This window comes from Rissa tridactyla, chromosome 14 (genome assembly GCF_028500815.1).
Source record: "Rissa tridactyla isolate bRisTri1 chromosome 14, bRisTri1.patW.cur.20221130, whole genome shotgun sequence".
Lineage (NCBI taxonomy): Eukaryota > Metazoa > Chordata > Aves > Charadriiformes > Laridae > Rissa > Rissa tridactyla.
In genome coordinates, this window is record NC_071479.1 from 12,961,121 (window position 1) to 13,088,171 (window position 127,051).

General features: G+C 64.5%; 8 protein-coding genes across 15 annotated transcripts; 5 read left to right on the forward strand and 3 right to left on the reverse strand.

Moving 5' to 3' along the window:
- The first annotated feature begins 1,750 nt into the window (after nt 1-1,750).
- On the forward strand, nt 1,751-25,940 carry NPDC1 (neural proliferation, differentiation and control 1). The gene is given in 9 exon segments (XM_054221130.1): nt 1,751-1,894; nt 15,685-15,828; nt 21,680-21,787; nt 21,930-22,109; nt 22,236-22,302; nt 22,814-22,955; nt 22,957-23,117; nt 23,235-23,331; nt 24,222-25,940. Coding segments are annotated over 9 exon segments (1,065 nt in total). The 5' UTR covers nt 1,751-1,806; the 3' UTR covers nt 24,300-25,940.
- A 5,067-nt stretch (nt 25,941-31,007) lies between these two features.
- LOC128917544 (POU domain, class 5, transcription factor 3-like) lies at nt 31,008-35,296 on the forward strand. Its single transcript, XM_054220792.1, is given in 6 exon segments — nt 31,008-31,472; nt 31,474-31,503; nt 33,245-33,356; nt 33,734-33,864; nt 34,305-34,469; nt 34,721-35,296. Coding segments are annotated over 6 exon segments (1,155 nt in total). The 3' UTR covers nt 34,973-35,296.
- A 3,045-nt stretch (nt 35,297-38,341) lies between these two features.
- FUT7 (fucosyltransferase 7) lies at nt 38,342-41,172 on the reverse strand. The gene is made up of 2 exons (XM_054221123.1): nt 41,153-41,172; nt 38,342-39,704 (listed from the first exon to the last, which is right to left on the reverse strand). Exon 2 carries the CDS (start codon nt 39,668-39,670, stop codon nt 38,627-38,629), a length of 1,044 nt encoding a protein of 347 aa, XP_054077098.1. The 5' UTR covers nt 39,671-39,704; nt 41,153-41,172; the 3' UTR covers nt 38,342-38,626.
- A 5,059-nt stretch (nt 41,173-46,231) lies between these two features.
- Nucleotides 46,232-84,647, forward strand: ABCA2 (ATP binding cassette subfamily A member 2). 2 transcript variants are annotated; one of them, XM_054220565.1, is made up of 49 exons: nt 46,232-46,469; nt 54,523-54,616; nt 57,047-57,158; nt 57,544-57,710; nt 57,932-58,059; nt 58,470-58,574; nt 59,121-59,306; nt 59,420-59,638; nt 60,220-60,551; nt 60,851-61,010; nt 61,272-61,400; nt 61,681-61,848; nt 62,165-62,261; nt 62,670-62,843; nt 62,933-63,035; nt 63,686-63,800; nt 64,149-64,339; nt 64,572-64,722; nt 65,013-65,217; nt 65,800-65,964; nt 66,279-66,459; nt 66,746-66,958; nt 67,277-67,473; nt 67,559-67,741; nt 68,197-68,381; nt 68,482-68,602; nt 68,871-69,161; nt 70,274-70,486; nt 70,659-70,761; nt 71,126-71,454; nt 71,997-72,210; nt 72,388-72,493; nt 72,872-72,983; nt 73,427-73,487; nt 73,750-73,924; nt 74,010-74,125; nt 74,407-74,554; nt 74,794-74,917; nt 75,757-75,889; nt 76,083-76,200; nt 76,344-76,522; nt 76,850-76,991; nt 77,340-77,474; nt 77,689-77,792; nt 78,065-78,157; nt 78,424-78,526; nt 78,678-78,815; nt 82,302-82,508; nt 82,752-84,647. In XM_054220565.1, the coding sequence occupies exons 1-49, from the start codon at nt 46,404-46,406 to the stop codon at nt 82,785-82,787; spliced, it is 7,527 nt and encodes a 2,508-aa protein (XP_054076540.1). In that variant the 5' UTR covers nt 46,232-46,403; the 3' UTR covers nt 82,788-84,647. The 2 variants fall into 2 exon arrangements, with proteins under 2 accessions (XP_054076540.1, XP_054076541.1); XM_054220566.1 differs by having other exon boundaries at nt 68,871-69,080.
- A 135-nt stretch (nt 84,648-84,782) lies between these two features.
- PAXX (PAXX non-homologous end joining factor) lies at nt 84,783-92,327 on the reverse strand. Of its 7 annotated transcripts, none has more exons than XM_054220573.1 (7): nt 92,183-92,327; nt 92,040-92,100; nt 91,909-91,943; nt 91,647-91,837; nt 90,873-90,947; nt 90,291-90,384; nt 89,741-90,163 (listed from the first exon to the last, which is right to left on the reverse strand). In XM_054220573.1, the coding sequence occupies exons 1-7, from the start codon at nt 92,278-92,280 to the stop codon at nt 90,124-90,126; spliced, it is 594 nt and encodes a 197-aa protein (XP_054076548.1). In that variant the 5' UTR covers nt 92,281-92,327; the 3' UTR covers nt 89,741-90,123. The 7 variants fall into 7 exon arrangements, with proteins under 7 accessions (XP_054076545.1, XP_054076548.1, XP_054076550.1 ...); XM_054220575.1 differs by having other exon boundaries at nt 90,291-90,447; XM_054220572.1 differs by having other exon boundaries at nt 90,662-90,947.
- Nucleotides 85,877-89,337, forward strand: CLIC3 (chloride intracellular channel 3). The gene is made up of 6 exons (XM_054220576.1): nt 85,877-85,927; nt 86,754-86,863; nt 87,250-87,375; nt 87,513-87,619; nt 87,972-88,147; nt 88,523-89,337. The coding sequence occupies exons 1-6, from the start codon at nt 85,892-85,894 to the stop codon at nt 88,682-88,684; spliced, it is 717 nt and encodes a 238-aa protein (XP_054076551.1). The 5' UTR covers nt 85,877-85,891; the 3' UTR covers nt 88,685-89,337.
- A 2-nt stretch (nt 92,328-92,329) lies between the features above and the next one.
- On the forward strand, nt 92,330-94,197 carry TMEM141 (transmembrane protein 141). The gene is made up of 5 exons (XM_054220577.1): nt 92,330-92,403; nt 92,552-92,618; nt 92,748-92,831; nt 93,102-93,233; nt 93,870-94,197. The coding sequence occupies exons 1-5, from the start codon at nt 92,350-92,352 to the stop codon at nt 93,947-93,949; spliced, it is 417 nt and encodes a 138-aa protein (XP_054076552.1). The 5' UTR covers nt 92,330-92,349; the 3' UTR covers nt 93,950-94,197.
- A 2,105-nt stretch (nt 94,198-96,302) lies between these two features.
- Nucleotides 96,303-107,431, reverse strand: ENTPD2 (ectonucleoside triphosphate diphosphohydrolase 2). Its single transcript, XM_054220567.1, has 9 exons — nt 107,250-107,431; nt 100,634-100,751; nt 99,957-100,107; nt 99,191-99,350; nt 98,863-99,090; nt 98,177-98,443; nt 97,852-97,971; nt 97,406-97,540; nt 96,303-96,831 (listed from the first exon to the last, which is right to left on the reverse strand). Exons 1-9 carry the CDS (start codon nt 107,358-107,360, stop codon nt 96,631-96,633), a joined length of 1,491 nt encoding a protein of 496 aa, XP_054076542.1. The 5' UTR covers nt 107,361-107,431; the 3' UTR covers nt 96,303-96,630.
- Nucleotides 107,432-127,051: the final 19,620 nt, after the last annotated feature.

Below are 127,051 nucleotides of genomic sequence, written 5' to 3' on the forward strand. Positions count from 1 at the left end.
AGGGGCTGAGCCCAGAAAAGCCACTTTTTTTCAGTTGCTGGTCCCAGAGGTGCATCTTAAAATTGAGAAGCAATTAATGAGTGCAGAGCTCCAGCAAATTAGAGAGCAAAGGAAATGCAGGGCCTTTCCATTTGAAGTAAAATCCCAGGCTTGCCCCGACAGCTGGCAGGAGGGAAAGGCCAAGGAAATTAAGGAAGAAAGAAAATTTCAAGAGACATCTATTCTGCTGGAGGCAGATGACAAGGCTGCAAAGAGCGTTGTCCCCACGGCTGGCCCCATGCCGTGCTGTCACCCATCTCTGCCTGCACCTTCCTACACGGCCTCGGTGGCAGCGAGAGCCACGGGCAGGCGGCAGCCCCTGCCAAAGCCCAGCCTGCCGTCCCCGGCATGCCGCACCCCCGGCCACCCGCGCTCGGCAAACCTTGGAAAGCCACGGAGCAAGCTGACAGCCTGCCAGGGCACCGCTGACGCTCTAATGGGGCTCCCGCCGCGAGCGCCGCCGGTTGGGGCTGAGCCCAGCCACGTGGCGGGGCGCCGGCCGTGGGAATCCCTCCACCCGGAATTGGGGACTGAAATGGCAGCACATGGCGGCCAGCGGGAGCCCAGACAGCGGGTCCCGTCGAGCATCGTGTCGTCTCTTGCTTGTTTGCCAAGGGCTCGGGTCTATGCCCAGAGCACGGGGCTGGACGTTGGATGCCTGGAGTCTGCAAAGCTGCCTGTCTCAGCATCCCCTGCCCCCGCGGGGGAAACCCTCGGGCAGCCCCGAGCAGCTCTGCAGCGCACGGGGACACCGGGGACGCTAACCTGGCATCCCTGCCAGACACGGCGGTTGGCATGACTGGAGTGTCCGTAGGGCGTTCCCAGGGCGGGCGGCTGTGGAGGCACGTCTTCACCAAGACCCAACCCGCTGTCCTGCAGCCGGCTGGGAGTTTCGCGCTTCGAGGAGGGTTGGAAAACAAACCCTACAGATGTGAGACTGATCCAGCATACGTGAAGAGGGTTCGGAAGGGAGCTCACGCCGTGGGGACACAGGCTGTGACCGGGAAAGGAGGGGGTGCTTCGGCCATGCATGGCTGTATCCAAGGCCGGTGGCTGCAGCTGAGGTCTGACAAACTCAGCGCTCGCAGTCAGGTGCCGCAGCTGCCCGGCAGGCAGGGACATGACACCTCCTGCCATCATCCCAGGCATTGCACCAGCATGACCGGACCCGCGTGGGGGATTCCACAGAATCACAGAATTGTCTAGGTTGGAAGGGACCTTTCGGATCATCGAGTCCGACCGTCAAACCCGGGTCACAAGATTGGGAATCTTGCGTGACACCGCTACCCCAGCGGCGCATTTCCCAGCCCCGCGTCCCCGGTTCATGCCACTCCTGAGGGACCGGAGCACCCACCGCCTCCCCCCGACCTCCGTTCCCGCAGCCGAGCGGAAACATCATCTCCGCTGCCGTGCCGGTTGCGTTTCTGCCGACGGCATTTCCCGGGAGCTGGGGGCGGGGGGGGGAGCGGGATCCCCCTCGGTACAAAAAAACCAAAAAAACACCAAAAAAAGCTTAAAGAGCCTTAAAGTCATTTTTAAACAGGTCCATTTTACACCCGAGCCAACAAGGCGCGGGTTCCGCGATTTCCTTTCGGGTGCTCCTGCAGAAGGGGCGGGGCTCGGCGGGGCGGGGCCCCGGCGGTGGGGGCGTGGCCCACCCGCGGGGCTCCGCCCCGCGGGTGGGCCACGCCCCCACCGCCGGGCCCCCGCCCCGCCGCCACCGCCCGCAGCCGCCGCGGTCCCCACGCCCGCCCGTCTCCGTGGAGGATGGTGGCGGCCCGGGCCCCGCCGCTGCTGCTGCTGCTGCTGCTTCTCGCCGCCCTCGGGGCCTCCCGCCTGCGCCTCGCCCGCGCCGGTGAGTGCGTCTGCCATTGCACCCGCGACACCCCCCCCCCGCGCCCCCCCGTCCCCGTGGATGCTCGTCCCGAGGGACACGCCTGGCCCCAGCCGGGGCGGCTGTTGTCCCATCGCCACCCCCACCGGGTTCCCCCCTCCGCCTCCCTCCCCCCCCCGCCCCCGCCAAACCCCCTCCAGGGGGTTTTTTCCCCCCCGCCCGCCCCCCCTCCCCGGCTCCCGGCCAGGCCCCGCAGCGCCGCGCCACGGCAGGGGCCCTGGCGGAGGGTGGCAGCGGCGCGGGGTTGGTCCCCGGCAGCGGTTTGGGGTGGCAGGAGGGATGCAGGGATGCGGGGGCCTGATCCTGGACTGGGGAGAGACCGCGGACTTGCGGGAGCGGCCCTGTGCTGTCGCCCTGGCGAAGCACTTTTATTGCGGGGGGGGAATTAGAAAAAAAAAAAAAAAAAACCAACACCGAAACAAACAAACAAAAAACCTCAAACGATGCCGCTGTGGTGACCGAGGCATCTGAGGGAGCCGCCGGGGGGCTGTGCCAGGCCGGGAGCACCCCGGTTGCTCACCGGGCTGGAGCCGCTCCCTCGGGGGCAGCAGCAGCAGCATCGCGCCGGGGGCAGGATGGGTGACGGAGGCATTTCTTCTCTCTCCCGGGGCAGAAAAAACGCGTGGCTATCGGTTCCCTCCCAGCAGCACCGCCTTCGGCCTTCTCGCTGTTTTCTTTAGGGTTGTTTTAGGGATGGTAGGGTTTCATTTGGGGTTCTTTTACTTTGGGGGTCTAGGTTAGTGCCTTTGCCCTCCCGGCGGGTCTGGCACTGGACGTGTGCCGTGTCCCCTTGCTCTGTGCCCACTGCCAGGGTGCCACGGTGGGTGTAAACGCCACCCCTCCAAAAACCCCCACAGGCCCCGAGCGTTGCTGCCTGCCGGGAAACCTGGGGCTGCCCACCTCTGCCCGCGCCGTGGGGGCACGGGCAGGGAGGTGTGGGGGCCCTGCCAGCGGGACAGCCTGGCTCCGGGCAGGTGCTTTCCGCCTCGCTGGCCGCAGGCGCCGGGGAGCTCCTCCTCGCTCCCAGCATTGTTTGCGGATCCGATATTGTTCTCCCTGCTCCGGCTCGCCGGTGGGGCGGACGCCAGGCAGTCCTCCTGCCGTCAGCCAGGGACGGTGCGGCCTTGCCGTGCTCCTGCCTGCTCTATGGCAGGCCAAGCAGGTGCAATATTTTTTTTAAACCTCCCAGCGGTTCAAAACATCCGGGTCTTTCCATGCTGGGGGGCCGCAGGCGGAGGTGGGGATGCTCCTGCGCTCTCCCTCTTCCCGCGTGCCGAGGCCAGGGTGGCCTGGCCAGGGGTACCGGTGACGCAGGCTGCCACGGGAGGAAGGAGATCCTTGCGGCTCTGATGCGGCCACCGGCGATCCGGCGTAATCTCCGCTGCCCCCAAATTTAAGGGGCTGGGCAGGGGGATAAGCTGGCCTGGCGGTGCTGCTGTGAGGGACCCCTGGAGGGGCTGCTGCGCCCGTGGGCTGTGGTGGGGGGCATGTAGGAGAGTTTCCCCTTCCCCTCCCTTCCCAGTCCCAGGGGGCTGCCGGGGACAAGGCAAGCGTAGAGGGGCCTCGCTCCGCCGGCAGCAGCCTGTTCCAGCGCTGGATTATCACACGCTCTCGGCACAAGCCGGGTTGGGATGGACGGCTCAGCCTCTTTGCAAAGGCTGGGAAAGGTTTCTTTACGCTGTTTCCAATCACGTTGTCGTACCGCCTGGAAATGCCGATGGCAGCATCCCACTGCCGGGAGGTCGGGTTTGTGTGGCACGCGGCACCGGCGAGCTCTGGGCTGGGTTCTCCTGGCCACGGCTGGAGGAGCATCCCGGGCATGGCTGGGGTGCCTGGAGGAGCATCCCTGGGTTGGCTGGGCAGGGAAAGGAGTCACTGCCCTGTCCCCGCAGCCTTCCGAGTGTGGCAGGGCAGGGGAAACGTTGGTTGTTTCTTCCCGTTTTATAATTTTCCTTCCTGGGTGGATGGGGCAGAGCTCGGCTTTCTCTGGGGACGGCTGCGAGTTGGAGGTGGCAGAGCCAGGGGCAGCTCCCGCTGCGGGGCGTGCCGGTGAAGCTGGCTCCTGGTGAGGAGAGAGCTAGGGGAGAAGGTCCCGGACCACCATACCCACGTCCTCCTGCCTCTGCGGCTTCAGCAAAGCTTCAAACGGGGGCTGCCATCGCCACCTCCCCACCTCCATCTGCCAGCGCTGCAACCCGGGCGGCCCCTGCAATAGATGCCTTCTCCCGGGACACAACGGCACATGGCACGGGGACATCCTCGTCTTGCCCAGGGCCTGATCTGAGCTGGAGAAGGGCAGCAGCCAGCTTTGGAGGCGATGCGGCCGGTGGTTTAGTTTTGCTTGGTTCTCCTTAGTTGTGTTTTTTCCCCATGTGTCTCTACCCAGTGCACCTGGCTTCGGGCAGAAATGCTTCCTCGCCTGTTTCCTGGCTGCGTTTCCTGGAGCATTAGCGAGAGTCAGACTTCTCACCCCTTCTCGAGTAATTTGTTTGCCAAATTTAATCTATTATTGTTATTATAAACAAAAAAAAAAAAAGATTTTCCAAATGGGATGATGGGCGAGAACCTCTGTTTTTAATAACCCCGAAAACCCCGGCCCTGCGGCGGCAGCCAGCGCGTTGCGTCAGGAACACCCAGAGAAGCCGTTCAGCAGAAAACGAGCGGTTCTTTCTGGTCCAAGTGACCCATTTGGCCACATGTGAACTGCCGGCTCCTCGCTGCTTTTCCTCCTCGTGCCGCTCCTCAGGGATGCGGGTGGGAGCACGGACGCTGGTGCTGTCGCCGGTTGCCCCAGCTCTGCAGCGTCCGTCACTGGGGACCATCGTCGGGAACGCTGAAGCTGGGGCAGCTCCCAGTCCCTCCTGGGAGCATGGCAGTGGTGGCCGGTGCTGCGCCGGTGGCACTTGCCAGGGCCTGGCTGCCCTGCGGCGCTCCCAGGGCTCTGCCCGGGGGCGAGCAGCGGGTGGTCTCCGAGCCCCCCCGAGGTTGCGTGGGTTGGTCTGCAGAAAGCAGATATTTCCAGCCCCAGCTTTTTCTTGAGGCACAGAGAAGGTCGTCTGAGTCCCCCTGGCAGCGCTGGGCGATGGCGGGCAATGGTCGTGCTCAGCGGCGTGCAGCCACCCCCTCCCTTCGAGCCCCCCGGGGGTGTCCTCTGCCATGCCGGCGCAGACCACGTTTCCCGTGCGGCAGCTGGGGTGCCGCCCCCCTGGGAGCCGCGCGTTGCTCCCGAGTTTAATATTCTGTGCGATTTTATTCCTGGGAGATGACGTTCTCCCCACGTTCTCTGGAGTGGCGTTTGCTCGGCTGGCTCCCGCCGGGAGAAAGGAGCCCTTGCGGGCAGGCGAGGGGTGGGGAGCTGGTGCGTGGGTGTCCCGCGGGGCTCCGCCGGTCGGTACCTGCGCCAGGGACCTGAACGTCTGGGGAGGGGGAAAGGATGGGAAGAGGCCCCCGATCTCCGTCATCCCAGTTCCTGACGTGGTCAGCATCAAGGAAGAGTTTATGGTTTATGGGAGGGATGCGGTGAAACTCCCTCCTCTCCTTTCGCTGCAGCTTGCTGGGGACCTGCAAACCCGCGTGCGCTCAGCCGTGCCCTGTGGGTGCTGGTGTGGGGACAGCTGGGGCTCGGGGAGGGGACACCACAGTCCCGCAGCCTGGGAGACGCCGGGGTTGCGCTGTGCAGGATCAGGCCTTTCAGATCCGCAATTTCCCTGGCAGCCCCGGGCGCAGGTTTGGGATCCGCAGGTGGTCTCGAGGGTTGGGAGCGGGACACCCTGGGGGCTGCGCTGCCCACAGGGGACTCCCCGGGGCTGCCATGGCCCCGCAGAGCCCACCCCTCCCCGGGGGCGCCTGGGCCCTTCCCGCAGCACCGAGGGGGAGATGAGTCCGGGACGTCTGCCTGAAACGGCTCTTCTGGGCCATGGGGGTATTAAGGGAGGTAATCGGCTTAGCTCTGCCGCGCGCTTACGGGGGGGCGCTGGGGACAGGAGGGGTGACAGTGTGATAGGGGCACTGGGGACAGAGAGGCTGATGGCGCTGGGGACTAGAGGGGTGATGGGGATGTTGGGGATAAGAGGGGTGCCAGGGACAGGAGGGGTGACAGTGTGGCAGGGACGATGGGGACAGGAGGGGTCATGGGGTGGCTGGTGTGGTGGGGACAGGAGGGATATGGGGACACTGGGGACAGGAGGGGTGATAGCATGCTGGGGGCACTGGGAACAGGAAGGTTGATGGGGTTGCTGGGGACAAGAGGGGTGATGGGGATGTTGTGGATAGGAGGGGTAACGGGGTGCGGGGGACGGGAAGGGTGATGGGGGTGCCGGGGACAGGAGGGGCGACAGGGTGGCCTCTCCCCAGGCGCAACACGCTGGGTCCCTGGGCACTGGGGACAGGAGCTGCCGTCGGTCCCATCCCTGCATTAATCCCATAAACACAGTGCCCTGGTGCGTCGTCCCCACGGGGGCTCTGGCTCTGGCCCCCGATGGGTGCCGGGGCTCCCCTCCCCCGGGCCGGCTGCCCCCCGGGCCATGGCCCCCGCGACGGGCATCTCCCGCCCGCGTCTGGGCTCTACTGAGCGCTGCTGCCGCGGGGGTGACCAAAGCACCGAATGGCGGCAGCAGGCCTGTAATTAGCCGCTTCATGAGCTAATGATAATTGCAATGGCAAGAAACTGGCCGTTAAGTGCCTGGAGTGCACTTTGAATTGAAGGAAGGAAGCGCAGCCGGAGCGGATCCCGGTCCATGCCTCTTCCCGTCCCGGAGCCCCGTGCTCTGGCAGCTGCCCGCCCTAACCCGGGCAGCCCGTGGCGTGTTGCTGGCGTCTCTCCCGCCCGGATGGAGGGGGCCAAAGTTTTTTGTGGGAGGGAGGTTTGCTCTTTGATGGCGGGGGGACCCGTTGCTTCAGGCGGGTGACAGGAGAGGTGACATGTCAGCTGGCGTGCTGGCGGGGATGCTGGCGCATCGCAGCACAGGGGTTCCCCGGGCTCCTGGCGCTGGTCCCTGCCTGTAGGAAGGAGACGGCGGTAGAGGTGGAAGGCAAAAGGTGGGGAAGGCGCCGCTCTGGCTGTGCACCCATAGCGCCCATAGGTGCTGCCCGGGCTCGGCGGAGGAGCGCTCCTGGGCACCCCGTGGCTCTGGCGTGCGGGAGGCGCAGCTCTGCCTCGGGGAGCTCATCATCTCGCATCTGTCGGGGATTATTTCCCAGCCGCCCACTAAGCCGGGAGAGGGGGCGGCCCTGGTGAGCTGCCCATGGTGTGACCCATCCTGCAGCTGTAATTCTTGGCTCCCTGGCTGGAAAAGGAGAGGGTTTCCCTGAGCCAGCCACCTCCTGCGGGGGATAAAATCCAAAAGAGGTCTCCAGGTCCAGCTATTTCAGCACCATCGGCAGCCCTTTTCCAGGAGCCCCGGGATGCTGCATTCATGAGCATCCTTGGGATGCGGCTGTGCATCCCATGAACTCCCCATTTTCTGGGCTCACACCCCTCCTCCCCGCCCCCCGCCAGGTTTCTGGGCTCTCTGCCCCTGTGGGACGCGATGTCCCGCAGGTCTCTGTCGCTGGTGGTGGCTGAGTCAGCGCGGGCGCAGCCGCGGGCGGGGTGGGGTGATGCAGCCCCTGCTCTTCCTCCTACCTCTCGCCTTGCGTGTCTGCCGGGACGTGGGCTGCCTGCCCAGGGCTCCGCGCTCGCGAGCCATTGGGAAGCCATAAGGGGTCGGCCCCTGTAGCCCCCGGGACCTGTCGATAAGTGGCCGTGTCCCCAAACCCCATCTCTAGGTGGGAGCGCTGAGCCCGGTGCCAGGCGTGGGGTGGAGGGTGGGGGCAGGACGGACGGACTCTCCACCCAGAGCGAAGCAGCCGGTGCCGCCGCCGCCACCTCCCAGCTGCCCGAGGGTGTTTAATCAGCGAAATCGTGCTGGTGCCTCGTTACCCGAGGCTGCAAAATGTCTCCTGGTGGCGTGGGACGCAGCGAGGTGTGGGAGGACTCCGGCTTTGCCAAAGAGCATCATCTGGCCCCGCTGGGCACAATGGTGCTTCACCGGGGAGCTGCTCCGGGCTTTTATTCCCAGCCCGGCAGTGGAGCATGCGGGAGCGTGCGGCTGCCCGCGGATGGCCGAGCTGTGCCCTTGGCCTGGCAGCTTCTCAGCTGGGGGAGGTGGGCTCGCGTCTCCCACCGCCCCACCGGCAGCGATGGCTCCGCAGGGGGAGCTGGCTGGCGGCCGTGGCTCTGCTGTGCCGTGGTCACCGGGCAGGAGGGCGCCCTGGCAGGCTGTGGGTGCCGCCCTGCTGATGGGTCAGTGCCAGGAGGAGGGAACTGGACCCAAGCCTGTCCCTCGAGGCTGCTCAGGGCCTCGGGTGGGTCCGTGCTCGGAGCAGAGCAGTAAAACCCGCTGCACCGCAGGGCACAGCACGCTCCGGGGCGGCGGGCACAGCGGTGGTGCCAGGACTGCCCATCCGCTGCAATGCCGGCACAGCCAGGGTCCGGCACCGTGCCACGCTGCCCGTCGGGGTGTCCCAGAGCACCGTGGGGAGGCGAGGAGGGGTCCCCCCTTGCTGGTGGAGCCGCCGCGCCGCGCACCCGGCATTCGCACACCGTGCCTGCGCGGGGCCGGCCCCAGGAACCCGCTGGCGGTGGCGCCCTGCACCTTGGCCCTGGCCGCCGCCTGTTTGGCCCGTCGGGCTGTGCCAAACCTCCGAGCGCAGCCAGTAAAAAAAGAATTTAATAAAAACCCAGCCCCTGCCCAGCCCCGGCGGGCTCTGGGCAGGTCCGAAGCCCGTCGGTATTTATGTGAGCAAAACCTGATAAACAAGACTGAAAGCGGGTGGTTTGAGCAGCGCAGAACAGCAAGGTGGCCTTTTGGCCGGGGGTGGCATTGGGGACAGCCTAGGGTCCCCCGCGCGGGTGAGCACACACACAGCGCCGGGGCCGGCGATGCAGAGCCAGTGCAGGTTTGGGTGGGCAGCACCAGGGAAATGGCGTTATGGCACCTGTTTCTCTTTTTTCTTTCTTTTTTTTCTTTTTTTTTTAAATTATTTCTTCTCTTTCTGACCGTCTGAGGCAAAGCCCTTGTGGCTGGAGACAGCCCTGGCACCGCCGGGGTGCGGCACAGGGGGGATGCAGCGCGTCACCCCCCCGGAGGCGGCACAGCCCTCAGCAGCTGGAAGGTGGCAGCGAGCCGGGGCCGGAGCTGGCAGTGCTCAGGGATGGCCGGGCTGGGGGACTGCGGGGGGGGTCTCGCTCGGTTTCGGTGCCCCCTCACCCGCCGCAGGGGAGGGGGTCGTGTCCTCTGCCACCTCCCGGCGGGGGTGCCGTTTTCCGGAGCTGTTTCCATCCGTCCAGGTGCCATCTCCCCTTCCCGCGGTGCCCATCAATCCGGTTCTTCCCCTGCGGTGCCAGGCGAGCTGCCAGGGCGGAGAACGGGGGGGTTTGGGTAGCAATGACACAAAATCCCGCTCCCTCGGCCTGGCGCGGGGGGGCTGCCTCCTCTCCCCCTTCCCGCAGCCCGGATCACAGCAGCAGCCTGAGATTTTGGGGTGCTTGTAGACAAGGTCTGCTCTGGAGCGGGGACGGGCTCCGGGGTGACGCTGGCAGTTGGGGGGGTGAAGGGTTTGGTGTTGCCAAGGGTTTGGCGTCCCCCAGCCCTGGCTCAGCCCCTCCTGGCCCCCCTTGGCATTGGAGCTGGAGGGGGCTGTGGGAGCCCATTGTGGTGGCCTCAGGGCTGCAGCCGGCAGCTTTCCCGGGCACGGCTCCCATCTCCTCTGCCACGCAGCCCCTCTGTCCCTGTCTCCGCAGCCCCTTGCCCACCCCCGCGCTCGGTCGGTCTCTTCCAGCCCCAGGCGCGCACCGCGCTGCCTGCGCTGCTGGCATGCCGGGGCTCCAGCGGGCAGCGCCTGCCAGGGCTGGGGGCTCGGAAGCAGCCGGCAGTGGCATTTTACCCGGGTGACTGCCCATGTTAGCATTTTCCGGCATTCCTGGGTGGGGACGCTGCCAGCGAGACGGGTGGGAGCTGGGTGCAGCCGAGGGGTGTGCCGGGGGGCAGGGGGGATGCTGCGGGGGGGTCGCTGCGGGGACAGCCCTGTCCCTCAGCCTGCGGCACGGGGATGCTGGCACTGTCCCTTGGCCGTGACGTAAGCCCTGCTGGGGACCGTCTCTGCCGGCGTGCTTTATCGGCTAGGCCAGACCTCGGCGCCCGCCCGGCTGAACCAGAAAAGCTGGAAGCTGGGACACGAGCCCCGGTGGCCTTAGGGACGGGAAGCCCGGCGGCACGTGGCCTTTGCCTGGACAAACCTGCCGAAGCAAAAAGCAAACAAGCACTTTGGGCTGCGGAGCACTCTCGGGTGGGCCGGCACGCGCCGGTGCTGCCGCAGCAGGGGGTGGCATGGGGCGGGGGGGCTGTGCCGCGTCCTCCATCCCCATGAGCGGCCTTGACGTGGCCAGCATCCCCCAGCTCCCGCTGTGCCGGGGTCCGTGTTTGCGGAGAGCCCCCGCTCAGCCGCCTCCGTGCGCAGGAGGGGTGTCCGTCTGCTGCATTTTCGGGGGCAGGAGCACGCGGTGACGTGAGCGGCTGCAGGCAGCGACGGGGCTCCCGCGGGGGCTGCCGGAGCGGTGGTAGGGCCGTGCTGGCCGGGGCCGTAGTGCCGGCAGCTGTGCCCGGAGAGGGGGATCACTCCCAGGGATACGGCCCTGCCCGGAGCCCCGCTCCCCTCCGTGCTTTCGGGTGCAAGAAGCAGCAGGGCAGGGGGGATGCAGCCGGGTTGGGGACTCCAGCGGGGCTCAGGGCCACCAGCGTGGTGTCCCTCCTGTGGTCAGTGCGTGTCCCCCGTGGTCGGTGTCTGTCCCGTGGTCAGTGCGTGTCACCCGTGGTCGGTGCCAGGGCTGGAGCAACCCCAACCATCCAGCCCGGCTTGTCCCTGGGCACGGGGGGAGTGGGGTTGGGGCTTTCAGTGGGTCTCAGCCCCCCCAGCTCCTGCCTGCTGCTGGCCAGGGAGGCTGTGGGGTGGAGGGAAGCGACACCTGGGGGGCTGGGGTGTGATGTGGGGCGGCTGCCCACCCGCCCGGGGCTGGCCGCAAGCCCTTCGGGAGCCTGGGGGAGAGCCCCAGGGGGTGCCAGCTCCCAGGGGAAGCTGGGGGGGGCCGGCAGGCTGCAGGCAGGTCCCACATCACCTGGCAGGAGGAGAAGAGGAATGAATGACCTTGGAGTGGGGCCGGCGGACACCGCGCACGCCGCTGCAGGGCCGGGGCTGCCAGCGCTCCACCGTGCCCTCGGCTGCGGCCGCACGCCAGCGCGCAGAGGCTCGGCACGGGAGCGCAGACCTGCACCCCTGTTCCCCGGGCACCCCCACACCCCCCATGCCTGGCGGGGCCCTGTGCCCGAGCTCAGTGACCGTCCCCCTCCAGGAGACACGTCTTGCCGCCGTGCCGTGCCGTGCCAGACCCCGTGGCCCGGGGCAGGCTGCTCCGGTGGCAGCGTGAGCCCCGTGCCCGCGGCTCCGCTGCGGGTGATGCCCAGTGGCCTCTGCCAGCTCATGCCGCTGGCACCGCCGCCCCGTCAGCCGGCAGGCTGGGCGTTGGCAGTGCCAGCGCACAGAGCGTAAGCACTCGGACCAGTGCTCGGCGCTAATTAATTATCCTCTTACGTTAACTTTTATCCCTCCATCTGCAGCAGTGACGCAGTGGGGGCAGTTCTTGCCTTCCCAGCCACCCCGGGCCGTCCTCCTCGGTTTTATTTTTGTTTCTTTTTCACCTGTATGTTTTGGCACGAGCGTTGAAAAACAGCTTCACCCAGGGCCGTGAGCGCCAGCAGCTCTGTGCCTTGCCCGGCCGTGGCGAGACGCTACTGGACCCTGCGGCGTTCGGAGGGGAGCAGCGGGCACCCCCTGCCACCGGCACCCCCTGCCACCGGCACCCCGCTCCCGTTGGGGCGCACCCCGCGTGCCCAGCACGGCTCTCCCCGGGTGGGTCCCCAGGGCTGGGGGTGCTGTGCTGAGCTGTCCCCCCCCGGGATAACCTGTCCAGGGTGTGGGGTGGGGGGGTGTCTGTGTGCGCGCACACCTCAGAGCTTGCACAGCAGCGTGTCCTCCTGTGCGCAGGGCCGTTCCTGTTCCTGCTCCCACGCGCCCCCAGCTCGGGCTCGCCCACTGTTTGTCTTTCCATGCCGGCCGCACACAGCGTCCCGCTTGCCCACTGGCCTTGGGCTCCTGCCTGCGTGGAGCCACCCTGCCTCCTCCAGCACCAGCAGCTTGTCCCAGCCCAAAGCCCGGTTCCCAGGGTGGTGGCGGTCAGGGTGAGACATGTCCCATGGCTCCCGGGTGCCAGCACCCGTGGTGCTCAGGCCCTGGCACGGCACGGAGGTGCCCGCTCCCACCAGCCCAGCTGGCGAGACTCAAAAGACTCAGAGAGTAGCAAAACCCCCACAAGCACCCTCACTCTGCAGGGTGCCCACGCGCTGATATCTGCTCGCTAAACAACGATTGATTACACATGGGGAGCTTAATTAGATCAGTGCCCGCCTGTCTCGCTCCTAATCCCAGCCCGTGACAGCTGGGCAAGCACAGCCCGTTCCTCAAACAGAGATAACGACCTTTTATATATTCCAGGCTGGGGTTTATTTAAGTGGTTGCTGGGCACTGGCTCGGGGCTGCCTCCCCCTCACCCCTCCCGCTGCCCGAGGTGGCTCCAAGGTGGCTCCGAGGGTTCCGCTGGGATCTCATGGTGCTGGGTGGCCACAAGTGCTGGGTGACCTGTACCGGGGTGGCCTCCTCCCGCCAGCGACCAGCTTTTGGCGGCGCCTGGTTTGGGGAGAAGTGTTTCCACGGGTGCGTTGCACAGGCAGGGGTCTCCGGTGTGTCCCCCTCCAGTGTCCCACAGGGATGTGGCACGTCCCCGCTCCTGGGGCTGTGCGGTGCCGACACCTCCTCCTGCCCCTGAGTGGCCGCGTGTTTTGGCTGGTTTGTGATTTTTAAACAAAGTGGCCTTGAGAGCGAGCCCGAGGCGGGCAGAGCGAGCAGCCGAGTCCGATTTCTGTACTAAAATGCCTGATTATTTTCCCGTTAAGCGTTAATTCTCCCCCAGCCGCCTGGCCAAGCCCCATGCTGTCCCCAGGGAGCAAACCCGGCTCCTACAGGCATGGGGGGGCTCTGCCCCCTGCCCCGAGTGCATCCCCTCCAGGCTGCTGTAGCCTGGTGCAGGGTTTGGCCAACCCTAATTGCTGCCCTAATTGTAGCTGGAGAGAAAACCCTGCCCGCAAGAGAAACCACCGCAGCAAGGGCAGCTCTGCCCTTCTTTGGCACTGTCAAATGAATGGGGTGCCCTGTGGGGTGCAGTGGGGAGGGCTCCGGGCACAGTCTGGGGGCTGTCAGTAGCGGTCGGACCCCCTGATGAGCAGTTTAGTGGTGAAATAGGACCATGCGAAGGGGGATTTGCCGTGGGTGGCATCCCGCGTGTGCTCCTTTGGGGTGGCATCCCGCTTTGCGCCCGTGCCCTGGCTGGGGGAGCAGAGCTGCCGCGGTGGCCCTGGAGCGTCGCGTCCTGGCGGCTCCATCCTGTGCCGGGTCTCTCCGCCGTGTCACGCCTGGGCACGGCAGTGGCTGCCCCCCTCGCCTCCGGTGTGCTGCAGGGATGGGGATGCTTGGGAAAGCCCCCAGAGTTGGGGGTGCCCCTTCTCGTGGGGTGCTCAGTGCTATGCTGCGCCCGGGCTGTCCCCGCTGCTGCCATCCCCCAGGGAGTGGGGACGGGAGACGGCGGGCGTTTTGCCCACGGTGTCGGTGTGGGCGGGCGAGGGCTGGCGGGGATGGCTCAGGGATGGCTCAGGGACGGCTCAGGGACGTGGGATGGCGCCGGCAGCCGGCTCCTGCAGTGACTCACCGCTGGCCGGGGGCGGCCAGGGCTGGCCCTGCGCCCGCTGAGGGTCCGCATGGGCTCTTCTGCCCGCTGCTGCCTGCGGGAAAGGTGCAGGCGTGGCCAAAGGCAGCGGGGTGAAGAGCAGGGCTAGGGCAGCTGTGTACTGCACCCCATCCAGCTGTGTGCTGCATCCAGCTGTGCACTCCCACCCAGCTGTGCATCCCCATCCAGCTGTGCACCCATCCAACTGTGTGCTCCATCCAGCTGTGCACTCCCATCCAGCTGTGCACTCCATCCAGCTGTGTGCTCCACCGAGCTGTGCACCCCATCCAGCTGTGCAGCTCCATCCAGCTGTGCATCCCCATCCAGCTGTGCACCCCATCCAGCTGTGTGCTCCATCCAGCTGTGCATCCCCATCCAGCTGTACACCCCATCCAGCTGTGCACCCCATCCAGCTGTGCACTCCATCCAGCTGTGCACTCCCACCCAGCTGTGCACTCCCACCCAGCTGTGCATCCCCATCCAGCTGTACACCCCATCCAGCTGTGCACCCCATCCAGCTGTGCACTCCATCCAGCTGTGCACTCCCACCCAGCTGTGCACTCCCACCCAGCTGTGCATCCCCATCCAGCTGTGTGCTCCATCCGGTTGTGTACCCCTACCCAGCTGTACATCCCCATCCAGCTGTGCACCCCATCCAGCTGTGCATCCCCACCCAGCTGTGACCCCCACCCAGCTGTGACCCCCCCATCCAGCTGTGCACCCCCCACCCAGATGTGACCCCCCATCCAGCTGTGCATCTCCATCCATCCATCCCCAGCAGTGGCTCCTGCTGCTGTCGCTGAAAGCCGGGACCCCAGCGTGTCCCCGTAGCCCCGCGTCGCAGGTGAGACCCGTGCGCTGGCCCTGCATGTCACCGTCCCAGCTGGTCACCGTTCCTCTCTCCATCTCCGCACATGGTTTGCCACCATCACCTGGTCTCGGGACTTGGCTTTGCGTAGGACCCGAGGACTTTGTGTCCCCCAAGAAGGTCCCGCTGGCTTGAGCCAGGCTGGGGGAGGACCGGGGCTGCTCCTGGCCCTGGCAGGCTGCCACAGCGTCACCAGCATGTTGGATCCGGATGAGGTCGGAGCAGGGGGGGCTCATGCCTGTCCCCAGGTACGGGAGAGGTCCCTGGGTCTGACATGGAAATGAGATGCCCCGTAAAGCCACGAAGGAGGTTTGGGCCATGGTGTGTTGCCGGTGGAGCGCTGGGTCCCTCCGTTTTCCACTGTCGCTATGTCAAAAGGATGGAAGCTGAAGCTGCCGCTGCCTGTGGTGACCTGTCACAGCCATGATGAGGCTTTGGGGGGGGTCATTTGGTGGGGGTTTTTTTATTTGACAGCTACCACACGAGCATCAGTTTGTGTTGGTTGGATTTCAGCCGCCCGCCGCACGGTGCAGGCAGGGGCTGGAGACCCTCGTCACCGCCAGCTCTGCGGGACTCGGGGTGTCCTGCAGCATCCTGGGGCTTGGGGCATCCCACGGGACGGTGACACCCGGGGGCTCACGGTGTCCTGTGGGATGGCGGCTCCCTGGGACTTGGGGCATCCCAGGGGATGGATGGTGGCAGCCCGGGGCTTGGGTTGTCCCGTGGGACAGTGGCATCCTGGGGTTTGGGGTCCCGTGCTGGGGACCCATAAAGATCACGGAGGCCAACTGTCAGGTCATTAAAGCCCACGCTTAATTGTAGTCAGTAATGGCTTTGCTTAGGCAGAGGGGGGCCGAGGGGCAGCTCTGGTGAAGCGCATCCGCACCCGTTAGCCGCAGGGGGACCTGCCCTCCGCGGGTGGGGCCGGGGCGGCTGCGTCCCACGCCGAGAGGCCACGGGGAGCGTTTGACCCCTCTCCTCATCCTGACCTGTTTTCTCCCGTCCCCGCAGCAGTGTCGTGTCCCCGGAGCCTGGACTGTGCCCTGCAGCGCCGGGAATTCTGCCCGCCGGGGTCGGGCGCCTGCGGCCCCTGCCTGGCCCCCTTCCAGGAGGACGACCACGGGCGATGCGTCCAGAAGCAGCACTCACCCAGCGGTAGGTGCACCTCCCCTGCAGCACCCCCCCGCCCCCTTCTGTGACCCCCCGCCTGCCTGCAAACCTGCCCGCAACCTGCCTGCAAACCTGCCCCGCACCTCCGCAGTGGGTTCCCGTGCCTCAGGGCAGCCCCCTGCCCCCGCAGCCCCCTGCCTCCCCCCTTGTCTCCTTGGGGACGGCAGCTCTGCTGCCTCTCCCCCCGAGCCTCGGCTCGCCGCAGTTGGGGGGCGGTTTTGGGGCTGGCGGGGAGCGCGCAGACCCACCCCACTCCCTGTGCATCCTGCAGCCGCGCCGGTGACTGCGTGTGCCACGGGCCCTGCCGGCACCCAAGGGTGCCCAGGAGCCCAGGGACAGGCGGGGACCCTGGTGGCTGCCGGGGTGCTGTGGGGTGGGGGCTTTTCGGAGTAGGGGACGCGGCCGCGCAGAGCCCCAGGCTTTGCAGGAGCAGGGTAGCGGCTTTTGGTGCACGGAGCTGTGGCTCGTGCAGACCCTATGGCCGAGGCAAATGTGCCGGTGGCCTCACCTGTCCCAGGGCTGAGCCGTGCCCATGGCGGGATCTCAACAGCTGGTTCACGTTGGTTTGAGATGTTGGGCTGTGGTTTGGGTCTGCCGTCTCCTCCTCCAGTGGTGCCCAGCGCCCGTGCAGGAGGGCCGGAGTCAGCGGCGCGGGGTAGGAGCCCTGCCCTGCGGACGAGGGCACGGGGTGTTATTGCCCCGCTCCTTCCCCGAGGGAACCGGGGGGCTGCGCTGTGCCAGCGGGCAGAGGGGCGGGCAGGCCGTCCCCAGGGAGCAGCCGCCCGTGTCACCCCGCGCAGAGGTGTGTGAGGGTGCTCCCGGTGCCGCCGTGCCACCCGCCTCCCGGCTCGGCTGCACGGGTGGTGCTGGGGGCCGGGGGGCACGGGCATTTTTTAGGGTGACCCTCAATTCTTCACAGGGCTTGGAACGCTGTGGGCAGAGAGCCGTTTCTGTGCCCCCCACCTCAGGGGTTTTCTTGCAGATTTAACAAGCAGGTGAATTAAGACTGTAATTATGGATCCACCCAATTCTTTTTGCTCTAACTCACGTGGCGCAGCCTCTGTGCGTGGGGAAGGAGCCGGGACCTGGCCGTGCCCTTGCAGACCACTCCTGGGGGGGGGGGGGGGGGGGGGTTCTGCTGTGGAGCACCTGAGTGCGGGGTGGGGGCTCTCAAGCACCTCCGAACCACCCCTGTGCCTGCTGCGAAGTGCATCGGCATCTTTCCTTCAGCCCACACTTCTCCGCCTGCTTTTCGTTCCTGCTGCCCCCAAAACCTCCCTCTAAGGGGGGGTTGGTTTCTCCGTAGCAGGCAGAGCCCATGGTCCCTCCTGGAGCCCGGCTCCTGCCCACGGTGGGCACCCCCGCAGCGTTGCCCGGCCCTGGCGTGGGGCTGAGCTGGTGCTCACCAGGCAGCGTCCCCACCAGCACAGCCCCCCACCGCAGCCCCTCACCCCCGCTTCAGGCCCTGGGGGCTGAAAACACACAGAGGGGCTCGTCCCCCTGCACCCGAGCTGCGTTGAGGGGTCCTCTGGGTTTTGGGTGGTGGGGGGGGTTTGCTTTGTGTTCCGGTTCCTGTGTCTGTAGCAGGTTTGGGGTCCCTCTGGGGTGCCGCCGGCGCTGCCCTTTGCCCGTGGCTCAGGTCCAGCTTTGCAGCGGGTGGGCGCGTGGCAGGGGGGGGCGGCAGAGCCCACCGTGCCCTTCGTGCCGTCAGCGTCCCGGCAGGAGGATCACCGCTTGAATCAGAGGGGAGATGCCCAGAGCGGGGCCCCGGCTCTGCGCGGCCCTTTGGCTCTTGGGCGGAGGGGCCGGGCTGCGCTGAAATGGGGGCGATGGCTGCAGGGGACGGGGTCCGGGAGAGGGGATGGGGGGCACAGGGATGGGATCCAGGAGAGGGGATGGGGCACGGGGATGGGGTCCAGGCTTGGCGTTCAGCCGTGAGCAGGGGTCCGACGGGCAGATGCCCCCGGCTACGGGCTCCACATCCGCGGGCACTGGATGGCTTTAACAGCTCTTTGCGGTTTATTTTTTAACGTGCAAGTCTTGGGAGCGAATTCCCCTCTCGGAAAGGCTGCACATGCGCTGGCATCTCCATAGCAACCCAGCTCCGTCCCGGCTTCGGCAGGGAGATGCGGCCGCCGTAGCGTCTTTGCCCGGTTTGGCAGAGGGATGCGGGAGCATCCTCTCCCAGTTCCTCTGGGACCGCGGTAGCATCCTCTCCTGGCTTGGTCAGGGCGATGCGGGACCGCGGTAGCATCCTCTGAGAGGATGCTGGGAGGACGGAAACCATCCCAGGGGGCTCTCCCAGCCCCAGCCCGTTGTCTCAAGCAATGCCACCACCTTCTGGTAGCGAAAGCGTGGGGCTTCCCTCCTGAATGCTCCGATTTTAGCGCGCGTCCTGAGGACGCCCGGCGCCTTTTGGCGCCCGATTATTTTTTTTTTGGCCGCCGGTGCTTTTTCGCATCCTGCCTGTCCCTCGCTCCGGCAGCGGCATCCAGGTGCAACCGGGGAAGCCTGCGAGGATGCAGAAGGGCTGCGGTAGCGGCACTTTTTTTGGGGGATGCAACGCAAACGGGGGCGTGGGGAGAGCTGCTGCGGCTCAAGGATGCCTAACCCTTTAAAGGGGCTGCCCACGCAGCAGCGCTGCGTGGGCAGCCCCTTTAAAGGGTTAGGCATCCTTGAGCCGCTTGCGACTGCCGGTGACGCCGATCCCGGGATCCCAGCTGCCGCCGTGCTCGTCCCCGCAATTGGGAGAAGCGTGGGCAGCACTCAGGGCTCCTCTTCCCCGGCGTAGCCCCGCAGGCAGGCGCCGAGAGCAGCTTTTTCGGGGCGAAAAGCCGTCATCTCAGCTTGGTCTCGGGAAGGCCATGCACGTGAGCGGCGTGTTCCTGCCCTTGGTGACGGCGTGCGTGGGCGTCACGGCGTACCCGGCGCGGCACGGGCGCGGAGGTGAGATGGGAAGCGCAGGAGACGGTGTTGCGGGGCGTCCCGCAGCCGCTTCGGCCGGGTGGGCAGGCTGAGCCCCCCCCGAAACGCTGCCAGGAAACGCTTCGGGAAGAGGGTAGGGGTGGGGGAAAAGGAAGTCCCGGCTTGTGGGTCAGGGGGTTCCCCCCTCCCCGCTTGCTGTGCTACCAGCAGCCCCGGGGGGCCATCGGCCGTCCTGGGGTAGGACTAGAGAAATAAGTGGGTTTGTAGGAATTTTGTGCCCTCCTGTGGAGAACACCAGCATCGGGTTTCCTCCGCCCGGGACAGAAGCCGCACGCGTCCCTTCTTGTCCCCGCTGTCCCCAAACCGGTCATGGTGACGGGTGAGACCCCTGGGTGACGGGTGAGACCCCTGGGAGCGTCCGAGGGCCGAGCCCTGGAGCCCTTGGGGAGGGGTCGGGGAGAGCGGCCGGGCCGGGGTGCTGGGTGCCAGCCTGGCCGTGCCCTCCCTGCCGCGGGCGGGTGGGGGGGACCTGCCATGAGAGGGCACCCGTGCCCTGTGCCAGCCCGGTGCAAGCTCTGCGTGCCCTCTGCGCCAGCCCAGCATGCCCACCTCGCTGCAACCGGGAGGGGGGCGCCTCCGGGAGCCCCCCCATCTCTGCTCCTCTGGCAGCAAGAGACAGGGCGCGGGACAGCCGGGCCGGAATGGGGGGCAGCCCCAGCCCCCTGTTCCCTGGGGAGCAGCCCCGGCCAGCGTGCCGCCCGCCCGCCCGCCCGCCGTGCCCGGCAGGAGCCGGCCCTTGGTGCCAGGCTGCTTCTGCCCCGCACACGTTGCGGGGGGGCAGATGTCGTGTCGCTGGGGGCACGTCTCAGCTGCCAAACAAAACAGGGGCGCGGGAGCTTTCAACCGCTGAGAGGGAACTCGGCGATACAGCCGACGAGCGCAGGCGAGCGGCACAGCCCGGGCACTGCCGGCAACGCCAAACCCCACCAGACGGCACGGCTGCCTTGGTTTTCTTTGTGCCGCTTTGCACGGGGGGAGGTTCGGGGTGACCTGGGAGCTGCTCCTGGATGGTTTCCTGGCTTTTTTTTTTCTTTTTCCAGCCGCATCACGTTCATCCTCCTGAAGCGTTGGCTGTTGCAGCCGCGTCTGCCCGAGGCCAAGGGGTGTTGGGGCAGGGCTGGGCTGTGCACCGTGGTGGCACCAATACAGCCCCGTTCCCCCAGGCCCAATAGTGACACACGTGGGCACGGGCAGGGCTGTCCCCCAGGTCCCATGGGAATGGGGACAGGCCTTTCCCTGAGCGTAGTGGGGAACTAGAGCCGGGCTGTCCCCATCCTAGGCACCAGGATGTCTCCATACCGGGCTGTCCCCATGGGGCGAAGGGCTGTCATGCTCAGTCCCATGCCAGCTCCCCTGCCCATCAGAAGAGCCTGGCCCCGTACCGGCGCCTTGGCACCATTGCGCTCACCCATTGGGCGTCATGCCGCTGGCACGGCCCCAAACCTGGCACCGCGTGGCCGTGTCACTGCTGTGCAAATAACGGGGTGCAAAGAGCCGGGGAGACGGGAGGACAGGAGTCTGGGGGGGTCTGGGGGGACAGGGGACACGGGGGGGCCGGGGACAGTGGCTCTTCATACACTTGTTTAAAGCAAGGGTGTGGAGTTAAATCGGTTTTTGGCTTGTGTGGCTCTGAGTCACAGAGTGCCCGAGTGGCCTTTGTGCCTGGCTCTGGGGGGAACCGGGGGTTTATTTCCAAACATTCGGAGCAAGGGCAGATTCAAGAGGAGCTGTGATTGTTTGTAACCTTGAATTATCTGGGAAGCAAGCTGCTGTACCACCCTGCCTTTGTGTGTCTTGATTTACCCTCCAGGGCTTCCCGCTGGGGACAGCCTGAATACAGCAGCGCCGGGGGTAGAGGGAGCCGGGATGGGGACAGGGACGTCTCCTGCCTTTGAAGTTGAGTTTAATCCTGTTAAAAGCGGAGGGGTGAGCAGCAGAGCCTGACTCTGCCCTACGAGCCTGGGGATGCTGGGTCCCCTCCTGCTCTGCGCCGTCACCTCCCGGGTGGGCACCCCCGGGCTGTGGTGGGGGGGGGATCCTGCCCGTGCCCCCACGCCACAGGGGCCCCTGGCCCTTTGTGGGTCCCCGGCGTGCACTGTGCTGGGGCACGGGCTGGGGCAGCCACCTCTGAAACACCCAGCCAGCCCCTGGGGACACCTGGTCATCCTCGCTGCATGGGGCACCCCGACCCCCAGAGGGGCAGCGTCCTGCCGGGTGTGGGGCAGAAACCGGCCTCCCAGCTGGAAGGAGGGCTCCCACCAGGCCCTGAACAGCCCCCGATGAGCCCTGCTCTAGGGTGGCTCCAGCCCCCTTGGGCCGTACAGGACAATTTGGGGTGACAGCCAGCATCCAGGTGTCCCCTGCCTGCTCTTGAAATGGCCGCGCTGCCCGCAGCAGGTCTGCGATTCGCCCTGCCAGCGCTGCCCCCTGCACCCTGCAGCAGCGCTGCGGGGTGTCCCTCCTGGGCCAGCTCGCGTCCCCTCTCGCTCGGGGCCGTCGTATGGGGCAGCTCCTGGGCAGCGGGTGCTGGCAGCCTGCCTGCTCCCCGGGGGCTCTGCAGGACCCGCGGGCTCTGGCACAGGGGCAGCCGCGGCCGCTGTTGCTCCTTGCAGCCTCCAACGTTTGTGGGGCGAAAAGCAGCGAGGACACGTGCGGATCCCGGATCTGGGCTTTGGGACCGCTGCTGTGCTGGGGGGGCTGTGTCAGAGTGGGGCTGGACTCCCAACCACCTGCAGTTGCCCGTGCTGGGACGTAAGCCCCTTCTTGAGGGGGACGCCGGGTCCGTCCCCGGGGCTGGGCACGCAGCCGCATCCCGGGGTGCCCGTCTGACGCCCGCTCTCTCCCGGCGCAGGGCGGACGTCTGTTCCCAGCTTGGAGGCAGAAATCGATTTTCTGGCGGATGTGCTGGCCAGGCAGGAGGCTCCTCACCCCCAGCCACTGCGGGATGGCAAGCCCAGGAGTAAGTGCCTGCTCCCCTGCTCCCGCCGCTCTCTGCAGCGGTGCCGGGCACCCTGCGGCAGCCAGACCCTGCGCCCCAGGCTGGTTTGCCCTCCAGAGCTGCCCGGGTGCTGCTTTGCTCATGGCTCTACCTTCTCCTGCAGCCACCCCAGTCCCCACCGGTGGCAGACAGCGCGTGGCCAGCGGGCTGAGAGAGGGACTTCTGCAGCGGGATGCCGCCGGCAGAAAGGCAGCAGCCACCCTCCCCACCTCCACCAGCGCCGCGGTCCCGAAGTACCCGGTGGAGGCGTCTCCCATCCCTTCAAATGACAACGTGGTGCTTGGTGAGACCCTGGGGACAGGCGGCTCGTGGGAGGGGGTTTCACGTCCTCCCCAGAGAAGCGTGGGCTGGTGGCACTGTGCCACCGGGCTCACCCGCTGTCCCTCTGTGTCCCCCTCCCCCTCTGCAGGGCTGATCGTGGTGTGCACGGTGGCTGGGATCTCAGCGCTGATCGTGGCCGCGGTCTGCTGGTGCAGGTGAGCCGAGTACTGCTGGTGCCAGCCAGTCCCTCAGCATCCGTGTGCCCCCGGGACCTTGTTCCTGTGCTTCCCAGGCGTATGGCGGGGTTTGGAGGAGAGGCACTAGCTGCCCTTGCCAGTCCCCCGCAGACATGCCGTGGCCACCGGGGTATGGCCTTGGCCAGTTGGGGCTGGAGGACAGCGGTGGGACACCCCTGTGCCAGGCATAAGCCATGACTCCTGGGAGGGGGTGGCACCTGCGTCGGGCATCGCCGCAGCGCCAGCTGCTGACACCCCCGGTGTGTTGGTGCCTCGTGCCCAGGCCCAGTGGGGTGGAGGTGGCCGTGGTGAGGTCCCTGCACATGTGCAGGGCCACCTGGCCTGGGGATGCCACCCATCATGGGTGCCATCCATCGCAGGGAAGCAGGGTGTGGGTGGGAGGACTGAGCGCCCCCAGGGGCTCACTGGCTCCTGTATGGAGTCGTCTGCTCCGGTGGCTCCTGCCGACCGCTCTCCTCTCCCCTGGCAGGCTGCAGAAGGAGGTCAGGCTGGCACAGAAAGCAGACTACTCGGCACAGCGAGTGGCCAGCCCCCTGCCCTACGACAAGATCTCGGTAAGGTGCTCACGTCCCTCCTTGCGGGGTGTTCGGCGCTGGGGTCAGGCGTGGGCTCGGCTTGAGGGGCTTCCAACACAGCGGGGGGACACCCGCCTCCAGAGACCGGCCTCCATGCCTGTCCTTGCTCTCTCCGCAGCCTGGGGACAAGACGCTGGCTCAGAGCGCCCAGATGTACCACTACCAGCACCAAAAGCAGCAGATGCTCTCCATGGAGAAGTAAGCGGCCCCCGGGCGCAGGCAGCAGACCCGGTTGCTGGTCCATGCCCCTGCCACTAAGTGGGGTGCCGTTAATCATCCCCTTGTACTTCACCTCTCTGCATCCTCTCCCCTCAGGCATAAAGAGGAGCCCAAGCTGCCGGACTCGGCGTCCTCCGACGAGGAGAATGAGGATGGAGACTTCACTGTGTACGAGTGCCCCGGGCTGGCTCCGGTACGGCGGGTGTGGGGTAGCCATGGGGACCCTGTGCATGCAGGGTGGGATCCAGCACTGCCGGGGATGTGCGGTTCCACGCGAGGAGCCTTTTAAACCCATCCTTCATCAAACCCCGAGGTGTCCCTGCCCTGGCCAGGTCTCACTGGAACTCTCCAGTCGGCAGGAGTGGGTGCCCTGCCATGGGTGCCCCGGCACGGGGCCATTCCCCGGGGAGCGCTGCCCCACGGCCCTGGGAGCCCTTGGCAGACCCGACCCGCCGTCCCTGCGGTGCCAGGGACGTGGTCACCTCGGGCTCTTGGGCACTGGGACAGGGGAGCTCGTCCTGGTGCCTCCCCAGCGGCTGGACTGGTGACCTGCGACCCCTCAAAGCCAGGGGTCCCCTTTCCTGGCTGGCGGGGGACGCCGGGGAAGGGCAGCTCCTAACAGCCCTGGGTACAAAGAGCACAAAGAGACCCGAAAGGAGCCTTTCACATGGTAATGGCTGCGGAGCCCGGCCATCAGGGCCCAGATTAAGGGTCATCATTAGGTCTTTACAGGCCCATTAAAGGGCACTTGATGGCAAGCGGGCAGTCTGGGCAGGGAACCCCATTCCTGCCAGCCAGGCTGGGGGTCCTGTCCTGGGGTCCCCCGCCAGCCTGGGGGGGGTCCCATCCCAGCCGGGGCCATGGGTTTTGCACGCCAGCATCCCATCCCAGCATCCCCAGCCGCTCCTGGCGAGGAGGCAGTGCCTTTCCAGGGGTGATGGCAGGGTCCCGGTGTGTGTCACCCCATCCCAGCCCAAGAGGTCCCCCCCATCCTCCCTGCTGGGGCTGGGGTTCAGACGTGGGACCTGTTTCTGACCTCCTGCCTTTTCCTTCCCCACCATCGCACTCCCTCTGCCACCACAGACCGGAGAAATGGAAGTGAGGAACCCGCTGTTTGACGACTCCTCCTTACACCCCTCCAACCCCAAGTCGCACCAGTAACACCCCTCCTCTCCTCCGCCCGAGCTCGCTATGGACTGTACGCCCAACGCCGGAGCCCAGCGCGGCCGCCACGCCGGAGGGGCACCCGCAGCCGGGCGAAGGGGCGCGGGCCCCGCTCTGCCAGACTGTTCGACACCTGCCCAATAAACACCCACTAACAGCTATGGCAGGGGGGGATCGCCCCTGTTTCCAGCGTCCTTGTCCTCTTTGCTGCTGTGATCGCGTCCCTGCCTTGCCCTTCGCCCGCTGCTCTCAGCGACACGCCAGCCCCGGGGTGGGGGGGGAGCGGCACAGAAACTGGGGGGTCCGCAGCGTTGTCTCTTTGCATTTGGCTTTGAGGAGGGGGCTGCCGCCCTGGCTCTGCGGCTGGGCTGATGCAACAGCAGCTGGGAAGAGGCCGGAGGGGGGTTTGGAGAGCAGGAGAAGGGCCAGAGGACTCCGGGCACGCTCGTGTCTGCAGGGGAAGTCGTCGGGGCTGCCGGCCTGCCCAGAGCCCCTCTGCCAGGGAGGGAGACTTTCCCTGGAGCGGGTGGCATCGCTAAAGGCTCTGGTGCCCGGTCTGCCCCTTCCTCCCCGGCTCGTGCAGCTCCTGGCAGCAGGGCCCTGCTCCGGGACCACAGGCAGGCGCTGGCATCGCTCCCCGGGATGCACCTTCAGTGCCGTCCTGTGCCGTGCGCGGCCGGGAGCAGCGGCTCTGCCCTGGCCCCTGCACCGGCTCCGTCCCCTTCTAGGGGTGCCGGTCCCCAGAGGACCCGGCGCACAGGCAGTCCCGGTGCCGCTGTGGCCGGAGACCCTGTGCCAGGCTGTGCCAGCGGAGGATTTCCTTGTGGCAGCCCTGGGTGCCAGCTGGGCTCTCACCCCAGCCCTTCATGGGGTGAATGCTCAGAAAAGGCTCGCGGTTTTGTTTTGAAGCCTGTGTGGCCGTGGGGGAGGAAGGAGTGAGACCGGTGGGGGCTCAGGAGGGGTAGCCGAGGCACAGCGGCTTTGCTGCGCTGCTTCTCTGCCCCACGGAGCCCGCGCCTTCTGCAGCATCCCTGCAGAGCCCGGCCGGCGCTCTCTTCGGGCATCCTTCTGTGGCAGGACACGGTCTCTGCTGCTCCATCCCGGCCACCTCCCGGGCTCCAGAGACCCCTGCACCCCTCCGCTGCCCATGTCTGTGTCCAGGCTCACCAGCCCCCACCGACATGTCTTTGCTCAGCGCCCAGTGCCGTTCCCCAAAGCCTCCCCGGTGCCATGGCCGTGACCCCTCCAGCGTAAGGCCCAGGATGAGCTTTGGGTTGCTTTTCACAGATGTGACTTCATGTCCAGTCCCTGGCGTGGACTGTCACGACCACAGGTGACCTGTTGCACGCTTGCACGGGGGTGGCCTCTTGCACACAGGGGGGGGCCATTGCACGCTCAGAAGCCGTTGCATGTGCAGGCAGGGCAGGCAGAGCAGGCAGGGCCCTGTGCCATGAGCGGTGGTGGTGTGGGACCGTCCCCGGCGGAGCCGCTGGCAAAGGCCGTCACTGCACAGACCCTCTCCCCGCACTCCGCTCCCCCACCCGTGGGCTGCTGCCCTCCTCCCTGCACCCCTCGTTGTTGTATGGATTGTAGTTCTTTTAAAAGGAGATTTTATTAAACGATCATGTTTGAGACCCATGCGAGTGTGTGGTGTGGGGCCGGGCTCGCCTCGCGGGGCCCTCGGCTCAGAGCGCTCCTCTCAGGAGCCGGGGAGGGGGGGGGACGGGGCGGGGGACAGGGAGAGAGGGTGCCGTGGTGGGGGGGTCCCCCATCCCAAAACATTCCCCAGGGAACAGCGGGAGCAGCCGACCTGCTCCTGCCGCTGGAGTAGCTGCCAGACCTTTCCCAAGAGTTTTCCCAGTCCCGCGAAGAACAAGAGTTCATTTTCCGGCTTCTCCGGGTTTGCCAGGAGAGGTTCCCCCCCCCCCCCCACACACACACACCCCGCGAAGGGTTCGGTGGGAGCCCCCAGGGTTGGGTGGGAGCCCCCCCCCACACCCCCCCCCACCAACCCCGGGCTGCGCCCGCCCGCACCCGGCCCTGCAGCACCCAGCGCCCACCCGCCCCCCCTCGCCCCCGGGGCCGGGGGCCCTTCGCACCTCGGCGGGGCCGGCAGATAAGGGCTATCGTGTCCCCCCATTGTGTGGAGCCGGAGCTCCTCTCCCGGCCCTTTGATCCCGCCAGCCCCCCATCAGGCTGATACCATCTCGTCTCCTCCTGGTTTCGGCGCGGGAAGGTGGGTGGGTGGGTGGGTGGGTGCTGACTCACCGCCCAAGCGCCCGCCCCGGGCACCCTCGGGGATGCTCCGCTCAGCCCCCACTCCTGGCCGGCCCCCGGGGTCTGCAGCATCGCACCCCGAATCCCCTGGGACCGCCCAAAGGCTCACCCCTGGGGGAACCCAGCCTTGCACACACACACACACACCCCCCCGAGGTCCCCACGTTCGTCCTTCCTTTGCTCTCAGAGCCCAGAGGCCTCTCGGAGCGCGCCCAGGATTTTTGGGAAGCTCTAGAGTTGGGTAAGACCCAGCAGCTCCTCCCGGGAAGACCCTCTCACACAGGGCCCCCAGGAAGCCGTGTGTCCCCACTGCGTGTCCGGGCACGGAAGTGTCATTTGTCCTGAGACACCATGTCTGTGCCGCAGACATCCCAGGACAGCCTGGGGCTTGGGGCAGGGTCTGTGCTCAGCCACAGCCTCTCCGTGCCTCAGTTTCTCCAGCTGTAAAACAGCAGGGAGGACCGGCCGGTGTGGCCAGGCACCGCGGTGATGTGGGCAATACCCAAATTCCCCCCCCGGGCTCTGTAATGCAGAGGCCTTTTTTAATGAGATCTGGACCAAATCGTCCTCCAGGACTTTGGACATCTCAGCCGGGTTTGGAGGCACCATCCCTCCATCCCACCCACCCAGCAGCCCAGCAAACCCACGGTGCCATGGAGGAGCTTTGGTGTTCCTCCCCAGGGATGGGGCTCCTGAAGCTGAACCCGCTGCCCAGCCCTGGGGTGCAGACTGCGGCCGGCTCCTGACCCGGGGGGGCCCTGACCCTCTGTGTGCGGGGGCTGCAGCCCACCAGGCTGCAATTGCCTTAGGCACGAACCTCCGCGTGATCCGGCACAGCCCGATGGTGGCTCCTCCATCACCTGCCCCAGGACAGAGGGTGAGCTGAGGTGAACAAAACATCATCTGTGGTCATACGCTCTCTCAAACTCTTGTCTCCAAGCCAAACCCCTGCCAAAACAGCAGATTTCCATCTCTGCCCCCCGCCCCCAGCCTGCAGCCATCTCAGCCAACTGGGGAGGACAAACGCATTTCTCTCTGCTCCCCTTTTCCTAGCAGGATCCCACCCATCCCCGGCAGGTTACAGACGGCAGAGCTGGGCCTGAGCCTGGAGCACGAGCAGGCTCCAGACATGGGGCTGATGGAGGAACGCACCCTTCCTCCTTCTGGAGCAGGCGAAGGCTCTGCCCCGAGGGACATGGATGGCCAAGCCCTGGCCATCGGCGCACAATGACCCCGCACAACGACTGGGCACCTCACGCAGCCCCCCCAAACTCGCCTCATTGAAATGTACGGGGGGGCACACACCGAGCAACCCCACTGACTCCCTCCACATCCCCCAAGTAAAACCATCACTGCCACAATGGGCCCCGCTCCTACAAAGGGGCCGGTTCAAAGTCAACGTCTCCCTTCCCCTCCGCCTGTATATGAAAGGGAGCAGGAATGCGTTTGAGGCCTTGGCGGGCTGGGGGGCTTCCTGGGGGGATGGAGAGAAAGAGCAGGTTGGCAGGAGGAGGGGGTCCTGCTGGGGAACAATAAATCAAAGGGAAAGAGAGTTACTGCCCAGCCAAGGATCTTCTGAAACCCTGGGCCGCAGCAGGAGCCCGGGAGGAGCAGGGCTGATGGCTGCGATTGGAGTCCCGCAGCGAGACTTCCTCTGCCCGCCGGCAGCGGGCAGGCAGCAGAGCAGGCGGCGGGGCAGGCAGTGGGACAGGCAGTGAGCAGGCAGCAGGGCAGACAGGGGGGCAGACAGCAGGGCAGGCAGCACGGTAGGCAGTGGGGCAGGCAGTGGTGCAGGCAGTGAGCAGGCAGCGGGGCAGGCAGTGGGTAGGTAGTGGGGCAGGCAGCAGGGCAGATAGCAGGGCAGGCAGTGGGGTAGGCAGTGGGGCAGACAGCAGATCAGGCAGTGGGTAGGCAGTGGTGCTGGCAGTGGGGCAGGCAGCGAGTAGGCAGTGGGGCAGGCAGCGGGGCAGACAGCAGGGCAGGCAGTGGGCAGGCAGTGGGTAGGCAGTGGGGCAGGCAGCGGGGCAGATAGCAGGGCAGGCAGCAAGTAGGCAGTGGGGCAGACAGGGGGGCAGGCAGTGGGACAGGCAGTGGGCAGGCAGCGGGGCAGGCAGTGGTGCAGGCAGCGGGGCAGGCAGTGGGGCAGGCAGTGGGGTAGGCAGTGAGTAGGCAGCGGGGCAGACAGGGGGGCAGGCAGTGGGGCAGGCAGTGAGTAGGCAGTGGGGCAGACAGCAGGACAGGCAGTGGGGCAGGCAGTGGGGCAGGCAGGGGTAGGCAGCAGGGCAGGCAGTGGGGCAGGCAGTGGGTAGGCAGCAGGGCAGGCAGTGGGTAGGCAGTGGGGCAGGCAGCGGGTAGGCAGCAGGACAGGCAGTGGGTAGGCAGTGGGTAGGCAGTGGGGCAGGCAGTGGGGCAGGCAGCGGGTAGGCAGTGGGTAGGCAGTGGGGCAGGCAGTGGGGCAGGCAGTGGGGCAGGCAGCAGGCAGGCAGTGGGTAGGCAGTGGGGCAGGCAGTGGGGCAGGCAGCGGGTAGGCAGTGGGGCAGCCCTGCCTGCATGGCACCGGGGTGCCAGCATCCCTGGCAGCACGGCCTGGGGCCTGGCTCTCCCCTCGGCATGGCGGAACCCAGCGCCGCAGCACAAGGTGCCTCCCCAAGCCCGGGCAGCGGTTCCCCCCAGGCAGGTCCCAGGGCTGGGGGCTCATTCGGGGTTGCCCCAGTCCCCGCTGACGAGCTTTTTGCCTCCTCAGGTCATTTTCCTGGGGCTGCTCTCCCTCCCCAGAGCAGCCTGGCACAGCCGGCACAGGCAGCCCGGCACATGCCCAGCCAGGCGCCAGGAAGGGGCTTTAATTCCAGCTCATCCTCTTGGTCATTTTTTTTTTTTTTTAATTTAAAGACATATCACTACTAGGGAGGAAATGTTCCACTGCCCTCAACGCGCGGCAGTGCCATGTGCTGGGCTGGGGGCTGCTGCTGGCACTGGGTGCCAGTCCCTGCACAGGAGTCCTTGGGTGCCAGCCCCTGGGTACGAGTCCCGGGGTGCCAGCTGCTGGGTGCCAGTCCCTGCATAGGAGTCCCGGGGTGCCAGTCCCTGGGTGCCAGCCCTCTCGGGAGCCAAAGCAAGTGCTTCGTAACCAGCATCAGGCGCTTCCCCCCGGTCCCACCAGCAGCCCCGTCCCCATCCCACCCCGTGGGGGAGGCTCCTCCATCCTATCTCTTCGGCATATCTCCAGTGCGAGACGGCCGCAGGCTCCCAGTAATCCGGGTTAATAAACAGGGAGCAGCGCTGGCAGCGGGATCGCCCCTCGCCCTGCTCCAGCCGGAGCCAGGGGTGCCCGCGATGCCGGTGCCGGGCCCGTACCCGGGAGCCGGCATCGGGCAGGCAGATCCCGGCAGAGCCCAAGCTCGGGGAAGCTCCCGGTGCCGGGGCAGGAGGGAGGGAAGGGGGCAAATACCTGGAGCCGGCCCCGATAGCGCCATTGTGCAGGGCGGTGGGAGAGGAAAGCCCTGCAGATAGAGAAAATATCAAGCGCGCTCCATTGTGGAGCAGATGGGGCTGATAGCCAGGGCTGCAATCAGCCCTCCCGCGGCACACCCAGAGCTCCGGGGGCCTCCACCGGCTCCGGGAAGGACACGATCCCCCCGAGGCACGGCCTTCCTCTCCGGGGCGAGGAAGAGGAGAAGGGCAGTGGGAGCGTGAGGGAGCCGGGGAGCCCCAGCTTTGTCCACGGGGCGCTCTGCGGGGCTCCCCGCGGAGCCGCGAGGCTCTGCCGCCGGGACCAGGCGGAGCGGAGGGGCGAGAGGCGATGGCCGAGCCCTTGTCCAGCCCTCCCGCTGCACCGTGGCACCCGCGTCCCCGGGCCTTGTCCAAGCGGCGGCTCCGGGCAGGCTGCCATTCCCGCCTGCACCCCCCCGGCCTTGGCTGCCCCCGTTTCCCCGAGCAATCCCAGTTCCCTGCCCTTGCCCAGACCCTGCGGCACTGGGGAAGTTCCCAGGTGGGGGAGACCCTGGGGCTGATGCTGCCCCGACATGTGGAGACGTGGGTCCCACCGAGCACCCCCGAGCTGTGCGGGGGGGCGGGGTGCGACACCCCGCAGCCGGGTCCCTCGCCCGGCCCCGGGCCTCTCCTCCCGCCGCCCGAAGGGACGGGTGAGGGGGGGGGGACGCACCCCCACCCCCCCCCCTCGTCGCACTTTCCCCCTCGGGCGTCCCCCCACCACCACCTCCCTCCCCCCCTCGGGGATCAAGTTCACGCCCGACCCACCGGTGCGGGGCCAATGGGGGCCGGGGTCCATTTCCATACGGCCCGGCCCGGCCCGGCCCGGCCCCGCCGCCCTCAGAGACCCCAGCGGCGCCGCAGCAGGGAGGCAGCGGCCGGCGGGCGGCCGGGCCGAGCCCCGCAGCCCCCGCATGGAGCCCTAGGGCGGCGGGCAGCATGTTCAGCCCGGACGGGGGGCTGCCGGCCGCCCCCTTCGGCCTCCTGCCCGACGCCGGGCCGCCTTTTCCCCGCGGCGGCTTCGACGGGGCGGCCGCCCAGCCGCTCTTCTTCCCCTTCGCCGCCGAGCCCGAGGCCGCCCGCGACCCGCCGCCGCCCCGCGCCTGGCTGCCCCCCCCCGCCGGGCCGCCCGCCAAGGCGGAGGCGCGCCCGGGCCGGCCCTGCCGCCAGCCCTCGCCCGAGCCCCGCGCCGCCGGCTGCTGCGGGCCCGCTTGGCCCGCACCGCCCTGGGCCGGGCCCGCCGCCCCCAGCGCCGCCAACGCCGCCCTGCCCGGCCCGCCCTTCCCCGGCCCCGCCGCCGCCGCCTTCCCCGGCCCCCAGCTCTGCCCCGCCACCCTGCAGCCGGGCTCCGGCGGCCTCTCCGGGCTGGGCAGCAGCGGCAGCTCCAGCGGCGCCGCCAGCGAGGGGGGGACACTCCAGCGACAGCGGCGACGAGGTGAGACTCGACGGGACGGGGACGGGCTGCCCTGCCCCCGCCGCCCTCCGCTCCCGGAGGCACCGCGCTGCTCTCCCTGCCCCGGCGCCCTGCGGAGGCGGGGAGCGCAGCCGGGGCTCGCTGCCGGCCGCCCCGTCGGGACGGGGAGCTGCCTGGCCACCCCCGGGCATCGTCGGGCAGGCAGGGACCCTGCCGGTGCCGTTCTGCCTGTGCCCAGCGCCGGACTCGGCCCGGCTGGGTCGGGGGAGCGCTTCGGGGAGGCTGCTTTAGGGTGAAAGAGGTGGTTTGGGGGACTGGGAGAGCAGCTTTCGGTCGTGCTGGCCGTCGTCCCTCTTACACGACGCCGCAGCCCGGCTCGGGGGGATGCTCGGGGCAGGCAGCGCGGCCCCCCCGGTTCCTGGCAGCCCCCTCGGCCGGGCGGGGACGGCCGCCGCGGGCACCGAGGGTTGTCGGGGCGCGGGCAGAGCCAGCCCGGAGGCGAAAGGGGTGGCAAGGGTAGTTACCAGCATTTGTGGCAGCTGTATTTTGGGTTTGGTTTGAGTATTTTTAAGTCGTGGTGTAGCATAAGCCCGTCCCTCCCAGGCAAGCACGCCTCGGGAGTACCAGCGGCAGATGATGCCGGGGTTTGGTGCGAGGTTCCTGCGAGCTGTTGCGGGTGTGTTGGGGTGGGTTTGTGCGGCGCCGTGCCGGGTGTGTGCCGTGGGGATTCAGGAGCTCCCACGCACGTCACGGTGGGAGCGTGGGGATGCGGGACCGGGGGCGGCAGCTGCGGCGCCGGGCAGGGGGCAGGAGGAATGGCTTTTCCCGGCTGAGGGCGGGGTAAGGGTTCCCCGTGGCAGGGATGCTCCGGGCTTCTTGCTGCCGCTGTACGCCAGGGATTAAAAACCGAGATTTGTTGGCAGGAGGGACGCCTGTAAAATCCGACATTGCGCTGCAAATGTGGAAATCGGGGAAAAGATAGCAAAATGCCCCCGCAGCAGTTGGCTGCGCTGCAGGGAGGAAGAGAAGCCCCTGGGGAAGCAGCTTTCCAGAAGGGAAAGGGCGCTTTTTTTTTTTGGTCTGTGGCAAAGAAGCGTTTGAATCCCGAAATACACTCGAATCACGGGCGCTTTCACCGTTGACTCATCTGAGCCATTTCACCTGCCCCGGGCACAGGCGGGAGCGGGGCTGGCGAGGGGTTGCCCCATGCCCGAGAGCCGTGGGGAGGTGGGCGCCCACGCCCCGGGATAGCGGAGCCCGTGGGGACGTGTCGTGGGAGTGGGGTGATGCTGGGACCATCGGCAAATACGCCCGTCAATGCTGCCTCTGGTCAGGCCACGAGGGTCCGAGCCTGGGGGCACAGGGGACACTCCCAGGGCACGTTCGGGCAGATCAGGAGCTCAGGGTGCTCCCGGGACCTGCTTTCTGTCCCCTGGGCCTCTGCCACACCAGCGTGGTGTGAGCTGGGTGATGTGCCGTGGACGGGGGGGTGTCTAGGGAGCCCTGCGTTGGGCAGGGTGAGGTGGAGGCCCTTTGGGGTCCCTGAGCAGAGCGCCTTGTTCAGGGGCTGGGGAAAACCCTTCTGGCACCCACCCCGTCACCCAAGGACCGCATCGCTCGGAGGTGGCGGCGGCTGGTGGGTGTCAGGGCTGGGCCCTCTCCTGCCCCCATCTCACGCTGACCACGACACACCGACAGGCTCCGCTCTTGGCAGCCCCTGGTCGCCAGTTGTCCCCTCTCAGTTTGTCTCTGCCCCTGCCAGGATGCGCCAACCTCGGAAGAGCTGGAGCAGTTCGCCAAGGACCTCAAGCACAAGCGCATCATGCTGGGCTTCACCCAGGCTGATGTGGGGCTGGCTCTGGGCACCCTCTATGGTAAGGGTCCGGTGGGGGGTCCTCGCCTCCCCCTCACACCCGGGGGGAAGGGAGGGGCCTGGGAGGGGGATGGAGCACCTGGGAATAGGGATTTGTGCTCCTTAACGACCTGCAAAGGAGGCGGTGAGCACCGGCCCCGGGGCTCCTGGGGCTCCCAGCCCTGTTAAGTGCTCACTCAAGCTGGAAAGGTTTGATAACAAGAAACTGCTTTAAAATACCTACAGCTTCTTAGTCGTTTCAGTGCTTTAAATCCTTGCTGAAACAGCCGGGAGAATGCCTTTTGTGGTCCCCTATCCCCAGGGACGGGGGGGATGCTGGGGGGCTGGTGGCGGGGGGCAGGAGCGATGCGGGACCTGACCCCCTCCCCGCCCGCGCAGGGAAGATGTTCAGCCAGACGACCATCTGCCGCTTCGAAGCGCTTCAGCTCAGCTTCAAGAACATGTGCAAGCTGAAGCCGCTGCTGCAGCGTTGGCTCAACGAGGCGGAGAACACGGACAACATGCAAGAGGTAGGGGTAGGGGGCTGGGGAGGGCCGGGACGCGGGGGCAGCGCACCCCGCCGAGCCAGCCCTTTGACACCTGCCTTTTGGGAGAGGAGAGAGGAGCAGCCATGCACAAATCCCCCCCCCCCCGCCACTTTGTGACAACTGTGGCAGCTCCCGTCTCAGGGCAGCCAGGTCCTGCATGGGTAGGAGGCGCAGCTTGCTGCTCCCTGGGGAGCCCGGAGCGATGCAGGAAGACATGCCCAACCCTCCCGCACCAGCTACAGGCACTGCTGGGAGGCTGGGAACGGCCCCAGTTGCAGTGGGGTGACAGTCAGTGGACAGTCACAGGGACAAAGCCTGTCCCCATCCCTTCTAGACCTCTGTTGCCAGCCACACGTAAGCCCAGAGCCTGGTGGGAACATTGCCGGTCCTGTGACCAAGTCTGTGGCCTCTCTCATTTCCAGATGTGCAATGCAGAGCAAGTGTTGGCCCAAGCCCGGAAGAGAAAACGCAGAACCAGCATTGAGACCAACGTGAAGGGCACGCTGGAGAGCTTCTTCCGCAAGTGCGTGAAGCCCAGTCCTCAGGAGATCTCCCAGATCGCCGAGGACCTCAACCTGGACAAAGATGTAGGTTGGGAAGGTTTGCGGGGTGGGTGCCCAAAGCCACCTGCACGAGGCCAGTTTGATAGCGGAAGCTGCGGGAGAGTCGCTGGGGCTGGTAGCCACCATCGGCCCGTGTGAGCCCAGCCCTAGGAGGAGCTGTGGCAGGGAGGGTGCTGTGCCGGCGGGTCAGGGTGCTGTGGAGATGCCGTCTGCTTGTCACCCGTGCAGTGCCTGGGTTCGCCTCCTCACCCTTCCCCATCTCCCCTCCCTCGCAGGTGGTCCGGGTCTGGTTCTGCAACCGGCGTCAGAAAGGCAAACGGCTGCTGCTGCCCTTTGGCAACGAGGCGGAGGGAGTGATGTACGACATGAACCAGTCCCTGGTGACCCCCGGCCTGCCCATCCCGGTGACGTCCCAGGGCTACAGCCTGGCGCCCTCCCCGCCCGTCTACATGCCACCCTTCCACAAAGCCGAGATGTTCCCTCAAGCGCTGCAGCCCGGGCTCTCCATGAGCAACAGCAACCACTGAACCGGGGGCTGCGGGGGCTGGCGGCGGGGCTGGGCTGGCTCTCTGGGGGCAGCTCCCCCCTGCTTTGCCCCGAGAAGGCACGGGCACGGCCCCGCTCCCGCCCCCAGGGCTGCCTCAGGGCTTTCGGGGTGCGAGGGGCAGGGGAAGGGCTGGGAGCCTGGCACGGGGATGGTGCCCCCTCTCTGCGGCTGCTCCCAGCGCTTCCCAGTTATGCGGGTTTACTGGTCCCAGCAGCGTCGGCCCCACTCCGACCTCTTGAGGGGCAGCCTCTCCTGCCCCACTGCACCCCACTGAAGCCTCGTGTCCCCGGGGCGCTGAGCCTGCCCCAGCCCAGCCAAGCTGCTCTCCCGCAAGACCCAGAAAAAAAGCATTTTTTAGTTCTTTGGAGGGGGGGGGGAGGGAGGGGAGGGGGGAGGGGATGGTTTTATTATTTTTTTTTTTATATGGTTTTTGGTTGTAGTTTTTAAAAAGTAAAACTCTTGGTAGTGATTACTAGTTTCCCAGGTGCCCCCTCCCCGTCACGTGGAGCGGGGCAGGGGCGCTGTGCCCAGGGCCGGGGTCCCCGGCGGCTCTGCCCACGCTCCCGGGCAGCCGGGGCAGGGGGGAGCTGAGGGGCGGTGCGTGGGGCTGGAGCAGAGCCCCCCCGGCGCCCCTCTCCCTCACCCGCCCCTGGGTAGGCTGGCGGGGCTTGTTTTTTTGCGGGGGGGTGTGCGTGCGTCTGCCCTCCCTGGCCCATGTGTCCTCCCTGGCCCTTGTGTCCAGCGTCACCCCGTGTCCCCTGTGCCCTCCCCGCTCTCCAGCCGTTGTCCCTCTGCCCCAGCCCGGCTGCCCAGGGACCATCTTTCCTCAGGGGGTTCCCAGCCCAGGGGGGCCGACACCATCCTGTCCATGCTGCCAGCACCCCCGTGCCTTTGAGCCTGCTGTAGTTGATTTTTATATTTTTTTTTTCCCCCTTAATCACATTCCTTCTGGCAATTTAATAAATCTCGGTTCTTTGGGGCATGAGCATGAGTTTAACCCTTTCCTTGCCTCCCTTGCACGGTGCCAGGCAGCCCAGCAGTGGGGGTTTGGCTGCGTGTGGGGGCACGGTGGGGCTGGACCGGTGCACCCAAATAGGGCTCGCCTGTCCCCGTCATGCCACCAACACCCGGCTCTCGCTGCCTGCAGCCTGGCCCGCTACCAGGAATGGTGGCAGCTTGGCCCTGGAGGGACACCAGCTTGTCGGGACTGTCCCCACCCCGGAGCAGAGGTGCTCAGGAGCGGGGTGGATGTCGCCTTCCACCCGGCTTGAGCTGGTTTTTCCGTAGCTGCTTTTGGGAAGGGTGGGAGCCTAGCGGGATCTCGCTTGCAGGCTGCTCGCGCCCCGGGGTGGGCAGGGGAGAGGGACGGGAAGCCTGGGCTGTCCTCGCCATGGGGCTGCCAGCGGGGCATGGCCGGGTGAGGGATGCTCCCGTGTGCGTGGTGCGCCTGAGGCAGCCCGGCAGTGGCCGTGGGGCCGGTGCCAGCCCAGCTGGGAGAAGCGAGTGTCTGGGGGGTGACACCTCTCTGCACGCTGTCGCTGCTGCAGCCCGGTTTGCCACCAGCCTGCGCCCCAGCGGGATTTTTCCCCTGAGCAGAAGCGATGAAATGACCAAACCTGCAGGGAAACTTGCTGAAAATCCCCCTTTTCAGCTCAGCTGCCAGTAAAAGAGGGGTTTGCTCTTGGGCCAGCCTGCGGCCGTGCTCCCGCGGGCCAGGCAGGAGCGGGGGTGACTGCGGGCAGCTGCTCGCAGGGCACCTCGGAGCCTGCGCGGCGTCGGGGTGCGTGCCGGGCTGGGTGCCAGCCCCGTGGGCAGGATGGGATCCCCTTGGCTCGCCCTGCGTCCCCGCCTGCTCCCCGGTGCCTGGGTACACAGGGCCACGTCCCTGCCTGCCCACAGGGTGGGCGCGCAGCCGGGCACAGCACCCGCTGGCAACTCTCCCCCTTTGGCTGCCTGGCACTTTGGGGGGCGGGTGGTCTGGGGGTGCCGGGGGCTGGTGATCGGCAGGGTCAGCAGCAGAAAGCTTGGGAAGGATGTCGCCTTGAGGTTTGCTTCTCCACGTTTCCACTGCCTCATTTCCCGCTCCAGCAAAAGGCCAGCCGGGCAGGAGCCCCAGGACCCCCAGATCCCCCTGCCCCAGCACCCTGCCTGCGGGTGCTCAGCGCCCCTCCTGCTCCATTTTCTGTTGACCCAGAAGACAAAACGGGACGGAAATCGGAAGCCACAGAAATGAGAAGAGTGCGCCGTGCCTGTCAAACTGTGACCCAGCCGAGGGCTGAGCTGGGGACTGAGCTGGGGACGCGGTGAAGCGCCAGCTGGGGTCAGGAATGTCCCCTCTGCTGAGGGGGTGTTGCCACATGGCTACACCCTGGGCACGGGGAGCACGTCCCGGAGGGCAGCAGGCAGCTCGCGGGGTGGCAAGGGTGAGGTTGGGCAACTTTGGGGCTGCAGTGAGGGAAACCAGGGGAGACATGGGACAAAACCAGAGGAAGGCACGGATGGAGCCGTTGTGTCCCACCCCCTGGTCCTGTCACCCAAAGCCAACATCTGCCACCGGATGGGTGCTTCCCCTTCGGGTGTCTGGGCATTGCCCGTGCCCAGGGCGCAGGGTGCCCACACCGCAGGTGTCTCCGTGCAAGGTCCCGTGGTGCAGGGTGTGTGCCTGGTGCGGGGTGCCCACAGTGCAGTGTGTGCGTGGCACAGGGTCCGGCACTGCAGGGTGCTGGCAGCGCGGGTGCCCATGGTGCGTGCGCAGTGCAGGGTGCGCAGGGGCTCGGCAGTGCCCAGGGCACACGGAGGTGGCCGCTGGTGCTGCGGGGAGCCCATGGGACAGACTTTGCTCCGGCCTCGCAGCGAAGCTCCGGACGCGGCTCCGGACGCCTGCACCTCGCTGGCTTCCTGCGGCAGCAGGGCAGGCGTGCCGGCAGAGGAGCGAGAAACCACAGCATCCCTCCGCCTCGGCCTGGCACTGAGCAGGCTGAGATTGCTCTCGAGAGCATCCGCTGTCCTGCCCGTCCTCGCCGGCACGGTGACACCCACAGCCCGGGGGGGTGGGGTGTGGGGGGGAAATGGGTGCCGCCGGGCTGTGCCGGGAAGCGGCGGAGCGGAGGCTGTGCTCTCTGTCCCTGCCACGGGCACCAGGCCCCCCCCGCCTGCCCGAGCTCGGCTCCTCCACCCCAGCCACCATGGGGCCTCCGCCACCGGGGCTTCGCCACTCAGCAGAAGGTGCTGGGGGGGTGCACAGAGCGATGGCAGGGAAGGTTGGGGAAGCCCCGAGCCCCTCAGCACCCCCCTTGCCCAGCCCAGCCCCTGTGGCACAGGCGAAGCCTCTGCAGCACTGTGTCATTTATTTCCAAAGCACCTTCTCGTCCTGCCAGCACCCTGGCGAGGTAGGTCAGTGTCGGACCTGGGGGCGGGGAGGGGGGGGTTAGTCCTGTTTTGCAAGAAATTAAGTGACACAGGGTTGCTCAAGGTCCTGGTGTGGCAACAGCTGGGCTGGGAGGAGCGGTCGGGGCTCCCACATCCCTCCCTGCCCCACATCCCGGGCTGTAGGAGGGTGCCCCACGCTCCCCCCGCCCCCAGTATCCTCTGCCCAGATGCGTCCCTGGTGGTCCCAGCACGCCCCAGCCCCGCGCTAGGTGTTGAACCAGCTCGCCAGGTTGGGATAGACACGGCCGCGGGGCAGGCTGGGGTAGACGGTGCAGATGGTGCAGATGCGCTCCCTCCAGTCGGCGTAGAGCTTCACGCTGTACCTCTTCTGCCAGGCAAAGAACTGCCGGTAGCGGCTGGAGTTCATCGTCTTCAGGAAGGTGGCCAGCTCTGCCAGGGAACTGAAGTCGTCGACGTGAATGAAGGAGTCTGCAGGGATGAACTGCTCGTAGTTGGCCCGGGGAGGCCCCAGCACCACGGGCACGGTGCCGGCCATCAGCGAGTTCCTCCAGAGCTTCTCGGTGATGTAGTCCTGGTGGATGGAGTTCTCGAAGGCCAGGTAGAACTTGGACTTGGACGTAGTTGGCAAGAGACAGTCCTTGCAAAGAGGCTTTTTGTTTGCTTTCCCGTATATGTTCACGTGGAGGTACCTGGAGAGGTTTTTGTAGACTTCAGCTCTTTTCTGAGTCCTGTGGTAGTTGCTGATAACCCAGGACACCAAGTTGGTCTTTCTGGGGATGTTCACCGTGGCTGACTGGTTTGGCACAAGCTTGCCGTAGGGGATGAAGATGTCCGAGTCCTGTCTGTAGGTCATCACCCAGTTGAAGGTCTGGTTCCATCCCGCTAGAGCTTTAGTGTTGGAGGGGGACTCCAGGGAGACCCACACCCAGTTCTGCCCCGGCGGCCTTTCCGTGGGCAGCCTGTCCCTGCCAGGCTGGAGCCTGGCGTGGGGGAACACCACCACGTTTGCCTGGCCCAGGAGCCACTGCTCCGTGGTGAGCCAGCAGCCCACGATGCCGTAGAGCTCATGGCAAACGTCCCCGCTGATGTTGGGGACCTGCTTTGAGGGCCATTTCCACACCAGGACCAGCAGTGGCTCAGTGTGCTTGGGGGCTTCTCCGGAGACCTCGGAGGGGTTGAGGAAGAACTTCAGTTTCCAGAGGGTGGTTATAAACACCCCGGCGGTGACCACTGCCTTCGTGCTGGGCCGGCCCCACAGTGGCCGTGGCAGTGGCAATGCCCGGGGCATGCTGCTGGGCTGGCTGTCACCTCCAGTGGCAGAGCTGATGCATGGGGGAGAGGAGAGGCCACCAGGGGCCGTTAGCTCAGCTTGCCGGGGGCGAGGGGTGGTGGGGAGGCACTGGGGCCAGTGGAAATGGAGAAAGGGCTTCTCCACAAAACCTGAGCCCCAGTGTCACCCCTGGCCCATCTGCGGGCCCCTGCCTCCCCTCAGGGTCCCCCAAGCACCTAGTGTCACCTCATGGTGGCTTTGTGTCACCCTCCCATGGTCCCCAATGTCCCCATCGCCGGGGCGAGCAGGGATGCTGCTGAAGGGGGGCAGAGCCGATGGGCAGCAGCCACCCGTCCCCCCCCGCCGCAACTGCCTGGCGCCGCTCCCCATTACATGCACGAGGGACACGGCCCTTGGTACTTGCTCCGTGCCTCAGTTTCCCCACCTGACAAACAGCCGTGGCCCCACTCCACCCTTCCCGCTTTGCCCGGGGCAGGTCAAGCCTGAAATGCAGGCAGCCTTGCCGCCGCCAGGCTCCAAAGAACGGTGCCTGGGGGTCTGCAGGGTAGGGCCACGCACCAAAGGGCAGGGGGGAACGCCCGAAGTCCTGCCTGAATAACCCCACGGTGAGGCCCCAGCTGCAAACCCGGGTGCCCCTGGGAGTGACTGGGAAGTCTGAAACCCTGCTCGGGGCCAGACTGGAGTGTCCTGCCCGGGAAGTGCCCCCCCCGCTCCAGCACCCTCCTATGGCGATGGCAGGGCTCTCCCCAGACTCAGGGGGCTCTCTGCAGGCTTCAGGGGGCTCTCCCCAGCCACCAAGGGCACGGGGAGCCCCAGCAGGCTGGGAGCTTGCAGCCTCGGTGCCCCAAACACTATTTTATTTTCAGGGTGTCCCAGTGGGCCAGTGGCCCGTGGGCAGGGTGGGCAGAGCGGCGCAGGCAGGGAGCCGTTTGGGGCTCAGCCCACAGGCGTGCGGGAACCCCAGCCATGAGATGCTCTGATGGGAAGGGAGCAGTGGCGGGGGCGGCGAGGGGGACACTTGGGGGACCCACAGGCCGTCCGTGGCATTTGGCGCCAAAGGCAGTTTCCCTTTTGAGGTAACCTCTGAACACGCGTCGGCTGCCCGAGCCCCGCTGCCGGTCAGGGCTGGGAGGGTTCCTCTGCAGCTTTGGAGCCTCCTGGAGAGCAGCGCCCCGCTTCCCCACCCCAGCCACCGCAGCTTTGCTGTGAAAAATCCCTTCTCTGCCTTGGCCCGCTCCGTCTGTCCTGCTAAAATACGCAAGCTAAGTTTAGGCTCCGGAAAAACCTGGCATCCGAAGAGGGGAGTGTTGGGAAAGCTTTGCCAGCTCCCTGCACTACACGCCGGTGTTTGGGGTCCCCCTGCACACCGCTCCCGGCAGTGGGGATGCTCCCCCGGCTTTGAGGGGACACCGCACTCCGGCAGTGCCGGGAGCCAACGCGTTTCTCAGCCCCTCTCCCCGCAGCCCAGCTCAGACTTACCGGGGAAGGGCCGGCGCGGCGGCGTGCGAGGTGCCTGCGTGCGTCTGCCCGGGCAGCTGCCAGCGCTGGGCTGGGGCACTCGAGGGCTTCCTCTTTTTTGCGGTTTTGCCTCGTCCCGGCCCCTCGGCGGGTCCTTCCTGCTGCGTGTGGCAGCTGGCACGGCACTTCCCCTGTGCCGCGCAGGCAGCGATGCGACCCACGGCTGGGTATGTGCCCCAGGGGCAGGTGCATGCCCATGGCCCACCGCAGCTGCGTGGGCGCCCTGTGACTGGGTGGGTGTCCCGTGGCTGGGTGGGTGCCCCACGGCTGGGTGGGTGCCCCACGGCTCGTGCGTGTCCCGTATGCGAGAGGGTGCCCCATGGCTGGGTGCGTGCCCCACAGCAAGGTGGGTGCACTGTGGCTGAGCGGGTGCCCCATGGCTGTGTGAGCGACCCATGGATGGGTGGGTGCTACATGGCTGAGCACGAGCCCCATAGATATGTGGGTGCCTCGTGGCTGGGTGCCACTGGCCCATGGCTAGTGCATACCCTGTGACTGCCCCACGGCCAGGTGCTGCACACAGCTGGGTGTCTGCCCCCCAGCTGGTTGCGTGCCCCCATGCCAGGGTGGGACGCTGTTATGCAGTGCACACCCCATGGCAGGTGCTGCCCCACAGCAATGCACTGGCACCCCCGGGAGAGGCTCCCAGCGCCAGTACTGCTCCCAGCTCCGCTCCCACGCATCCCCGTGTGCTTCCCCCACCAGTCTCTGGCCGGGCTGCGGTTCCTTGGAGTAGGTGCGTGTGGCCCCACGTGGGATCTCAGTTCCCCAGAGGGGTTTCCCAGGTGCCAGATTTGAAACCGAGCCCAAATCCCGGCTCCTTTCTGCCAAGCGCCTCTCCCGTCCCAGCTGCCAGCCAGAGCCCCGGAGCCCCGGCCGGGCTGCAGTTTGCCAAGGTGCCCGTCCCCGCTTTGCCTGACAGAGCCATGGCCATGCACGGGGTAACGCTGCCCGGGGGGGCTGTGCCGAGCCCATGGGGCAGCTCTGCTAGCTGGCGACTTTGTGCCAAAGAATAGCCACAAATACTCTTTTGCTGAGACCGCTATTATTATTATTATTATTATATTATTATTATTCTCAAAAGCAGGATTGTCAGGCCCGGCTGCACGCCCCTGGCACACGCAGCTCCCTCTGAAATCACCCAGGGGCAGTCAAACAGCGAGATGCTCATTCGGCTCGGACGGGAACTCGGCGCTTCCTCAGCATTTGCTGCCACCCACGGAGGAGCTGGTGGGGATGGAGCCCCGGAGCCCCAGCCTGGCACTGCCACCTGCTAGCGGTGGGCAAGTCCCTCTCGGCAGGGGCTGGGAAGGAGCCGGTGCCGTGCCTGGGTGCGTGTGCCAGGGGTCCAAATGCCCTGCCTGCGCTGGGACCGGTGCAGACAGGGCCCTGCCCTCAGCCTCGCCAAGGTGTTTCCCGTCTGCCACCCGCAGAATGGTTGAAAACAGGATGCCAGCCTGACTTTGGCTCCCACTGACTCATCTTGCAACCGTCAGCTGAGGTGGCACCGGCAGCACCCAGGAGCTGCCGAGCTCCGGGCACCTGCCCTGGCTGAGGTGCTTTTTGCCAAAATGGGAAGCGGGCTGCGGACCTGCCCCCATCCCGCTCTGCCCACGCGCCTGGTTGTTTCCCTCGCTGGCACTGCTGTCTGGGCACCAAGTCTCTCACAAAGCCCTGGCAGGGGAATAGAGATGGGGAAACTGAGGCAGCATCAGGGACGGGAGCTCCGCAGCGTGCAGCACTGTCCCTGGGGCTGGCAGGGGCACACACAGAGCTGGGAGTGGGACCCCAAACTGCTCCCTGGGGGTCCCTCAGGCTGCTCGAGCAGCTCTGGGGACTGCACCCCCCCTGCACCCTTGCTCCTGCCGGCTGCCCGGATGCAGGGAACAAGGATGGCCGGAGCGTTGGTGGCGAGGTGAGGAGCTGGGCAGTGGCTTGGCACAGCGCCATGCCACCGCCGGGGTATAGCAGGGCTCTGTGGTTTCAGTGTCACCGCAGGAGCCCTCGGAGGCCAACTGCAGCTCTGGGCTGGGTTGTTTTTCCCGCCCGGCCATGTCCCCTGTTTCCTGTTATCTTCTCTCAGCCCTTTTCTGCATGTCTTCCCCTGCGTGACTGAGAGCCCGGATACCGGGTGCTGCACAGCCTGCAGGGTGCTGTTCCCAGCCTGGCCCGCCCCAGCCCCGCCAGCCGAAGGCAGCGCTCCCTGCCCGGCTGGAGCTGTCAGCATTGTCCCCGCTGCCGTCCCTGTCCCCCCCTGCGCAGCCCTGGGGACCGGGTCCACACAGGAAGGGGCCGTTCCCCTCTGCAGAGGACAGCACTGGGGACAGCAGTGACCACAAGGTTTCCCCGGGGGATGCAGGATGGATGGCGGAGTATGAGGGAGCTTTTCCCTGGCACTTGTTGCTGTCGCTCCCGGGTGCTGCCCCAGGACGCCCTGGCAGCTTGGGGGGTACTTGTAGCTGGTGCATCCAGGCACCCTGACCCCCACGGCCTAGGGAGGGGGCAGCGCAGTGCCACAGGCTCGGAGCCGGGCTGGGAGCTGGGGCCAGCTCTGCCCAGGTGTGCTGGGCAGGAGCCCCCACTGCCCCGGGGCCAGGCAATGGGACCATCCGGTAATGCCAGCACCGGGCAGGGAGCTTTGTGCGGGTGGGTGCTGCCATCTGCAGATGACCCCACACAGATGGAGGAGCTCGGCCATCCCGCGAGGAAGTCTCCTGAGAAGTGCTCAGGGCCTCAGGTCCACGGAGGAGATGGGCCACCGGGTCCTCGGGGCTGTGCTGCCCCATGGCACATTGCTGGGTCTGTCTCTCGCTGGCCCCTCACGGGGTTTTGTGGTCGTGCCAAGCAGAAGAGGAGCTGCAAAGTTCACCAAGACCCACCCAAGGGCAACAGGAGGGAGGGAGGCAGGAGACCCAGGCCCAGGGCTTTGAGCCCACGGCCCCAGCCATGACCCTCTCCTCTGCGCCCCTCTGTGCTGGGGACCCTCTCTGCGGCAGGGTAGGGGTTTTGAGGTGTTTCTAGTGTGGGCTGGGGACAACCCACATGCAGTCCTCCAGGAGGAACCAAGGGTGCACGCATCCCTCCTTCCCCAGGGACCAACTAAAAGCCCCTGCAGGAGCCAAGTCCAGGGTTGGCTGAACCCCCGTGGCCCGGCTTACCTTGACGCCAGATCTCTCCGGTATTTCAAAGCTGGAGAAACACCAGCAAGCCCTGGTGTCATCTGGCGCAGCTGCCCCCGCATTACTTGTGCCAGCGGGGCACAGGTGGAAAGGGGCTCAGCCAGCCCTGGCCACCCCCTGCCCAGCTTCTCTTGCCCCCGGGAAGACCCCACAGCCCTTCCCAAACGGCCGCCCGCCCTGGGGCACCTCCACCACCATCTCCCCCTGGGCATCCCTTGTCCTCCCTCACCTCGGCACAACGTTTCACCCAGAAGTTTTTTGAATAATGGCGCTTTGTGACAGGACAAGGGGAGCTTTTGTTAGTGCCCAGGCAGCTGTCGCAGAGCCTGCCCAAAACGTAGTCACCCTTAGCAACACCACTTGGGGCTGGGGCAGCCAAAGGAGTTATTCACAGCTCCTGGCTGCACTTGGCCCTGAAAGCAGCCTGGGGACAGAGATGGTTACAGATAGGTGCAGGAGAGGAGGCAAAGGAGAGAGGGGGCTACGGACAGCCAGGAGGGAGGGAGGGGCAGGTCGAGAAATGAAGAGAACCTGAGGAATGGAAAGAGGGAGGGAGAGAGGGACAAAGTGAGGGATGGAGGGAGGGAGGGATGGAAGGAGAGGAGGAAGGATGGCAAGATGGAAACTGCATCCAGCTCTGGGGCCACCAACAGCAGAAGGACACGGAGCTGTTGGAGTGGGGCCAGAGGAGGCCACAAAGATGCTCAGAGGGCTGGAGCCCCTCTGCTGTGAGGACAGGCTGAGAGAGCTGGGGGGGTTCAGCCTGGAGAAGAGAAGGCTCCGGGGAGACCTTAGAGCCCCTTCCAGTGCCTAAAGGGGCTCCAGGAAAGCTGGGGAGGGACTCTGGATCATGGAGGGGAGCCATGGGATGAAGGGGAACGGTTTTAAACTGAAAGAGGGGAGATTGCGATGAGATGAGATATCAGGCAGAAATTCTTGGCTGTGAGGGCGGTGAGCCCCTGGCCCAGGTTGCCCAGAGAAGCTGTGGCTGCCCCATCCCTGGAGGGGTTCAAGGCCAGGTTGGACGGGGCTTGGAGCAACCTGGGCTGGTGGGAGGTGTCCCTGCCCAGGGCAGGGGGTGGCACTGGGTGGGCTTCCAACCCATTCTGTGATTCAAAGTGTTCAAGGAAGGATGGAAAGAAGGAAGGATGGAAAGAAGGAAGGATGGAAAGAAGGAAGGATGGAAAGAAGGAAGGATGGAAAGATGAATGGAGAGCTGGCCTGGCTCAATGCCTACTGCAGCTGAGGGCATCCTTCCCAGCCCTGGGGTCACAGCTGGGATGGGGGTACAGCTTGTCAGGTTGGTCATCTCCAAGAACACCTGTGGACACCCCACCAATTGTCCGTGGGATCGGTTGGGCAGGAGCCGCGGGCAGCTGGGCCCGAGGAGGGCAGGCAGCAGCCAGCATGTGGGGACAGCAATGCCCCCCTCGCACGCAGGCTGCCACAGCCACGGGCCCCCCGACGCACGTCTGTCCTGGAGGGGCAACGATGGGGGAGAGGCTCAGCTGGGGGCACCCCTCCGTGTCTCCGGCTTGGGGAGGAGCAGGGGCAGCTCCAGGCGACGTCGGGTTTCCCCGACCCGGCAGCTCCCCGGGCAGCAGCCCCGCTCCCGGACAGGCCGTACCGAGGAGAGGCGGGGGCCGGGGCCGCTGCTCTCCCTGGGAGGGGCGGGATCCACCACAGAGCGCCCGCCCGGCGGCAGGTCCCTTGTGGGAGGACGGTGCCCTCGGGGCCGGGGCCGGGCCGCTGGGCTCCAGGCCGGGCTGCGCGGCCTCCCCGAGCCCCGGCCCGGCGGTGCCTTTAAGGGGCGGTGGCGGGGGGGCGGCCCTGGGCCGGGGGCGGTGCTGCGCAAGGCCGGGCCGGGCCGGGCCCGGCGGGGCCGGGGCCGGAGGCCGGCCCGTTCCCTCACAGCCTGCTGCGGACAAAGGCGGCGGCGGCGGCACCGCGGCGGGGCATGGCGGTGGGCGGCGGGTGATCGGCGGAGCCGAGCAGGGCGGGGGGAAAGCCCTGCGGCAGGGCCGGGCCCGGCCATGGGGTTCCTGCACCAGCTCCATCTTCTGCTCTGGAAGAACGTGACGCTGAAGCGGCGCAGCCCGGTGAGCGGGGGGGCGCCGGCGGGGCCGGAGCTGCCCTGAGCGGCCGCAGCGCCGGGGGCCGCGGCGAGACCCGGGGCCGGGCGGGGCGCTGAGGGGCGGTGCGGGCCCGGCCGTGTCTGCGCCGCGGGGAGCGAGGGGCGTGGGGCCGGCCGGGTGCGAGCCCCCGGGGCGGCCGGGGATACCCCCCCCGCGCCATGCCCGGCTGCCGGCAGGTCGGGTCCCCTGCCCCGCCGTGGGCCCGGCCCGGTGGCTTCCCCAGCCCCGGGGCAGCAACAGTTGGGTCTCTCCTGCCCCGCTCTCACGCCGTGCCCGTGTCCGTGCGGGCCGCCCGGGCCCTGCGGCCGCGGGGGATGGGGGCCGGGGCCGGGGCCGTGGGCTGGGCGCCCACCCAATCCTCCGCCCTCTGCAGCGTTTCCCTCGCCGCCACGGCCCGTTCTCGGGGCCCGAACGCGCCGGGCACTTGCCAGCCCCTGTCCCCAGGCCCGCCCCCCTCCGCGCTGGGAGCCCTTTCCCCGAGCGCTCGGTAGCCGCAGGCTATAAATAGGTTTCCAAATCCTATGTGGGTCAGAGCTGCCTCTGCCCCGTGGGCTGCGGCGAACCTGCTCCCGCTCTCCGGCGTGGGGCTGAGGAGGGGTCCCGGGGGGCCTGTCCCCTCCCGGGGGTGGCAGGGTGCGCCGGGGGCGCGGATGCGGCGTAAGCCCGTGCCGGGCAGCCCTGCCTGCCGCCGGCCGGGCGAGGGGGACCCGGGGGGCCGCCCGGAGGGACCCCGTCCCGCAGCGCCCCGGCGGGCAGGGGGAGGGTGCGCTGGGCGCCGGTATTTTTAGAGGGTGGGGGAGGGTAGCGAACTGCTGCTCCCGAGCTGGTGATGCTCTCTCTGCTTCCCCCTCCCAAATATCCTGCAGGCCTAATCCTGCCTGCTTTCCCTCGCCAGCACCGGGCCCTGCGCTGTGCTGGCAGCCGCCGCACCGGGGGGAATGCCTGGGCCGCCTGTGGGCCGGGCTGGGCTAAGGCCGTCATGCAGGCAGGTGCCCGCTGCGTGGGCAGCCCCAGCGCCCCCAAAATGGGCGAGGGGGATGATGCTCTTCGGCTGAGTCATCCCTGCTCCTTACCCCGAGTACAGCTGTGTGGTCACGGCGAGGGGCTGCCCGGTGGCGGTGTGCCACGGACCCCCGCTTGCAAGGGCGAGCCGCTGGCACAGTTACGCCCCGGCATCCACTAGCTCTTGGCAACCAACCTGGAGCTGGCCACTGTGGCTGGTGGGGTTACAGACTGGGGGTGCGCATGTCTTTTGGGGACCCATTTCTGCATGACCCTCCCCAGCCCTATGGGCAGTGTGGGGGTGCAGCGTGCTGTAGGAGGATGAGGAACCCAGGCCCAGTCACCCCCATGTGTGGGGACTGCCACTGGCGTGCCCTGCTTGCTGCAGGCAGGGTGGCAGGGGAAGGAACAGCACCTCCTCGCCCACCCAGTGATGCCATGTGTGGATGGGGCGTGCAGAGGACCATCTGTGTGCCAGGGAGCGAGTTGCCCCCTGTGCCGTGGGTGCTCATGGATGCATTCAGCGCAGCCCCCAGGGCAGCCGTGGCCTGAGGACGTGCGTGCCCTGTGTGTGTCATCTACTTCCTTGTGCTCCTGCTGTGTGCAAGTCCCACAGTCACCTCGTGCTCTCTGTCTGCGCAGGGGACATCATGCTGCCCTCTCCCAGCAGCCCGGGAGCAGCCCTGCCAGCGCTGGCCGGCCAGGGCAGGGTCAGGCCCCATGCCAGCCTCATCAGCCCGTGCCCTACTCTGTGGGGGTGCGTCCCCCTGCGCAGCTCTGCCCTGGCCACCGAGTGAAACCAGCACCCTATCCCACTGGGCTGATCCTGCTGGGGCAGGCAGAGACTGTGGGGATTGGAGCAGGGAGGGGGGTAAGCACGAGACCCCCCTCCCCTGCTGGGGGTCCAATCCGGGGGTTGCTGGGCTTCTTCCAGCCTCACAGGGAGTGTGGTGTGTGCCATGCCCTTGCCCTGCCAGCAGCTGCCCACTGGCACAGCACCGTGCCGCGGGGTGCTGCCCTGGAGTAGATGCCACACCACGGTGTGCTTTACTCCCAGCAAGGAGCAGAGGAGCGGCCCCAGTGCTGTGGAATGGGATGGGGAGCAAACGCCTCATGTCCGCCTGGGAGTGCTGGGCTGGGACTCGGGAGAGCTGAGGCCAGTCCCCCGCACTGCCCCTGCATGCCCATCGTCCCTGGCCCCAGGGCTGTTCGGGGAGCGGTGTTGCGGAGAGGTGCAGCAGTGGTTTCGGGACAGAGTTTGTCCGCAGGCACTTGGTGAGGGCTTGGCTGGTCCACTTGAGGATGCGGCAGTGGTGGGTACAGGGGGGGCTGTGTGACACGATGGCCTTTGAGAGAGGTGTGCTCCTGACCTATGGCGCCACATGTCACCCACTCCTGTAGCCCCCTCTGTCACCAGAGGAGCTCACCTGCAGCCTGGCGAGGGTGATGGCTGGGCATTGTCCGGTGGCACCTCTGTGAGGTCTCATGCCCAGTCAGGCTGAGCTGTTCTGGGGGCTGCTCTGGGATTTAGTCGTGGTTTTATTCTTCCCAGGGTAGAAGTTCAGGCAGGAGCCCTGGCGCAATGGGGCCTGAGCAGAACGGCATCAGCATCTCCCGGTGGAGGGCAGCCAGGGCTGTGGGTGCCCAAGGGTGGGCAGTCCCTGGGGTGCTGCTGGCAGCCCTGGGCAGCACAGGCTGTGCCATCGTCTGTGTTCCCTTGGCTCTGCTGGGGTGGGGGCAAGCTCAGTGGTGTGTATCTTAAGGGATGGGATCCCTGGTGACTTTTGGTAGCTGGTTTAAACCTACATTGGATGAAAAATGAACAGGTGCTCTCTCAAAAGTTACCACAGACACAGTTCAGGGTGTTTGGCCACCTTCCCTGTGGCTCTCTGTGCCCATGCATTTGGGACAGGAAGGCGGCCACAGCTCTGAAGCGCCAGTGATGGAAGCATGCTGCTGAGTTTTGTTTGGCCCTGGGGGACTGTTAGCGGTTTGGGGCTCTTCCAGAGGAATGCCGTGCAGGAGTCGAGGCTCCGGGTGCTACTTTGGTGTCACAGCGTGTCAGTGGGGCTCCCATGGCATGGGCCCTGGGGTGGGGGGAGGATGAACATGGGGCAGGGGAGAGACAGGCAGTGGTGTGGTCGCTTCACCCTGTGCACGGTTTGTGCCTTCTGCTCCTTGGCCAAGAGCTGGGAAGCTCCCACCACACAGAGGAGTTGTCCTGGCAGCTCTGCCCTTCCTCCCCGGCCACCAGGAGCGGAGGTGAGGGACCCTGATGCCTGCCAAATAAGAACGGCTGAAATTTGGGGTATTGGGGAGGAAGGGACTCACCCAGGTGGTGGGTCCCTGCTGCAGCAGCGCCTGTAGCGGGGCGCAGTGTCCCTGGGGGACAGGGCACCCCGGGCTGGCGGGGGCGCTGCCAGGCCCTGCCGGGTGGGGCTGGTGCCAGACCGGAGGCAGGAATCGATCAGGCGGGCGCTGCCCCAGCTCAGGGTGCTCTTTGCCCCCTTGATGTTTGCAGCTGGCGCGGGGGAGGCGGGGGGGTAAACACCCAGGCTGGCGTGGCAAGTGCCAGGCAGCACCCCTGTCCCCATGAGCACCTGCTCACTACGGGGGCATCTGTTGCAGAGTGATTGGTGGCTTCGGTGGCTTGGAGGGTGGGTGGCCGTGAGCTGGCAGGCCTGCAGGGCTCTGCCTCGCTCCCTGCCCGCAGGGAGAGGCTGCGGGGCGGCCGGCGCCTTTCTCCACGCTACAGCTGCCAGCACCATCCCGCCTGTGCTGAGGCCGGGCATCTTGTGCCGGCGGGATGGTGGCCATGTCCCGGTGCCGTGTGCCGGTCAGCAGCACTGCTGCATGGCCCTGGCACATGGTGCTGCCAATGGCGTGGCCCCCTCGAGCCTGGCACGCTGGTGCCCAGTTGCCACAGTACTGTGGGACCGGCACAGGGGAGAACCGCGCTCGGCTCTCCCTGGGCCCCTGGCTCCAGCACGGCAGGACTGGGCTCGGGAGAGGTGTTGGCAAACCCCAGTGGGGATTTCCTCCTCTTCCAGCTTCCCTGAGGCACGCCACTAGGCTGGGTGAGAGGGGTGGGGATGTGCCCTCACTGGGGGCAGGTGGCAGTAGGACAAGAGGTGAGGGGCACAACTTGCACTGAGAAAAAGTGCTGGGGGGTCAGTGGCCCTTGGGCCAGGCCTCGGCTGTCCCTGTGGGTGAGGGCGCAGGCGGTGACCTTGGTGGGTGTCTGCGGACTGGCCAGGGGTGAGGGCTCAGCTTGGTCCCGGGGTCTGCCCGGCCTTGGGCCTCGCTCACCCACTGGCTCTGTCTTTGCCCAGCAACCAACGGCTTCACCCGCCTGCGCTTCCCAGCTGTGGGCAAATAAGTGGGTATTGAGTGACAATTAAAAGTCTGGAACCATCAAAAAGTTTAAGATTTCCACCAGCCGTAAAATGCTGTTGGAAAAGCTGGGGTGTTGATTCTTCAGCAGCTGAGCCCTGTCCCTTGGGGCTCCTGCAGGCCGGCACCCGCTGCTGCCGGCTCGGTGGGCAGTGCCGGCACCTGCAGGAGAGGCCAGCGGGGAGCGGGCAGCTGCTCCTGCCTCCCCTGGGAGCGCGGGGAGACCCTGCCCTGTCCTCCGGTGGCTGCAGGATGGGGGATTTGGGAGGCCAGGCTTGCCCCGGGCTGTGCCTGGTGCTGCTTCACCTGCGTGGGGGCCGGTAAATCCCCACATGGGGAGAGGGGGGCTGACGCGGCAGATTTGGGGTGCGGGGACAGCACTGGGGTTGCCAGATTAGGGGTCTCTGGGTGAGGGCCCCCAGCCCGTGGTTGTCCCTCTGCCAGGCTGTGCTGGCCAAAGGCGGTGGCTGCAGCTTTGGGGCGCTCCTGGGAACGAGCAAGAGGGATGGCGCAGACTTTTAGGTGATGGCGATGGACACAGCTGCCTCCGCCTGGCCTGGCTGCACCCGTGGAGGGTGCCCAAACGTGGGTGTCGGGGCATGAATGCTGCCATGTCCTGGGGACTCCAGTTGGAGTTGTCCTGCCAAAGTCCGCAGCCCAGTGCCTGCGGCCATGCTAACCCTGGCTTCCGCACGTCTCCTGGCTGCCCCTGGTGCTGGCCGGAAGGTGGGCACGGCGGCACCGCTGTGTCAGGCCGGTTGTTTGCTCTCACTGTGTTCCATGGGGCTCGTCAGTGCTTTTGGCCTGGCAGCGTGGGAGTCGTGCGTCCCTGGCTGGCACTGCTGCCTCGTGCTTGGGCTGTGCGATGCCCGACCCGACTCGTCCTTCCTGCAGCTCCCCGCAGCATGGCAGAGGGCGGATGCAGGCGTCGAGTTGCTGGCCTGGTGCTCCGGGGAGCTGAGCATCCCCCTGCCAGGGAGCTGCCTGCCTGGGGCCGGCACCCTGCCGGCAGCGCCCGCCGTGCTCTGCCTGCCTTGCTGGGGGAGTGGGGTAGGACCCTGCTGCCCCTGCGTCCAGCCCACGGCAGGGCTCCACGTGAGATCCCGGCGGGCTCATGTGTGCCCCACCGTCCGTGGCGGTGGCAGGCAGACCATGCGAACCTGGACAGCACCCGTGGGCTCATTCTGCTCGCCTGTCCGGCAGGCGGGGGTGAACTGGTGCTGTGAGGTGGGTCCCTCTGGCAGCCCAGCTCTGCCACTGCCCAGGAGCTGCCCGTGGCTCCCCAGACACTGTCACCTTGGCACAAGGGCCCTGAGACCAGTGTCCCACCCTGGGTGCTGCACCTGCGCGCCCCTCCAGGCATATGTGTGAGAGCCCTCGCTGGGTGAGGAAGAGGATGAGTGAGAGGACAGGACAGACCACGCTGGCCAGTGCAGGCCATGGCCAGCTGCTGGCAGGCACAGGCCCTTCTCCCCTCCTTGTCCCATCGTTTCCTTCCTAGCCACCTGGATCCTGGCCTTTCCCCCCTCGCTCCCTCACGCAGTGTCCCCCAGTGTCCTGCACCCGCAGGCAGGGACCCACAGGCTGTGCCAGCGTTGGGTGCCCTTGCTGGGTGCCCCCCCAGGGGGGCTGAGGCTCCCTTAGGATGACATCCTTCCCTGCTGCGTGCCAGTGCCTCTGCCCCACTGTGGGTGTGGGACAGACCTGGCCTCCCCATGCCTGGAAAGCCCCACAGGGGCAGCCCTGGGGACCAAAGGGGCAGGATTAGTCCCAGAGGTGTGGGCTGGTGAGCCCTGCTCTGCCACCACCTCTGCCCATCGCCGTGTCACCCCAGGTGCCGGTGGTGGGGGACAGCCTGCCCTGGCACTGGGGTGTGCGGCAGTGCAGGAGGGGTCGGGGGCAGAGGACGTCTCTGGGGAAGGAGACGAGCAAAAGGTCAATGACCCACTTTAAAAAAAAAAAAAAAAAAAAAAAGAATAACAACAAGCGGGTCTCTCCTGTTGCCACCAAGGACCCGAGAGTCCCCAAGGGAGCCTGGTACAGCCCGGCGTGGGTGTTGTGGGACAGTCCCCCAGGCGCCGAGGCACAGAGGCCCAATTGTGCACTTGATAAACAGGCGGGGGGGTGTGAGCAGCAGGGCGGGAGCCACGGGGCGGGCAGAGCGGGTTGGGGTGTCCCTTGCCACCCCACCGATGGTGACACCCGGGACCGTGCCTGGGACTGGTGGTGCCAGGCAGATGGGGATTCCCCTGGCACTGCTCCTGGGGTGTTTGCCATCCCCGCCAGCCCCTTTTGCTCTGGTCTCTGTCTCCCCAAAAACAGCAGCTCTGGGGTTGGGGAGGGCAGCACTGGGGGCACCCATGGGCGCAGCCATGCTCTTCCCACAGCTCTGCCAACCGGAGTGCTGCAGCCACGCGCTGGTAGGGGTTTGGGTGTGGGGGTCCCTCTGCTCGCCGCCTTTTGTTGGGCTGCTGTGACGTTTTGGCAGAGCGTTTGCAGCCCCTGGATGAGGCCAGCGTGAAGGTGACACTGTTAGGGACAGGAAGGCCTGACCCTGTCATCTGCTGCCAGCTGTGTCCTTCCAGGCAGCCCCTGTCATTTTAAAGCCCTCTCTTCCCACCCCGCTGGCATGCTTCTCCGGCGCCTGGTCACCGTGGGTGGCTGGGCTGGTGCAGGAGCGCAGTCGGAGGTGCCAGCGCCATAGCAGGCACCTTCCCGGCAGTGGAGCTGAGGCGTCCCAGGGTCTGATGTGGCCCTGAAGCGAGCTGAGGTTGGCTCACCTCACCCTGTGCCTCAGTTTCCCCACCTACAGTAGTTCCTCTCCACGCGGCTTCAGGGGCGATGGGGCCATGATGTGGCCTGGTGCAAACCTGCAACGGCTGCGCTGGCTGTGCGCCGTGTGCCCATCCTCAGGGCCTCTGGGCATGGAGCCCAGCCTGGGCTGCCTGCGTGATTGGGGTCAGGGATTCCTGGGGATTTGCTGTGAATTGCCATATGCCGCTGGTGGAAATCCTGCGCAGCCGTAGCCTTCTGGGAGGGCACAGAGCGGGTGGTGGGACACCCCCCCCACCCCGTGCTGCCCCCAGGTGCACCCAGTGCCAGGGCCTGGCCAAACCAAACCTTGCCCTGACAGTGTTGGGGTCTGCCCCTGCGTGGCCCCCACTGGTGGCACCCAGCAGTGGCACAGGTGGTGGGGGACATCATGCCAGGCAGCTGCCAGCTGCGAGGACACTGCCGGGACAGGGGCCCGCAGCTCTTTGCTGGCCATAAGGACTTGGGGTCATCTCCCCTGGGCAGCCCCAGCTGCGGTGGCCCATTGGGGCTGGGCTCAAGCCCCGACGCCCCGTTTACGTTGCTGGAGTAGGGGTCCATCCCCTCGGTGGTACCCTCTCTTGTCCTGAGGTGCCGCAAGCAGGATGGAGCGGGCAGGGTGCGAGCAGGTCCCTGGGAGTGCCCAGGGACCCGTGTGCCTCTGGCTGAGCTGTGACACTGCCACCGGACAGCCTGCAAGGCGCAGGCACAGTGCCACACTGCGCTGGGGCTCCGGGGACCCTGGTCCTGCCCTCGGTAGCTGGCTCCTGTCCCCAAACGTCACGATCCCCCTGTTCTGTTTCATCCCCAGTGGGTGCTGGCCTTTGAGATCTTCATCCCCCTGGTGCTCTTCTTCATCCTTCTGGGGCTGCGGCAGAAGAAGCCAACCATCCCTGTGAAGGAAGGTGAGTGCCAGCAGGGTGGTGTCCAGGGCACCCACACCTGAGGACGCCCTGAGGCTCTGGGGAGCTGCCCCAGCACCCTGGGGCCAGCCTGGTGGTGGCTGGGGGGCTGCAACAGCTGGCGGGGACCCAGAGGTCCTTTCTGGGGGGAACAGCGCTGGGCAGGGGCTGCAGCCGAGGGCTGGTGGGGCAGACGTGGCGGGGTTGGAGATGCAGAGTCAGTCCCAGCCTGGGGGTGCTCCCCTAGGGGTGGCAGCACCAACCAGCCTGTGGCTGCCATCGACAGGGACGTTCTGAGGGGGGAAAGAGGAGCTGGAGCTGGGTGGTGCTGGGACAGCCACAGTCCCCCCCGAGCGCCCGAGGAGCAGCTCTGGGAAGGGCTGCCCAGCTCCTTGTGGTACTGGGGGGGGGGGAAATGCACCATGTGGAGCCCCACATCTGTCTTTTGGGGGGGCTCTGGGGCCTCGGCAACGTGACAAATTGATGGGACCAGAGCTGGGGGTGCCTGGAGATACGCAGCTGGGGCTCTGGCTGGGGCTGCAGGTGCCAGTGCCCCAGCAGAGGTGGCGGAGCGGAGGTGCCGGCTCGCCAGGGCTCTGTGTGGCATCAAGACGCCCCGTGAGACACCCACCCCGGCGGGTGCCCTTGTGCGGGTGGCGCAGTGGGGCCAGGGGGAAGCGCTGGGAGCCGGTGGCGGTGACCCGGTGTAACGATGGTCTGAGCCTGTGTTTCAGTGCGTGCCGGCGAGGGAGAGCCCAGCGGCAAGCACGGGTCTGGCTGCGGGCAGTGGCAGGCACTGCCCTGGTTCCTGCCTCGGCGCTGACGTGCGCTCTGTGTTGTGTGGTTTTTTTGATTTGTTTTTCTGATTTGATTTTTTTTTTTCCTGTTTGCTCACGTTTTCTTTTTCTTTCCCACCATCTCCCCTGCCCGCCCGTCCTCCATGCCTCTACTGCATGCGCCAGTCTGTAAGTTGGTGGGGCGGGTGGGCACCTCCCCCCCTTCCCCTGCCTGTGCCGGCTACGTATTTTGGGGAGAAAGAGCCCAGTTTGGATCAACTCACTCTGGCCTAATCCACACCTCTGTAACCCCGTCGCCTTCCTCCGTGGCTGGTGAAGATGAGCTTGGGCAGCACAGTGTGGCCCCTGCCTGCTCCTCCCCTGGGCCTGCCCAGCAGGACCAGCCCGTGGTGGCATCCCCACTGAGCTGGTGGCATCCCCACCAGGTTCCCCAGGTTCTGGGGCTGCTGGCAGTGGTGTCCCCAGCACCCCAGGCTGCAGGTGGAGGCTTGTCCTACCCCTTCTTCTTGCCTCCCTCCTGGAGGAGACCCTGCTGGCTGCTGGCACCCATGTGGTGGCCTGTGGTCACCCAATCTTGCCCGTGCTCCCCCCTAGCTGGTCCCCAAGGGCCGGAGATGGCTCCCACACCTGCATCATCACTGGGTCCCCCTCCTGGCCCCTTGCAGCTGGGACGAGCCGGGACATGGCACTGCTAGGAGCCTGGAGGCCAGCGAGATGCCATCCATGCACTGGCTTTGTCACCAAAGCATGGCCACCACCATCCGTCCGACCACGCCAGCAGGCTGCTGGCCTGTCTCCTTCCTGTGCCCATCCCTGCCCTGGCCTGTCCCTTGTCCCTGCCAGAAGCTCATCTTCACCAGCCCCTCCCGTCACGGCCATGCTAACAGCACTGACCTGCTTCTAACCACGGGGCCACCAGCCGCGGTGGCAAGAGCAGGGTCCCTGCCCGGCGCTGCCCAGTCACAACTTCTGGTCCCCTTTGGGCAGGGCCCCCTTGCCCTGGGAAAGGACATGGAAAGAATCCGGAGGGACAGTGGCTCAGTGCCAGCGGAGGGGGGGAAGGTTTGCCGTCCCCTTGCTGCTCCTCATTTCTTCCATCTCCCCCCTACTGTGTCTCCATTTCCACCCACCTCCAGCAGCCGCACGTCGGGGCAGCCGGGCAGGGGGGAGGCCAGGGGTTCAGGGAGCTGCGGGTGACAACTCTACTTTCCCTGTCATATTCTTCCTCCTTCTCCTCTTCCTCTGGAGATCCAGCGGTGCCTCTGAAATTACTAACAGGAGCCAAGAGGCCGGGGGAGGTTGGCAGCCATCCTGGGGGCAAATGACAGAAGTTGTCGTTGTACTGGGCTGGGAGGGACTGTCACCCAGAGGGGAGCGGGCGAGGGCAAGATGGCAGGAGCCAGGGTGGCAGCAGCTGCCCACGGCCCCAAGGGGTCACCAGCTGGGGACAGCCTCGGTGGGAAAGCTGCAGACTTCTGACCTTGGCCGCCAGCCTCCTGCGGGGCTCGCAGGGCCCGGCGCGCTCTTCTCTGAACTGAGTGTCTGTCTCTCCGGTGGCCCCCTGCCTCCCCCCGCCTCTTCTCCCTCCCTGTCCACACCTTCCCCGGCCTCTTCTGCTCTCTATTGCTGGCTCCAGCTTTCTACACGGCGGCCCCGCTCACCTCGGCCGGGATCCTGCCCGTCATGCAGTCCCTGTGCCCTGATGGCCAGCGTGATGAGTTCGGCTTCCTGCAGTACTCCAATTCCACGTGAGTTGCGCGCTCGCCGCGTGCTTCCTTGTCCCGCCTCGCATGCTCCCACACACAGCCTGCCCCCTCCCATGCCGGCACTGCCCTGCCGGGGACAAGGCACAAGCCCCTGTCCCCCAAAGCGCTTGGGTGCAGACCACCGTGTCCCTGGGGTTCAGGGGACATCTCAACCCATTCTCCTGCGGGCTCCTGGGCGCCCGGTGCTGGGAGGAGGATGGAGGTGGCCCTCAGGGACACCTCGAGGCTCTGGGGCTCTCCTCTGTGCCCCAGGCACGGTGGGTTCGGTGCGCAGGTGAGGGCAGCTGCCCCATGCACCCCTTTGTGGAGGGTGTCCTCGTCCCTCTGTCCCTGTCCCTGAAGCTGCGGTGGTGCTGGACTCTCGCAGGGTGACGCAGCTCCTGGAGCACCTCAGTGAAGCAGTGGAGCAGAGCAGCCTCTTCGACCCCCAGCACCCGGGGCTGGAGGAGGAGTTGGAGTCGCTGCGCCGGCGCCTGGAGGCACTCAGCAGCAGCGAGCCCAGCTCCATGGAGACCCACTTCAGCAACCGAGCGGGTAGGCTGTGTGCTGCCTGCCCCCCGCTGCCTGCGTGGGCAGGGCTGGAGACGTCCACCCGCCAGGCACCCAGCGGTGTGGTGGTGTGTGGCAGCGCGCCGCCACTGTCCCACATAGCTGTGTGCCTGGCAGGGCCAGCTGTGATACGTCCCTGCGTGGGGCCGTGCCATGTCGCCGACGCTGGCGGGCTGCTCTGACCCCTCTGCCTTGCTCCTTGCCAGGATCTGGATTCACATTGGCGTGGGCAGCCAAGGACCAGGGCGAGCTGCACCGCTTCCTGACGCAGAACCTGTCCCTCCCCAACAGCACGGCCGAGCTGCTCCTGGGCTCCAGCGTTGACCTGCGGGAGGTGGGTGACAGCCTTTGGGAAGCGGGTGACAGCCTTTGGGAAGCGGGTGATGGCCTTCAGAAGATGGGTGACGACCCACAGGAGGTGGATGAGAACCCATGGGAAGGGCGTAACAGCCTTTGGGATGTGGGTGACAGCCTGCAGGAGGTGGGTGACGGTCCGTGGGAGGTGGGTGGCAGCACAGTGCTGCAGGGCCAGCTTTGCAGGGGTCCCCATCGCCCCAGTGAATGGGCACGTCCCAACCCAGACTGAGCCCTGACCACTAGACCTGCAGGGGTGGAGGTCAGTGGGCGCCCGGCCGGGAGTTGTCCTGGCCTGCCACCCCTCCACCCTGTGCCAGGGTGTTGCTGGACAAACGGGTGCCTCCGCTCCTGGCCCACTTGGCAGCCCCGCTTCCGTCCCCGGTGCAGGTATACCGCCTGTTTTTTGGTTCATTTCCTTTGGTACCCGATGAGACCCATGAGCAAGACCTGTGGGATGGATTTGGTCCCAGTGAGAAGATGACACAGCTGGAGGTGAGGAGCAGTGCCGTGTCGGGGGGGAACATGGTGTCCCATCCATGTCCCACCACAGGGCAATCTGGGGCTGTCCATCCAGGTGGAGGGGATGTGATGGGATACTGTCAGGTGGGAACATGGTGTCCCATCCATGTCCCACCACAGGGCAATCTGGGGCTGTCCATCCATGTGGAGGGGATGTGATGGGATACTGTCAGGCGGCCAGAGCAGCAGCACGGATGGCTGGGTCCCATCCCGGTGCTACCACCAGTTCCCCCGGTGCTCTGAGGCACACCAGTGCTCGTGCCTCAGTTTCCCATTGCGGTGGGTGATGGCACCGCCTGGATGGTGGCTGTGGAGGGAGGGGGGGAGATTTGTTCTCTCCTGTGGCTGGGGTGCAGGGGACCCGTGCTCTCCCCATCTGCACATCCCCTTTTCTTCCCCTCCCCGTGGAGACTGTGGATGTGGATCCTGTGGGACTATTCACGTGTCCTTGGGGGGGGCCCATGGAAAGGGACCCGGGGGAGCCCCCTGCACCCCCCCAACAAGTTGGTCCTCTTGCAGAAGAGCCTCCCGAGCGGCTGGAGGAGCCTGCGGGAAGGGCTGGTCCACAGGGCGCTGCGGGACCCGGCAACAGCCCCGCACCGGCCGGCGCTGCTCCGCCTGCTCTCCCAGGCCCTGGGCCTCACCAGCGCCGCCCTGGCACCCGCCACCTCCGACAGCCCCCAGGCCTTTGTCACCGAGATGGAGGTGAGCTCCTCGCAGGCGGAACCGGGGCGCGTGGCCAGCTGCCCTGCCAGGGCGGGCACCGCTGCCGTGCCCCTGTGCCCAGGGCTGCGTCCCCACGGCTCCCTGCCCCCTAGGGTGTCCTCTTCACCGGGCCGGTGCTGGAGCAGCTGACGTGCGAGCAGAGCCCGGGGGGGCTGCTCCGCCTCCTGCGCGTTGCCCCAGGGCAGCAGCCGCTGCTGCAGGCGTACCGGGTGCTGGCCTGCAACGGCAGCCGGGCCGCCCGCCGGGAGCGCTTCGCCCAGCTGGCCACCGAGCTGCGGGAGCAACTGGACACCGCCAAGATTGTCAGCAGGGTGAGAGCGGGGCTGCGGGACGGGCCTGCCACCGGCTGTGGGGCAGGGAGAAGTGCTGGGCGGGATTTACCTACTCAGTGGGGAATGTGTGGGGATGGGGGGCTTTGTTGCATGGCCCAGTCCCTCCTGCTCACCCCTTCACCCTACATGGACACCCTCTGCCCAGCCCCGTGGTGGGACCCCAGATGATTCCCCCTCTTGGCACCTGCTTGGACACTGCCCATTGGATGGGGCTGGGTGTCCCCAGCATCTTCCAGGTGTGTCCCCACAGGCTCCTCTCCCCGGCACTGTCAGTGTCCTCAAGGCTGGCTCTGAGGTCCCCCTCTTCATCCCACCCCTCCAGCCTGAGGCACATCTCGTGTCCCCTAACAAGACCATGCCCGTATTTGCCTGCACTTCTGCTGCCTGGTAGCCATGGATGCATGGCAGTGAGTCCGGCGTGCCAGCTGGGCACAGCTCCAACCTTTTAACCATGAAAGTGGACATGCCACTGCTTGGGGTCCCCCTTGGTCCCCTCCCACGGGTGAGCAGGGCCCTGTTGCCCCAGCCACAGGTAACCCCTTGCGTGCTTGTCCTTGCAGCTGAAGCTGGATGAGGTGAACAGCACGGCCGCCCAGCACCGCCTCCGTGCCCTCCTGGAGGACCTGGTGGAGATGGAGAAGGTTCTCCGCGATGTGGATATCCTCTCGGCGCTGGCCAAGCTGCTGCCCAGGGGAGCCTGTGCCAGCAAGGCTCCGGCACCCACTGCCAACAGCACCGGCTGGGCCGGCGCCAATGCCACAGCTGGCAATGCCACGGCGGAGGAGGAGGGCGCTGGGGTGGACCCGGCCAGCGGTGACAACCCCCAGGGGCAGTTCTCGGCATTCGTGCAGCTCTGGGCTGGGCTGCAGCCCATCCTCTGCGGCAACAACCGGTAGGAGCCCTGGGGGGCAGAAGGGGCTGGATCCAGGTGCTCTCCGGTCGGAACAGGGCTGTGGGAGAGCCCACCCAGCTTCTGCCAGCGGCCGAGGGCCCTGGTCGTCCCGTGATGAGTACATGGGAGATGGATGCTGCACCGCATCCTTGTGCCACGGCCAGGGAAGCTGCCCATGCTGTGCAGCACCGTGCTGGCGTGGGAGTTGGTGTGAAATTCCTCCTGGGCAGGGTGGGGGCTGCCTGCAGCAAGGGGTGCTGGGGCTGGGGCGGAGTTGGCAGCCTGAGCCCTCTTTGCAGGACAATCGAGCCCGAGGCGCTGAAGCAGGGCAACATGAGCTCCCTGGGCTTCACCAGCAAGGAGCAGCGAAACCTGGGCCTCCTCGTGCATCTGATGACCAGCAACCCCAAAATCCTGTATGCACCAGTGGGCACCGAAGTGGACAAAGTCATCCTGAAGGTGAGGGTGCAGAGACCAGGACCCCCTGTCCTTCCTCTCCCACCAGCCCCGCTCGGCAGGGACCTCCTTGCCCAGATGGGCTGAGCGGGGAGGAAGGGGCCAGCTGCCAGCCAACGCTGCCAGAAGCAGGCAGCTGCCCTGGCCCTTGTTGGGGTAGCGATGCCTGCTGGGAGGTGGGCAGATACCTCCATGGCTGCTAGCCATCCTAGAGAGCAGGGGGGGCCCTACCTCTTCCCCCAGTGTGACCTTCCTCCCCCCCAGGCCAACGAGACCTTCGCTTTTGTGGGCAACGTCACCCACTATGCCAAGGCATGGCTGAACATCTCCCCCGAGATCCGTGCCTACCTGGAGGAGGGCAGGCTGCAGAGGCGCATCCGCTGGCTCCAGCAGGTAGGACAGTGTGGTGGGGACCGAGCCTGCCTGGGCCTTACTGCCCTGGAGGTGGGAAGGCGGGGTCCTGCGGCCGGGCACCTCATAGCTTCTTCATGTGAAGCTCTCAGGTGCCCACCCTGCTCTTGCGAGGACCAGGCTGGTTCCCTGTGCAGGGCAGATGCTGTCCCTCCATTCCTAGGAGGAGCGTTGGGTCCTGTCTGTGTCCATGGGGTGGACAGGGGCTGAGAGACAGGGCGTACCCCAACTTCTCCCTCCTGTGTTTCCCTCTGTGACTCAGTTCACCACTGACCTCCACAAGCACCCAGAGATCCTGAATGTCTCCGACAGCGATGTTCTCCACAACTTCCTCAGTGGCAACTTCTCCCTGCCCAATGCCAGTGTCTTGCTCCAGCAGCTGGACACTATTGACAATGCTGCCTGCGGCTGGGTCCACTTCATGGCCAAGGTGAGGTTGTGCCTGCCTGTGGCAACATGGGTGCTGGAGTGGCACCCACTGCCTGCAGCTGTGCTCTGTGGGGCTCAAGAAGGGTCAGGTCCGCTCAGACCCCCATAAGGCCATGGAATGGGAGCCCTGGAGGAGATAGTGGCTTCTGCAGTGTCAGGAGCTTTCGGGTAGATGTCAACAGTGGAGGTGCCCATCCACTGTTGGGTTCAGGGGCTTGCAGGGTGGCTGTGGGTGGCACGTGCTGCACCGTGTACAGGGTCCACGTGCCAGACCCATCAGGGGCAGTGGAGTCTTACTGGTCTTCCCCTCCCACTAGGTCAGTGTGGACATCTTCAAAGGCTTCCCGGATGAGGAGAGCATTGTCAACTACACGCTGAACCAGGCCTATCAGGACAACGTCACGGTCTTTGCCAGTATGTCCCTGTGAACCAGCCCCTTTCCAGGGGTCCCTGAAGCCATGTCCTTCTCCAGCTTTGCCCTGGGCTGGGGCCGCTGGCCTTGGGATGTGGCTCCCTTGGTGCATGTGTTGGGTGGATGAGCAGACCGAGCATCTTGCGGTACCCATCCTCTGCCCCTGGCCAAGCCCTGCTGGGCACAGCACCCTGCCGCTCTCCTGGCCCTCCCACCACTGCTGCGTGCTGTCCACATGCCCTCATGTCCCTTGCCAGGGTCACGCCCACCCTCCTCATCCGTGGCAGCCTCACGGTGCCCTTGGCTGGACGTGCTGAACCTCTCCATGTCCCTGCCTGTTGCTGCGGGCCGGCCAGTGTGGCCATCTCCCATGGTGCCAGCGGGCTATCTGCCTCTCCTGCTGCCCACAGGCGTCATCTTCCAGACCAACAGGGACGGCTCACTGCCCCCCCACGTCATGTACAAGATCCGGCAGAACTCCAGCTTCACGGAGAAGACCAATGAGATCCGGCGGGCGTACTGGCGGCCTGGCCCCAACACTGGCGGCCGCTTCTACTTTCTCTATGGCTTCGTCTGGATCCAGGGTGAGTGCCAGCTCCCTGCCATAGCTGCCCACTTCCCTGCCCCCTGCCTGCACTGCCTGCTCAGCTTGGCCTCTCCTCCTCCTCCCCAGACATGATGGAGCGTGCCCTCATCAACACGTTTGTTGGCCACGATGTGGTGGAGCCTGGCAACTATGTGCAGATGTTCCCGTACCCGTGTTATACCCGGGATGAGTAAGTAACACCCATGTGGGCAGGATGGGCAGGGGCAGGACCTTCCCTCTTCCCCTTTGCAGGCCAGGACACTTCAGCTGGGAAAAGGGAGTAATTCCGGGGGCCCGAGAGAGGCTGGTGATACTGGTAGTGATGAGCAACCAGTAAAGCCCTGTTCCTTGGACCACCAGGCTAGGCAAGCAGGGAACGGATTATGTGCCCAGTTTGCAGCTGAAGTGGGGAACTCATGGCTGCGGGGTGTCTTGGAGGCCAAAAGACCAGGGGAGAACAAGAGGAGTGTGGTAAATGGATGGCACATGGACCTGTTGGTGGTTATGGAACACAGTGGTCTGGAGAAGTCCCAGAGCCACCAGCCTTCCAGGGCAGGAGGGTGGATAGGGCTCTGTCCCCACCAGGGTAGGCAGGGCACTGGGGCTGATCCCGTGGCTGCTGCCCACCTGCCTGCCAGGACCTGACAGCCAGGACACTAGATTGTCCTGTGGGCTCATTGGAGAAGCTCTTTCAGGGCACTAAGGAGCTGCTGGACCAGCAGGCTGGTTGTCCCCAGGCAGCGGGAGGGCCCTTCCACTGCCTTAGTGCCCCAGGGCTTCCCTGGGTCTTTGTGGTGGTGCCACCATCCAGCTCTCCCCTCTCTTCCTCTGCCCGACCAGCTTCCTCTTCGTCATCGAGCACATGATGCCCCTGTGCATGGTGATCTCCTGGGTCTACTCGGTGGCCATGATGATCCAGCACATTGTGACGGAGAAGGAGCATCGCCTGAAAGAGGTGGGATGGTAGGAGAGATCCCTGGGGAGGAGCTGGCATCTCTGAGCTCTAAATTTTGCGCTGCGTGCACCCAGGTGCTCCCTGGGCACCTTCCCCGTGTCTCCGGGGCGCAGATCCCACATCCCTGGGCTGAGCTGGTCCTTCCGAGTGTTCCCCACACGAGCCCTGCCCAGTGCCGGGGGGAGCTGAGCCCATTGGCAGCCTGGCACAGGGTGCTGTGGCCTGCCCGCTCCCAGCAGCCCATGGGGACCCCTCGGGGCTGCCTGTTTCTCTCCTAGCCCCAGCAAGTGAGGCAGCAGGGATGGGCAGGGTGGGGGACAGCCCCGCTGAGCAGTGTTGGCCTCACAGGTGATGAAGATGATGGGCTTGAACAACGCGGTGCATTGGGTGGCTTGGTTCATCACTGGCTTCGTCCAGCTCTCCATCTCGGTCACAGCGCTCACCGCCATCCTGAAGTACGGCAAGGTCCTGATGCACAGCGACGTCCTCATCATCTGGCTCTTTCTCGCCATCTACGCAGTGGCCACCATCATGTTCTGGTGAGCTGCCTGGTCCACTCCGTGGGGTGAGGGGGCACGAGCAGCACCGGGGTCCTTGTGCCATGGGGCAAGGGTGCTTGGAGCTGGGTGGGCAAGGGCTGGTGGAAGGGCACAGGTCCCCCCAGCCAGCTGATCTGAGGGGACAATTTATCACCTCTACACCACCAAAATCAGGTGGTGTGGGGAAAGCCCTGGTGGGGTAGAATCCAAGGTGACACTGTCCTCCTTGCAGCTTCCTGGTGTCGGTGCTCTATTCCAAGGCCAAGCTGGCCTCTGCCTGTGGCGGCATCATCTATTTCCTCAGCTATGTGCCCTACATGTATGTGGCCATCCGGGAGGAGGTGGCGCATGACAAGATCACGGCTTTTGAGAAGTGCATCGCGGTGAGTTGGCTGTGGCTGCTAGGGAGGTGTTTGGCTCCAGGTTTGCCCCAGGCACACCCAGTACACAGGCCACCAAGCTGTCATCAAGCCCTGGGCAAACCTCTGCCTGTATGAACCAGCTCCCCATGGGGCTTTGGAGGCATCTCCAGAAGGTTTGGCACCTCCCAGGGCAGGGAGTATGTCCACGGGGCAGGGTGGGAGCAGCACTGGGTAGGAAGTCGCCCCAACCTGTTCATCTAGAGCTGGCCTGTGGTTCCTGCTGATGTCCCTGTCCCTCTGCCTCTCTGCAGTCCCTCATGTCTACCACAGCCTTCGGGCTGGGCTCCAAGTACTTTGCACTGTACGAGGTGGCCGGTGTTGGCATCCAGTGGCACACCTTCAGCCAGTCACCTGTGGAAGGAGACGACTTCAACCTCCTGCTGTCCATGATGATGCTGGTCGTGGATGCCGTGGTGTACGGGGTGCTGACGTGGTACATTGAGGCTGTGCACCCAGGTACGTGTGGGCACTGGGCCATGAGGGCACCTCGGATCTTACGGGAGCCTCTGATGTTTCGGTGCTAATCCCTGATGGTGCTCAGCCCTGGCATGGTGGGATTTGGCACAATGTGCCTTCAGGGTCCCCTGCCTGTATCCTCTTGGGGACACCTGCCCGCACACCCTGAACCACTGGTGACACCAGCAGGTTCCTTGGAGATCTTTAGTCACGTGTCTCAGTTCACTGGCCAGCTGTAGCGAAGCAAGGTGTCCATGGCTGGAGCACTGTTCCCCTTTATTGTCCACTTGGGAAGGAGTCTCACCTGCTTCCTTTGCTTTCCTGGTAAAACTGAAGCGTGAGCCAGGCCCAACCCAAAGCCCAAAGGACTTTGCTTCCTTGCACAGCCCCACAGCGTTACCCTCAGCCCAGTTGGCCAGGGCATTGCAGCTCCCACCCCACAGGGATGTCCCTGAGCTGGGGAAGCCTCCAGGCCCATGCCCGTGCCCATACGTGTGCCAAACTCTGCCCCAGCCCTCGACTGGCTTCTGCAGGGACGTGGGTGTAGGGTTGGCCCTGACTCCGCAGGGGTTGTGCTTGCAGGCATGTTCGGCTTGCCACGGCCCTGGTACTTCCCCTTCCAGAAGTCCTACTGGCTGGGCAACGGGCGAGTGGAGACCTGGGAGTGGACCTGGCCCTGGTCCCGCACCACTCGCCTCAGCATCATGGAGGAGGATCAGGCCTGCGCCATGGAGAGCCGGAGGCTGGGTGAGGGCAGACAGGGGCGGTGTGGTTTGGCCCGGGGATGGCCCTGGCTCTCCTGTAGGGTCCTGCATGGACCGCCGTGTGTTCCTTGTGCCCTTGTTGGGGCAGGATCCTGGGGACAGGCGCTCCTGCCTGTCTGGGACCTGCTGCCCGTGGTGTGGGAGCGGGGAAGGTGGCAAGAAGCAGAGGGGAAGGGGCCATGAGCCCCGACAGCCACTATGGCACGGAGGCGGGGAGGTTCATCCCCCGGGGAGCCCTGCTGCAAGCCCAGCCTCCCTGCCACCCCTCGGCTCCTCACCGTCCCACTCTCGCGGCAGAGGAGACGCGGGGCATCGAGGAGGAGCCGACCCACCTCCCCTTGGTCGTCTGCATTGACAAGCTCACCAAGGTCTACAAGACAGACAAGAAGCTGGCGCTGAACAAGCTGAGCCTCAACCTCTATGAGAACCAGGTGGTGTCCTTCCTGGGGCACAACGGCGCGGGCAAAACCACCACCATGTGAGTGCCTGTCGGGGCAGACATGGGCTGTGTCCTTCTGACCAGCTGCAGTGGGTGGGGAAGGTGCTGCGTGATGTCCTTGCAGGGCCCTGTGGCAGCTGGTGCCATGCCCAGAGGGCAGCAGTGTGGATGTGGGGGTGACACAAAAGGAGGATGGGCAGCAGGCCTTGCCCCGACATTGCTCTGCCTGAGGCCCAGCAGATGCTCCTGGAGGTGGTGGTTGGGACTGGGACCAGATGGGGGAATGTGAGGTCCCTCACATTGTTCCCTTTCTCCATCCATCCAGGTCCATCCTCACCGGCTTGTTCCCTCCAACCTCGGGCTCTGCTACCATCTACGGCCACGATATTCGGACAGAGATGGATGAGATCCGGAAGAACCTGGGCATGTGTCCCCAGCACAACGTGCTCTTCGACAGGCTGACAGTGGAGGAGCACCTCTGGTTCTACTCGCAGCTCAAGAGCATGGCGGAGGAGGAGATCCGCAAGGAGATGGACAAGTAGGCCCCCCCGGCTCCTTTTGCTCCATCCATGACTTTTTCTCCATCCGTGCCTTTTGCATGATTGGGTCCTTTTTCTGCTGGCTGTGCTGTGGTGGGTGATCTGGGAGCAGAGATGTTCCCCAAGCGCTTTCCAAAACCTTGGGGTATCAGGCTGTGATATCAGCAGAAGATGCTTCTGTAGCCTGGCTGCAGCTGGGCTGTTCCAGCGGCTGAGGGCCATGGGACACACGGGGAAGAGGTCTTGCATGCTCCCCATAGGCACTGGGTGCCAGTGTGGCCCCCACAACATCCCTGGTGCTTCTCCCCTGTCCCCAGGATGATTGAGGACCTGGAGCTCTCCAACAAGCGCCATTCCCTGGTGCAGACCCTCTCAGGGGGCATGAAGAGGAAGCTGTCGGTGGCCATTGCGTTCGTGGGCGGGTCACGGGCCGTGATCTTGGATGAGCCCACGGCTGGCGTAGACCCCTACGCACGCAGGGCCATCTGGGACCTGATCCTCAAGTACAAGCCAGGTGAGCGGAGGTGGGCAGAGCCCAACATTGCTCCTCTGGCTGCGGTGGCCCTGGCCTCTCTGATGAGGCTCTGTGCCACTCTCAGGGAGGACCATCCTGCTCTCCACGCACCACATGGACGAGGCTGACCTACTGGGTGACCGTATCGCCATCATTTCCCATGGCAAGCTCAAGTGCTGCGGCTCTCCACTTTTCCTCAAGAGCACCTATGGCGACGGCTACAAGCTGACGGTGGTGAAGAAGCAGTCGGACACCAGGAATGGCACAGGTCTGGGGGGCAGTGGGACCCCGTGTTTCAAGGAGTGAATAGGACTCCTTGAAACTAGGACTTCTTCAGCTCAGGAAATGAATGAGAGGTCAACACCCAAGTGCTCCCACCCCGAGTCTCCTTAGGCCACACGGAGGGTGGAGGGGGACGGAGTGGGGGTGTGGGAGGTGACATTGCTCAGCCTTGATTTCTCCCGTCTGGGTCCCAGGTTAGACCCTGTGTGGTGGCATTTGCCTCCAGCTGCGTGGTGGCCCATGGGCTGCCCACCGAGATCCAGCATGGGCCACGGTGCAGAGCACCGTCCCCAGGGCCGGGCAGGGCAGCTGGGAAACCTCCAGCACCCGGCGATGGAAGCTGGAGGAGGCTCCGCAGTGCTGGGGTGGAGCGTGGACATGGTGGGTCCTGGTGGGAGGCTGGGTGAGAAGTGACCGACCGGTGCTGCTCCTCCGCTGCAGAGCCGGGCCAGCCACACAGCCCCCTGGCCCACTCCTCCGTCAGCCCCTGCTCCGAGCCCCGCGTCTCCCAGTTCATCAAGAAATATGTGGCCTCCTGCCTCCTCATCTCGGACACCAACACTGAGCTCTCCTACATCCTTCCCAGCGAGGCTGTCAAGAAGGGCTGCTTCGAGAGGCTCTTCCAGGTACCCACAGGGGCTGGTGGGGTGGGCAGCAGGCGGTCGCGGGGGGCCATGGCACTGCGGGTGCCTCCTGCCCTCCTCACACAGCGCTTTGCTCCCACAGCACTTGGAGCAGAGCCTGGAGGAGCTGGACCTCACCAGTTTTGGGCTGATGGACACCACGCTGGAGGAAGTCTTCCTGAAGGTGTCCGAGGAGGACCAGTCTCTGGAGAACAGCGACGCGGGTACGGGTGGCGGGGGGGGCACAGGGTGCTGCTGGGACTGGCGAGGGGCTGTGTGCCTTTGCGTGGGCTTGGTGGCTCCTCTCCCCTTGCGTGTGGCCACAGGAGTCTCCTTTCCCAAGGGAAGGAGTCATCTCCAGTGGAGCCCATCCCAGCCAAGGGCTGCTGGCCTCTGCTCTGCTCCGGGTTTGCAGAGCAGATCCGTCCCCACTCTGTGCCACACCAAGGTGAAGGGTGGCATGGCCAGTGGCAACCCCCCTTCTCCTTCCAGACATGAAGGAGTCCAAGAAGGATGCCTTGCGACCACCTGTCCCTGAGCTGGGCCTGAAGCCCGAGGCCAATGGGGAGCCCCTTGCCGAAGCGGCCGTGCCGGAGAAGCCGGAGGTGGAGCTCAGCAACCTGGTGACCTGCTCCAAGCTGGCGCAGTCGCAGGCATCCCTGCACTCAGCCTCCTCGGTGGGCTCCGTGCGGGGCGACGAAGGTGGGGCTTATTCCGAATTCTTTGGGGATTACGCGCCCCTGTTCGATAACCGGCAGGACCCCGATAACATCAGTCTGCAAGGTTCGTGCCGCCGGTGCCCGGCCAGCGGCAGGGGCCAGGGGAGGCGCTCGGCTGGGAGGCGGGGGGCGGCCGGGGCGGTGACAGCGCCCGTCCCTGCACCCAACAGGGCAGAGCTGGCCCTGGCCGGGGCGGGTGGGTGTGCCGGGGGTGGGAGGCCGTGCCTGCCACGGTGAGACCCTGTGGCGGGTCTGATGATGTGTCCGCCGATGCTGCACCCAGAGAGCCGCAGCCTGGGTGGGAGGGCTGGGAGCAGATGCTTTCACCAGTTTGCACCCCAAAACTGGTTGCATGTACACGGGGGAAGTCCCGTGCTGAGACACAGAAACAGCAGGCGCGGGCGCAGCTCTGCCCTTTGCCTCCCCCGGCTCCCACGAGTGTCCCCTTGCAGACCCACCCCACTAACGCGCTCACACCTCCTGCTGGGGCCCGGTCGCCTTGGCTCCTCTTGGCCCTTGGGCACAGAGTCGTCTTCCAGCTGGTGGCTTCGCCCTCATTACCCTGAGCTGGGCTCGGGGCGCTCCCTGCCCAGCTGCTGGGATTGCCAGAGGACGGAGGATGCAAGCAGGCGCCCGGAGGCTGCCGTTTTATTCACAAATCCTTTTCTGGGTTATCCCAGCCGCTCTTGTCGTGTTTAATTCAGGGATGCGGCACCCTGCCTCCCCAGCCAGGGCTGCTCCGAGCGTTGTGATTTGGGGTGCAGGAGGCAGAGCCAAGATGGTGCTGCAGCAGAGCTCCCCGAGCCCCAGCCCTGCACCCGCTGCTTCGCTGGGTCCCACCACCCGTGTCCCGTCCTCCCTTTCTGACTACGCTGACCCCTCACCAGCTGGGAGAACTGATGGGAAAATGGGGCGGTTCTGCCAAAAAGCACCAATATAGATTGTTTTTTAAAAACTATTGCCTGAATTTCCCATTTTGGGCCAAGAGGAACCCGCCAGCCAGCTGCCTCGCTTCACACCGCAGTGCTGCCGTGGCTCGGTGGTTGTCAGGGTTGGGTGCTGCCCTGTCCCTCGGGGTGGCTGTGCCCGGCTCGGTGCCTGGCTCGGCTCCCTGGGGGCCAAGGCGGGCACAGGAGTGGCTGTACCAGGGGGGGTGACGTCCTTCTCCCCTCCTAGAGCAAGAGGTGGAGGCAGAGGACCACGACCTGGCTGGGCAGGGGAGCTTCAAGCTGGAGGGCTCGTGGCTGAAGCTGCGCCAGTTCCACGGGCTGATCGTCAAACGCTTCCACTGCGCCAAGCGCAACACCAAGGCCCTCTTCTCGCAGATCCTCCTGCCCGCCTTCTTCGTCTGTGTGGCCATGACGGTGGCACTCTCTGTGCCCGAAATAGGTGCGTGCGAGCCACCCACCTGCACACTGGGGGCTACTGGTGGCCCTTTCTGCCTGCCCCAGTGTGACTGGTGGGGATGCTGGCTGGGGGAAGGACAAGGACAAGGCTCGGCCAGTCTGCCTGTGCACGGCGGTGCTGCGGGTGTGAACAGGTTCTGTCCTTGTCCCCGCAGGTGACCTGCCGCCCCTCATCCTCTCGCCATCGCAGTACCACAACTACACCCAGCCTAAGGGCAACTTCATTCCTTACGCCAACGAGGAGCGGCGTGAGTACCGGTGAGAGCTGCCACTCGCTGGTGACCAGCGACCCATGCCCCATCCCTGTCTTCATCCCTGGGACTGCGATGGGGGGCAGCAGCGAGGGCAGCCCACAGCGGGGCTGGACCCAGGGCTGGCTCAGGCTTGGAGCAGAGCCCGGCCAGTGCCACGTCCCCTGGCAGAAAGCAGCCTCCATCCTCCCCAGGGTGTCTCTGGGAGGGGCGTCAGCCCTGGCGCTGGCTGCGGTGGGTAGCTTGGCTGTGTATGCCCTTTGGTGCCGTAAGTGCCAAGGCCTTGGGGAGGTCCCAGCAGAAGATGGCCAAGGTGGTGAGACCCGTGTCTCAGGCTCCTTGCTCCTCCTCACCTGCTCCTCTCCCTGCAGCATCAGGCTGTCTCCCGATGCCAGCCCCCAGCAGCTGGTGAACACCTTCCATCTGCCCTCTGGCGTGGGGGCCACCTGCGTGCTCAAGACGGCCTTCAACAACACGTTGGACCAGCCCATGCAGACCCTCAACCTCAACAGCAATGAGTCCAAGATGCTGGCGGCCAAGTACTTCGATGCCATGTGCATCGATTCCTTCACCCAGGGCCTGCCACTCTCCAACTTTGTGCCGCCACCTCCATCCCCAGCTCCCTCTGACTACCCCATCTCAGTGGATGAGGACCTGCTCCGTGCCTGGAACTCCACGACCTTTTCCTCCACTGTCAAAGGTATCACTTGCGTGTGGTGTTCGAGTGTGTCCAGCCCTGGGATTGCTCTCCAGCCGGGAGATGATATATCTCCCCCGCAGAAGCAGCTCCAGGAAGTGCCTCTCAGTTTGGCCTGGCCACAGCAGAGCATTGCATCACTGGGCTGAACTTCAGCTCAGCGCTGGTGCTGGCCCTGGAGCACCGCTGCCCATTCAGCCCGGGCAGTGCTGGCGGAGCTGTCCGGGATGGTGACACCATTGAGAGCCCTGTGGCCAGCCCCTGTATGTCACCCTCGATGGGCCATGCTCCCTAGCCAATGCCTTTTCCAGCCACACTCCATGCCCCCTCGCTGAACCATTTCTGTCCTCTCAAAGGACAGATGTGTCCCCACATCCATCTCTTGGTCCCTCTCGGTCACCAGGGCACAAAAGCCCTCTTGCAGTCCGGGCTCTGCTGCCTCCCTGCCTGGCTGAGATCCCTGGGCTCAGCCTCTCGCCCCACATCGTCCCAGGCAGCCGGGGTGGGCAGGAGCCTGGCTGTGAGCTGCCCTCTCTGCTCCTCAGAGACCGTCACCTCAGCCCCCGCCCTGCCCCGCATCGTCCATGAGCCCATCAGATGCACGTGCTCCATGCAGGGCACCGGCTTCTCCTGCCCCAGTGGTGTGGGGGGCCACCCCCCACAGATGAAGGTGGTGACGGGGGACATCCTGGCAGACATCACAGGGCGCAACGTCTCCGAGTATCTGCTCTACACCTCGGACCGCTTCCGGCTGCACAGGCAAGAGGGGAGGCTGGGAGGGTCTGCCCTGTGCCATGGAGCACAAAGTGGGGGACTGGGGACTTGGGGACACATGCCCAGAGTGCTGATGGGAGCCAGGAGCATGCTCGAGCATGGCCGTCCTCCTGGAGGTAGGGGACAGCGGTCACAGCTTCTCAGTGGTGCCTTGTCCCGCAGGTACGGGGCGCTCACCTTTGGCAACGTCCAGAAATCCATCCCGGCTTCCTTCGGGGCCAGGGCCCCTGCCACAGTGCGCAAGATCGCCGTCCGGAGAACGGCCCAGGTGGGACCACGCCGCATCCCGCGGGAGCTGGGTGGGCAGCAGCAGCCATGGCACGGGTGGGCAGGAGAAGGGGGCAGGCAGCGCTGCCTGCACGGCAGGGACCCCTCGCCCTCAGCTCTGCAGTAGTGCTTTCACCCGAGGAATCCGGTGGGGCTCTCGCCACCGTGGGGCTCTCAACCCATGGGGTGCTTAGCAGCTCCCACCCCAGCGGGCCTGGCCCAGCAGGGCCAGCAGTGGCCTGCCCTCCCCACCGCCATGAGCGCAGGAAGCCTGCCCTGTGGCTGTCCCATCCCATCCCGCCCCATCCCTCCCTTCCAGTACGTCTGCCGTGGGCCTGGCTCTCTTGCCTCCTCCTCTCACTCTTATCTGCTCTTCCAGGTCTTCTACAACAACAAGGGCTACCACAGCATGCCCACCTACCTCAACGCTCTCAACAACGCCATCCTGCGAGCCAACTTGCCCAAGAGCAAAGGCAACCCCGCTGCCTATGGTGAGCATCTGGAGGCGTTTAAGGGCAGAAGCATGTCAGGAACAGCTTTAGGGCATGGTCCAACCAGGCTCTAAAGGGAAATGTGCCCCCTTGCACCAAGCAGGAATGGGCCCAGTTGGGGTGGGGTGGGGGTCACGCACCTTGGCTATCAGATCTGGGCTAGGCAGATCTCTCTGAGGGCTGGGGGGGGGCAGAATGTCCCAAAGTGCTATCTGAAGGCACCTGGGCTTGTGACGTGTCCGAGGATGCTCTCTGCCAGCTGGTGAAGGAGGACTTGGCTTCAAGGTGCTCGATTGCTGCAGACAGCTCAGCTCCCGCTGAGCTGCAGGGAAGAAACCAGTCCTCCCCCCTCCTCAGAGCCAGGACCAGGCAGGATGGGGGCAAGATTTTCTGTCCTGAGCCATCTTTCACACTCCCATGTTTCTTCTTGGGCCTTCTTGCAGGCATTACAGTCACCAACCACCCCATGAACAAGACGAGTGCCAGCCTGTCCCTGGATTACCTGTAGGTCCCGGGAATGCGTTTGAGGGAGGGTGGCCGTGGCCTGGGAGGGAGGAGGGAGCTCCTCGCCATGATTTGCAGGGGAGCGCGGAGGCTTCTGCCCTGCAGGCTGCGTGGGGGGGACTGGGTGGCTGTGACGTGGGGGTCCCTGTGCTGTGCCCTGCCCTGTGCACAGCAACTGTCCCGCGGGTGCCAGGATGGGTGGCCCTTCCCTGGGCAGCTGAGGGTGACTGGGTTCCTGCTCTCCTTCTTGCTCTCCGCGCAGCCTGCAAGGCACAGACGTGGTGATTGCCATCTTCATCATCGTGGCCATGTCCTTCGTGCCAGCCAGCTTTGTGGTGTTCCTGGTCGCTGAAAAGGCCACCAAGGCCAAACACCTGCAGTTTGTGAGCGGCTGCGACCCTGTCATCTACTGGTTGGCCAACTACGTGTGGGACATGGTGAGCAGGGCACGCGGCCCCACCGGCTGAGCCCCCAGGGCTGGGTGCGTGGGTGGACGGTCACAGAAGTTTCTGTCTTTTCCAGCTGAACTACCTGGTGCCGGCCACCTGCTGCATCATCATCCTGTTTGTGTTCGACCTCCCGGCGTACACCTCTCCCACTAACTTCCCTGCCGTCCTCTCCCTCTTCCTGCTCTACGGGTACGTTGCTCAGAGGGGTGGTCAGGCCGTGCTGGTGGGTCCCTCCAGTGCCCTGTCTGCACCGTGGCTATGCCAACAGGGTCTGGCCTTGCCTTTGGCCTTGCCCTTGCCCATCTGGCTGACGTTCTGCAGCTCCAGTAGCTGGTGGGCTGCAAGGGCTGGGGTGGGAGAGCCCAGGGAGGACGGGGCTGGGAGATGGGCAATCCCAAAGCTCAACAGTTGGCGCTGCCCGGTCACTCTCCTGCCACGCTGATGTGCACTCCTGCCACTTGCCTTCCCAGCTGGTCCATCACCCCCATCATGTACCCGGCCTCCTTCTGGTTCGAGGTGCCCAGCTCCGCCTACGTCTTCCTCATCGTCATCAACCTCTTCATTGGCATCACAGCCACTGTTGCCACGTTCCTGCTGCAGCTCTTTGAGCATGACAAGGTATGGGATTCACAGCTCTGCCTGGGGCCACCAGGAAGGGAGGAGCTGCCACTGGGTGGTGGGACAGCTTCAGGCTGGGAGGGACCTCAGGAGGTCTCTGCTCCAAACTCCTGCCTCCAGCAGGGTCAGCTATGAGACCTAACCGGGCTGTATCTTGGTGGGGATCCTGATCCTACCATGCGCTCACGGTTCTCAGGGGTGTTTCTGATGGTCGTGTCCTCTCTGCCCGTCCCCCCCAGGATCTGAAGGTGGTGAACAGCTACCTGAAGAGCTGCTTCCTTGTATTCCCTAACTACAACCTGGGCCATGGCTTGATGGAGATGGCCTACAACGAGTACATCAACGAGTACTATGCCAAGATCGGTATGGCCTCTTGTTCCCTCCCTCTCTTGCTTCAGGGCATGTGGGGCTGGGGGGGAACCATGGTGCTGGCACATCCCCTCCGCCTGCCCTGTGGGGCTTCCTGAGGCCCAGAGCAACCTGGAGCAAAAAGCCAGGGGACGTGAACTAGACTGGGGCACAGGAAGAGGTTGAGGGTCATCTGTGACGTGGTGCTGGTGACGCTGAAAATGGTTCCTTGGGCCATCCCAAATAGCAGCCCTACAGGGAGAGGAGATGTGAGCCCTGGCAGAATCGTGCATTTCTGCTGCTGTTGCCCACTCCCCGGGGCAGGATGCCATGGTGGAGCCATGGTGGGACTGTGGTGGGCCGTGGTGGGGCCGTGCCGTGATATGGGGGATGGGGACTGCAAGGGCTCTTTTCCTTCAGACGTGGTCTCTTGCTTGCAGGGCCACGCTGCCCAGCCAAAATGAGCTTTTTGCTACCCGCGGCTTCAGCTTGGCCTCAAAAAGCTCTTGCTGCTCTCTGCTTCTCTAGCAGCTCCCGTGTGTAACCTGGGTGCTGCTGACATCACGAGGGGCAATTTTGGGGCGGGATCTGACAAATCCATGCGATACCCGCTCTCGGTTGGATTGAGTCATCCTAGTGAGGTTGAAAAGGGCAAGACGATTTCAACAGCACACGCACTGCGAATGGAAAGCCTTGTTGTGACCAGCCCTGGTGCCAGCAGCACTGACCAGCCCCGGCAGCTGCGGCAGGGTGGCAGGGCAATGTCATTGTCACAGGGCAGCTCAAGACATTACGACCAGCTTGTCCCCACAGGAAGGTGTCCCCAGCTTCTCTCTCCTCTTCCTCCCACTCAGGGCAGTTCGATAAAATGAAATCGCCTTTCGAATGGGACATCGTGACGCGGGGGCTCGTTGCCATGACAATTGAAGGCTTTGTCGGCTTCTTCATCACCATCATGTGCCAGTACAACTTCTTCCGGAAGCCCCAGTGAGTGTGGCTGGGGAGCGGGGGGCAGGCTAGGGGGAACTGGCCGTGGGGAAAAGCTTTGCCATCAGGAGCCCTTAGCTCAGGGCCGCCCCTCTGGTGGGTGCGAGCTGGGGGAGCTGCCCGTCCCTGGCAGGGATGCGGACGGGCGGCTCCCGTGCTGCATCCCCACCCTGCCTCACACACCCTCCTGCAGGCGACTGCCCGTCTCCACCAAACCCATCGAGGACGACATCGATGTGGCCAACGAGCGGCACCGTGTCCTGCGCGGCGATGCCGACAATGACATGCTGAAGATTGAAAACCTCACCAAGGTGCAGCAGCAGGACGGCGGCAGCGGGGGATGCGCAGGGGCTGCAAGGAGACACCTTGGAGCTGCCCCATCCAAGGGACGTGGGTTGGGGCTGGGGTCCAGGCACCTTGCAGCAGGCTGAGCCCCCATCCCCTGCCCCACCAGGTATACAAGTCCCGCAAGATCGGGCGCATCCTGGCCGTGGACCGGCTGTGCGTGGGCGTGCGGCCCGGGGAGTGCTTCGGGCTGCTGGGCGTCAACGGCGCGGGCAAGACAACCACCTTCAAGATGCTGACGGGGGATGAGAGCACCACGGGTGGAGAGGCCTTCGTTAACGGGCACAGGTTGGGGAGCACGGGCTGGGCGGGAGGTGGGGACTGCCCACTGTCCTGGGGACGGGACAGGGCCTGCTTGGTGGGGGGGGCGTCTCCCAGGATGAAGCAGCCCGAGTCTGCCCATGTGGCTCCGTGGGACTCTGCAGCCCTGTGTCCTGCTGGGCTGACCGTCATCTGGGGAGTGGCAAGTGACATCGGCTCTTAGCCAAGGCTGCCCATGGGGGGTTATCCGGTAGAAGATGCTCCAGTATAAAGGCGTGTGAAAGCGGGGTGAGCAATGGGGTGCTCCTGAAAAGCAATTCCTTCTCCCCCCGGCCCCTCCATCCTCTCCCACAGCATCCTGAAGGAGCTCCTGCAGGTCCAGCAGAGCTTAGGCTACTGCCCCCAGTTTGATGCGCTCTTTGATGAGCTGACGGCCCAGGAGCACCTGGAGCTCTACACCCGTCTGCGTGGCATCCCCTGGAAGGACGAGGAGCGGGTAGGGCTCCGGGCAGGCGATTGCCAGCACCCGAGGGCTGGCAGTGTGCCTCGGGAACAGCATATCCCTGGGCACCAGTGGGGACTGAGCTGGTGCCACTGCCCCCACAGCAGTGCCGCCCCAGTGGCACACCCACATGGGATGCTGGGACTGGGCACGTGGTGCTCACAGGCCCCCGCTGACACTCATGGTCGTGCCAGGGACTGCTGCGGGGCTCCCCTGACTGGCACATTGCTTGTGGGTCCCTCGGCAGCTGGCCCACACCACAGAGCCCAACCGCTTGCCCGCTGCCAGCTCTGCCAGCCCTGTGGTCTTGGCAGGATGACAGTAGCCCCCCACACCTTGCAGGTGGTCAAGTGGGCACTGAAGAAGCTGGAGCTGACCAAGTACGCCGACAAGCCCGCCAGCACCTACAGCGGAGGCAACAAGAGGAAGCTGTCCACAGCCATTGCGCTCATCGGATACCCGGCCTTCATCTTCCTGGTGCGTCCCGGGCTCCAGCACCCTGCCCACAGCATCCTCCTCCCACCTGCCACATCCCTGGGGCTGGTGCCGGGATAGGGTGGAGAAATGGCCCTGGGTGGGAGCTGCCTGCCCCCGGCTCCTCCACAAGTGTCCTGGGGTGTGGGATGGTGGGAAGGGGGTGGTGGGGTTCCCCCAGGGGCTGACATGCCTGAGGGTGCTGTCTGTCCCGCAGGATGAGCCCACCACGGGGATGGACCCCAAGGCACGGCGCTTCCTCTGGAACCTCATCCTGGACGTCATCAAAACGGGTCGCTCTGTGGTGCTCACGTCCCACAGGTCCGGGGGGGAGGTTCTGGCTGCACCCGCGATGCCTCTGGGGTGCTGTGTGGGTGGGAGGGGGCTCTTCGGTCCCTGGAGGATGGCATTCAGCAGGGGCACGGGGAGCAGAGGGAATCTGGGACACCCTCTGTTGCCTTCTCCCATCCCTGGTGGCGGGGCCACAGCACCCAGGGGATGGCCTGGGGAGCTCGGCTCCCCGCCTGCCCCAGCTGTGGCCCCTGGCACTGTCCCTCTGTGCCACCCTGCTGAAGTCTGCCCTGTCTCCCCAGCATGGAGGAGTGCGAGGCGCTCTGCACCCGCCTGGCCATCATGGTGAACGGGCGGCTCAAGTGTCTCGGCAGCATCCAACACCTGAAGAACCGGTAAGAGCCTGGAGGGGTCCAGCGCCCCGGGTGTGCTGCAGGGCGGGAGAGGGCCGGGCCCCCACGTCAAGGTGATGGCACGGCACCCACAGCGAGACGTCAGCACTTCGTGTGGGTGCTGCTTTGGAGGGTGGGCAGGGGATGGGCTCGCTCGGGTGGGTGCAGCGGCTGCTGAAGAGCATCATCCCCTTCCCTGGGGTCAGTCCTTCCCCCGAGAGGTGCAGGCAGGGGGCCGGGTCCTCACGGGGTCCTTTGTCCCCTTGCAGGTTCGGAGATGGCTACATGATCACGGTGCGCACCAAGTCCAGCCTCAACGTCAAGGAGGTGGTGAGGTTCTTCAACCGCAACTTCCCCGAGGCCATCCTCAAGGTGAGCTCCCTGTGGTGATGGTGGCATCCCCTGCCAGCCCCCGCCTCGGAGTGCAAACAGCCTCAAGGGACACCTCTGTGGGACCCCCTTCAGGGTGATGGGAGGGGGTCTGGCAGTGACGGCTTGGGTGTCACCTCCATGTCCCCTGCAGGAGCGGCACCACACCAAGGCCCAGTACCAGCTGAAGTCGGACCAGATCTCACTGGCACAGGTCTTCAGCAAGATGGAGCAGGTGGTGGATGTGCTGGGCATTGAAGACTACTCCGTCAGCCAGACCACACTGGACAACGTGAGAGCAGGGATGGCACGGGCGGCTGGGTGCTTGTCCCCAGGGAGGGTGGCTGTGCCTGGAGGGGTGGCTGTGACAAAGTGCCTGGCAGAAACCACCTTTGGGACGGGAGCTGGAGCTAGGTGGGGGGCATGGTGGCAGCCACAGCCTGGTGGGATGCACTGGGGCCTGTCTCCCATGGTATGGATGGCGGGTGAGGGGTGGCCAGGGAGTGGAGGTGCTTGTGGGGGTCATAGAATCACAGAATGGTTCAGGTTGGAAGGGACCTTAAAGATCATCCAGTGCCACCTCTGCCCTGGGCAGGGACACCTCCCACCAGCCCAGGTTGCTCCAAGCCCCGTCCAACCTGGCCTTGAACCCCTCCAGGGATGGGGCAGCCACAGCTTCTCTGGGCAACCTGGGCCAGGGGCTCACCGCCCTCACAGCCAAGAATTTCTTCCTAATATCTAATCTAAATCTCCCCTCTTGCAGTTTGAAACCATTCCCCCTTGTCCCATGGCTCCCCTCCCTGCTCCAAAGTCCCTCCCCATCCTTCCTGTAGGCCACCTTCAGGGACTGGAAGGGGCTGAAAGGTCTCCGCGGAGCCTTCTCTTCTCCAGGCTGAACCCCCCCCAGCTCTCTCAGCCTGTCCTCACAGCAGAGGGGCTCCAGCCCTTTGATCATCTTTGAGGCCTCCTCTGGCCCTGCTCCAACAGGTCCATGTCCTTCTTGTGCTGAGGGCTCCAGAGCTGGACACAGCACTCCAGGTGGGGTCTCCCCGGAGCGGAGCAGAGGGGCAGAATCCCCCCCCTTGCCCTCCTGCCCACGCTTCTTTTGATGCAGCCCAGGACACGGTTGGCTTTCTGGGCTGCACGCGTGCATTGCCTGCTTGTGTTGAGCTTCTCGTCCACCAGCACCCCAAAGTCCTTCTCCTCAGGGCTGCTCTCAAGCCATTCTCTGCCCAGCCTGTATTTGTGCCTGGGATTGCCCTGACCCATGTGCAGGACCTTGCACTTGGCCTGGTTGAACTTCATGAGGCTCACACAGACCCACCTCTCCGGCCTGCCCAGGTCCCTCTGGATGGCATCCCTCCCCTCCAGCGTGTTGACCACACCACACAGCTTGGTGTCATTGGCAAACTTGCTGAGGGTGCCCTCGATCCCACTGTCCATGTTGCCGACAAAGATGTTAAACAGCACCGGTCCCCGTACTGACCCCTGAGGAACACCACTCGTCACTGGTTTCCACTTGGACATTGAGCCATTGACCGCAACCCTTTGAGTGCAGCCATCTGGCCAGTTCCTTATGCACCAAGTGGTCCATCCATCAATTCCATGCCTTTCCAATTTAGAGACCAGGATGTCGTGCGGGACAGTGTCAAAAGCTTTGCATAAGTCCAGGTAGATGACGTTGGTTGCCCTCCCGTTATCTACCAGCGCTGTGGCAACATTGTAGAAGGCCACCAAATTTGTCAGGCGCGACTTGCCTTTGGTGAAGCCATGTTGGCTGTCACCAATCACCTCCTTATTTTCCATGTGCCTCAGCAGAGATTCCAGAAGAATCTGCTCCATGACCTTGCCGGGCACAGAGGTGAGACTGACCGGCCTGTAGTTCCCTGGGTCTTCCTTTTTTTCCCTTTTTGAAAATGGGGGTTATGTTCCCCTTTTCCAGCCAGCGAGAGCTTCGCCAGATTGCCACAACTCTTCAAACATAACGGAAAGCGGCTCGGCGACTTCTTCATCCGCCAGTTCCCTCAGGACCCGTGGATGGATTTCATCAGGTCCCATGGACTTATGTACCTTCAGGTTCCTCAGGTGGTCCCAAACCTGATCATCTACAGTGGGCGGTTCTTCATTCTCACAGGCCCTGCCTTTGCGTTCTGCAACTTGGGCGGTGTAGTTAGAAGCCTTGGCGTTGAAGACCGAGGTGAAAAAGTCATTCAGCACCTCAGCCTTCTCCAGATCCTGGGTGACCAGGTCTCCTGTTTCCTTCCGGAGAGGGCCCACGTTTTCTCTAGTCTTGTCTTTACCCCTGATGTACTTACAGAAGTTTTCCTTTTTATCCTTGGTGCCCCTAGCCGGATTTAATTCTATCTGGGCTTTAGCTTGCCTAATCTGGTTCCTGGCCACTTGGACAGTTTCTCTGTATTCCACCCAGTCAACCCGTCCTTGCTTCCACCCTCTGTAGGCCTCCTTTTTGCTTTTGAGCTTGTCCAGGAGCTCCTTATTCATCCATGCAGGCCTCCTGGTATTTTTACCTGACTTCTTTCTTGGGATGCACTGCTCCTGGGCTTGGAGGAGGTGATCTTTGAATACTAACCAGCTCTCTTGGGCCCCTCTCCCCTCCAGTGCTTTTTCCCATGTTACCCTGCCAAGCAGGTCCCTCAGGAGGCCAAAGTCTGCTCTCCTGAAGTCCAGGGTAGTGAGCTTGCTGCGTGCTCTCCTGAAGTCCAGGGCAGTGAGCTTGCTGCGTGCTCTCCTCGCTGCCTGAAGGATCTCGAATTCCACCATTTCATGATCACTGCAGCTGAAGCTGCCCTTGAGCTTGACACTTGCCACCAGCCCCTCCTTGTTGGTAAGGAGAAGCTCCAGCGTAGTTCCTCTCCTTGTTGGCTCCTCTACCGTTTGAAGAAGAACGTTGTCATCGACACGTTCCAAGAACTTCCTGGATTTCTTGTGCCCTGCTGTGTTGTCCTTCCAACAGATATCGGGGTGGTTGAAGTCCCCCATGAGGACCAGGGTCTGGGAACGCGATGCCGCTCCTATCTGTCTATGGAGGGCCTCATGCGCTCTGTTGTACTGGTCAGGTGGCCTCTAGCAGATCCCTACTGCAATGTCCCCTGCCCCTCTGTTCCCCCTTAATCTTGACCCATAAGCTCTCTGTTGGGTCTTCATCCATGCCCAGGTGGAGCTCCATGCATTCCAGGTGTTCATTGACGTAGAGGGTGACACCCCCTCCTCCTCTCTGTCCCTCCTGAAGAGTCTGTGTCCCTCCATTCCAACACTCCAATCGTAAGAGCCGTCCCACCACATCTCTGGGACGCCAGTAAGATGGCCCTGGAGGCGTGCGCACATCTCCAACTCTTCTTGCTTGTTCCCCACGCTGCGAGCGTTTGTGTAATGGCACCTCGGCTGGGCGCCCCATGAAGCTGACGCTGGCTGGAGCGGCTGCATTTCCTTCCTGCTGCTCTTCTCGTGGTCTTCCTCTGGGGTGTTTTATCTGTGACCCCCCCGGTTCCCGTTGCCTCAGGAGCCACTGCCTCGTCCCCATGAGACTCTGAGTGTGCTGCAGCGTACCCAGCGCATCTCGGAGCAACAGGCTGAGGGCCTTCGCTAGTGACCCATCCCTCAGACCTTGGAGCATCATCCCTCGGCTTGTCACGAGCAAGCCGGGTAATAGCCCCCTAGTTTAAAGCTCGGTCAAAGAGCCCCCCTGGCTCGTGAGCAAACACCTTCTTCCCCCTTTCGGAAAGGGGTCCCTCGCAGCCTCCTCCCCCTTTCTCCCCAGGTGTTTGTGAATTTTGCCAAGAAGCAGAGCGACAACCTGGAGCAGCAGGAGACCAGCCCCAGCTGCGCCCTGCAGTCGCCCCTGGAGCGCGTGCTGAGCCTGCTGCGCCCCCGCACCGCCCCCACGGAGCTGCGAGCCCTCGTGGTGGAGGAGCAGGAGGACCTGGAGACCGATGACGAAGGCCTCATCAGCTTTGAGGAGGAGAGGGTGAGAGGTTGTCCCCGGATCTGTGGCGTCCCTGGTCCCAGCTGTGTCCCTGCCCGGGGCGCTGGGGCTGGGTGCCACGGCACCGGGTCTCATCCAATGGAGGGGACGCGGGAGGGCTCTCTGGGAGGGGGGCCGCTTTCCCCCCCTGGCCAGACCCCGGCCCCAGCAGCGCTGGGTGTGCTGGGCAGAGCGGACAGCCCCTGCCCGGCCCAGCCCCTCAGCCCTGCCCGTCTCTGCCCGCAGGCTCAGCTCTCCTTCAACACGGACACGCTGTGCTGAGACCCCGGGGGCAGCCACCGTCCCCGGCTGTGAAGCCACCGAACCCTCTTGGCCTCTCCCCTCCCTTGGCCCCGTCGAGCGGAGCTGCCGCGGCTGGAGGCGCGTGCCAGGGAGGACAGGGCAGGGGCAGCGCTGGCCTGGACAGACCCCGCGAGCCACTGCCTGCCGGATGGCCTTCAGCTCCGGGACAGTCTCACTGCCTGGTACCAGGGGCCACCATCCTGGGCCGGCTTGTCCAGCCAGCACGTGCCAACGGACAGAGACTGCAAAGAGAAGGACACGGCTTGGTGCCAGCGCCACTGCCCCCGCACACTCCGTGGTGGGGACGAGGCCTGTGAGTGGTGCCTTTGGTTGGACACCCATGTTGCACCCAGCCGGGGAACCCTTGGCCGTGGGGACCCCCCCGTCCCTGGGCACCGGCACCCCCCAGGCCCGGCCCTGGCAGGGACAGAGGAAGGACGGCTGCTTTCGCCTTGTTCCCATACCCCTGGCTTGGCGCTTGTCCCTGGCACGGTGGAGGGCTCGGGGGCCAGCGCCGTGGGGGCAGGAGCTCTGGTGCTTCACCCGCGATTGATTTCCGTCACTGACGGGATGTCACCGGCCACCTCCGGCCTGCCTGAGACGGGGCCCACTGCTGCATCCTGCCTGCCCCACTGCTGCCAGCCGAGGGGTCCGGCCTCCCCAGCCCTGCCACGCCGGGCACTCTCCACCATCCCCGGGGCCGGGCAGCGGTGCCCCTGCAGAGGGGCACGTGGTGGGGCAGAGGGGTATTTCACAGGGTATTTCACATGCTGGCACCAGCTGTTTCTCCCCTCTGCCCCCAACCATGTCCCTCCTCCCAGAGCCCCTCACCCTGCCTCCTGCCTGCCCTCGCCGCCCGCTTCCCCCACGGCTGGGCAACGCTGCGGCTGTACCACCTTTCTGCTGTGTCCCCCTGCTTTTCCCCCTTGCCCTGACACCCCGTTGCTCTGCATCTGGCCCCGCACAGGAGCCACCTGCACTGGTTTCTTATTGTTGGTCACTGGTGCTACTGGGAGAGGCCCAGGATGGATTTTGAAGCTGGGAGTGTGGTGGCTTTGAGGTACGAGGACAAGGCAGCCCAGCTGGGCGCTGGCACAACCTGTCAGTGGGGCCCGGGGTGGTGGGAAGGGCAGGATGGACCGCGGCGGTGGGCCTGGCAGCGTCACCAGGGCCAGCAATGTCACCAGGGCTGGCAGCGGGCACCCCCTCAGCCAGCAGCGCCCCTCCTTTCTGCAGAGGGTCCTGCCACCTTGTCACCCATGGGGGCTGTGCCCGGCACCCGCAGCCCAGCAGCACCCCCCCCAGCCCGCAGCTGTGCCCAGAGGAGGGTGACAGCGTGGCATGTGATGCTGTCCCCCCTCAGCCACCCCGTGGGTGTCCCAGGCTTTGGCAGGCCCCTGAGGTGGACGTGCACAGCCCCCCTGTCCTTCCCAGGAGCGCCCAGGGCTGGGCTGCTCCCGTTGCGTCCCCGCTGCCCTTTCTGCCGCCCTGGCACAGGCTCGGCTGGAGGCCTCGGGCCGGCTCCTGCCCGCTGGCAAGTGGGCAGCCCCAGGCACCCCGGCTCGCTGCCACGGGGCAGCACGGTGCAGAAGGAGGCGGGTTTGGGCCAGCCCTGGCCCCATTCGAGGGCACAGGAGCAGGGAGAGTCCCAGGTGGCAGCTGACCCTCCACCGTCCCCGTGCCCCCTGGTCTCACCGGTCTGGTATGCCACCTGCTATAGATTGTGATACAATATACGGTATTTTCAATAGGGGAAAAATTGGGGGGAGATAAGCTCTATTTTCAGATTTTTCAGACCATATTTTTTTTAACGGCATACTGGAAACTGGGTGGTCCTGGGGTGGAGGGCATGGGTGGGCAGCCACCACCCGGGCTGGCCCCCTGCTCCCTTGCTGGGCACGCTCTGCCTTCCCAGGTGGGTGCTGGGGGACGAGCCAGCTCAGGGTTAGCCGTTTGCCACCAGGGAGGGGACAGTGTCACCTTTGGGTTCTCAGTTGTGACCCTGGTGGTGGCACCCTTGGTGCACCCCAGTGTGGGCACGGTGCAATGCTCTGTGCTCCGGCCAGGGCTTCGTCCTCATCCCGCGTCCATCCCGCTGCCCTGGGCTCCGGGGAGGGCACCCGCACCCCGGGCACAGAGCCCCCAGCCTCCCATCCGCAGAGCTGTCCCTACCCGCTGCCGTGCCCCCATCCCCGTGCCCAGTGGCTTTCGATGGTCAATGGAGATGCGTGTCCCCAGCGCGGTGTGCCCGCACAGCCTGGGTGGCCGCGGTGGCCTCCCTGCCCCGGGCTCGGGGCTGCCCAGGCACAGACTCCACTGGGGGCATGGAGTGCCCGAGGGTGGCAGCGAGGTGGGAGCGGGAGGGCGTCATCCCGGGGCGGGGGTGGGGGTGGCCGCTGCCTTAACACTATTCGCTTCGTTGAGTTGGGCCCCGCTTCTCGCCTCACCTCCCTCTGCACGTCCTTGGCCACCAGCCACGGGCACAGCGCCGATGCCACACACAGCCTCGGGCACAGGGCACCCCGAGGGGTGGGGACGCCTTGGAGGAGCCTGTACATTGCTAGCAAAAGAAACAAAAAAAAGATGAAATGTGAAAATAATGATCGTTTTAAATAAAAAATAACTGGAGCCAGCGAGGCTGCGTGCTGGCTGGCGGGCAGGAGCGCCAGGACTGGGCGCTCTGGGGGGGACTGGGCTGGGCAAGGGCTGGGTGGGGTGGGGGGGGGTGTTTCACAGTGCCCCGGGGTGGGGGCGCATGGGCAAAGGGAGCTGGACACAACACAGGGCGGTACCCAGCGCTTGGCATCTTCCAGGGTGGGTGGTGGGACCGGCTGGGGGGGGCGTGAGGCCCCGCAGGGCGCAGGCAGGAGCTGGCGCTGCTGCGGGCCGCCCTTGCTGGACGCGGGCTGGCGGCAGCAGCGGTGGCCGGGGCCCCACGGCAGGGCGTCCCCAGCCGCGCCGTGGGGCCAGGCGTGGGTGGGAGCGGGTGCACCCCGGGGAGGAATGTGGGCTGGGAGGGGCCGCGGCTCCCGGCACCAGCACCCGCGCCACAGCCACCGCTCCGCCAGCAGCCGCCACCCAGCATGGCCGAGAAACCCCAAATCCAGCTCTTCGTCAAGGTGAGGGGGGGTGATGGGGGCCGGGGGGGAACCTCTGGCTGCCGCCCCGCCATTGCTGGGCTGGGGTAACCCCTGCCCGCCACAGTGCCCAGCTGCGGGGCCCTGGGCAGGCGGAGGGCAGGCGGAGGGCAGCTCGGGGCTCTTCTGCAGGGCACAGCGCGCTGCTGCCTGCCCCGTGGCGTGGAGGGGCTGTGGGTGCTCACCCTGGGGTGCCCACCCCCTTCATGCCAGGACCCCCTGCCTAGCAGCCTGGCCGTGGCAGCATCGGCCGGGCCCGTCCCAGGCGCTGCCCGGCCAGGGCAGTTTGTCCGGCTGCACAGGGCAGGACAGGGCCCGCCTGGGATCACGCCTGGGGGGGGGTGACAGAGCCATCAGCATTGCTACCACGTTCCACCGGCACAGTCCTTGCCACGCTGGGCTGTCCCCTGCCACAGCCACCCCCGGTGCCCAGTGCCACGCTGCCCCCGGTGCCACTGCCATTGCTGCCCCTAAGCCCCAGCCCCCCTCGGTGCTGCAGGGCTGGGGCAGCCTGGGGCTCCGCAGTCCCCTGGGGGTTGCCGGGGCCAGCACCCACCGTGCCACGCAGGCTGCTGGGGTGGAGCACGGAGGCCCCAGGAGCAGGCGGGGGCCGGCACCCTGCCCGGCACAGCAGGTGCCGTGGATCACCAGCGCTGTTCGCCAGCCCAGGCTTGGCCAGGGAGGGGTGACATATGCCCTGCCACCCTTGCCCTGCACCCACTGGGTGGGGGGGGGCCTGGCCAGCGCTGCCCCCTCTGTGGCCATGGTGGGGCGAAGGGGCAGCTGAGCTCTCCCTCTCTGCCCGCAGGCAAGCGAGGATGGGGAGAGCGTGGGCCACTGCCCCTTCTGCCAGCGGCTCTTCATGGTGCTGCTGCTCAAAGGGGTGCCCTTCACCCTCACCACCGTGGATGTGAAGAGGTGAGTGGTCGTCGTCCCGCCACCCAAGGGGCTACCAGCCCTGGGGCCAGGGCAACAGGCCGGGGCGGGGGGGGGACAGCCTTGCCCTGGCACACTGATGGGGGGGGGTTGAGGGGGGTGGGTCCCCAAAGCCTTGGGAAGGGGCCGTGAAGGGTGGGCGCTGTGGGATGCACAGAGCCTGTTGTACCGCCCCAGCTGCCCGCCGCTGCCTGAGGGAGGTTGGCGGGCATTTTCCAGGGCAAAGCTGCCATGGGCACACACTGAGGCAGGAGCAGCCTGGGAGGCGGTGGGGGGGTGGTGGGGGGGTACCCCCTCGTACACACAGACGGTGCCGGGCAGAGCCCTGGGCACTGCCGGCCATCAGTGTCTGTCCCCGTCTCCTGCAGGGCGCTGGACGTGCTGAAGGGCTTCGCGCCAGGTGCCCAGCTGCCTGTTCTGCTCTACAATGACGAGCCCAAGACCGACACCGTCACCATCGAGGACTTCCTGGAGGACAAGCTGGGCCCCCCCATGTCAGTGGCTGGCACTGCCCCAAGAGGGGGCAAGGGGCCAAAGAGGGGCAGGACAGGCCGGGGGGTGGGGGTGGGCAGGCAGCACATGAGCCCGCCGGCGCTTGCCCCCTTCCTCAGCCGTGCCTGTGTCCCTTCAGGTTCCCCAGCCTGGTCCCGCGGTACAGGGAGTCGAGCCTGGCCGGGAACGACATCTTCCACAAGTTCTCCACTTTCATCAAGAACCCGGTGCCTGCCCAGGATGAGGGTGAGGAGCTGGGGGCTGGGGAGGGAGGGGGAGGCACCCCATGCAACCCCTCGGGTGTCACCACCCCGAAGCCAGGCCCAGGTCACCCTGAGCCCTTCCGGCCCTCCCCTGCTCCAGGCCACAGCCGGGGCTCTGCAAGCACTGAGGCTCCTCGCGCAGTCCAGCGTGGCAGCGCCAGGGCTCCCTTGGGAGGGCCCCGGGGCAGGTGCCAGCCTGGGCAGGGCGGGGGGAGCGTGGGCAGGCGCTGCCTGGGCACGGGGACAGGCTGGCAGGAGGCCACGGCGGAGCTGCAGGGCCCCGTGCCCGCCGTGGGGCCGTGCCCTGACCCAGGGGCGCTGCCCCGCTCCCGCAGCGCTGCAGCGGAGCCTGCTGCGGGCCCTGCTGAAGCTGGACGAGTACCTGAGCACCCCGCTGGAGTACGAGCTGGCCCATGACCCCCATCTTCGGGCTTCCCGGCGCCGCTTCCTCGACGGGGACCAGCTCACGTTAGCCGACTGCAACCTGCTGCCCAAGCTCAACATCGTTCAGGTGAGCGGGGGCATCCCAGTGCCTGCCCTTCCCCTTGCCCTCGCTTCTCAATGCCGCCGGCCCCATGCTCTCACCTCCCCCTGGGTGACTGCAGCAACGCCCCCCCTGGTCCTTTGCCAACCCCCCTGTCACCTCGGTGTCCCCCTCCCCATGTCCCCTGCCCAGCTTGGTGCCTTCCCACAGATCTCACTCCCCTCGGTGTCCGCTGCCGGGCGCCAGCCCTCATCTCATGCAGCGCCAGGGATGTCCCCTGCCCCCTGCCACCCTTCATAGCTGGCTCCTGCCCATGAATGCCACCACCCGGCCGCAGGGCCCTTCTTGGCACACCACGGGCACACAGGGCTGGGCAAGGGCTCACCCTGTTTCTGCCTGAAGGTCGTGTGCCAGCATTACCGCCGCTTCGGGATCCCCAAGGACCTGCGGGGCGTGTGGCGCTACCTCAACAGCGCCAACGAAACCAAGGAGTTCAAATACACCTGCCCCAACAGCGAGGAGATCATACACGCCTATCGCTCCGTGGTCCGGTCGCCGCAGTGAGCCGGGCACACGCCCAGGTGGGCGCAGGGCCAGTGTCGGGCAGCAGGCCAGCGCCCACCCCGGTCCTGCTGCGACCGCCGCAGTCCTGCCTGCATGCGCTCGGGAGAGCAGAGACTATGAGCTGTGCCCCTGGCACCCAAATTCCCCCAGCTGGCACCCCTGCCCGAGGTGCCGGCAGCAATCTGTGTCGCGATGAGCTCGTAAACGCGTTCTCACCTCTTGTGCCACCCTTCCTGCCTGGCCAGGACCCTTTCAACCTGCCCTGCGGTCCCTCAAGCATCAGGACGGATGCAAGGGCACCCTCTGTGCCAACGGTGCGTGATGCTGAGGGCAAGGGCAGGGGCTGGGGAGGAAAAGCTGCCCAGAGCAGGGGGCTGCAGGGCACAGAGAGGGCAGCGCACCGCAGTGGGCATCGCTGCACACCATGCCAACCTGGAGGTGAGCGCCCCCAGGCAGGGCTGTGCCAGGCACCGCGGGATGCCCCCGAGGAGCTGCACCAGTGAGGGGAACCAGCACAGCCCCACAGAGCCCTGGGAATGGAGCCGGGGGGGGTGGCACGGGTGGTGGAGACAGCCTGGCCCCCAGCACCCTGGGTGAGGGGAGCGGACGGCACCGCGCCCCACCCCCCCCCCCCGAACCCACCCTTAGGAAGCTCTCAGGAGCAGATTTGGGAGAGGGATGGGGGTGAAGCCGGGCAAGCCCAAGCCATGTATCAGAGCTCACGGAAAGCAATAAAAAGCTTCGCAAGCAAGACAAGCCTGAGTCTGGAGTGACCAGCCCCCCCAGCAGCCCTCCTCCCTCCCAGGACTGAGCACCAGCCTCACAGTCCTCTCCCAGCGCCTAGCAAGGACCCGGCCCATTCTCCCAGCTCTCCAGGGCGCCGGGGAGGCTTTAACCACTCACCCACCAGCTCCCTGGCACAAAGGCGGCAAGAAAGAGAACTCCTCTGAGCTCCTGCCCCTCCGGGTTCAGCTGGAATTAGCCACAGGGTTCCTGAGCAAGAGAAGGGCACAACGGACCGACACACCTGCGCTGTCCCAGACCCCAGAGACCGACTGGCTAAAACCATCTTTATTGGCAACAAGTTAAGCACAGGCAAACTTTTTGTTACATGGTGATACAAAATTCTTAAATAAAACCCCACCAATTCACGGCAAGTGAGGTAGAGAGGTGTCCCCTGCCAGCAGGGAAAAAAACCACCACTTCTGTCACCCCTGCCCCGTCTGTCCCCCTCCGAGACCCCGCCACTGCACCAGCTGAGGATCTGCTGCCCGCTGAGGCCTGCCAGGCGCTGGGTCCAGCCCTCTGGGTCCTGCTTGCCCCATCCGCTTCCCTGGGCGCAACGGGCTCAGAAGGCCCGGGGTGCAGGGAAACCTCCTCCACACACGCGGCTGACAAGGCTCCGGTCGGGCTGTCACCAGGGGACGGGACAGCACAGGTCAGGAGTCCTCGAAGGCCACTCCAGATGGCGCCTTCTTGCTAGAAGGAGATGGAGGGAGCATCACAGCCCAAAGCCCCACACGCTGCTCCCACGCAGCTTCAGAGCAGAGGCCACTGGATCCCCGCACAGCACAGCCCCAGCACTGAGCCTGGGGGCAGCACTTGCCTTTTGAAGCCAGGGTTAATGAGAGACTCTCCCGGGATCTTCCTCTTGGCCGGCAAAGCTGAGCCAGCCCCCCTGCTCTTCCTGGGGCTGGGGTCTGCCTCGGTCAGGGTCAGGCAGGACGGGGATTGCAAAAGGTCAGCCAGTTGCTTTGGCAGCCCTGCAAACCCCTCCAGGCCCAGGGTCAGCCTCCAGCAGCCCAGCCAGGCTGGCCCAGCATCTGTGGTGGGTCAGGAAGGGCCGAGCCCTGTCTCCTCTCCCAAAGGAGCAGGGAACCACGGACCTGCCAAGGCCCCCGGTCTGGAAGGGCAGCGAAGCCTGATCGCCTCCTAGAGGCTGGCGAGCAACCTGCCTGGCAATGCCCAGCGTCCCACCTGAGCACAGAGCACCCCAGACACCCCAAAAGCCCTGGTCCCTTCTGTGCCAGGAAGGGCGCCGGAGTAGCGGGGTGACTGACAGCAGCCACAGCCAAGGAGACTCCGAGTGTCCTGGAGAGCACATGGACACAGGACCAGCAGCCTCCTAGGGAAGAGAAGGCAAACAAGCAGCGGCACCAGGGGAGGTTGCCCCCTGGCAATTGCTTACCTGGCAGGAAGAGCTGCTGGCTCCGGGCCACGTTCTTCTCAGGGCTGTAGGAAGACGTCAGCGTCTCCACTGCTGCTGAGACAGAAGCCAGAGCTTGTGACAACACATCCCAATGTGGCACGCAGCGCCCCTGGCCTCCCCAGCAAGCTCCCTCCCCTCCACAGCCAAGCTGAGCCACATTCTCCTCCCAGCACTCCCACCCTGGCTGCCGCTGCCCCAGCATCTTCCTAGGCCCCTAAAATCATAAAATGTGTAGGGTTGGAAGGGACCTCTAAAGGCCATCTAGTCCAACCCCCCAGCAGTGAGCTGGGACATCTTCAACTAGATCAGGTCGCTCAGAGCCTCATCCAGCCTGGCCTTGAATGTCTCGGAGAGTCCTCTGTAAGACTCCCACACACAGAAGTGATGGCGTGGCTGGCCACGGGGACAAGGTTGTTTTTCTGGGCAGAGACACAATACTGTGTCCTCTGGTCCCCCGCAGGATCTCTTCTGCCCGCGGCGGCCAGGTGCAGACCCTGGCCAGCTCTGGGAACTGGCCATCCCACATAAGAAAAAGGCGGCCGCATCTCTGCCGCCCAGCCCTGGGGGCCAGCCCGCTGGGCCACGGGGGAGAAGCCACCGGGGCAAGGCCAGGGAGGCACAGCCTCCTCCTTTGCTGGCTGAGCCGGGTCACTCGGGGCACCTTTGGGTGGGTGGGGGGGTGACACCGCCAAGGTGGCAGGGAGCTGCCCACTCTCCCCCTGCCGTTACCCCGTCCCAAAGCCCCCCGCTGACCTTCCAGGCGTCTCTCCAGGCTCTCAACACGCCCCGCCATGCCGAACACCAGCGCCTGGACCTGGCTCCTCGCCTCGGCGATGGGCAGCTTGAAGAGCTCCAGGGCCGAGCACCGGGCCTCCTCCCGCAGCTGCAGCGTGGCCTTCCCCTCGCCCAGGCTCAGCGCGGCGGCCCCGCGGCCCAGCGCCTCCCTGCGCGGGCGAGGAGAGGGTGAGGGGGGCCCCGAGGCCGAGACCCGGCTCCCGGCAGCCGCGGCACCCACCTCAGCTTCGCGCCGTGCTCCTCCGGCGGGCACCGCTGGGGAGGAGAAGGAGAACGTCCCGAAACGGCCTGGCCGGCCCCGGCCCCGACCCCGGCCCCGGCCCCGGCCCCGGCCCCGGCCCCGGTACGTACGCAGTCCAGCGCCGGGCCGCCGCCGAGCTCCCCGGCCCAGACCTCCAGCGCGTCGGTCACACTGTGGGAGGCAGCGGCTCAGGCTGCGCCGGGGCCGCTCGGCCCCAGCCCGGCCCCGGCCCCGCTTCCCGCCCCGCACTCACTAGACGGTGCCGCCGGGGCCGGGGCCGGGCCGGCAGTAGCAGAGGTACCGGCCCGGCCCGGCCTGCAGCAGGTAGAAGGGCCCAGCCGGCTCCGCCATGGCGGCAGCGCCGGAAGGGGCGGGCGAGGGCTGCGGGCCCTCCCCGGTGCCGGAGCCGCCAGCACCGCCATGGTCAACCTGGGGCTGCGGCGGGTGGAGGACAGCGTGGCTGCCAAGCACCCGGTGCGCTCGGCCGGCGGGGCCGGGGGCCGGTGCCGGGGGGACTGGGGGCTGGGGTGGGACCGGGGCTGGGGGGACCGTGACCGGTGCCGGGAGGACCGGGGCTGGGGGGACCGGGGGCCGGTGCCCCGCGCTGAGTGTGTCCCTGCAGGCGCTGCAGCAGTACGCGGCCTGCCAGTCCCACGCCTTCATGAAGGGCATCGGTGCCTTCCTGGCAGGTAGGGCCTGGTCCGGCTCCCCCCGGCTCCCCCCGGCCGCTCCCCGGAGCCAGCGCCGGGGGCGGGGGTGGGGGGCGGCGCGGGCGGGGGCCGTGCCGGTAACAGCCCCCGGTGGCCGGGTTTGGGCAGGCAGCGGAGCCGCCTTCGCCGTGCAGAAGCTGGTGAACAAGAAGCTGCCGTACAGCCTGCAGTGGAGCCTGCTGCTGGCCGGGGGTGAGCGAGGGGCCCAGCCCCTGCCCAGACATCCCGCTCCGCGCAGGGCAGGACGAGTTGCAGGCAGAAGGGCTGTTTGTCCTTGTCCTGGGGCGGTTTCCCCCCTGGCTCCTGTCGCATCCCTGCTCTCCATGGCCCTTCGGGGCTCAGGGACAGCTCGCAGGCTGCTGCAGCAGCTCAGAAGCTGGCAGTGGCTTTCCCCACCACTGCCCTTAGCAAATGCCGGCTAAATTGCTGCCGGCGCTCTTGGGAGCATCTTGGTCTCTTTAGCCACAGGGTCCCTCGCCAGCTATGTGGTAACCAGAGCTGAGACGCAGAAATGCTCCGACTTCTGGATTTACCTGGAGACGGGCAAGTCCCCACAGGAGCTTGCCATGGCTGGTAGGGTGTCTCAGCCTGCAGGTACGTTCACATCTCTCCCTGCTGCTTTCCCTGGGCTTGTCGCGCCTGATTCTTCCTGCTGCAACAATTTGCCGTTTCTGCCTCGTAATTAAGCTGGTGACTCTTTGCGTCATTGCCAAAATCCCCATATAAGTCCCACACTGTCACCCCGCAGCTGAGGGGTGAGAGCAGGGGCTGGCGTGGCAGCAGTGCCAGGGCGGCCGGAGCTCCCTGTCTTGGTCTCATGGCTCCTGTGTCTCCCCGTGCAGAGCACGGTCCACCACCGGCGCTGCAGGTACCTGCGCAGGGCTGGTGGCATTGGGTTTGAGCGCTCACTTCTGCCTGCTGCCCTGCCTGCTTTGTGGATTCATAAGAGCTAGCGTGAAGGGCTTGTTTGCTGGAAGAGGAAGAAGAGGGTAGGGGACAGGGGGAGGCAGTAAACCACTTCACGCCCCAGTTGCTCCATCCAGTGGGCAGAACTGGAGTGGGTGGTTTCCACGGCTGCTTCTTTCTGCCACTGGTACCATGAGCTCCCAAAGCTGGGTCTAGCTGAAGAGGCTTTAAACACTTCACCAGGGCTCTGTGGTTCTCTGCGCGGCCCTGGCAAACATGCCGGGATAGTCGGGGGGTCCAGGGAGCATGTTCTTTCTGTTGCAGAAAATCTGCCCAGCCCAGAAGACGGAGAGAGCGTGGCACCGCCGGTGAGGAGGAACAAGTACGGGGACGTTGTGGAATAGCTAACAGAGCACAGCGCGCCATGCCCATGTCCTGCTTCGCCCCTTCCTGCCTGCCCAGGCTGCCTGCGCTGCCGGTGAGCCTGGTGGGCTCTGCAGCGCTGCCTGGGAGCTCGGATGAGTCAATCCTGCAGTGGGAGTGTGGTGGAGGCACCGTAGGGATTGCTGCTTCCCAGGTGGCCTCTAAACTTCGCACATGGGGGGCACAATAAAAGTCACGAGCTGAAAGCGCTCGTTGTGGACAAAGCAAAGGCTGGTGGTGGGACAGGAAGAGCTGGGGTGCAGGTGGTAAATGTCACCCTGAGCCAACCTCTGCAGTAAATGTTGGAGCAGAGCGCTCTTGTCCTTCTGAGGCCATGGCACCCACAGTCTGACTGGGTGTGAAGTGACTGCAGGCGTGGACGGGTCTGGGCTAAGCTGTGAGAGGGCAGAGCTGCTGCTGTGTGCTCTCTTTCTTGAGCCTAACCAGTCACAGTGTCCCTGCCCCTGCAGCAGCAAGGCTTTTCTCACCCGCCGGAACGGGTCTGAGCCGAGTCCTGCAGCTGCACGGCCTCTGGGGATGTCCTCTCTGCCCCCCAAAGGGGTGCACGTGTGCCCAGAGCCCCTCTGTGCAGTGCCCACCTTGCTCTCGGGGCATGTCACCCGCCCAGTCCCAGACTCTCCGTCTGGGTCTGTAACCAGGTGACAAGGGAATGGTACTGTCTCAAATCCCACACATCGAGAGGGGCACATGTGAAGATTAAAAGGCCTCTTTTACTTCATTTTTTCCTAATGGCTGACTCCAAATCATGCTTTGGGCAAACCGGCTGCACTTGGTGGATGGCCAGCTCTGATTCAGGGGCAGCTGAATTTCTTAGGAGGGGAAACCCAGCCTGGGTTCTGGAAGCTAGCTGGTTTCTTGGAGCAGAGCAGCAGCGTTTCGGCTTCAGAGACCAGAAACGCCTCCTTCCGCGTGAGAGCTGGAGACCATCCTGGAGCCTCGCCACGGGAGGGAGTCCCTGTGCTGGGGAGATGAGAGGCCTGGGGAGGAAACTGGGTTTGGGGCCTCAGGACATCATCTGAACTGGAATTGCACTTGAGCTGTGCAGAGAGATGGGGAGCAGCCACCAGGCCAGATAAAAGCAAAGAGGCTGTGGGGAACGGGTGGGTTAAGCCAAGCACAGTGCAGCGGGAGCTCGGCCGGAGCGGGGAGCAGAGCTCGTGCCACCGGTGAGAACAAGGAGGGTGGTGAGAACAAGGAGGGCGGTGAGAAACTGCAGCTCCCGCTGGAGCCGCTCCTCTCCTGGGGCGTGCGGGGGGATGCGGCGGGGCGAGAGGCTCTTTCCAGGTGGGGCTGATGAGTGGGGACTGGCCCCGTGCGGCTGGCTGTGTGCCACGGTGGTTCTGAGCTGCCGGCGACTGCACGAACAAATTGCCAACCCTGCGGGCTGCCCTCCTGCCCTGCGTGGCTACCAGACCCGGTCTCCCGGGAGCAGAGCCTCCCCACACGTGTTCCTTGCACGGAGGCTGTGGCCGTGAGCACAGCGGTGAATGCACGGGGCAGAGTCGGCCTGAGCGCCGCCTGCTTACGCTTTTGGGCTGACTGTGCCTCTTGCGCTTGGGAAACCTCAACTGCGCAACCACGGCTGGTTGAAACTCCTCCACCTCCAAGTGGGCCTGAGTCTGGAGTGAGGTTTCAAGCCCGTCTTGGGGGATTCTCCAGGCTAGCAGAGCGTACGAGCTCAGAGCCGTAGGAGAGGTTACAAAGATTTATTTCTGGTTATAAAAAAACCCCAACCAAACCCAAACCTTCTGCGTGTTTGCATGTCTCTGTTCTTGCTCAATAGGGAGTGAAGGCACATCCTCCCAGCTGCCTGGCGTGGGGCGATGCAGGGCTCAAATCCCACTCCCACAGCGAGCCCATTGCCTCTGGGCTGGTACAGCCACTCACCAGGGAGCCATGGGGGCTTTGGGTGCCATTGCTGGGGGACGGAGGAGGCTCTGGCTGTGGCAAAGGCGAGACTGGCTTAGGAACCACGGGAATGGGGAAGGCAACGTGTTTGGCTGCTGAAGCGGGACCTGGAAGCTGCCTGCTCCCCACGTCTGGTTGTTGCTAAGCCTCTACCCAAAGCCCCTGTGCCATGGCTGGTGGATGTCCAGGCCAAGGTCAGGCCCTCAGGAAGGTCGCTGGGGTCTGTACATGGGCCAGAAAGCCAGCCTGGGCTCTGGGTGGTGACCAGAGCTCCCCCGGAGGCTGGGCTGATGCTCCAGGGACAGGCTGGAGAGGCCAGCTATAAGGACTAGCGTAATATTCCCCCCCCACCCCCCCACGCACATCAGCATAGATCCTGCTGTTGTCTGGACTTACTGGCCCAGTCCAGCCCAGGTCTGGTGGCAGAAAGATGCCTCAGGTCTGAATGTCTAAATCCCAAGCCTGCTCAGGGGTCCATCCCTGAGAAGAACTGGGAAACCTTTAGGCCATTCTCCTGCAGGGTTAGGGTCCTCTTCTACCCCCACCCCCTTTCTGCAGCTTGAAAGCAAGGGGAGGGCAAAAAGGGAAAGCTTTCCTTCTGGGACAGGCAGCGTCATGTAATGGAGGAGGACATCTCTGAGCACTTGCTGCATCCCAAGTGTTCAGGCCATGGAGACTCCAGCAGGAAGGATGGTGCTGGGTCCTGCAGACAAGGCCCATCCTGTCCCTGCCATTAGATTGTGCTGGACTTGCTGCGCCGGAGCAGGCAGACGGCAGTCCCCAGAGACGTCAGGGTGGTGACCACAAAGAGCAGGATGAGGATGACCCAGTAGTTGTACAGCATGCTCTTGTGGGAAGAGGGCTTCTCCGCTGGGATCATGTTGGTGAGGTTCAACATGTAGCCCAGGGCCCAGCCGATGGAGGTTTCTCCTGCCTGTGGAAAGAGCATGGCATGGTCACCACCCTGATCAACCCAGCTCCACGGGCCTCAAGGGACCTCCCAGGGACCACCTCAGTGTCAACCCAGTGAAGGAGAGGGGTCTGGGGGAGTCCACAGCACCCTGAGCCCTTGCTTGCCCATGGGTCCAGCTGGCCCAGAGACAAAGAAATGACCGTCCTGTGCTGAGCTGGGCTCATCCGATGGGAGCTGGATCTTGTCTGCTCTGGCCAGTCCTGATCTCACTGCCCATGTCACGGCTTGTGGGATCCTGCCCTGAGCTAACTTCCCAACAAGCCTGAGCAAAGAGTTGTTTGGGATGGCTGGTGTCTCAAGGGCCAAGGAAAGACCGGAAGACCTGACTCCATGACCATCCTACAGCCAGCTCAGGTCTTTTTTTTTTTTTTCGCATCACCCAGAAGGAAGGGAGTCCCATCCTGCCCCTGTTCCCCGAGATCTTCCCTCATATCGCTTGGCACTTTCTCGGTGTGGGATCATCTCTCCTGCAGGGCTTTTGGGCCTAACTCCAAGCAGACATCATGGCATGAGGACATGCTCTGGTGTTACCCACCTTCTTCTGGAAGGCAATGTTGGGGAAGGAATGGTTGTTGAAGTTGTAGCCTTTGGTGGTCAGCAAATAAACGAACATGCTGACAGCGCAGTAATCCGCCAGTCTCTTCTCCAGTTTAGGGGCTTTCTGGAGCAGCTGGGTGGGATGCATGGGGAGACAGAGAAAAGGGGTCAAGCAGCCAGAGGAAAGGGGTCCATGGCCCCCAGGGTCTTCTTATGGGGCTGGATCCATTCCCCGAGCTTTGTTTCTGTGACCTGAAACTCTGTGTGGTTGCCTCAGGCTGGCCAAGGTGCTGCCCATACCCACCTGAGACTCTCCTTGTCCCAGGTGGGAGCTGTCACCCACCCTCCCGGGACACTCAGCCGCCTCCAAGGGCTGCTCTCAGAGCCCGGGTGATGCCCCACACAAAGCAGCCGTCTCCTCCCCACCATGCCCGAGGAGCCCACCTCGCTCCAGCTCGTGGCACAGATGGTCTTGGCAGCATCCTTCAGGTCATTGGGCAAGTGCACGGGTCTCCCCATCACTGTCCGGATGAAGTCCACTGTGTAGAAGAAGGCAGAGAAGGCCTGACAGAGGAAAGGAGGCAGCTGTGGGACAGGCTGGGAGCAAAACCTTCTCACCACGAACAGCCATCCTGACGGGCGTTGCGGGCACAAGGAACCGCCCTTGGAGAGCCAAGGGTCTGGCTCTGCTGCCGCGCGATGCCGGGGGGCTGGGGACACCTGCCCACCCAGCAGCCAGGAGATCACCCCACTCCCTGCCAGGACTTACGATGAAGTTTCCCGAAACCTCTGGCTGGAAAATGCCATCGAAGGAGCAGTGGGAGAAGGAGCAGGTGGTGAAGTCGAAGAGCTTGCTGACGTGCAGAGCACAGAGGCTGCCATTCCCGGTGCCGACCACAGTGACGGTGGTGTTGAGGGCAAGGCTGGGCCTCTCCTTCTCCGTGCAGGGGCTGTCGTAGACACTGCTCAGCGACAGGCTCTTGTCGTAGCCCGTGGGCCAGCAGGGATAGTGGACGGTTGGTTGGTAGCGCTCAGCCTGCCAGAGAAGTGACACGTGGGACGCATGAGCCATGGCACAGGCCTGGCTTCCCCAGTGCCATGTGGCAGCCCCAGCACCGCTGCCTGCCTGCCTCCATTTCCCTGCCGGAGAGATGCGGAGGAGCCTGGGCAGAGGGATGCAGAGCTGGCAGTTGCCACAAGCATCTCAAGATGACTTGGGACATCTTGGCTCTGGCCGAGGGGTGCAACACCTTATGGAGGGGGTGGGAGGAAGCCTTGAGACCATGGGAGAGGGTCAGGGGGCAAAATCCAAAAGTTGGCTTGGAAAGGTGTGCAGCTGGCCCCACAGGGGTCTCCTAGAGCCAGGGCTGGGGGACACCCCTGTATAAACACCAGGGGAAGGGGGCAACTGCGGGGTGATGACAGCTGGCATCCCCGTCGAGCACATGCTGGTACCTGGAGGAGCTTTGAGAGCAGCCTCTTGAGGACCTGGTCCCTTCCGTAGCAGAGGAAGCTGTGGGTGTACACTTTGTACGCCTGGCCGTACAGCTTCAGCATCACCTCGTTTCTGGGGTCTTCGATGGTGTCCCTGGTTTCAAATGTGATCTGTGTGGAAGCTCCCCCAAAGTCCATGGCCCCCAGGGTCTTCTTCTGGGGCTGGATCCATTCCCCGAGCCAGCCACGCTGAGCAAGGAAGACAGGAGCGGGCGTAAGGACGTGATGAGCCGTGGGACAGCCTGGCCACCACAGCCGTCCCAGCTGGGTGCCACGCTCCCCTGCCCACCTTGATGAAGTTCTCCAGGAGGTAGTTTGCGGTGACCCAGCCGAAGACCCCTTCCTCTTCACCCGACAGGATCTTCGCCCCCCGGAAATCAAAGGGGTAAGACTTCAGCGTGGCGGCCACGGCACCGAGGACGGCGTCCGAAGCCTGCAGGTTTGCAATGCTGCGGGGCAGGCAAGAGGACAGTGTGGCAGGGTGGCAGGGTGCCACCAGCGGAGACTCCACTGCCTGCCCGGCCCTCGGAGCCCAGCCCCACCGTGGCACATGGGGCAGGAGGCAGGTGGGTCCTCGCCCGGGTACCTGTAGGGATGTGCCCCCAAAACCCCCAGCTAATTCCCCTTGTCTCTCCCGGAGGAGGTGGCAGGCGGCAAGGATGGAGGTGTGCTCACTACCGAGCGAGGAGGGGCACGACTCCCGACTCTGTGTGGCTTTCGGGGGGGAATTATTCTCACTGCATCCCATCAGGCTGGCAATGGGTGCAGGGGGACTTTCTTCCTGGCTAGCCAAAAAGCCTGGGTGTGTTAGCCCGGTGCCAGCCCCATGCTGGCCTCTTTTCAGGCAGGGTTGTGCAGTTGCACCTCTGCAAGGGACATGGAGCCAGGCAGCTGGGAGGGTTCGGAGCTTTGCCTGGCAAAGGGGAGACATCATAGTTGTCCTTCACCGTCTCCACCCCTGCCATGGCTGGCGAGATGGCAGGGTGACATGGCACGGCCCCCCCCCCAGCAGCATCTGAGACCAGGCAGCTGGCCCGGCCAGAACAGGCACTCACTTGAGCAGGCGCATGCCGGCCGTGGCGCCCAGGTAGAGCGGGGTGCCGGCGTGCTTCTCCTTGGGCACATCTCTCAGAGCCTGGTTCAGGCAGTGCACCAGGCTCGTCCCGGCAGCCGGAGGGTTGGAGCTGTAGCTGGAGATGCCGGGACCTGTGGAGAGGAAACAGCGTTGCTCCCTGCGGGTGGTAAGAAGGTGCTCGGTGGGAGGGTGTTTGGTGGGATGATGCTCAGTGGGCAGTTTTGCCCTTCCCAGGCCATTCAAAAGGCAGGTGCCGCAGGTTTCTGTGGGCATGGAGCCATCCAGAGTCCAGCCACATCTCCCTGCCCATGACGCATCCCCCACCGGCTGCCAGCCGGGCAAAGGTTGCTTATATGGAGAGTGGAAAACCATCGCGCGCTGGGATAGGCAGGGAGCTGGATTGTTTCCTGGTGGTTTGATGCATGCCAGGAAAAGATAAACCACAGGCGTGCACAGCTTCAAGCCTTGGGGGGAATGAGGGAGGTTTTGGGAACAGAGCTGGACCCCTTACAACACCACCTCACCTGCGCCGGGGAATACGCAGGGAGGCAGCTGGGCATGGCGGGGGCGTTCTCACCATCACGGTGACCTACCCACGGGGGACCCGACAGACCCTGCCACCAGCCACCGGCTCCCAGGTTCTGGGACGGCCCTTACCCTCCACATCACACATGCTGTGCTCGCTGACCACCCCGGTGTCGTTCTCCTTGTCTGCAGGCCACTTGTAGATGAACATGGCCGTGTGGGAGGACCCGGCGTCCAGCACGATGCCATACTGCGGGGGGAGGCAGCGGGTCAGGCTGGAGGCAGGAGACTCCCCCCCAGCTGCCCCAGCCCGTCCCGAGGGAAGATGCTGGGGCTCAACGACACTGTGCCCAGCCGGTCCTGCCCTGGCAGTGCCTTCCCCGGCGGCTTCGGGAGCATCGTGCGGCAGAGGCGCGCGCGCTGCTCAGCCCGGCCCTTGCCCACCTCTGCCCGCACAGGCTCTGCGCAGGCTGCGGCTGGGAGCGGGTGCTCTGCCCCACCAGGGACACCAGCCACCACGGGACACCGCTGGCCACAGCACAGGGACTCCGGCTTCCTGGGCGCGAGGACCCCCTTGCCTCCTTGAGCACAGACCGGCAGGCTCTCCCCCCACCACGCACGCCCCTTCGCTTGCTCCCATCTCCCCGCAGCATCGCTCCTGGCCAGTGGGCTCCTGTGCTGAGCCACGCCAATGGGTCCCTGAGGCCAGCGGGGGGACGACGGGGGACACCTGGGAGTGGCCCCTCGGGGATGCAGCTTGCCAAAGAAGGGCAGCCAGGCACCCCGTCCCTCCTGCCCTTGTATGGCTCGGCCATTCTCCAGCTATAAATAACCCCGCTCCCTCCTGCCAAACAAGGTTACCCAGCTCCCAGGGAGGGGCTGCCCCGTGCTGCCTTCAGCCCCCCCCCGGTCAGACCCTTCTGCCTCCCCTCCCGTCCCCCGTGGGCTCGGGGTGCCTGCGCCGGCCCCCTCTGTGCCCCGCTGGAGCTGCTTCGCTGCCGGAGAGGCTGCAATTTCGGGGAGGTGGCGGGGGGGAGAGGAGCAGCTGAGCATCTCTGGGGTGAAACCGCTCGAGGCTTAAACCTGGCGTGTACCAAGGCTCTGCCTGCTGCCTGCCCTGCCCGCGCCCGCCTGCGGCTCCTCTCCCGGCCCAGCACCCGGGGGGCCACCCCAGCCTTGCCTGGCGGGTGCCCTGGTCCTGTCCCTGTCCCCATCCCCATCCCCGCCAGCCACAGAGCGTGCTCCACGGTCCGGGTGGCTGCAGGGTTGGGTTTTGGCCAGCTCAGGCAGCAGAAATGAAACGTCAGGGCCCAGGCAGGGACCTCTTGGGTCTGCACTTAGAGGCAGCCCCCATTCCCACATGAACCCGTGGCCCCACACCAGCAGTACCCCCTGTTCCCCCAGGGGACCGTTTCCAATGGGTGACACCACCTCGTGCCCCAGCCTCCCCTGGCTCCCCTTCACTGTCAGCGGCTTGGCACATGCTCTGTGCAAAAAGCTATGAGCCAGCGGAGAATCCCTGTCTGTGGACAGACTGGGGCTGCTGTGCCACGGCACTGGTGTGGGGGAGCAGCTGCCGGTGATGCTGAACGCTGCAGAGAGGAGGAGGAGGGCTCTGACTGCCTCCCCCCCTCAGCTGATGCTCCAAAGCACAAAGCTGGGGAGCAGAATCCCGAGTTTGGGCCATTTCTGGGCTGGGTGCTGGGGTCAGTGCCCCGGGCAGCCTTGAGGGGCTCTCAGTCCCCTCCTCTGCCCAGTGTGCCATGGGCCATGCACCCCCTGGCTCCATGTGTCCCCCCAGTCCCTCCTTGCCACAGCACCCTCTGCCTCGCCCACTTGCCCCGGGGCCCTGCGGACACCCCCTGCACCCCCAGACGGATGCGCAACCACCCTGCGGGCACAAGCCATAAGGGATGCTGAGCCTGCCCCAGAGAAGCTGCCTGTCTCAGGGAACGGCCGCTGGCATGTCACCGCCAGCTCCCACCCCATGGTCCTCTTGGCATGTCCTCTTCGCTGTCCCAGCCCTCACGAGTGGGTGCTGGCATCCCCGCGAGGGGTCCCCAGGGAGGGTGCAGCAGACCCCCTGCCCACCTCTGCCACGCATGTGCCCTCGCATCCTGCGCACACCACGCAGATGTCCCCGGTGTCCTCGCAGGGCACCACACCCCCTCCGTGCCACCCCGGGTACCATCTGGCGTGACATTAACCGTAGCAGGGTGACAACGCTGTCCCCAAAGGGACAAGTCATCCCCCAACCCGAGGCTGAGCACAGCTGGGACCCCGGCAGCGGTTTCCAGCCCCGGGATGACATGGGGGGGGCTGTGGCCCAGGGAGGGGGATGGAGACAGGGGTCCCTGCAGGGTGGCAGGGGCTAAGAAATGCCGGAGCAGGAGGGAGCGAGGGTGACCTGTAGCACCAGGGACACCCGGTGCGACGCTGCGGGGTTGGGGACGGCCCAAGGGGAGCAGAGCTGGGGGTGACAGACCGACCCCGAGGCAGGAGCAGAGGTGGCCACGCGGCTGGATCCGGGGTGGGCAGGGGAAGCCCCATGTGGCTGCAGTGGCGGGGGGAGACCTGGTTTGGGGGGGTTTGATCCTGCCTGCGCCAGGGCTGGCTCGGCTGGGCCCCGCTCCCAGCCCCACGGAGAGCTGGCACGGGGGGGGTGGCACTGCGGAGGGTGCACACCTGTAGGTGCACACGTGCACGGCTGTGCACACGTGTGTGTGTGTGTGCACGTGGCGTGTGTGCCCGCAGGTGTGCACGTGTGCATGGACACGGGCACTCGTGTGCAGACCCGGGCGTGGGGGTGCGCGGGGAGGGACATGCCCCACACGCGCGGGGGGCACGCGCGCACGGGTGCGCCGACCCGTTTGCGTGCACACGGGTGCACGCGTGTCTGCGCAGACGTGCACTCCGGCGGGTGTGCGCGCGTGGGTGTGCATGGGAACGTGTGCCCGCGCGGGTGCCTGCCTGGAGCAGCAGCGCTGCCTGCTCGGGCCCAGGGAAGCGCAGCAGCTCCGTGCCCAGAGCGAGCCCCACAGGGAGGTGTCATGTGTGGGGTGACAGTGACACCGTCGTGACAGGTTGCAGAACCATCTGCCCCACGCAGGTGCCCTTTGCTGCCAGTGCCTGCAGGTTGGGGTGGGGGTCTCTCCTCTCAGACCCTGGTATCGGGGCGGGCAGAGCCCATCCCTGCCAGGCGCGAGGTGGCAAAGATGGGCAGCAGCCCCAGGACTCGTGGGCGAGGGACGGTCTGTGGGACTCCCTGAGCGGCGGAGGCCTGGCCCCGGCGATGGAGGCGGCAGCGCTTGGGCCCGGGCAAGGTAACAACATGTGGCAACACGGACCGCAGCAGTGCAGCGGGCGCTGCCAGGCACAGGGAGTGCCGGCGCCCGGCCAGCTGCTGCCGCGGCTTGGTCCCTGGCTGCCAGCGTGAGAGGAGCCACCACAGCCTCACGCCAGCCCCCTCTGCCCCTTTGCCGGGGGCACAGGGTTTTGCACCCAGGCCTGTCCCCGCGGAGGAGCTCCTCCCCAGCAGCGCTGGTGGCAGTGGGCAGGGGTGGAAGCCACGTGCACAGGCATGCGCGCACCCAGGGGCCGAGGCAGACCTGGAGAGCCAAGAGGGTCCCCAGGGATGAAGGAGAGGTCCCGTTCCCTCCTCCAGACCCGGGGGTACACGTACCCCTCCAGCACCCGCGTAGGAATCAGGGATGGGGTCACCCACAGCGGGGCTGCGATAGTGCCAGCCCCTGTCCCGGCTCCTGCCCCAGCCCCTGTCCCTGTCCCAGCCCCTCTGCCTGGGCATCGGAGCCACCGCGTCACCCAGCGCAGAGCAAGCCACCATGAGGTCTCGAGCCGTGGCCGAGCCGGGGGCTCGCAGCTGCACGGGGGCACAGGCAGCTCATCTGCAGGGGCCCTGCAGACAAGAAGCCCGGGGAGGGAGAAAAGCGGCTGAAAGCCCGTCTCGTTAGTGATTTGCAGTGTAAGCGCTGCCCTCAGCTCTTCCAGCCGGTGTGTCCCGTGCCTGCCAACGAGCGGGCTGGAAATGAGGACTGGAGGGACACAGGGATGCCCTGGCACGCTCCTGCGCCAGCAACTGGCTGCCATCATCCCTCTCATCCGCCCTGGCACACTCGACTGCCGGCGCCCCACGGCTTGGTGGGGCCTCGCACGCGTGTTTGTCACCCTGGCCCCAGCCCGTGGGACAGTCCCCAAATGCAGCATCTCCTGGTGGCACAGGAATGATGGATTTTTCTAAAAACAGAACCTCCCGAGCGGACCCTGGTGATGCTGCTGGGCCAGGGGACATGGGGGTCCTCGGTGTGGCCCCACACCGGGATGGTGTCCCCGTGCTGCCCCCGGACCCGCTGCCTCCTGGGTCACCCATGGCCCTGCTGGCTCTGCACCACCGCAGCATCGCTCAGCCCAGCCCAAGCCAGGGCTGCTCCGTCCCACAGCCCCTGCAGAGGGGACGCAGTGGGCGGCGATGTCCCCAAAGGCCCCAGGGCAACAAAGACACAAGTAGTGCTCAGGTCTCCTGGCTCTACCCAGAAACTTCCCGCACCCCAGGGGAGGAGGCGGAGGGGGATGCTGAGAACTGCCCAACTCACTGCAGCCCGGCACCATGCCTCCGCGGCCATGCCTGAGCCTCCGGCCCCCCACCCCACGGGCTTTCTGGGTGGCCCCACAGTGCAGCGGGGGCTCGGTCTGGTCCCACAACCTCCCACCTCCCACAAGGGCAATGAGACCCGGGGGCTCCGTGGTGGGTTACGATGAGTTTCCTTCCCGCCGTGGGAGCCGCAGCTCCACCGGGATGGCTGGCAGGGGAAGAGCCCAGCAGGCTTTGTAACGGCCTGTGAAGAGATTTGCCAAAAGAAATAAAAAAAAGGGTTGTCAGGAGAAGGCAACAGCCCCGAGTCATCAGGCGGCGGGGCCGTAAGCCCCGCTGCAGACCCACAGGGGAAGGGGAATAACCGGGCTCCCAGGATCAGTCTCTCTGGCAGCAAGATAACTAATGCAGGGTATTTTTAGGGCAATATTCCAAGCAAAGAAGCTGGAAAGGGAAGACGTGGAGCTGCAGCTCAGCAGTGCAGCCCAGCAGCTGCTGCTATCATCGGCTGAACCAGCAAGGACCATGTCTTGCCCAGGCGGGTGGGGAGGACATGCCTGGCATCCCCCGCAGCAGGACCAGCCTCCTCTAAATCCCGCTGGCATATTTTGGGCTGAGTTAGACTAAGACAAAGCTTTGCATCCCCAGAACAGCCCTGAGCTTCGTGCAAAAGCAAACCCCTTGGTGCCTTCCTGGCGTCAGCCCCACGGGAACGGGCACCGCCGTGGCACCGGTGCTGAGCTCGGGTGGGCAGTGCCCCACCACACACACACCGCGCTGGACCTCGCGTGCGCGTGGCACATCCAGGGACAACGCAAGACCTCAAGTCTCCGGGCCAAGTGGCACAGCCTCGGGCAGAGCAGGGCCAGGACCCACATCATTGTTCAGGGATTATCAGCCCCAAACTGCAGCACTGCCTGCAGACTGGAAGGTGCTACCACCTGGGGAGGGAAAAAGCACAAAAAAGCTCAAAAATTAAATGTCTGGGAATGCACCTGGCTTCAAAGCAAAACTCCGGCTTGGAACTGGGAGGAGAAAAGGCTTCCCAGGCTGACCCAAGTGCTGCACACAGGGGTCTCAGCACCGATCTGTCGAATTCCCTGTGTCCAAAGAGACAAAACCCATTTTGAAACCAGCTATGGGTACTGCTCAATATGCCTCAGCATGTGGCAACGCACGGTAAAGAAAGGTGTCACAGGGAAAGAGTTAATCATTGCTAGTTATACTAACAGCAGCGAGTACCATCTTGGCTAAGCCAGCTCGTCCTCTCAACCTAATCTTCATTACATCTGACAAACCCGGAGAGAAGGCAGCACATCTGGCATCCAGGCTGGCTCAGAAAGTTTCCAAGACAATTCCTTGGGAGGAGAAAAAGGGGGTTTTGGATGAACCATTTTGCAGGACAAAGAGCCTGCTCCCCGCAGAATAGCTCGGTCTGTCACCAAAAAAAAAAAAAAAAAAAAAAAAGAAAAAACCCTAACAAAAACCCAAAGACTTTTTTAAAACAAAAGACTTAGTCTGCAAAAGAGTCAACTGGGGGACTTGGCCAACAAGAAATTGGTTGGGAACTTCTTTCAGCATCTGAATTTACAAAAGAGAAAAAAAAAAAAAAAAAAAAGAAAAGCAGCTCATTTTCCTAGGGCAGCGCATTTCTCCTCCGGCAGCGCTGGCTCGGGCGATGCGGACAGAGCCCAGGAACGGCGGGCGATGCCGGGGTGCGCGGGGTGCCCGGCACCCAGCCGGCGCCGCGGGCGCAGATGCTGCCAGGGCTGCTCTCGCCTGGGGGGGGCACATCCAGACGCGCCGCCCCTGTGTTTCGGTGTGTCCGAAAGATTCCTCTCGCCAAGCGCAGGTCCGAGGCGCCGGGGCTGGGCGGCAGGGTGTCCCCGCAGCCGGGGGCGGGGGCTCGCTGCTGGGCCCTGCCACCCCCACCCCGCAGCCCCGGGGACCCACCGGCCCCGGCGGCCTCCCGTGCCGCTGGGGATCCCCTGGGTGCCCGAGCCCCTCCCGCGCCTCGCATCCCGCAGACGGGGCTGCCGGGCGCGGCTCCCCCCCGTCCCCGGTGCCGCCCAGCCCAGGGTGCTCCCGGTGCCCGCTGCCCCCGTCCCCCTCCGCGCCCCCGGTGCCGACCCCGCTCACCTTGAAGCCGGGCGGGCCTCGCGTGTCCCCGGAGCCGAGGCAGAGCAGGAGGATGCCCAGGAGGCAGCCGAGGGCGAGGAGCAGGAGGACGGCGGCGACCCGGCGGGCCATGGCGGGGCCGGAGCCGGGGCAGGTGAGCGGCCCGGCGGCGGCTGCGGCGGTTGCTGCTCCTCCTCCCCCGCCTCCTCCTCCTCCTCCTCCTCCTCCTCCTCCTCCTCCTCGCCCGCCTCTCCCGGCTGAGTCACCGCCACCCCGGCCCACCCGGGCGGGACACCGGGCTCCGGCGGGCTGCGGGGGGCCGGCCCCGGGCGGCGGGACCCGCGGCTGCCCCTCACCCGGGCTCGGATCCGTCCTGCCCCCCCGCCCCGGGCATCGCCCTGTCCCGGGATCAGCCCCATGTACACCCCCCCCGCCCGGGCACGGTCCTTGACCCAGGACTCAGTGCCATCCCTGCCCCCCCGGGCATCACCCTCACTCAGGGTCAGCCTTGTCCTGCTGCCCCCCCCGTCAGGCACCGACGTTACCTCGGGGCTCAGCCCAAACCTGTCCCTCCTCCCCGGGCATAGCCTCTGTCCCCGGGCTCAGTCCCACCTTCTTCCGCCACCAGACGTTTTCCTTGACCCAGGACTCGCACCCATCCTGTGCCCCTCTCCCCCCCGCCGACCCCCCCAGGCATTGCCCCTGCCCCGGGGCTCAGCCCAGGGATGGGTTTGGTGGGAGGTGAGAACACCCAGCGTGACAGAAAAGCTCTGAGAAAGTATCTCACCTACCATGATTAACAGCTACAAATACATTATTGCTTTTAATCATTACAAGGAGTTTGTGACAGCCCTGAGGAGCCCAGATGTATATTGAGATTGTTTTTAGTATGGTCACAAGTGAAAAATGTAATGCGTTTCCACACGGAGCAATGAGCCAAGAAAGGTTGGGCCCCTGGCTCTGAGAAGGACGTTTTGAGCTTGCTTACACAGAGGGATAAAGCAGTGAACAAAATAATAAACAAAGAGATATCACCAAGGAGAGGAGGCTGATGGAGGATGTGGCTTCCAGCCCAGCTGGGTTGCAGGCTGAGGGTCACACTTCAGCTCCTTAGTTCTTAATTTTTTTCGAAGCAAGACACATTCCCTGCTGCTCTCGGCTGCCCTTCGCGGAACACACGTTAACCCAGCGCTGGAGTTTCCGCAGAGCTTCCTGCCCCCATGGGCTTGTGGGCCGGGGGGCCCTTGGCCCCGATGTGCCGCTGTGTCGCGGAGAGTCTGCCGCTGGCGGTCTTGCTGGGGGCGAGCTCCAGTTTCGTCCCCCAAAGCAGTGACCGAAGCAGAGTCTGGGGAAGAAAATGGCTAAAGAGGGGAAAGAGAGTGACCCTCGCCCAGCCGGTGCCCAGGGCAGGGCTTCTCCGCGGGCCCCCTGTGTCCAGCCTCTGAGCGTTTGCGGGTGCGTCTGCCTCCTCGCTTCAACCCATTAAGTGTTTAACGTCTGGAAAACCTGTATCAATCGACTCCAAGACATTAATACGCTGATTTATGTGAAAAAATTATTCCCCTTCGCTGCTGCTGCTAATACCGCAGGAGACCACAGTCTTGTCTCTGAGGATCAGCAGATCATCGTTTCCGCTGCCTTCCTGCATCGCCGCTGACTATAAGGCTCCTCTCAAGTTTCCACGGCGAAATACCCGCCTGTTCCTGACTCTTCTTGCCACCCTCCTCACCCATTCGGTGTTTCTGAGGCACGCATCTGCAACCTCACCGGTGCAGCCACAACAGGGATTAACACAGAAGCAGGAAGATCTTCTCTGGATTGCACTTAATCCCTTTCTCAATAGCTGCCAAGCCTCCTGATTGCCTTTTTGCCCAGGCAAGCAGTAAGAGGTCTTCAGGCCATGATGAAAAGGAACCACAAATCTCTTTTCTGAATGGCAGTGAGTGGAGACGGGGCTGGGAGAGCCCTGTGGGGGGAGGGATGGTCCCTTTTTTGCTCCTCACCCTTATTTTGCTTTGGGGGACTTTGGAGCAAGTCCTTTTCTGGCAGGCGGTTACTCTGCGTGGTGGGACCCTCCTGGGAGCTGAGTGGAGATGTGAGCGTCTTCTTGGTCTTGGGCAGACTTGGCCACCCTGTTCCCAGGGTTGCCCGTAGGGGGTTTGCATCCCTTCCCACTGCAAGAGGGGCTGTTCCTCCTCTGCGCAGGGTCACGTTTGCCACCCTCTGCCCGGCCCCAAGGGGCAGGGGGGTGAGCTGAGGTCTGAGGGAGCCTGTGCCCAGCCCTGGCTGATCTCTAGGGTCCCAGGAGACTCAATCTCCAGCGCAAACTGGGGGGCACCAAGAGCTGGGACATACTGGGCTGGAAATGCTCCCAGCCGTGCAAGGGGAATGACCGCCACGTGGACCCGTGTATAGCCAGAGAAATATCCCGGCAACGGTGCGTTCAGGAGGGGAGAGCCCCAGCCCCGCTGGCCTGGGCTCGGCCCGGCCAGGGTGAGGTGGCCCCAGCCAGGGAAGGCTCCCACGAGCAGCCGTTCCTCACCGTGCCCCGTTTCCAGGAGGCACCACCGGGGAGGAGAGCGGGGCAAGGCAGGGTGGTAGCGCCTCTCCCCGCGCCGTGCAGGCAGCCCCGGCTGCTGACAGGGAGAGCCCAGCCATGTCCCTGGGGAGGAGCAGGCACCCGCACTGAAATGGCCACCCCGGGTGGGCAATGCCCGGCAAGGAGCATGAAATGAGCCCCAGGCATGAACAAATTCAGTGGGAAAAAGAAAGCGAGGGGCAGGGAGGGCTTTCTCCATGACAGAAGACGGAGTGAGGGATCTCCCGACACCATGGGAAGGAGAGCGTAGCTTTGCGTGGGAAACCGGGGACATGTGGATTTTGGATGCCAGGAGTGCAAGGCTGGCACAGATGTGACCTCTGTGGGAGTCCGGGTTGTGAAGCAAGATCTACCTGAACGAGCAGGTTCGGTGCACAGGCAGCTGCGTGGGGAGCCAGCCTGGTGCAGCCTGGCTGTCCTGCTGCCCTGCCACCTCTGCCACCCTGCCGCCTCTGCCACCCTGCCGCCTCTGCCTCCCTGCACCCTGACACGCTCCTTCTTGTTGTCATGTTGCACAACAAGGCAGGGGGAGAGGAAGAGCAACTCCAGGTCTCCGGGTCGTGCGCTCCAAGGGCTATCCAGTACATCTGGCATCCCACCGTTCTCATGTCCCCAGTGCCATATCTGCTCTTCGCCTGCTCCTGTTCAGTTTTTCATCCACCGGTACCCCCGAGTCCTTCTCAGTAGGGCTGCCCTCCACCCGTCCATCCTGCCTTGGGCTTCCCCAGGGACAGAGGCATGAGATGAGATTTTAGAGGGCCTGCTTTGATAGCAGGAGGGACAAAGACCCTCGGCATGACCAGACACTTACAGTAACCTGCAATAACCATATAATCAAGCAGATGCAGGGCCATGATTTGCTGTGAGCCAGCAATAAGATCCCCACAATTTAACGCCAATGTTGCATGCTTACCACCTGTGTATGGGGTGTCACCTCCACTACGGGGCCAAGGCAGCCAAGGCAGCACCAGGTGTCCCTGCGAGATGTGGCACGGTAACGGGGCCCAGAGGAGCGGGTGGATGTCACAGGCAAAGGGGGTCCTGACTGGGAGCCCCAACTCCCAACAGTGCTGGTGCCTTGACTCCCCCCAGGCCTAGATAAGCACTGAGAGTTTGCTCCCGGGTAAAGCTGAACGAGGATGTGCCACCAGCACACCCGAGGCATCTTCAGGCTCATAGAATCACAGAATGGTTTGAGTTGGAAGAGACCTTGAAGATCATCTAGTTCCACCCCCTGCCCTGGGCAGGGACACCTCCCACCAGCCCAGGTTCCTCCAACGTGGCCTTGAACCCCTCCAGGGATGGGGCAGCCACAGCTTCTCTGGGCAACCTGGGCCAGGGGCTCACCACCCTCATAGTGAAAAATTTCTTCCTAATATCTAAATCTCCCCTCTTCCAGTTTGAAGCCATTACCCCTCATCCTATCACTACGTGCCCTTGTAAAAAGTCCCTCCCCAGCTTTCCTGGAGCCCCTTTAGGGACTGGAAGGGGCTCTAAGCTCTCCCCGGAGCCTTCTCTTCTCCAGGCTGAACCCCCCCAGCTCTCTCAGCCTGTCCTCACAGCAGAGGGGCTCCAGCCCTCCCAGCATCTCCGGGGCCTCCTCTGGCCCCGCTCCAACAGCTCCGTGTCTCTCCTTTGCCCCAGAGCTGGAGGCAGCACTGCACGTATTTCTACATCCCTCGTCGCTGATGTGGACACTGACTTCAGCTCAGCGGCACAGGGGAGACAGGGCTTTCCTCCCCCAGCTCTGAGGAGAGGATCCCCAGGAAAGACGGGTGCTGGTGGCAGCTATGTCCCACCTGGGCAACAAAGCCGGTTCCCACCCCAGGGCACGTGCAGGCAAAATATTCACTGGGGACAAAGTGGCAGGTGGGGAACAAAACCGGGAAGGCGGGAAGTGCGTTACTCGCCCAGCAGTGCGGGATAGCTGCTTTCCCAGACAAAGGAGAGAGGTTTTTCTAATCCACCTCTTCCAACAAAAGCATCTGAGGTGAGGCCACCTGGGCAAGGGCTGCCTGGGTTGGAGGAGTGATTAGTGGAGAAACTGGAGCAAGAGCAGGGATGCGCTGGCTGGCCCTGGGAGGTGGTGCCTGGGGCTGGCAGGGTTTGCTGGTGCTCAGAGCTTCTCAATGTCTTCATTCAACAGGGACGAGCGCATCTGGGAGTACTGGTGGACGGCACATCTGGGACCACGGGTGGGCGGCACTGCAGCTCCACATGTGTTTGGGAAATAACAGGAAGAACAGAATGAGCCTGGAGGCGCTGCAACGGGCCAGGGTCCAAAGGGAGGGATTAGGGACAGGGTTTTCTGCTCCCATCTGCAAGCTCCTCGGCCGACAGCAAGTGCAGGGGAGATGCATCCAGGAGCATTCAATAATCTGGGGATTGGGATGAACCACCGATGTGGGCCAGCCATGAGCAATGCACGAGCAGTCCCACGATGCGCTCAAGAGCTGCTAGAGCAGAACACTGATCTCAGCCCTGATGGGAGCTCCAGAGCGGTCCCCACCTGCTCCGGAGGGAGCACGGGAGAGCAGCGGGTGCTGTGGTTCCTCTGCAGAGACACTCAGGGCAAGGAACAGCAGGTAGAGGAGGGGCTGCTTAGAGAACAGCATGGTCTCTGTGGCAGCCAGCAGCACATTCGGGGTGGCGGGAGGCTGCAGAGGTGTCCCCAGGAGGAGCACAGCCCCCGTCTGCCCCACGGGCAGCTTTTCAGCAGTGCCTGAACGAGGGACGAGCGCAGGGATGCCCTCCCCAGTCCTGGGCTGGGCTGAGACGGCTCTCAGGGCCACGTGCTGCCATCCATGGGAGGGGGAGTCCCCCAGCCCTGCTCTCAATCCCAACCCTAATCCCAATCCCAATCCCAATCCCAATCCCAGTCCTACCTGGGAGCAGCACTGGACCCACAGCTGGGTGCAGGGGCTGTGACCTGCTCCCCAGGGCCACGTGCAGCACGGCCGAGCTCTGCAGCTCTCGCTGGAGTCAGGACCTGGCTGACACAACCCTGGGGACTCAGCTGAGAAATCAAGTGTCAGTTTTTGGAGATCTCAGGCCAGCACACGTCAGCCACCCCAGGAGCCCAGAGACGTCTCTTCTCCAGGGACCTCCAGGCAGGCTGAGTCCTGCACCAACCAAAGGACTTGGGCGTCTGGGCTTCCCAAAATGCTGGTGCCAACTCTCAGTGTCCCGTTGCCTTGCATGGAGGAGTCCCGGAATTGCACAGGGTACTGGAAAAACCTCTCAGCAGCCTGTCCTGCCGGGGGGTTGCGTTCCTCAGCCCAGCAGAGATGTGTCCGGCGGGACCAGAAGGATGCTTTTGGCCGGGGTGCACCCACCCACACCTCCACCTGCAGAGTGCCGCTGACACGGTGAGAGCTGGGCCAGTGCTGGCCGGGGAGCAAGTGCCTGTTGGGAACGGCTGGGTGTGCCCGCTCCGGTCTCCAACATCAAGCAAGTCCACAGCACACACACACACACACACAAGGTATTTTGGGGTTTGTTTTTTTTTTTTGAGTCTGTGGGCAATGAGGCTGCAAATCCAACCCGTGTTTCCATTGGTAGAGGAGAAGAATAAGGAGATGCAGCAAACCAAAGTGTGCCTGAGGGCAGTTCCCACTGAGCCAGTGGCCAGCAGCCCTGCGGGTGGGAGCTCCTCGATGCACTCGAGCCTCGGCTTTAAGCCCAGACCTTTTCCTCTTACAGGCACTGAAGCTCTCCAGGACTGGAAGGATCCCAATGTATCCAAGGCTATAATCCCCGTCCTGGCAAGGATGCTTGCCTGGAAGGAAGATCAAACCCAAGCACCAGTCTCCGTTCTTGCCTTACTTTCTAAAACCTTTTCACTCTCCTTTTTCCCAGGGCAGCATCTGTGCGATGCCAGCCCGAGGCGGGGGGGACCTGCTCCCTGTTGCCCCGGCACCCAGGCAGCCAGGAAATAGGCAGCTTCTTTGGAAAAGCCCCACCGGTTTCTCCCGGCTGCCTCGCCAGGAGTCCTCTCGTGATGGGGCAGAGGGCAGGGAGATGTCCGGCCACAGGGTGCTCGCGCCTAGCAGGGCAGGCATCGCAGCGAGGAGCCACCGCGGGCTGGCAGACACCCCGTGCCATCGGCCCCATGGCTGTGGGGCCACAGCACCCGGTGAGCTGCTTCCCCAAGCTCCTGGTATGAGGCTGCAGATCCCAGCACGAGATCCTTCTCCCCGCGCCATGGCCCTGGGGCAGAGGTGTGCTGGCATGTGGAACCCTGGGGCCACCGTCGCATCCTCCTGGCTCCGTGCAGCCGCCACAGGCTCACCTTTCCTTAGGGACAGGGTGTGTGGGCAGAAGGGAAGCACACGCCATGGAGGAAGGGCGACCACGCGCAGCCCATGGGGCTGATCCCCGTCCTCAGCAGGACGGAGGGGAGGGGGGTGGGGGGCGGAGGGAGGGGGAAGTTATACTCTGCTTGGAACAAAGCAGGCACCTGTTTGTCGCTCTTCTTACAACTGGCCAATGCTAGCCAGGGCTTTCGATCTTAAGCAAGAAACCGCGTTTTGAACAACCTGGGCTCCCCACGAGCACCACCCCGGTGTCGGTGAGCAGCTGGGTGACGTGGAGGCTGAGCCCTGGCCCTGGCTCCCGGGGCGGTAGGCTCGCTGCACCGGCTAGCCCATGGCCACCATCACATCCCCACGCAGAGACGCAGCAAGGATGGGCTGTCCTGCGGGATGCTGAAACACCCGGGCTATCCCCGCTGAGCGCCCGCCAGAGCACCAGAGGGGGTCTGGACGAGCAGGGGGCTGTTGGGGGCAGCTGTGTGGGTCCCCCTGCCAAGGCTGCGGCTCAGCTTCCCAAGGCCCGGAGGTGAGCAGGACCATGGGCTGCTGCAAACATCCCCTGTGAGCGGCAGCGGGCAGCAGGACAGGCAGCAGGGCATGGCGGGGGGACATGGGGGTGCCCGCGGCCATGCCTCCTCCTCCTGGAATGGGCGCACACACCGCAGTCCACTTTCCCCCCAAACCCGCACCACTTTCTGACGTGAAGTAGTCCCCTGTTCCCCAATGATCTACATTTAACCGAGTTGCATGAGGGATTTTGCCCCTTGAAGATCCAAACAGGACCTGTTTCTCCATTATTGCGTTGATCCACAAGGAGAATTCAAGTAGCCTGGAGGGACGTGGTTTGTGTAGCGTCTCTCCATTAGCTCTCCTGTGCAGTGAATTTCTTTTTTTCCCCAAACTCTCTGCAGTCGGTTTTGAGGCCCAGCACCCCGTGGAGGGCTCCCGCCTGCAGAGGCGTAGTCCCGTCTCTCGATGCTGTTGCCCAGTGCTGCGGCTGGAGACACTGTCCTGTCCCAGGGCAACTGCTCCTTCAAATCTTTGGCCTCAAACTACGCTTTCTGGATCCAAGACCTTGCACTGGAAACTCAACCCGAGGGAAAGGAGGGATCTCTCCTCTTCTTTGGCAGGACTTTACAAAAAGCTAGGTTCCCAGCGCAGGCTGGGGCTCCCTGGTGGCCTCCCCCGAGGCTGGGGATGGCCGGCAGAGCTGTCCCACAGCATCCCATTCCCTTCCCAGGCCACAGTCCTTCAGGTGAAATCTCTGCACCAGGGAGGCATCTCATCCGGACTCCTGGCTCTGCCAGGCCTTTTTCCCACTGTTTTCCAGTAGGAGCCATGGCAGCAGCCCCAGCACAGCAGCTCAGAGCCCCACACCTGCAGGTTCCCCCGGCCTGAGGCAGCCCCCTGTCGAGCCCAGCCATCTCTAAATTTAAGTGTATCAGTAGCGTTGTTTCTCACCCCGATAACGGAGTTTCCTCTTGGTAGACGGTTACTGTCTCTGTGTAAATGTGCATGGCCCTGAGGATCACCCTCCAGCCAGCGGGCGTGTTTCCAGTCCTTTCCACATCCCAAAATGCAACAAGAAATCTCTGGAGAGCCGTTTCCTCGGCTGGAGCACCAGGGCTTGCTCCAGCCCCAGCTGAGCGTGACGTGCTTTTTCTTCCCAGCCTTAGTCCAAATGGCATTTTCCCGTCCTCTCCCCACCAAACCGGTGCATGGGTAGCCAGATCCTTCCCTGCCTGGTGGGCTTCCAGCACACAGCCCCAGACCACCGACTGCTAGAGGGCAAAAGGTGACTCGAAGCCACCGATGCTGGTCCCAAGACTGGGAGTGCATCCTTTGTTCCAGGACAAGGACTTCCCGCTGTCACACTGCTGACTTAGCTGAAAACTCACTGCGCTGCCCAGTGCCACCGGGCTCAGCTCTGAGTGACCTCGGCAAGTCGTTTCTCACGTGCTCCCAGGGCTCTGAGTCCTCGGTGGCGAAGGGAGGAGCATGGACCCGCTCTGAAGGGAGATACGTCATGGGCTGTTGTCACTCCTGCCTCAAACTGCCACAGTTCCTGGCAGCAGGACCCCTTGTGTCCAGCAGAGCAATGCCAGCGTGATGGCACGGGCGTGACAGATGATGGCACAGGCAGATGGTGCCACAGGCAGGAGAGACGATGGCACTCGCAGGACAGGTGATGGCATACACAGGACAGACTCCATTTCCCACCGCCGAGGCAGGGCGGGCAGCGCAAGGAGCAGCCTGGGACGTTCCTGGCTGGCGGCAGGTTCTTGTTTGCAGGGATGGCAGCAAGGGGACCTGCAGCGGCACAAGGGCAGGGGAGCTGGTGCTGTGGTCCTTCGGCCAAGGCTCGGCCCAGTGTTCCCTCCTCTCCTGTATCGCCCCCAGCCCTCGGCGGCCGCCCCGAGCTGCCTCCAGCCCTGCCTGCCCCCACCGCCCAGGCCCTGCAGGATCCCACCCCAAACCCGCCGACATCTGGGCACCGGGTAGAAGACCTCTCCCAGCTGCTGACGGCTCCCACTTTGGGGAAACACCGCTGGGAGTTTGTTTTCCTAGAGACACTCCCTCAGCATCCGCCTCCTGGCAGCCCTCCCGCGTCCGGGCTCGTCTCCTTCCGGCAAACCCAGCGCTCCCCAGAGCTGCCGGGGAGCAGGGGCGAGCTGTGCGGAGCCACCGTTAAATCAATCGGTTATTGAGATCAGGCGGTTCAACTGATCCATGCCCAGGCCAGGGAATTAATCAGCCTTCATCAATTTATTAAATCCACTCGTTTCCATCCTTAACCCCCCTGCTTCACCCCCGTTGCCCACCCTGGGGCCTTCCGTATGATCCCTCCTGAGGAATTCCCAGTGCACCTCCAGCTCCCCCATCTCTCTTTAGGGTTTTTTTCTCAAATGATTCAAAACTCAAAAATGGGAGTCAGACAACCCAAATCCTGACATTTAAAAAAAAAGGAAGTTTGTGAGCTGCTGAGATTTTCACAGTCACACTTTTCAGTTTTTGAACGTAACTGCAAAACTGGACATTTATTTGTCTTTCAGGAAGAACTGGAGCTTCCGAGCTCATCATGGGATGCCACCAGCTGCAATTTGAGTCATGTGCTGTGAAGCTCTCAAAAAGCCCTTGAGAGCCTCGTTCATTTCCTGTTCCCCCACACGCTACAAAACAGTGGGATTCATGAGCAGCCGGATGTGTCCGAGGATGCACAGGGATCTCTCCGGCTGCAGACGGACACCCTCAAATGCACCCCAGTGCTGCAGGTTCCTGCCCCCAAACCAGAGCCATCTCTGTGGGTCTTCTCCAGGCCACTTCACGAAGGTCAGATGCAAAACTCTGAAAAACGGAGAGACTTAGTCAGCGTGAAGGAGGTGAGGGACTGCTCCGCGTCCCCTGCCTGGCCTCCACGGCGCAGCTTCTCCCCCGGCTCCGGGCGCATCCCGGCCGGTGGCAGGGTCTCAGCCTCAGCGCAGGCTCCGTTCTCCCTCCTTCACTAATGTGTGCAACGTATTTCGAATGAACATGGTCCCGTGAAGAACGCTTTGTGCCGCAGGACAGAAGCGCAAGCAAGACCCACCCTGGGGTGGCACCAGTTAAACACACGTCCTTGAGGCTGAAGCGGGTTGCAGAGGTGACGGAGTCAGGAGAAAGGAGATGGAGAACTGCTGTGTCCTGGGATGATCTCCCAGGCCTTCAGGGCTGCTAATGCTTCGCTCAAAGCCACCACCCTGCCCTTTTAAGATAGGTTTGTGCTTTGTAACTGGGACAAAAGGAAAACAAAACGCCATTTCATTTGTGGGAAGATGGCGGTGCGACCTCCAGGTGTTCCTCTGTGCCCTCAGGGTTGGGGCCGTGCCTGGGAAGGGCATGGGAAGGATGCTCTTCCCACCTTCAGGTTCCCTCCTGCTCTCAGGTTTCAGCAGGTGACTTGGATGAAACCACTGAGTGCAATTTATCCAGCTTCAGCTGGATTTTGCTTTTTTTTGTGGGGTGGAAGAGCAACCATCGCTTCACATGCTGCCGACGGGAGCTGCAGGAAGCCGCTGCCCTGCCGCGGGGAAAACCTTTCTTTGCTGGGATGATTTCTTCAGCCTGAAGTCCCCAGGCGGGGCTCAAGTTAAACTCTTAGAGCAGAAAAATAGTGTTTTGCTTGAGTGTGAAGTTTGGCAGAGCCCGGGGGTGTGCACGGCTTGCCAGAGGCGCGCTCGGCAGCCAGCGGCCGCTCCTCTCCTTTCTGCGGAGCAGCTGGTGAGGTTCCACTCCTGAAACACACCCTGCGCCGGGTGTCAGAGGAGCTGCCCGGGCTGCTGAGTCCTCAGGAGAGCAGAAACCAGCCCGGGCATGTGGGAAGCTGCTGTTGGGGCAAAAATGATCCTGCCCGGTGTGCGTCAACCAGATGGGAACTGGGCAGAGGCTGGTGTGGATGAGCGTCCGCATCCCACTCCCAGCACATCCCTGCTCCGCTCCGACCTGGTTGCCCCTCCTGCCAGGGGGACGTCATGTCCTTGGGACTGTATTGGGTTTACAGGGCGAGATTTTGGTAGTGGGGAGCTGTAGGGGTGGCTTCCGTGAGAAGACACCAGGAGCTGGCCCCATGTGGGACCCAGCCAGCTCCAGCCAGCTCCAAGGTGGATCCACCACTGCCCAAAGCCGAGCCCATCAACAAAGATGGTGGTTCCTCTGTGAAGATGTATTTAAGAAACTGTAAAAAATTCTGCATAGCAGCTGGGAGAGAGGAGTGGGAATACGTGAGAGGAATGACTCTGCAGATCCCCCCAGGTCAGTGGAGAAGGAGAGCAGGAGGTGCTCCGGACACCAGAGCAGATATCCCCCTGAGGCCCATGGAGGTCCGCGGTGGAGCAGATATCCGTCTGTGGCCCATGCAGGTCCACGGTGGAGCAGATATCCCCCTGCGGCCCACGGAGGACCCCACACCTCTGCCTTCCTGCGGCAGGAGACTGCTCAGCCTCGAGGGCTGGTTTGAGAACCAAACCACTGCCAGGAGCCTGCCCAGCTGCCACCACGTCCTGCCCCCACCTCGTCGGACAGCAAGGCTTGCATGTGCCTTGCTAAATGGTTCAGCTTCCCTTTCCGACATCTCACACGTGCCCCTCTTTGGAAGCAAGCCCCGGGATCGGCACTTTCAGTTCTCCTGCGGTTACGTGGGTGCCTGACCGCAGCGAGACTTCCACAAACCGGGGCCAAGCACAGCTGCCAAGCGGCTGCTGTGTCCCGGCCGGTGCCAGCCGGAGGTAAGTGGGTCCGAGACGGAGACCCTGAGCCCTGTCCCAGGCTGCGGATGCAGCTCAGGTTCCTCTTGTCGCCCCGCCAGGATAGTCGCTCCTGCCGGGCGGGAGGGCAGCTGGGAGGGCGGAGGATGGACGCTGGGTCCCCCATGGCTCCAGCAGCGGGTGTCTGTGCGAGGAGCCGTGTTTCCAGTGTCTGGAATAACAGGGGTGCCCTGGGAGTCACCAGGCAGCTGGTGGTGAGGAGCTCGCTGGGGAACCAGGCACTCACTTGGACCCTTGGCAGTGGCTTTAGCTTCCAGGTGAGAGCTTTACAGGTACAAGTTTCACTAGTTTAAAAAAAAAACAAACCCAACTTTTCAGAGCCGAGCTAGAGCCTGGGCCGGCTGCGTTCATGGCCGGCACACGCCTCTCTGAGCAAATAAGCCTGGGAGCGGTAGCACAGCCGTGATGTCCCCACCGTCCCTTCCTGCCACCCAGCGTGTCCAGGGATGAGGAAGGTGCCAACAAGCGTACATGATACTTCCTTGAGCCTTCTCCCAGTCTCCAGCTATTTTCAGCTCAGAGGATTTCCTGATCCAGACGCGATTTCCTGATCCAGACGCGATTTCCTGATTTCTCTGTATTTACACCCTTCAGTAGATCCCTCCTCTTTGGACGTGTCAAAAAACCTCCCTTTGGGTGCAGGCAAACCTTCAGCAGCAGCACCGTCCCTCAACAAGGAGCTCCTGCCACTCCAGCGTGGAGAACCGCCTGCCGCAGGTTGGGCTGAATCTGGCTCCCGCCTCCTTCATCTCCTTCAGGCGCTGGAGGAGCTGGTGGCTCCGTCCCTCTCCAGCCTCTCCAGCCCTGAGTTTCCAGACCCCCAGTTGTAACTTCTCTGGCTGGAGGGTCCCATCCTGCTCAGATTAGGCACTTTCCTTCCCATCGGAGTTTCTCGGGGACCCTATGGCCACCTGCAGGCAGGGCTCATCCACGCCTGCTGCCCCCACTGCTCCTCCCGCACCACCCTGGGTGCGTCCCAGGGGCAGGATCAGCCCCTCACCGTCCCTGCTGCCGCACCCACGGCACCCCGCAGCCAGCTCCCCCACTGCATCCCGCCCGGGGGTGAGGGGGACATTCACCATGGGGACACGGGTACGCCGTTATCCCGCAGGCTGGCCCAGACCTCTTGGATTTTCCCTCCAGCGACGTGTTTTCCATTGCATTTAAAAATAAAATCCCGGCAATAAAAGCTCCAGCTAATTTTATACCCGGCCTGTTTTTCCCAGGCTCTGCAGGATGTTCCCAGCCTTGCCGTGCAGGTTCACCCATAGCGCGGACGATGCTCACGCAGCGGGGTGGTGTCACAGGTGGACAGGGCCCCGCGGGGGGATGGAGGGTGCGCGGGTGGGCCAGAGTGGGGGACGTCAAGCCCCGACAGAGTTTGTTACCCCCAGAGGGGCTCCTTCCTCTGTGCCTTGCTGGGGAGCCGGGAACCGAGTGGGGAAAGCACAGGCTCGGCTGGGGAGCCGGGAGCACAGGCTGCTGCGGCGTGAGCACGGACGCGGTGTGAGCATGGTCAGAGGGTGAGCATGGACATGGTGTGAGCATGGATGCGGTGTGAGCACGGACGCGGTGTGAGCATGGTCAGAGGGTGAGCATGGACATGGTGTGAGCATGGATGCGGTGTGAGCACGGACGCGGTGTGAGCATGGTCAGAGGGTGAGCACGGACGTGGTGTGAGTGTGGACACGGTGTGAGCACGGTCAGAGGGTGAGCACGGACACGGTGTGAGCATGGATATGGTGTGAGCACACTCATGATATGACCACGGACACGTGTGAGCACAGACATGGTGTGACCACAGACACATGTGAGCACGGCCCCTGGACCGCCTGGCACGGCACGAGCGCGTGCGTCCACGGTGTGCTGCTGCGCCCACACCTGTCCCCGTGTGCACGCTAATGCAGGGGTCTCTCCAGCGGTGCCTGAATCTCTGAGCATCTGCCCGGAGCAGTGCTGTGACCGCTGGCACGCTGGTGTCTGTGCTGGCGTCTCCCCCCGGCAGCCCCCCCGCCTGCCTGTCGTTTGGGGGTGTTCGTTAGCGCGCTCAAGGCAGTGCTGGAGCATCCCAGCAGTGGTCTGCGGCGCTGTGTAGGTGGCCGGGCCGGGGTGGCCATCACAGCCTGACATTGGCACATGGGGAGAGGGAAAGCCACCTCCTGGCCCTGTGGCTGGGCTGGCAGCTGGAGGGCTGGCAAAATCCGCCCTGGCCCTGCAGGCATCACCATGCAAGCGGGTGCCTCTGGCCAGTGCGGCCTCTGTGGTGGCAGCCACGGAAGCCGGGCCCCAGCCCCCTTTGTGGGTGGCAGGAGGGAGCCGGGGGGTTGGAGATCTGGGCAGGGGACCTGGGAGGCCAGATCCTGTCCTGCAGACCCACACCCCAAGGGTTTGCCATGCAAGCGCCCCGTGAGTTGGGAGAGCCACTTATCCTGCTGGGAGGCAGGAGGAGGAAAGGCACCTCACAGCCCTGGCAAAATGGTGGAAATTCCCTGGAAAAGCCACAGGGACCAGAGATGGGCCTCGGGGCAGCACGGGCGGGTGGGCAACCGGGACATGGTGCAGCCACAGTGGGAGCCATACCCCGTCCAGACCCCACGGGCACGGCCACCCCGCAGGACACGAAGCGACCGGAGCGTTTCTGTTGGTGCCGGTTCCTGCTGGTTGAGCTGCTCCCGGCCTCACATCCCGAATGGCACCAACGGTTTTGCCTTTTTTCTTAACCAAATAGAGTTTTGCAATACTTAGGTTTTCGCAGCTCCTTTGGTTTCGTAAGACCGGGCTCCCACCAAAGGCGGGTGTTGTAGGGTTGAGCCGAGCGATGGGAGTGATGAAGGCTGAGGACCCAGGAGAGGAATAAACGCCCTCTCCTAAAAGTATTGTTTACAAAAATGTTTTTGTTTTTTGTCTCCCCACCACCACCACCCCCCCAGTTTCATGATTTTAGGAGGGCCAGGGAGATTTATGGCTTTCAGGGAGTTGGCAGCAGTGCAACAGCCTAGTCATCAGAGGAAAATGTGAAAAATGGCTGGGCCAGAAAAACCCCCTCAGGATTTCAGACGGAGAAGCAAAATGAGAGCTGAGCCATCCCGGTGGTGCAGGGATGCTGCAGGGAAGAAGCCCCTGCAGACCCCACCAAGAGCCCCTCTGGAATCAGCCGAGTGCCGCCGGCTGCCCTGGATGTGGGAATGCCAGGGATGCTAGGGGGGTGCTGGGCTCGTCAGTCCCTGTGGGACAAACCCGGCGGCAGGGCACGGAGCAGCGGCTGCCGGCACTGACGAGCCGCATGGCCACCGGTGGGAAGGCGTTTGCATCTGCGCAGGAACATCAGCACCAAGGTGTCTCTCACAAACCCAAAGTGTTCTCTTCCTAAGCCATTAATATTAAATATTTAATGATGAAATCATTAGATTATTTGGTTATTATCTTCCTTGGCCACCCAGCTGGGCTCTCTCCAAGCTGGCCAGGGCACATCCCTGGCGGGGGACGGGACACTGAACCCCCTCCTGGCCCGGCACGGAAGGACGTCCGATCTGCCTGTGCGACCTGGTGTCCCCCACAGTCTTTCATCCTGAGGACTAATGGAAGTTTTGGAAGATTTTTAAGATCTAATGAAGGTTTTGGAAGCATCCCAAAGAAGTGGATGCTTTCTGCATGGCAGAGCTCATGCCAAGACTACCAGGATGGGGCCATTTCTCCGTGTGCTACTTAGAAACGGCTTTTCTATTACAACTGGCCCTAAATACAGCAGAAGGAAAAGGAAAGTGTGTTTAAAAAGCCCGAACTGAACTCAAAACAATACAAAATATTTTCATTTTGGGCTAAACAAAACCTTGGGGGCTGAGGCGATATCTGGGTTTCTTTATCTAGTTAATAGGACAAAAAAGCCTGTTTCTTTCCCAGTTTAACCAGCACCACACGGGAGCCCTTCAGCTTCAGCAGGGGTGGAAAAAGCCATTGTGGCTCAAGAGCCGCTCGGTGCCTCTGTGGAAATGAAGCAACACAAAACCCCAGCCAGCCCCTGTGGACAGGAGCGTTGGGACAACAGCAGAGCCCGCCCGCGGCCCTGGCCCCCGCCGTCACCGGCCCTTCCCACCGAGCGCGGTGCCGCTTGTGGCACAACTCATCCCAAGCTTCCCTTTTCCCCCAGCTCCACACAGAGTCCCAGAACGGTTTGGGCTGGAAGGGCCCTTGCCACGTCCCACTCCCAGGAAAGAGGGAGGGTGAGTGACTTCAGATTCGTAAACTCTCAGCCGTGCAGACTAAGGTGAGATAAATCTCAAGGCCCACATGGAAACATTTATTAGCCTACCAAAATGGTTAGTGTCGGTCTTCACAAGTCCACGATAAGTGGTCAGGTACATAACAAATGATGGCAAGTGGTGAGGTGTGCATCGCGTCACTGAACAACAGCTGTAGGACAACTTACGGCGAGCGGTATTTGAGGTCATACTTAAGGTCGTTACTTCACAACTCTAACCGTTACTTAACAATTCTAAGAGAAAAGAGAAACTGAGGGATAGAGAAAGGAAAAGACGGAGAAAAAGACAGAGATAAAGAGATCACCGGCCCTGGTTCCAGCGTCTTTCTCAGGGAATCTTCCCAGGCATAAACAACTTCTTTCTTGGAAAAATCTTCCCAGGCACAATCTTCTTTCTTGGGAAGAATCTTCCCAGGCAGTATCTTCTCCTTCGTTTCTTCTTTGTTCCCTAGGGGCACTTATTTTCCCCTTTTCTGTTTGCTGAATCAGCACGGCCCACCCCCCTTGCCCAGGACAGCCTCCTCTGGGCTTTCTCCCTTCTCCCAGGTGACGTGTGGCACGATGTGGGTGGAGAGACGAGTGCCATGGTCATACGTGTTTAGCATGATCTCTATAATCGTCATTGGCATATGCAGGGTGTGCGCTTCCATATGCATTTCGCAGATAATGAAGCAAAGGTCACTCATCGGACACAATGGCCTTGAGAACTGAGAACTAGCGAGCTCACCACACGAGTGGCAGAACTATCCTGGCTTCACCAGACAGGTCTCCCACACTTTCAGGCGCCAGAAGCGTGAGCCTTATCGGTTCTTTGAAGGCCAGGCCTGCGTTATTTATTTCCTTGCGAGTGTTCCAGGCGTTCCACTGAAGGCTTGGAGGGGCTCCTGCCCCTCGGCAGGGAATTTACACTCCGTCTCTTATGGACATCTCCAAAGGCCACCTCGTCCAACCCCCTGGGAGGAGCAGGGACATCTTCAGCCAGATCAGGTTGCTCAGAGCCTATGGCATCACTCCGGGGCACCCTGAGCGCTAAATACGGATAAATATTTTGCGTATGTGTGTGACAGCATGAGGGGGAAAGCCGGCCCACGCCGGTGCACGCTCTCAGCGTGGTGTGGCTGGGTTTCTGCTTCCCTCGGGCCCCTCCATTGCCCCAGTTGCCCACCCGTGGTGCTGCTGGAGGCCGTACCCAGGGACATGGCCCTGGGGAGCTCGTGCTGGGATGTCCTGCTTGCGTTGGGCTGTCGCCGCTGTGCCCGAGCTCTGCCCCGTGGGTCCCTGCTGTGGAATGCAGCGCCGTGGCCGTGGCCGTGGCCGTGGCCCATGCCCGGCGGTGGCTGCAGGATGCCTGGTGCAGGCAGCGCAGGCAGCCCTGCCTGCCGTCACGTTCTTGACAGGAAGATTTGATAACGATTTCTCTTTTTTTTTCTGCCCAGGGTAAAGGGCTGGGGGCCATCCCATCCCTACGGCCACCATGCCCCTACCCGGTGTCTTCTTAGGCTTGTAGACACCCCCCAGACCTCCACCATGGGCAGGAGAGCGCTCTCAGCAGCCAAAAGAAACCAAGCCTGGACCTGTCTGAGGATGGGGTGTCCCTGGCTGCCTGTGGCGGGGGATGGAAGATTTGGGGGGGGCTCCCTCAGACCCTTGCAGGGATGCCCTGGGGGGTGAATGGGGGGGCATGTGCCCAGGAGAGCCCCCCCTGGGGCAGCAGAACTCGCGGGTCCCAGCGCTGGCCCCTGAATACGGCCGCAGGGCAAGTGGGAGCCATGTGTCCTCTCTGCCCTGTCTCTGCTGGGCCAGGACGCAGCGGGATGTGGGAACGAATGAAGGAAAAATGCTCGGTTTTTAAAATTGCGCAGGCACGGAGCTGCCCAGGGTTTCTGCCGCGGGGATGTGCTGCTCCATGTGCCCAGACCCTGCCTACAGCTGGGGAAACTGAGGCAGAGCAGTTAAGCGGTGTCATCGCACGGGTGGGTTTTGCTCGCTCCCTGGGACGTGGCTGCAGCCCGACGTCCAGCGCGGGCTCACTCTGCCCATGCAGCCGTTTCTGCCCCTTCAGCCTCCGGTCCCTGCCCGCGGCATGGCCCCGCTCGGCCCCATCTCTTTGGGAAGGTGACTAGAGGTGTCCTGATGGCGGGGCAGGAGGAGTGGGCCACCTCCACTGTGTCTGCACCCTCTGCCACAGCGGGGTCCTGCAAGGGGACACTTTGGGTCTAAGGGCACCCGCACAGTGAGCATGTCCCCCCCCCCGCCAGGGTGCTGTACAGGACCCCAGCCCCTGCTCTGATCCCCAGCGGCTGCTTCTCTGGAGCGAGGGAACAGGGTGGCTGTCTGCCCCAGGCAGCTGCCTCTTGATGCGATGTGGGGAGTACAGTCACGGTCCCCGTGGCACGCAGCTGCAGAGCAAGCAGGAATTTGGTGAGCCGCACCCCTCCCTGTCACACCGGGTCTCCCCGCGGAGGGAGCATCTGCCTTCAATCAGCCGTACCGTGGCGGAGGCTGCACGGGCGGCGGTGAGCGCCCGGCCAGGCTGGGGTCACGGCCGCAAGGAGCCATCAGACGCAGCAGGGCCCTGGCAGGACACTGGAGCAGAGCCGGGATGCTCTGCCCCATTCCCCCTGGGATGGAGATGTTGGGGGCACCTGGCACTGCCGTGGCCCCAGCGTTCCCCCGGGAAGGAGCCGGACGGTGGGGCAGAGGCTGACCCACCGCTGCCGTCCCCTGCAGGGGGGAGGGCGGACCCGGCCCCTTGCCACCCGGGAGCCGATTTTTGTTCCACCATCCCTCAAGTACCAGCGGAAAATGAAACTCTCCGATGGGCGCAGGCGGGAAGGAGGAACGGGGACTGTTCACACCCCTGCACGCGCCGGGTAACGCTGCTAAGGCAGGAGGCGGTTTTGTCTCTGCCAAGAGGAGAAAAGGGCTGGCGAGCTGGAGCCTGGGATGCAGACAGGGCTGTGGCAACAAGGCGCAGGGAGGGTCTGGGGCAGGAGAAGACCCACAACAAGGGGCCAAGGGGACGAGCAAGAGGTACCGGGTGCCAGTTCTCAGGTCTGAGATGCACTAGGCGCCCCCTTAGGCAAGACAGCCCTGGCTCCCTGGCCCCGTGAGGACCAGCCCCAGGACCCGGGGGCTTCTCCAGGTCATCGCATCCTCAGTTCACCTCCCAGGGATTTGCACTGGCGAGAGCAGGACAGTGGGCACAGTGTGCGTGGGCTGATAGCGTGGTGGGTGCTGGAGCTGCTGCAAACGACCCAGGGCAGTTTCTGACCATGCAGCAGGGGAGAAAAGCAAACAGCACAAAACGTACAGGCTGGGGGCCCAAGATGTGGCTGTTCCTGCTGGCATTT

Coding starts and splice junctions, on each gene's coding strand:
- FUT7 (XM_054221123.1), bottom strand. CDS start 39,670: ATGCCCCGGGCATTGCCACTGCCACGGCCACTGTGGGGCCGGCCCAGC.
- ABCA2 (XM_054220565.1), top strand. CDS start 46,404: ATGGGGTTCCTGCACCAGCTCCATCTTCTGCTCTGGAAGAACGTGACG. Junction 58,060..58,469: donor CCAGCGTTGACCTGCGGGAG/GTGGGTGACAGC, acceptor TCCCCGGTGCAG/GTATACCGCCTGTTTTTTGG. Junction 82,509..82,751: donor TCAGCTTTGAGGAGGAGAGG/GTGAGAGGTTGT, acceptor CTCTGCCCGCAG/GCTCAGCTCTCCTTCAACAC.
- CLIC3 (XM_054220576.1), top strand. CDS start 85,892: ATGGCCGAGAAACCCCAAATCCAGCTCTTCGTCAAG. Junction 86,864..87,249: donor ACCACCGTGGATGTGAAGAG/GTGAGTGGTCGT, acceptor CGTCTCCTGCAG/GGCGCTGGACGTGCTGAAGG. Junction 88,148..88,522: donor CCAAGCTCAACATCGTTCAG/GTGAGCGGGGGC, acceptor TTCTGCCTGAAG/GTCGTGTGCCAGCATTACCG.
- PAXX (XM_054220568.1), bottom strand. CDS start 92,280: ATGGCGGAGCCGGCTGGGCCCTTCTACCTGCTGCAGGCCGGGCCGGGC. Junction 92,101..92,182: donor GGCCCCGGCGGCACCGTCTA/GTGAGTGCGGGG, acceptor TGCCTCCCACAG/TGTGACCGACGCGCTGGAGG. Junction 91,944..92,039: donor GCGGCCCGGCGCTGGACTGC/GTACGTACCGGG, acceptor TCTCCTCCCCAG/CGGTGCCCGCCGGAGGAGCA.
- TMEM141 (XM_054220577.1), top strand. CDS start 92,350: ATGGTCAACCTGGGGCTGCGGCGGGTGGAGGACAGCGTGGCTGCCAAG. Junction 92,404..92,551: donor GCGTGGCTGCCAAGCACCCG/GTGCGCTCGGCC, acceptor GTGTCCCTGCAG/GCGCTGCAGCAGTACGCGGC. Junction 93,234..93,869: donor TAGGGTGTCTCAGCCTGCAG/GTACGTTCACAT, acceptor TTTCTGTTGCAG/AAAATCTGCCCAGCCCAGAA.
- ENTPD2 (XM_054220567.1), bottom strand. CDS start 107,360: ATGGCCCGCCGGGTCGCCGCCGTCCTCCTGCTCCTCGCCCTCGGCTGC. Junction 99,351..99,956: donor GCCGGCATGCGCCTGCTCAA/GTGAGTGCCTGT, acceptor CCTGCCCCGCAG/CATTGCAAACCTGCAGGCTT. Junction 97,541..97,851: donor GTGCCACGAGCTGGAGCGAG/GTGGGCTCCTCG, acceptor CATCCCACCCAG/CTGCTCCAGAAAGCCCCTAA.